Source organism: Talpa europaea, assembly GCF_964194135.1.
Source record: "Talpa europaea genome assembly, chromosome: 1".
NCBI lineage: Eukaryota > Metazoa > Chordata > Mammalia > Eulipotyphla > Talpidae > Talpa > Talpa europaea.
In genome coordinates this window covers 127937337-128059232 of record NC_140073.1, presented here as the reverse complement: position 1 = coordinate 128059232, position 121896 = coordinate 127937337, and the positions used below count along the sequence as shown (strand labels likewise).

At 39.7% G+C, this 121896-nt stretch overlaps 2 protein-coding genes across 3 annotated transcripts; one reads left to right on the top strand and one right to left on the bottom strand.

Annotated features, from left to right (window-relative positions):
* Positions 1 to 4230: 4230 nt before the first annotated feature.
* COQ10B (coenzyme Q10B) lies at positions 4231 to 24000 on the bottom strand (the record flags this gene model as incomplete). Of its 2 annotated transcripts, XM_084245985.1 has the most annotated exons (5): positions 4231 to 4398; positions 5466 to 5567; positions 10198 to 10390; positions 15228 to 15377; positions 23879 to 24000. In XM_084245985.1, the coding sequence occupies 5 exons, from the start codon at positions 23992 to 23994 to the stop codon at positions 4231 to 4233; spliced, it is 729 nt and encodes a 242-aa protein (XP_084102111.1). The 2 variants fall into 2 exon arrangements, with proteins under 2 accessions (XP_084102111.1, XP_084102110.1); XM_084245984.1 differs by lacking the exon at positions 15228 to 15377 and having other exon boundaries at positions 23879 to 23994.
* Positions 24001 to 32969: 8969 nt separating this feature from the next.
* Positions 32970 to 66555, top strand: SF3B1 (splicing factor 3b subunit 1; the record flags this gene model as incomplete). The annotated part of the gene is given in 26 exon segments (XM_084243021.1): positions 32970 to 32985; positions 32988 to 33095; positions 43849 to 44015; positions 45305 to 45409; positions 46009 to 46123; positions 47944 to 48023; positions 50038 to 50208; positions 52354 to 52591; positions 53847 to 54059; positions 54275 to 54396; positions 56103 to 56300; positions 56391 to 56492; positions 56991 to 57170; positions 58136 to 58222; positions 58339 to 58609; positions 58894 to 59039; positions 59143 to 59289; positions 59709 to 59834; positions 60279 to 60500; positions 60776 to 60958; positions 61045 to 61156; positions 62555 to 62675; positions 62963 to 63094; positions 64477 to 64749; positions 65921 to 66137; positions 66397 to 66555. Coding segments are annotated over 26 exon segments (4011 nt in total).
* Positions 66556 to 121896: the final 55341 nt, after the last annotated feature.

Genomic DNA, 121896 nt, shown 5'->3' with positions numbered 1-121896 from the left:
TTGTTTGCATCTGAAGCCTGCCAGTTGCAAGGAAAGAGGTAATGGGAATCCCCAATCTAGCTGGTTGGTCAGAAGCACAGTCAATAATGTGTTTGAAGTAGTGAGGTGTGGGCAGTTTAGTGGTACTGAACACTTAGCCTATTAAATTTGATGCTACCTTGGGGGTAATATCTGAGCTGCATTAAGTTGTAGGACACCCAACTGCTGTCTAGAGCAGCATTTCGTGGCATGTAGGAAACCCCATTGGAATTTGGTGATCAGGACTCAAAAGGATCTGTGTGCATAGCTTGGACCAAAATAGAAGGGGAAATAGTCTATCACAGATCAAAAGCTAGTGCCCGGGCCTCCCCAGTGGCGCAGCGGTTGAGCAATGGGTTGCGAAGCTGCCCACAGCCTCTGCAACACCGGTTCGATCCCCAGCTGCTCCCCCGCCATCAGGAGGGTCCCACATGGCGCACAGACCTCTCCTGCTGCCCGCTGCTCCCCTCAGCAGTGTGCTTCAGTCCTTCTGCCTGCTCTGCTCCCCGCTCTGGCTCTGGTGAATTCTCTCACCCTCCCGCGCTTCTGACTGTACCCCGTGCATGTATAAACAAACAAACAAACAAACAAATAACATGCCTCTAAATAAAAAAAAAAATTAAAAAAAAAAAGTTGACTAGAATACTAGCACTAATTACAGGAGCTGGAGAAAAAAAAACCTTAAAGTGTTTAAATATTTGGCATTAATTTAGCTCTCAAAACAATCAAGTTAGGAACTAGTCTTACCAAACCCATGTTATAGTTACAAAGAGGCTGAAAGTGTAACATGTGAAGTCTCAGAGTTACTGGGCTGTCTGGAAAAGTCATGATGCATTTTTGACTTTTCCAACAACCAAACATAGAGTGGTGAGAATCAAAATTTGATTGAACCAAAGGGTGATCCTGGGATGAACCTCTGAGCCAGCATCTAGGCAATTACAAAGAACTCCAAAAGGCTGCAGTTAGAGATGCCAGTAGGCAGATTGTTAAACTGAAAATGGGAAACTTGTTTGCATGGTAGAATTTATTGGAATGGTACAGATTCGTGGAGGGCCTTTTTAACGCAGGATTTTTGGGATTGTGTTGGAACAAATGTGTAAATAAGCCTGAAAGAAAAGGGCATGGGACACAAACATTGCTTTAGTAGTTCGCCATGACAATCAAGGTGAACCTACAAACTGGATCTGCTTGAAAAAAATAGCCAAGGGGGGAAAAAATATCACTCTAAAGTTAGAGCCTGTTATTTTTAGGAAGCATGAGAAAGGGGAATGCACTACAACCCAGGTAGTTTCAGCTCAACTCAGGCCTTCAGGGAATTAAAACTTGAAAAGCAGGTTTTGGGGCAAATGACTGGTCCTCACAAATGTGAGGGACCGAAGTTGGAATAAGTTGATGAGGCCAAATGTTCTAAGAAAAATGGGAGTGTTAGGTAGCTGTTAAATTGGAAATGATTTGAATTTAAAATTTTAAATTAACTCTACATTTGACTGTCATAAAAAGTGACCGCTCCCCCCAATAGCAATAGTGCCCATTACCCATTCTCATGTGTGCTCCTAAGTATTACACTTTAGCCTCAAATACTAGCCTCCACTAAAAGCAGGATTCCTGGATTAGCAGTCAAGTCCATGCCTTGAGACAAAAATATCAGGATGGATCTGGAACACGTTGCTACCTGACAGCAAGAATATTTTAAAGATCATCCAGAGTAGTTTCTTTTTTCAGGGGCCAACCCAAGGAGTTATCTTTGTTCATGTTAAGATATTTTGAGTATCAATAATGATCATTACTTAGAACAAAGCCAAGAGTCCATAAAAGTATGTCTGCTTATAAAGTACAGATTATGTTCTTGTTTCTATACATATAATTTATAGGAGTGAATAAAACTAGTGGTAGAGCAAAGTAAACATTAAAGTCTCTAAAACAGAAAAGATACAGGAATCCCAAACTTTAAAGTATTTATAAAAATAAAAAAGGGACTAACCCAAAGAGCTAAAATCACATTTACCTATGAAGCCAGGTTGTAGATCACCACTGAGTCTCAAGGCTGGATTGTCTCTTCCTAATTACTATGTTTAATGTACAAAAAGATAAAAATTACCCAAAAATGCAACCTAAGAAGAAATAAATATAAACTATAGAATACATAAGCTGTAACTTTCAGTTACTCATTTTAGTAAAAATTACTACTGTAATTATTCTAATGTGGAGTTTTCGCTCTTAGAAATCATTCATGCCTTAGAAATCTTAGAAATTCTGCTATATTGGTTGCTTCATTCAACTTTCGATGATTGTTTTTTCTTTTTTTTTTTTTAAAGATTTATTTATTTATATAAGCACTGGGTACTGTCAGAAACACGGGAGGGTGAGAGAATTCACCAGAGCCAGAGCAGGGATCAGTTGGATGAAATAAACTGCTGAGGGGAGCAGCGGGCGGCAGGAAAGGTCTGCGCGCCATGTGGGACCCTCGCCGGCCACTGGGGATCGAACTGGCACTGCAGAGGTTGCAGGCATTCTAAGATGGCTTCCCTAGAATTATCTCAACTTATGAGATAACTCATAAGTTGTGAAAAGATGGCAGATGTGGTTGTAAACTTCCTATCTTCACACAATCAAAAAAAGCAAAACCAAGGGAGACATTTCTCTTTCAACTTTCCAGAGAGACCACCATTCCCCTCAATTCCACTGACCAGATGCTACTTTTACGAGCAGTTTACGAAAGGTACTCCTGGATTCACATACCAAAAATACCATCAAGATATTATCATAACACTAGCCCAACTACTAATTTATAGTCTAAACCTAAAAGTTATCTCTGGCATTTGTACAGGTTATCTATCAGGAAAAGTAGTACTCTACTTAAAGAGAAAAAAAAGTATCTGGGTCTTATCTGCTAAATATCTTATTGCCATTAAAAAGAAACTTCTCTGAAAGGTAGTATAATCAAATTACTTATGCTCCGGACAAATACCTCATCTGTAAGTGGAAAGATAATGCTCCACCTGTGTAAGCACAACTAAGCTCCATGTGATTACAGTGCATGAATCCTTTCCAACTGTATACTGAGTTTCTGGCAGAGAATTAGTACTCAAAACAGAGTCACTGAACAAACTGATACATACATGCTTTTATGTAGGGAACACATTTCTGAGGTCCCTTATTGATCTGAGAAAACAAAGTTAAAAGCACTATGATTGGAAGTGCAATGAAAATGGGTTGTTGGATATGCAAAAGGAAATCAATATTGAATTAAAGGAGAAATGAATTTTGCCCAGGTTTCTGTGAAAACATTTTTAAGTCACGAAATGCTATAATTAAAATTTACCATGTTCAGTAAATACACATTGACATAATACAGGAAGATTTCAATAACCAAAATAACTAAAAAATAAACAAATTAACTTTATTAAGTTATCACTTCAGTCTTACATTGATTTGTTTACAAAAATATCAGTTTGAAATACATTATTGAAAGTGAGTACACACAATAAATAGCAAATAGGGATGTAGGGTGCTTGAGACCTATCAACCAACTTATCTTCATTTGTTGCCCACAGTTGTAGGCAAAATTCAACACAATCAACATTATTGAGAGAGTGGAGTACCTGCAGAAGGTTGCTAACTACTAGAAATGTAACTGAAAGCTCTGGACCATTCACCAAAACAAAATTCAATGTTTATCTGGAAGCTAACTTCACTATAGCATTGGATTATCTACTACTACCCTTAAGAACAATTTAAAAATGAGAAAATATAAAGGAAACATCAGTAACAATGTCCTTTAAGTCAAAGTTTTTACTTTAAATATCTGATGATTACCAAATATACTAAGCCCTGAGGAAGGCCCTATGACAGTAAGTTATAGTCTGAATTTAATAACTTAAACGCGATATGGTTAACGTAATACTGTTTAAGTATCTTGAGAGGTTCAAATTTATAGTTTCAATTTCTGCTCAGAAGAATGATGTCAGTATACTAGAAATAGTGATGACGTTCCATTATTGCAAATATGCCAACATATATATTACTCTGAATTGTACTTGATTGAATTCTGTGTACACATGGTTCTGTATTTCAAGTGCAAATTTTCAAAGGTGAAGGTTTATAATCAAAGCTGGTTTTAACAAGTACTTTCTGACTTACGAAAGTAAATGATGAAAAGCACTTCATAAAAGTGAGCAAACTAAAGTTACAAGTAGGTGACCAGTTCCTTCTTTATGTATGATGAACTTCATGAAGCATTAATTCCCGAGGTATATTTGTTTCTGGACCATAGAGTTTACAAGCTCTTCTTTCAAAGGCAGCTACCATCTGCTTTACAACTTCATCAAAAAACAATGTGGCAAGCTGAGAGTGTAGAAGTGAGCGAAATTCAAAAGAAATCTGTAGAAAAATGTTAATAATTATTTTAGGAAGATCTTTATTTTACTAATCTAACTAGAAGAACTATAAAAATAACTCATTTTCTTCCCTTCCATCTTCTTAACACATACAGGTTAAAGTCAGTCTTTTATTGTTGTACATGGAATCATCTACCTACCTCATATCCCACCCCACTACTCACACACAAACATAGTCTCTCTCTCTAAATCCCACACTTAATATTTTTTTTTTTAGGCATGTATTTTATTTATTTATTTATTTGTTTATTTATTTGTTGTTTATACATGCACTGGGTACAGTCAGAAGTGCGGGAGGGAGGGTGAGAGAATTCACCAGAGCCAGAGCGGGGAGCAGAGCAGGCAGAAGGACCGAAGTACACTGCTGAGGGGAGCAGCGGGCGGCAGAAGAGGTCTGCGCGCCATGTGGGACCCTCCTCTGGTGGCCGAGGAGCAGCCAGGGATCGAACCTGCGTCGCAGAGGCCGCGGGCAGCTTTGCAACCCAGCGCTCAACCGCTGCGCCACCGGGGAGGCCCTAATTATTACCATTTCTTAAGACATAATACCTGAGTACAAATACAAAGAACTCAAACAGTATCTATCTGTTGGCAAAGAAAAACCACGGGTGGTTTTACGTTTTCTATATCTAAGGATATGAACAAGAACATTATCGAAGTCCCTAGATTCTAAAAACACATTTTCCCCTTTGTACTTTATTGCTGCATTGTAGATGTAAATCAATGTATCGATTTCATTTAGTGTTAACAAACTATTATTAAGCTGGTAGTAAAATCATAGCATGTCTTATAATCTGTAGACTGGTAAAAATTAGAAGAACATTCAAGGTTTTGAGAAATAAAATAGAAAATGTGAAAACCTCCTTAGCATTCATTTTTATAAGGTCAGTGAATAAGGTATTCAAAACTTGAGTTTTTTTGAAGGTATCTTTCCGTAATCTCTATGCACATAGGAGAAGTAATTAGGGCATGTGAACTCTAATAAATAGATAAATACTTCTTTACAATTTCGCCAACATTTGGAATAAATTAAGGGCTGTATAAGACACTTACTGAAAAATCCAAGGTACAAGTTCTTGGGTAGCCAGGAAGACCTGGGCTAAAACGCCAAACAGTCTCTAAGTGATTGAAAAGCCTCCCATCAGTACAGGATGCCTACAAAAAAATGAAAAAAATAAAGCCACAATAAAACATCATTTATTATTGTCCAGAATCTGTAGTGGAGGCTCAGTTCTTTGTGAAGTAAACATTTTTATAAGTCAGATCACAAGTGATAAAAACAGTTCACTTTTAAGTTGGTACTAGCAAGTGACCTTCTGCCAATTAAGTCATTTTCTCCTGGGATCCCCAAGATTGTCTGTTGTTTCACTACTATCTCTCTTCCACTACTATCATCCACTGTGCTTCCTAAAGTTCTCTTCTCCAGCAGAAAGAGACAATGATTTACTGGAAGTTTATTTCCTGCCTTGCTACTTAAAAGTCATCCTGAACAAATAAGTCCGGGGCCTCCCAGGTGGTATAAGGGATTAAGCATCAGCACTATGAAACTATCCGCAGCCATTGCAGCATGAGTTTGATCCCTGGTCAGAGAGCTGACCCACATGGCGCAGCAGACCTTTCCTGTCTTGCCTGCTGCTCCCCTCAGCAGTGTATTTCAGTGGATCTGCCTGTTCTGCTTCCCACTCTGTCTCTTGAGAATCCTCTCACCTCCTGCACCTCTGCCTACACCCCAGCTCTTGTATGCATAAATAAATCAATCTTAAAAAAAAAAACAAATAAATTCCCTGAACCATACTTTATTAATCTCTTAAAATGAGAATAATGCCTATTTTATACCATCATTATGAGATGACAAAACATTTATAAGGAACATGGAACAGATCTCTAGCAAAAATGCATAATTCTTTTCTATACAACATTTTTTTTTCATCATTCAGTCTTTCCTTCAAATGTTGCTCTATACTTCTAGCGGTCTCTAAAGCCACTTTCCTGAAAGTCCCATTGCTTTGAGACCTTTAACCTTGTCAGGGCTCATGTTTTATCTTATGTGTGTATATACACACTGACACATAATACTTAGCAATGTCTTGTGCTGTGCATCTTGTGTTTTCCCATTCTGTATCATTAAAAACTACTTACTGAGATCTACTCAAGAGTTGCCTGGGGGTGCAGGGGGTAAAGTCTCAGCACTATCAAACTATCACCAGCCACTGCAGCATGAGTTCGATCCCCCGCCAGGGAGATAACCCACATATGGCACAGCAGACCTCTCCTGTCTTGCCCACTGCTCCCTTTAGCAGTACATTTCAGTAGATCAGCCTGTTCTGCTCCCCACTCTGACACTTGTGAATCCTCTCCCCTCTCCACACCTCTGGCCTACACTGCAGTTCTTGTATGCATAAATAAAAAATAAATCTTAAGTGTTGTCTCTTTGTTTCTACAGTATAAAAAATGGTAACCAGAAAGAAGCACAGCTACTGGTCTATTGTCAAGACTGATTGTGACATTGAATGAAATTTAGCTTCTTTATTAACTATCCTAAGATGCTATCTGGATATTATTATCCAGATCAGTACACCACTGATCTCAGGAATATATACCATCTTCCCTCAACAGCAGAACACTTAAAAAATTTCTGTCTCAAAATCTAAGCCCTCTCCCTGGTGGTGCAAGGGGTTAAGATATAACCTATGAAGCTGTTCACAGCCACTGCGCAAGAGTTCGAGTTTGATCCCCCGGCTGCCAGAGAGCACCCACATGGCGCAGCAGACCTCTCCTGACTCGCTCGCTGCTCCCATCAGCAGTGTACTTCGGTCAATCTGCCTGTTCTGTTCCCCACCCTGTCTCTGGTGAATCCTCTCACCATCCCTACACCTCTGGCCTGTACCCCAGTTCTTGTATGCATAAATAAATATATCTTTAAAAAAAAAAGATCGAAACATTACAAAGAAGATCAAGTTCATCCATACTCAAATGAATTTACAAAGAAATGCTCTAATCATATATTTATAAAAAGAAAATTTTTAATTTTCTAAATGGAAACCAGTGAATGTTTCAAGTGCTTCTAGCTGTTATAGATTAATGTAGACTAAAATTACTGATACATTAAGTGGCAGGCACATTTGCGACAGCTAATAATTCACAGAAAATGTCAAACAATTTTGCAGCTCCTTGGTTATAATGACTTTTACTGTATGTCACATAAGTGTATTAGGAATTCAAACCCAGAACTTGAACCCAGAACCCAAAAGCTGAATATATAGTTGTATGCTACTCTCAAATATAACTTTAAATAATAAATTAGTATATTAATGTATGCATATTATAATAGATATTAATTTATACATATTATAATGGAAAAAAGCTTCTGAATCACACACACATGAAATTTGTATAAAGTTCTTAACTTCTCTAAGTCTCATAAAAATGAGATAGATAGCAATGATGACCTCACACATCAATGTGAAGTTCTTTTTTCTAAAAAGTTTACTCCCTCCAAGGCAGTTTTGAATTCAGAGATTAAAATGAAACTCTCTGGATCAGCAGTAACCCCAGAATACAGCAGTAAGACCTTTTTAAGCAAGGACCCTCATGATTCCCATCATTATAACTTTGGTGCTAAGGATACAGAGATGAAAAAGATAGGAAGGCTCCTCTATTCCCTCATGAAGATCAAGCTTATCAAGGAGAAATCCAGGTGAAAAAATATACTACAGAGTGATAAGAGAAAGAAAGCATATACACAGCCAGAGAAATCACTGAGGTAAGACTGATTATCTGTATCAAAGAAAGGAAGTAATCAACACATCAATACCAGAAAGCTGAAATTTGAAGGATTAATAACCAAGGAGTTAAGTTTATTACAGGTAAAGGAGTGAACAATTTGCAAAGGCACAGATAAGGCTGTGGAATAATCACAGTATGGTGTATTCATGGAACTTTATGATGTATTGTATTGCCTGAATATTAAGTGTGGGGGCCTCCCCGGTGGCGCAGAGATTGAGCGCTGGGTTGCGAAGCTGCCTGTGGCCTCTGCGGCGCTGGTTCGATCCCAGGCTGCTCCCCGGCTACCGCAGGAGGGTCCCACATGGCGAGCAGACCACTCCTGCCGCCCGCTGCTCCCCTCAGCAGTGTACTTAGGTCCTTCTGCCTGTTCTGCTCCCTGCTCTGGCTCTGGTGAATTCTCTCACCTTCCCGAGCTTCTGACTGTACCCAGTGCATGTATAAACAAACAAACAAACAAACAAATAAATAAATAAAATACATGCCTAAAAAAAAAAATATTAAGTGTGGGATTTAGAGAGAGAGACTATGTTTGTGTGTGAGTAGTGGGGTGGGATATGAGGTAGGTAGATGATTCCATGTACAACAATAAAAGACTGACTTTAACCTGTATGTGTTAAGAAGATGGAAGGGAAGAAAATGAGTTATTTTTATAGTTCTTCTAGTTAGATGCAGCACAGTATGTCAAGATTTAAATTGTAAGAGAAAAATATTTTTAAGATTATAGAAATAATCACTGGTGTCAGAGAAAATGAGCTGGATTCTTGGCTCTGTGACCCAGGGCAGGTTATTTAACTCTTCTAAGCCCAAGTTTGCTCAACTGTAACATACAGAATAATGACATTTGAATCTCAAAGGGCTATTGTGAAGAGTTAATGAGTAATTTAAGTGAAGCACTACAAAGGGTTCAGTGAAATGTTAGCTATTATAAGAGAGGCAGTAGAGTATGATGGGTAAAATCCCCCAAACTATGAGGCAAATAGGTGAAAACCTATGTAGTAATGGAAAAGTCCCAGAGTGAGGCACAGTCTTTCAAATGGAGTTCAAATTTTGAGAGTGAAACCAGGCAAACTCTGAAGGATCAGCCTCACTAGAGAGTCTAATCTTTCTGGTATGAGAGTTGCACCCCCTTTAATGTGTATCAAAGAACTAATGAGGGCATCTAGCTCTGGCCAATTATCAAGAAATGATACCAAATTTCTTGATGGGCACAAAATGCAACTCAGCTTTTGTGCTGAGTTGAAGTCTATGAATTCAAAAGAAGTGAGTATTACTCTGCGGATTCTGCCTCTTTGTGTGTTTAAGTCTAGGCATCTTTTCTTTCTTTTTTTGTAAAGATTTATTTACTGCATAGAAAACCTGAGGTATAGGCCAGAGGTGGGGGGGCGGTGAGAGGATTCACCAGAGACAGAGTGGGGAGCAGAACAGGCAGATTGAGTGAAATACACTGCTGAGGGGAGCAGTGAGCCAGACAGGAGAGGTCTACTGCGCCATATGTGGGTTAGCTCCCTGGCCAGGGATGGAACTCAGGTAGTAGTGGTGGAAAGTCAAGGTGATAGCACTGACACTTAAACTCCAGGCTCCCAGGGAGGCCGTGGGCATCTTTTCTTTATGTCTATTCTCCTATAACAAGGGTAAGATGATTAATATAACGCATGTAATACTACCTGACATTTTACTACCCAGCACATGCAAGACAGCTTCAACAATGCTTATGTTCTTCACAATTATGTTTTCTACCTTTCTTCATCCTCTAATTATTTTCCCCTCCTTGACTTAAAAGTACATATTTATTAAACAAATTCAATTTTCCCCTCAATGGTAAGCATTTTATAATGAAACAAACAAATAAACAAACAAAACAGGTAGTGCAAAGATTAAGTGGTTTGTTTCCTACTTTCCTTTTCCTATTAATTTAGGAACATCTTTTTCAGCTATCACACTATTTGATATAACCAGTATTTGGAGAATATTCAAAAACAGTAAAAAACAAAATTATTACCTTTACCAGATGTGGTTTCACCAAGGTTACTACTGATGTATAGCACTCCAACATGGGTGGAAACCCAATTTCTAATCGTGTTTTGCAGTATCCAGATCTCTTTGATAGTACATCTGATTTTTTACACCAAGGAACAAAATGCTTATAATCCTCCATTCCTGATACTACATCGTACATTTCCTGCATAGAATATCTTAAAAAAAAAATAAAACAGATTTTAACTGAACCTAGTTATATGGCATATGCATAGTTTAAACTGTATATCAATAACACTTATTTATATGAGGCAATAAATCATTTGCACATATGGTGAAAAACACTTAGAACAAATTACTTCAAACTAATAAAAGGGAGCTAAATATACACATACAGCAGAAGTCACAAGGTGAATTGGCTTGCAGATGTATTTTTTTTAATTTAATTTTTATTTTTATATTCCCCATACAATTGCAACCCCGTTTTGACCCCAATATTTTTTAAAATTTTAGCTACTGACCAGCATCTAAAGCTTGAGACTCTGAGAGAAAACACTAAAAGCAACCTGAAAGTTTTTTAGCCAACAGTAATACTTAATAAATAATAACAAATGATTAATAAATTATGGGACATCCATAGTGCAGAACTCTGTATCAGTTATTTAAAAGAATTAAGATCAAATACATACTTTAAAGAGGTTGATAGTATGATGCTATATAAAAAAAAGCATATTACAAACCAGACAGGATATATATATATATATATAATTCTATTATCTGTTTAAAAAAATTAAATCTACTGCCTCAATTTTAAATGTTTGATATTTATTTTTTCCTAAAAATAATTATTAAAGTAATAGGATACTGATTAAACAATTAAAAGCTATTAACACAGGGGAAATAGTGGTAAAGACAGTCAGTGTATATATACTTTTGTAGTTATGTTTACTCTATTACTTTTGTAATTTAAAAAAACCCTACACTAGGACATAAAGAAAGGAAACCATTCTTACTCTTTTTATGAGCCTACACAACGTCTTTTTTTTTTTTTTTTAAATAGAGGCATGTTTTATTTATTTATTTATTTGGTTGGTTGGTTGGTTGGTTTATACATGCACTGGGTACAGTCAGAAGCGTGGGAGGGTGAGAGAATTCACCAGAGCCAGAGCGGGGAGCAGAGCAGGCAGAAGGACCCAAGTACACTGCTGAGGGGAGCAGCAGGCGGCAGGAGAGGTCTGCGCGCCATGTGGGACCCTCCTCCGGTGGCCGGGGAGCAGCCGGGGATCGAACCGGCACCGCAGAGCTCAACCGCTGCGCCACCGGGGAGGCCCCTACACAACGTCTTAACAACCCAAATCTGACTATGAACATAAAAAAAAAAAATCGATATGCCAATATCACCTCTGTGAGTTCTAAGACAAAATTTTTAAATAAAATATCTGCAAATATAATCCCAAAATACATTTTTTAAATACAATGATCAAATCAAACACAATTAACTTAAGGATGGGTGGCTTAATACTAAGAATTATACTAAGAATTATAACCATATTAGTTAGAAAAAGTACATGATCCCCTCCATGGATGGTTAAATACCGTATTTTGATTAGAGTTAAAAATAATACAAAGATATTGGCTACTATCATTGTTATGTAACACAGTTCTTAAAGTATCACAGTAATTAAATCAGAGCATGAATATGAGGCAAATGTGTGGAAGAGAAATAGGAAAAATTATTAATTGACATGTGATAAGATTATCATAAGAGAATCAACTCAGGATTTAGTAAGACAACTTATTATAAAATATATAAAAATTTATTTCCTGTACTGTAGAAAAATCAAGGGACAATACAATTAAATAAATCAGTTAGAAAACAGAACCACAGATATGCAAACTACCTAGAAATAAATCCGACAAAAATAACTTCAGAACTTAAATAAGCAAACAAACAATACTGTATATATACATGTAAAAGTAAATCTGACTAACAAGAGCAGACACATATTATTCTTAGTTATAAGAACATTGTTAAAACATAACATGTCTAAACTGATATAGTTATTTAAGCAATTACAATCTAAACTGCAAAAAGGTATTTCTGGACTATGACAGAATGAATCTTTTTATATATATATATGTTTGAATTAATCTTTCTAATCATGAAATTAGGCCCACGGCAAAGAAAAACCTCCCCTACACTGGTTTTCCAGATACTCTGAAATAAATGTCAATATAAGTCCCATGAAAAATTATGAAACTTTATAGCCTGGAAACCAAGTGTCATAAAATAGTCTACAAAGACTAAGAAAGCAGTAGAGCATCATGGTCAAGGGAACAGACTCTAGTCAGAAAGAATGTGTACAAGTGTGGACTGAAACAGACTGTGAGTCCTGTGACCCTAGGTAGGCTGCTTAACCTCTTAATTTCATTTTCATCATCCATAATTGAAAAATATTGCTATGGGCTTCCCTTGAGGGTTAAACAAAAGTTTCACCATAGTGCATGAAGCTAAATAAGCACTAAATAAGCAATAGTTATATTAGGTGACATAAGGGGGAAAAGATTAAGATCATTGGCTAAAACCCATTTGTAATAAAAACTTTCAGAATAAGAAAAGAATAAGGGCGCAAATAAGAATACATGTGGTGAGAAAAATTAGCTTTAGAATCAAGACATTTAATGTATAAGAAACTCTGTGTGCTTCAGTTTTCTTACCTCTAAAATGGGAATAATAATACCTACTTCACCTGACTTTTGTGAAAACTAAATGAAGCAATTATAAAGCACCAGTAGTGCCTGTCAAATGGAAGGTATATAGCAGAAGGAAAATATTAGTGATTCAAATGTAAAAAAGACATTCTATTTAATTTCTTATCTTTCAATTGCCACTTTTCTTTTTAACAGACCCTTACTATGGCAAAGATGTTCCACATATCCAAAGATTTCTGCTTACTCTAGGGAAGGGGGTGTTGTTGTCAAGTAGCTACTGATCAGGGGGCTACAGCTCCTAGCTCATTCCACAATTGCACTCAGACCTGCTCACATGACTAATTCTTACCAGTAATATCTGGGACAAAGCACTGTGTGCCACTTCCAGAACAACAGGTGGTTAATAAGCTGGTACATCTTAAGTCTTTGAAGACTAAGGAATTATATAAACCACAAGCTGGATGGAGCTGAGATTTTTGAATCACTCACTTGAAGCACTGCTGTCCAAGGACTATGAACACCCACTCAAACTTCACATGAGAAAAAATATATACTTTTGGGTTTCTATCTATTATCATTTCTACCACTACCTTACCTAATACAATAACTAGCCAGTAATGCAATAACTAGCAGTGATACTAGCCATGAGTCTGTCAAAAGTCTACCACAGAAATATATGGGAAAATGCAACTGAATAAAATTAATGAAATGTATTTTTACAAGAACTTGTGTAATACTTAAAGGCCTGCTGGGAATTAAGACCATCTTATAGAAGTCTCCTTAAGAATAATATTGCTCTGGGCCTCCCCGGTGGCGCAGCGATTGAGCGCTGGGTTGCGAAGCTGCCCGCAGCCTCTGCGGCGTGGGTTTGATCCCCGGCTGCTCCCGGCCACCAGAGGAGGGTCCCACATGGCGTGCAGACCTCTCCTGCTGCCCGCTGCTCCCCTCAGCAGTGTACTTCGGTCCTTCTGCCTGCTCTGCTCCCCGCTCTGGCTCAGTGAATTCTTTCACCCTCCTGCGCTTCTGACTGTACCCAGTGCTGGTATAAATAAATAAATAAACAAACAAATAAATAAATAAATCTTAAAAAAAAAAAAAAGAATAATGTTGCTCTGTTTCTAACTTAGCAGAATCACAGTCTATCCGCTGGAATATATATCCCAACTCGGGGGCCAAACTTAATCCCTGCTTGTTTTTGTAAATAAAGTTTCACTAGAAAACAGTCACATCCATTTACTGCATATTATTTTTTTTCTTTATTTAAATATTTTATTTTATATAATTCTTACATCATTTTTCATTTTTGCACAATGTATGCATTTTCATTTTGGTTATATTCCCCATACAATTGCACCTCCCCCCTTTTTGATTCTAGTCCTTCCTTTCCCTGCCGCTCAGCCCCCAATGTGTCTCTGGTTTATAGTTGCTTGTTGATTTTGATTTTTACTTTGTATCGATTAGTCTTTTTCCTGGTCTCTTATTTAGGTTTTCTAAATTCCTGCTATGAGTGAGTCCATCCGGTATTTTTCTTTTTCTTTCTGGCTTATTTCGCTGAGCATGATCCCTTCTAGCTCCATCCATGTTGCTGCAAACTGCATGTGTTTATCTTTTTTGATTGCTGAGTAATATTCCATGGTATATATGTACCACATCTTCTTGATCCAGTCATCTATTTTTGGGCATTTGGGCTGTTTCCATAGCTTAGATATTGTAAATAGTACTGCTATAAACACAGGGGTGCAGGTGCCCTTAGGAATTACTGTTTCTGTGTCATTTGGGTAAATACCTAGGAGTGGAATTGCTGGATCATATGGAAGCTCTATGTTTAGTAGTTCAAGAAATCTCCACACAGCTCTCCATAGTGGTTGGACCAGTTTGCACTCCCACCAGCACATTTACTGCATATTGTTTATGGCTACTTTGGACCACAATGACAGAACTGAGCAGCTGCAACAGAAAACCTCAACATATTTAATATCTAGTCCTTCACAAAATAAGTTTGCCATTCTCAGCTCTAGATGGAATAAGCCACTTAGCATGTCTGTATAGCTATATGTGTCTGTGAGAAGGGAGCTGTAAGTTGCCACTGTATTACTATGCACAAATGTGCAGATCTCAGCAGTTAAATTATTTCCTTTATTTGTTAAGGTATAAAATTCTATCTCATGAAGTCATCAATAATTATAGCCATTCAACAAATATTTATAAAACAACAAGGTCAACTTGGAAAAACAAGTATAGACTCAAGAAGAAAACCTAGGGGAAAAAAAAAGAGGCACAAAACTCAATAGAAAATTGTGAATGTGTTTTTTTAGCAGAACTATTATTATATTATATACAAACCCAATAATTCTCCTCTCTGAATATTCTTTCCTTTTGTTTATTAACGGTGCAGCAATTTTGAAGAAAGTTCTTGCATATAATTCCTTAGGCAAAACTGAGGCATGTAGTGGGAGAGTTCTGCTCATTAGTATACCACAGGAAGCTAAATATCTAAAAAGACAAAGATTACCTGATTTAAATATTGAAAACTAAGAGGAAACACAAATTGTAGAGATTACAAAATAACTATCACACTTTTGGGCCTTCCTGGTGGCACAGGGTTAAAATCTGAGCACTATCAAGCGATCAGCAGCCACTGCAGCATGAGTTGATACCAAGCCTGAGAGTTGGCCCACACCGCACAGCAGGCCTTTCCTAACTCGCCCACAGCTCCCCTCAGCAGCGTATTTCAGTAGATCCACCTGTTTTACTCTCCTCTCTGTCGCTGGTGAATCCTCTCACCTCTGGCCTACACCCCCATTCTTGTATGCATAAATAAAAATAAATCTTTTTTTTTTTAAAGTGCATTCATGTTTTTTTAAAGATTTATTTATTTATTTATACAAGCACTGGGTACAGTCAGAAGCGCGGGAGGGTGAGAGAATTCACCAGAGCCAGAGCAGGCAGAAGGACTGAAGTACACTGCTGAGGGGAGCAGCGGGCGGCAGGAGAGCGCCACGTGGGACCCTCCTCCGGAGGCCGGGGATCGAACTGGTGCTGCAGAGGCTGCGGGCAGCTTCGCAACCCAGAGCTCAACTGCTGCGCCACCTGGGAGGCCCTAAAAATAAATCTTAAAAAAAAAAAATAACTTTAGGGCCTCCCCGGTGGCGCAGCAGTTGAGTGCTGGGTTGTGAAGCTGCCCATGGCCTCTGCGGCGCCGGTTCGATCCCCGGCTGCTCCCCGGCCACCAGAGGAGGGTCCCACATGGCGCGCAGACCTCTCCTGCCGCCCGCTGCTCCCCTCAGCAGTGTACTTGGGTCCTTCTGCCTGCTCTGCTCCCCACTCTGGCTCTGGTGAATTCTCTCACCCTCCCGCACTTCTGACTGTACCCAGTGCATGTAAAAACAAAACAAACAAACAAATAAAATAAATAAATAAAACATGCCTCTATAAAAAAAAAATTAAAAAAAATAACTTTAGAACACTTTGCAACTTTAGATTATTACTACAAACAAAAACCAAAAAACAAAAAAAACAGCATGGCAGCTCTTCCTGCCCACTTGAAAACACACATACAGATAGACACAGGAAAGCAAAAAAAAACTTCTTAAGCACCATAAAGAAAACAAAAAATAGGGCATCCCTGGTGGCACAAGGGGTTAAGCACCACACTATGAAGCAATCCACAGTCTCTGCAGCACAAGTTCAATCCCCTGCCAGCCAGTGAGCAACCCACATGGCGCAGCAGACCTCTCCTGACTCGCCCACTGCTCCCCGCTCAGCAGTATATTTCATTCAGTCTGCCTGTTCTGTTCCCCACTCTGGTGAATCCTCTCACCCCCTGCACCTCTGGCCTGTACTCCAGCTCTTGTATACATAAATAAATAAATCTTTAAAAAAAAAAAAGAAAATGAAAAATAACAGCTTACAGTAAGGGTTAGAAGCTTCTGGCAGAAAAGGTCTGTAGTCACACATTACAACACATTCTTGCCATGAGCCTGTTAGCCTGTTCATCATCTATTTTTCAATTCTTCTTATCTACCCAAGTTATTTTCTCAACTGAATCTATAGAAGTTCCCTAATTCTTGATCTCTAGTAAGACTTGAAACCAGGTCTCACCCTCTGGAGATCTGGTAGCTCTCATAACTTTTCTGTTCTTTCACCTTCCAATTTCCATCTCAATGTATATGTGTACAAAACATGTTCAGATAATCAGAATGGTAATGGTTTGAGGGTACTTCTAAATACTGATGCCTGGGGCCTCCCTGGTGGAGCAGGCGGTTGAGCACAGCGTGCTGTGAAGCTATCTACAGCCTCTGCAGTATTGGTTCGATCCCCTCTGTCAGCCGCAGATAGCCACATAGCGTGGCAGACCTCTCCTGTCTCGCCCGCTGCAGCCCTCAGCAGTGTATTTCAGTCCATCTGCCTGTTCAATTCCCCGCTCTGTCTCTGGTGAATCCTCTCACCCACCTGTACATCTGGCCTGTACCCGGTTCTTGTATGAATGAATAAATAAATCTTTAAAAATAAATAAATAAATACAGATGCCTAATATACTCTTGGTCACATAAAATATTTTAGTCTTGCCCTAACAGGATTATTGTGTAACTGTTTCACATTAGAATTTATTCATTATTCATTAGTTCACATACTCATTGAGTTCACATACTTATTCTGTGCTAAAGCATTAAGGATATAATTGTCAATAAAATAAACATGAAGCTTATGAGGATTTTTTTTAAGTACAAAAAATGACGGTAGGTGATTAAGAACTCCTTTTGAAAGGAGTTAAAAAGTCCTCTGAGGTTATATTTCTTTTTTTTTTTTAAGATTTATTTTTATTTTATTTTGTTTATTTATTTATACAAGCACTGGACACAGTCAGAAGTGCGGGAGTGCGAGAGAATTCACCAGAGCCAGAGCGGGGAGCAGAGCAGACAGAAGGACCAAAGCACACTGCTGAGGGGAGCAGCGGGCGGCAGGAGAGGTCTGCGCACCATGCGGGACCCTCCTCTGGTGGCCGGGGAGCAGCCGGGGATCGGAACCGGCGCCGCAGTGGCCGCGGGCAGCTTCGCAACCCAGCGCTCAACTGCTGCACCACCGGGGAGGCCCAGAGGTTATATTTCAATTAACTGAGACAAAACTGATAGGAGGCAGCCAAATAAAGAGAGAAAATAGGGAAAAACAGATATATGTACATAATAAATGCGTTCTGACATACCCCCACTTGTACACATATATACTCACATATAGGTATGTGTGTGTGGATATACACAGACAGATAAATGGCAGGAGAGATAAATACTAGGTATTCTAGGCAGTAGGGAAAAACCCTGGCAGTATGGCAAATTAGAGGAAGCGTACCAAGAAATGCCAGAGACAAGTTGGGATCATGCTGGAGATCACAAGTCAGAACAATTTGGAATTCATTGTCCACTAGAAGCTATTGAAGTGTTCCAGGTAAGAAAGTGTTATTTCATGAAATCAAGTCTTGAAATTATTTATTTAAAAGTATGAGCTACCATGGTGAAATCTTATATATAAAATTATATTTATATAAAATATGATTTACAAATAAAAATAAAGTGTCTTCATACTCGATCTTAGCCAAAAGGGCGAGAAGTGATTAAAAAAAATAATAAAGTGTCTTTAAGAACACTGACACCCTGTGGTTTGGCTGGGGAGGAAAAGAATAAAATCAATTTAAACACAGAATGGCGGAAGAAATTAGGAATATTCAAGCCAAAGACAAATAAAATAGAAAAAAATACTGGTTTTATCCTGGGGTGGGGGAGGAAAATCAATGAAAATGGTTACACTAAATGCTACATGACTATTTGTTAAAATATGACAGAAAAGAATAAAAAATGAACTGTATGGATGAATATACAGGCTGTTAAGATTCTATAAATAATATATGAGTGAGGAAAATATGGTAAAGTATGATGGCTTTGTGAATTAATGTTCTAAAATATCATGAATAATACTTGAAACAATGATGCAATAGCATATTTCAAAAATATCCATATTCTTTATTAGTCAAGAGATTTTAAACAGACTCATTTTCTAGAGAAAATAAGGGTGTTATGTGTTCCGAAAAACCTTGAAAAATATGATTTACTAGTAAATCTTATTTTAAAAGCAGAAGCAATATTAGAAGAAACCTATGGTGGTTTTTAAATGTAAATTTATTGAGTTTGCTTTAAAAGTTTGCATATAATAATAAAAGTTAAAGACAAATACTCTGCTAAATGAAGCAGAACAATGGAAATAAAATAATTAGGCAATTAATTTAACATCCCCTTTTAAAAGGGATCCTAAAGGAGCCTCCCTAGTGGCACAAGGGGTTAAGACGCAACCTATGAAGCTATCCACAACCATTGCAGCACGAGTTCAATCCCCAGTCAGCCAGGGAGCAACCCACACAGCGCAGCAGACCTCTCCTGACTCGCCCGCTGCTCCTCTCAGCAGTGTATTTCAGTACATCTGTCTGTTCTGCCCCCCACTCTGTCTCTGGTGAATCCTCTCACCCCCCACACCTCTGGCCCATACCCAGTTCTTGTACGAATAAATAAATCTTTAAAAAAAAAAAGTGATTCTGGGCCTCCCCGGTGGCGCAGCAGTTGAGCGCTGGGTTGCGAAGCTGCCCGTGGCCTCTGCGGCGCTGGTTCGATCCCCGGCTGCTCCCCGGCCACCAGAGGAGGGTCCCGCATGGCGCGCAGACCTCTCCTGCCGACCGCTGTTCCCCTCAGCAGTGTACTTGGGTCCTTCTGCCTGCTCTGTTCCCCGCTCTGGCTCTGGTGAATTCTCTCACCCTCCCGAGCTTCTGACTGTACCCAGTGCTTGTATAAATAAATAAATCTTTAAAAAAAAAAATTGATCCCCAAAAAATAAGGTTCGGTTAGCATGTTGATTACAAAAAATAAGATTTGGTATACACAATGCCTAGTCATCCTCTTCCCCTCTAAAACAAATCTTTATATGTTTTTAATTGGCGCAGGTCATGCTACCCATGCTGTCTGACAAGGTCCGTGTGGAACCAAGCATAAATATTTTTAGCCATTGCTTTGTCATTTTGTGTGTAACTGCCATTTTAGAATTTCAGGTCTTGCTGTCCCGGGAAAAGACTGCATTCCAGAGTTCGACCACCACCCCACTCTGGTCTTATCTCAGTTGGCTAGCCACAGCAGAGCTGAGCAATTCAGGCCACTAATAGGGTCAAACTAGCCATAAAATAGGCTGCATCTTGATGTGACCAATCAGCTCAAAAACTGAAACTGTGCACCCACTGTTGTTAGGAAATGCACCTGTGTAACCAATGAATGTTTGCCAACATGATTTAATTTTTAGAGATCTGCTTGTAACCCTATATAAGATCCCTGTTCCCTTTGTTCAGGGCTCCGGACCTCCACCGTTACATGGGTGTGTGTTGTGGGCCCGGACTCGAGCCCGTAATAAACTCCTTTATGATCTTACAGCGGCTGTCTGTGTGTCCTTGGGGGCTGCACTGGTCGACATTGGGCACAACAGTCTGGGCATGGGGGAAATTTCTGAGAAGTTAGAAAGCTCCATAGCTGGTTCCTGCTACTTCCTTTCATTTGTTTGTGGCCGTTATTGAAACCATGGAAATTTTCTATAAGCTTTAAAATAACACAATGAGGGGCCTCCCGGGTGGCGCAGCGGTTGAGCGCTGGGCTGCGAAGCTGCACGCAGCATCTGCAGTGCCGGAACCGGGAGTTCCATCCCTGGCCGCCAGGTGAGGGTCCCACCTGGCGCGCAGACCTCTCCTGCCGCCCGCTGATCCCTCAGCAGTGTACTTCGTCACTCTGCCTGTTCTGTTCCCCGCTCTGGCTCTGGTGAATTCTCTCACCCTCCCGCGCTTCTGACTGTACCCAGTGCTTGTATAAATAAATAAATAATAGTTTAAAAAAATAATAAAAATAAAATAACACAATGAGTGTTGGCATCAACGCCAGTTTCGGTAATGCACACCTCAGTAGTTTGAAAAAATGTACCTTCCGACATGATTGATAATGAAACGGTTTCCAATAATTCTCCACGTCCTGCAATTTGTAATTCAGTTACCATGAGTAACATTGAGTTTTCTAACAAACCACAGTTGATAGAACTGATGGAATTGAGCCCGGTAAAAGTCCCCACTAGAGAAGGCCCGGAGGCGCCCTGGAAGGCGAAATGGTCCTAGAAAAACACACCACATGCTGTTCCCATGGTACCAGGACCCTTTGGTTCTATATAGGAAATAGAAGGCTGCCCTCGATTTTACAATGCCCACTTAGCCTTGTTTTAGTTACCTAGCTTGACTGCATAAATCACGTTGGGTATAGCACCTGTTTCTATTTTCTGAATAACATACATCACCTAGGAAAATATGTAGCCATGTTAATGTAACCAAGCAACCAAGTTAATCATATACTGGAAAAATTAGAAAAAGAACTGTGCACTGTTAATGATCATTAATACTTTCTAAAACAATGTAAAAGTGAAATCACATGATTGCATGATGTAATGATCACATAAAGAATTTCTGATGTATAAATAGAGGCCTGCTGAGACCCTTAGTAGGAGATATTTGCACCCTGATCAAGTGTCAGTGTCTCCTCACTACCTCATCTACCGCATCCCCCCTCCCTTTATCCCTCCACTTCGCCTAGCATGGTCTAGTCCTTAGGGAAACCCAGCCTCACTAGGAGCTAAGACTCCTGCATTTAATTGTTAAAGGTTTTATCTATCTTTGGCTCTTTTTGTATCAATACCTTGTTACCTTATTGGAAACCATCATGTACACATATTGCACACAATAATTTTCTGATAAATCAGTATCAGAAAAATCAGATTCTCTGACCTAAATCTTTCTTTAAAAAAAGATAAGATCCTCTCATCTAAAGAGGTGAATTGGGTGTCTGGTTGTTTTTCATTGTACATTTGGAATTTTGTAGCAGATGTATGTATTGAAGTCTCCCCCAAAAGAAACCCTTTTACAATTTGATTACAATCCTAAAAGGAATACCTGTGTTTAAAGAAGCCAAGAGTTCTCCTAATCAGTTTGCATACTAGGTTTACAAAGCCCTAAATGGACACCTTTTCTCATACATTATCAACTGCATATACACACACGTGTGTATATATGTATACATGCACACACATATATGTACACATGTACACACATGTATATACATGCATATATCTATGTACACACACATAAAGTGAGTACTGGGCCAGAAGGACAGCTTGTTGCTAATCATCCAATATTCTGTACTATCTGAAATACTGTTATAATGAAAGTCAGAAATCTATGTTAATGCTTCAGACTGTCAGTAAACTTATATAAACTCCGTCACTTCACTGTGACAGAGGGTATTTATCTTAAACTTAAACCTTAATTTGATGAAAAGCTACTTGTTTTGTTTCCTCAAATGCACAATTTTGTTCACTTGTGAACCAATATTTTATAAAAGTAATAGAAACAGATCTAAAGTATAATAGGGTAGGGCCTCCCCGGTGGCGCAGCGGTTGAGCGCTGGGTTGCGAAACTGCGCGCGGCCTCTGCGGCGCCGGTTCAATCCCCGGCTGCTCCCCGGCCAACGGAGGAGGGTCCCACATGGCGCGCAGACCTCTCCTGCCGCCCGCTGCTCCTCTCAGCAGCGTGCTTCGGTCCTTCTGCCTGCTCTGCTCCCCACTCTGGCTCTGGTGAATTCTCTCACCCTCCCTCCCGCACTTCTGACTGTACCCAGTGCATGTATAAACAAAACAAGCAAACAAACCAGCAAACAAATAAATAAAGCATGCCTCTATTAAAAAAAAAAATAAAGTATAATAGGGTATGTTCTGCTTGGAACCGCTTTTTCAAATTATTTCCTACAGTCGGAATAAATGATAGGAGATGGTTTTATTTCAATTTCATTCACTCTGTCAACAGGATTTGGTTAGTTGTTGGTATTTTTTAAATTCTTCACTGAATCAAAACATAATTAAACTCAAACCAGATTGGCGCTTTGACGCGCTATCCCGTACTGTTTACAACTGAATTAATTTTAAACACTGGCTGAAAATTTCGAACATAGTTTATTACACTGTCATTACGAAAAGGAAATTAAATAGAATGTGGAATCCTTTATGTCTGCCTCCATCTCCACCCCCACCCACCAAAAGGGAACCCCAACAGGAAAATCGAAGGCAGACTCTAGTTCAAAGTTAGAGGACGTCTAAATTACAGTGGAGTGGGGGAAAAAAAAATCCAAGTTCCCTAAGTCTACTCTTTCAGTTTTTTTTTTTTTAACGATTTATTTATTTATGCATACAAAGAGCTGGGGTACAGGCCAGAGGTGTAGGGGGGTGAGAGGACTCACCAGACACAGAGCGGGGAACAGAACAGGCAGATTGACTGTAATACACTGCTGAGGGGAGCAGCGGGAGAGTCAGGAGAAGTCGGCTACGCCATGTGGGTTGCTCCCTGGCCGGCAGGGGATCGAACTCGTGCTGCAGAGGCTGAGGACAGCCTCCTAGGTTGCGTCCTAACCCTTGTGCCACCAGGGAGGCCCTTCTCGTGTAGTTTTGCAAGCACCGAAAGGCAGGGGCAAAGACCTCTAGCAGAAACTAGGAAAACCGTCCGGCAATCTGGCACCGAGGAAGAGGGGGGCTCGTCGCCAGGCCACAAGCTTCACACGCCAGCAGCCTGCGGCCCTGGGAACACAGGTGACAGGCCTTGGGGAGGAGACCGGAAGGGCCCGAGGGCACCGGCCCCCCGCGGCTTTATCGACTGCTTCCAAAATCGCTCGGCCGCCGGTTCCCGACTCTAGCGGGGCCGGGGCACGGACACAGACGGGGCGCGCCGACAGAGTCCCGCGAACGCCCAAGGCAGTGGACAGACCCCTCACTCCCGGCCCGCGAAAACGTCCCCGGTCGGGCTCCGCGTCGCCCAAGCCCCCCGGGACGGCCACGCCACCGGCCCGGCGAGAAAACACCGCCGTCGCGGCGTCCCCGCAGTTTATTACCTGACGTTCCGCAGAGATACCTGCGCCGGACACGGGGCTCCGGCCGCGGCAGCCGACTTCGGGCGGCATCCCCAGGCCACTTTTCTCAGGATCCTGTGACCGGCCCGAGCTGCCATTATCTTTTCACTGGAGCCGGCCACCGCCCAGTTCGGGACCCGCCGGTACGGTTCCCCGCCGGCAGCCAATCGGCGGGCTCCTTGACTCTCCAGTCACGCCCCTTTTTCCCTAGTAGCTTGCGCAAAATTGACGTACGCTTCGCTTGCCGTAGGCCCGACTGTAAATGCTGTCGTCATCCTACCGGCCAATCAGAGGCGCACAAGGCCGCCTGGGCACACCCCTCTCCGCGGGCTCGCCTCGGGTGCCCACCTCGCGCGCATGCGCCTTACGCAAGACACGCCGTGCTGCTCACCCCGCCTCCCGCGCCGGGACACTTCCGGAGATTAGCCAACGGTTGGTGGCGGTCCAGTTGGGGGCAGTTTCCGGTCGTGAGGCCCCGCACGTGAACTCTGCCCTGGAGGTGGAGGGAGCCCGAGGTTCTGGGTGTTAATTATGTAACTGTTCAAACCGGTGAGTGCTGGGCCAGACCCGCCGTCGCTCCTGGCGGTGAAGCCTGGCGATCAGAAGCTTGCGGTTGCTGACGGTCTAGGATACAGTCCTGACGGGCGTCCCCCCTGGGGTGGTTGCGAGGGCAGCGTAAGGGCTTGTGCTTAAGGGAGGAGACTCGGTTCCTTTTGCTTCTCCCTACGTGGCCAACATTTTAATTGCCCTTCGTGTGTGGTTTGGATTTCTCTTATTCCATACAAACCAGACAATTTTGCTCAGATGCATCCATTTCGGGTATCAGTCATCGAGTCCAGACATTTTCCCCAAGGTCCTTGTTTAACCGTCGCACGTCATATAGTGGTTTTCTGTAAATCATGGTATGTGTCCAGCAATAGTACCAGATGCATAAAGTTTTGAAAGGTAACTGAGATCACTGCTTAAATGTAATCAACAAATATTCGACAGTCTTTGCTGTTTTAGGTTCTATGTATGTAAGGGCACAAGTCTGACATCACTGAGTTTATATTCTAGTGAGGGAAATCAATTAACTAGAATATAATACGTTAGATAATCTGCTCTAGAAAAACAGTGAAGCAGGGTAAGGACAGAGAGGGGTGCTGTTTTACATCGGGTGATTAGTTGGGTTTCTAAGGAGGTAAATACTGCGCAAAGGCCTAAGTGAAGTGAGGAAGTGAAGTTTGACTATTTGTGAAGAAAGTAACCAGGTGGAGGGAACAAGTGCAGACCCCAGACAGGAACATTGTTGCCTGGTTTTATGAAGAGCAAGGGTTTCGGAGCACTGAGTAAGGATGAGCATGGTAAGAAATAAGGTCAGAGAGGAAGTGAGGACTTTATTATAGTGTATGAGAGGCCATGGTAACACATTTGCATTTTATTCTGTGTGAAATGACTCATTTTAAGAGAAGGACAGAATAATGACTTGATCTGATTTACATTTAAAAAGTATTCTAGCTGCTGTGTGTTTATATGACTCTTATTTTCTACCTTTGTTTTGTTTGCTGCCATCATCCTTTACCAGAGGCTTTGTGGAGTTGAAAGCACCATCGATACTGTTTGTCAAACACCCTTCAGTTTAACACAGATGTGCTTATTGATTGATGTGGTTATGTAGCTGCATCCAAACAATTCTGTGTCACGTTATCTTCAAATACACATTGCTCTTCTTGTCTCAAATTTTAGACATTACAGTTATATTTTCCATTAAAATACCCATTCATTATATTATTGCTTTGTTCATAAACCACAGTGGTTACCAAGTGCCTATATAATGTTGGCACTGCCACTTTCTACTAAGGTATTATTAACTAGAACATCATTTAAACATATTTTTCAGTACAATAATGATATACCCATGTACTTAATTTGAGGCCTATTTTTAATTATTAAATTTACCAAATACTTTCTCATTTCAGACACTTGAAAATACCGACTGAATTGGGTAACCCATTGAAATAGTTTCCCAATAAAATTTTTTAAGGCAAATAAAGGAATCTTTGCAATAGATGACAATGCATGATACTCATTTGATTTCCCAGCAAAGGAAAGAAGGATATGTTGTAAACTTAAAGGTGATACTAAGCTCTGGCTCAGTTGTAGTAGATCACAGTGCTTCCATAAATTAGGGATTAAAAGGTCTGTCTATACGATATGCAAAGGTTGATAGTAAATTAAAACAGCAGATTCATGTTGGAAGCAGTATTTTAGTGTCCAAACCAATTATGCCATCAAAAATATATTTGAGATATATTTTAAGTATTGTCAGAATAATTGAATCTGAATCTGGTCAAGCTTTTATATATGTCATTTTACACAGAGGAGAGAATAACATACTAAATGACACCAAAGGAATACAATCTGCCAAATATAGACTAAGGAAATAAGCCAATTTCTCCATCAAATAAATGTGAAGTAAAACATGTTTTACTTGAGGAGAAAGGGGGTGGGAGGTTGTTGCAGATTTTAAAGATTAAGAGGCATTATTTGGATTTATTTTTATTTTATTTTTTAAAAGATTTATTTATTCATGCATACAAGAGCTGGGGTACAGGCCAGAGGTATGGGAGTTAGTGGATTCACCAGAGACAGAGTGGGTAACAGAACAGGTAGATTGAAGTACACTGCTGAGGGGAGCAGCAGGTGAGTCAGGAGGGGTCTGCTGCTCCATGTGGGTAGCTTCCCGGTCAGGGATCGAACTTGTGCTGCGGAGGCTGCAGATAGCTTCATAGGTTGCGTCTTAACCCCTTGTACCACCAGGGAGGCTCGGATTTAATTTTAAATTAAATATGTATATACATATACATATGTTTATAAAAAACTGGGTAATTTGACAACTGGCTGTTAGATGTTTTTAAGGAATTAATGTTTTTTAGATGTACTTATGTTGTTTAAATGAATACCTCTTGGAGAGTCAAGTATATATGATATATGACATGATATATGATATACGACATGATCTGCTTTAAAAATAATCCAGTGGATGTGGGAGAGTGGAGTAGATGAAACAATAGATCATTTGTTGATAGTTGAACTGGATGATGAGTTCATGGAGTTCATAATAGTATTAAAATCAACTTTGTGGATGTTTGAAATCTTTTGATTGATTCATTTAGAATCACATTTTGTTTGATATTTTGTTCACTCTTCAGAACCCTGTGTATAAACTAAACAACCAGAAAGGATTCAGGTAAATAGAGATGACTATGATTTTTATTATTAACACTGTTCTTAATCAAATCTCAAGACAAAACAAATATAGAATGAATTTTAACTACCAAACAAGACTTTGCCTAAACCTGTTACAATTTTTTTCTGAAATAGAGGACATTTTTAAAGTTAACATAATTTCATTACTGGCACCTTTTTGATCAATAGGATAATTATCCCAAAATTAATGATTTCATGCAAGGATTGCCTTTATAAAGTATTTGGTTGAAAGAACACCTTCTTTGAATGAATCAGTAACTGAGTTATAAGAGATTAGTGCTATTACAGGTGTTAGTTTTGATAAAAATTAGTTCATCAAAGAGGATTAACTAGACAGTTTGCCTTTACCAACAGGCTACGTCAATTAGGAACCAGTCAGGAATTTATTGCTATTTTAAATATCTGTTATTCTGAACAGAAAATTTTAGAATAGTTTTTAAAAAATTGGAGAACTAAGGTGACAAAAAGTGGATGGTGAGGTAAGAAAGCATTAGTAAGTACAGGAAGCAGTTACCATCCTTTATCCCCAAGACCCCTTAAGTTCTATGATTTGCCAAAAATACTCAGAAGATTTACCATGCAGTTGTATTCACTACCAGATTTACAGCTGTGAGAGGATGCAAAGCTACATCAGCAAAGGAAAAAGGAGCATGTAAGATGTCTGGGGGAAACCAGGTACAAACTTCCAAGGGTACTTGCCTAGTGAAGTTGTAGAACCACAAAGGAAGTGATTAATTCTTCTGCAACAAGTTCTGATGTGTGAAATATCTATTGACAACCACAGAAACTCACAAAAGATTCAGTGCCAAGGGTTTTTTTCTGGGACTGATCATATAGGCACCCTGTACTGATCATATAGTATATACTCAATTCCAGATTTCTCAAGGAAAGCTGGTATTCAGTATAAACCATATTGCTTTCACAGTTTAGTCATCCTGAGACAGTTTTATCAGTTCTGGAATATTGGGAAGCCTCTGAAATCCAGTTTCCAAGTGCCAGCCAAAGGGCCAACCTTACAAGCTTGTCTTGCAAGGGATAGCAAACAGGCCTGAGCCTTTTCTGCACAACCCTAGAACTGGAGAAACATGGAAGAAGTTGGGGTAATTAGAACTTAGAAACTTGATGGAGAGGTTCTGAATCCCAGGTGTCTAAGGGGAGGGCGCTGTTAGTTGTGCTAGTGTGTTAGAACTAAACAGCGTGGAGGAAACATACATTCTACTCCGAAACCCCATATACCTAGGAAGCACTTCTCTGGGGATAAAGCAACACCGGCCTGTATTGGTACATCTGAGATGGTGCAATGAGGCATTTGTGATGGAATCCTTCATCTCATTTTTACTGAGACCTTAGGATATAGGATTGGGGGTAGTTAGTAAGCAAAACAGCCAGCAAGTAAATGTATGTCTCCTGACTTTGAGTCAGAATGCTCTTATACTGTGTGACTTCTTGAAAGATGTAGCAGCAACCTTACAATACTAAATATTAGAGCTTTTCAAAGATTTATTTTATTTGTGCATCCAAGAACGGGGGTGTAGGCCAGAGGTGTGTGTGTGGTGGGGGGAGAAGGGGACAGTTTTCATCAGAGACAGAGTGGGGAGTAGAACGGGCAGATCTACTGAAATACACTGTTGTGGGGAGCAGTAGGCAAAACAGGAGAGGTCTGCTGTATCATGTGGGTCAGCTCCCTGGCCAGGGATAGAACTCTTGCGGCAGTGGCTGCCCACAGCTTCATTGTGCTGAGACTTAACCCCTTGCGCCACCAGGGAGGCCCTAGAACTATTTTTAAGAACCAGCTCAGAGCAAGCCAAAACTAAAACATTGAGAAAGGATTCAAAACTAAAACATTGAGAAGTGATTCAAATAGAAAAGAAACTAATCCACATCATAGGTGGGACCACAAAGGATGACAACATAGATAAGGACTCTTCCAGCTTTCCAGATCCAGAAATTCTTATATTAGGTCATTCATTACTGCTCAAGAAAATGGATTCTTTCTTGGTTATATAACCAGCCTTTCATCTAATCCTTAAATTCCTCTCTTGCTACTGCCTGCCACACACTGTGGCACATAGACACCCAGAACCACATAATAAACAAACTTTTAAAATCAGTTAACTTTGGTGTCTAAATATAAAATGTTTATCAGTATTACCTATGTAGATGACTGTTGAGGGATGTACAGTGTTTTCAGAATCCTTGTGAGTCATTTATATGCATGTTTGGTACACTGAGTTCTGTGGTAATCATCTGCCTTCATTTTGTTTTTTCAGACATCGATATTTATATCCTCTTGGTTTTTCAAACATCTTGAAAGGACAACACCTATAAAATAGGAATCTGATGTTTAAAGGGTGCTTCAGGAAAAAGATCTATTACTTCAATGCAGCCTTCAAGATATATATAGACAAGGCAGTTGTGCTCTAGTATCTTCCTGCTGCAATTCTTCAAAGGCATAGTTCACATTCTCCAGCATCTTTATTCAGTATATCCTTAGATTAGTTTGTTATAAAAGCATGTAATTTGGGACAGCCAAATGGAAGCGAGGCATAGGGCAAGATATGTGGAGAGGGGCTTGAGGCCCTGTGAGTGTGCCACTCTTTAGTCTCCATGTGATCAGCAGCCAAAAACTCCTGATTAATTTTTTTTTAAGGATTTTCTTTATTTATGCATACAAGAAGTGGGAGATAGGCCAGAGGTGTTTGTGGGGGGTGGGGGGGCGGTTGAGAGGATTCACCAGAGACAGAGTGGGGAACAGAACATGAGGATTGACTGAAATACACTGCCGAGGGGAGCAGCGGGTGAGTCAGGAGAGGTCTGCTGTGCCATCCCTGTGCCAGCCAGGGATCGGACTCGTGCTGCAGTGGCTACGGACTGCTTCATAGGTTGCGTCTTAACCCCTTGCACCACCAGGGAGGCCCCTGATTAATTTTTTTATGTAGGTTTCCTTTGGGAGGTTTCCTTTCTTTTCCCCTTTTATTAAAGTCTGGATTTTACTAGGAAGCTTCTCATTTATTCATGTTAGTATCTTCATGCTTGAACTCTTTACTTCCTTCTTGGAATAATTTCTAATTTTATACAGTATGTAGTTTTTCTGTTACCTACCTTAAACAGGCTTCCCTTTTAAACATCTCGGGTATAAAAATTAGTATATGTACTGAATGCTTGTATATGCCTAATATTATTTAATGAATATTTGAAACTCTTAATCTTTGGGGAATAAGACAGGTAAGGAAAAGCTTTCACTTTTCATTTATATCTTTTTATGATGCTACTTGAACAATGTGTATATGAATTATTTTAAAAATATTTTTTATTTCTGCACAGAAGAACAGGGGTGTAGGCCAGAAGCACAGGGGGGGTGGGTGGGTGAGAGGATTCACCAGAGACAGGAGTGGGGAGCAGAACAGGCGGATCTACTGAAATACACTGCTGAGGGGAGCAGCAGGCGAGACAGAAGAGGTCTGCTGTGCCATAGCTTCCTGGCTGGAAATTGAATTTAGGCCAAAGTGGTGATAGTACTGAAACTTAACCCCCAGGCCACCAGTAAGGCTCCTGTATATAAATTTTTCAGAATCAAAACTAAGTTATTGGGGCCTCCCTAGTGGCCTAGGGGTCAAGTCTCAGCTTTAGCACTGCGGAGGCCCACCCAAAGGCCTGAGATCATTACCTGAGTTCAATCCCTGACCAGGGAGCTAACCCACCTGGAGCCCTGTGGGTGTAGACTGTGAGGCTCCTTTCAATTTAGGCAAGAGCAGGATGCTTGTTCGTCCTGGGGCAATAGGTATACATCCTGAGGTATGACTTGGAACGCCCTGAGGGCCAGTGACTGGTCAGTGGAATACCTTGTTAATAAGATTGGAGCCATGGGTGGAAATTGAGTATATATCATTGGACTCACTCTCCCTAAAACCAAAATCCAATGTTCAATTTGACCCACTCTTCTCTGTCAATAAAAAGGCCAGGATCTTGCTCTCGAGCAACATCCTGCATCCTATAGCCTGCTCCACGATTGAGTCCCATTTCTTTATCACTGCGGTATTGCTGGTGCAGCCATGCCTCAGACCTCTTCTGTTTCCCCCGCTGCTCCCCTTTGCATTGTATTTCAGTGGTTCTGCCTGTTCTGCTCCCCACTCTGTCTCTGGTGAATCCTCACTACCCTCTTCTCTGGCCTATACCCCAGTTCTTCTATGCAAAATAAATGAAATAAATAAGAATCTTAAAAAAGAAAAAAAACCCACTAAGTTATTCACAGCAAAGGATTTGGCAATGATTTCTTTGATTATGATGCCAACTGTACAGGCAACAAGAGGAAAAAATAAACTGAACTTTACCAAAATTGAAAACTTGTACAGCAGAGGACATTGTCAACAGAGTGAAATGGCAACCCATAGTGAATTGGGAAAACTCAATTCTCCATCTGTGAATCTCACTTTCTTCTCTCATAAGACACTTTACTTCTGGTCATTGACTATCTGGAAGTTTTTCCCTCACCAAGCTATCCTCTGCAAAACCAGCTGGGCATTCTACAATGTACTTAAATTCTAACACTGTCTAACAAGAGATAACATCAAATCCCACACATAGGTAAGGGCTCAGTCATACAAGATTTCTCCCATGCATCTTCAGCTGTCATTCAGAAGTAGTGAGGTCTCTAGGTTACCCACAATTTCTATTCAGTGTGCTGTACATTGGCAGTTTCAACAACCACCTCCTCAGTTTTGATTTTTTACTAGAGCAGTACACCAGACTCAGGGAAATACTCAGTTTTCCAGTTTATTAAAGGATATAATAGAGGATGCAGATGAACAGCCAGATGAAGAGGTACATTTAGGACAAGGCCTAGGAGGGTCCAAAGTGCAGGTGCTTCTCTGTCCCTGTGATTGTGTTGTATCACACAGCCAGGTAAACTTTTTTCTTTGTGATGAGAAAATGGATTGATTCCTAACCTTGATTCCTGCCTGTTTTCCTAGGCTACTTCCTGTGCCAATTTCTTTTTAAAAGTTCTTTCATTTTTTCACTAAAGTCTAAAGCCGGTGTGACAGTACAAGGTTATGCTAGTAAAATTGGTGCATAGGTAACAGACCACCACTTTCTGGCCTTTTGACTTGAGAAGCATTTCATCAGTGTTAAGGCTGCAGATCAATGGTTTTCTAAGATCTAAGAAGGTAAAAAGACTTTTTAAAAGGGTGCAAAATTCTTACTGTGTAACTTAACTGTGATCTTGCATACACTTACATACATACAAACACACACACACACACACACACACACACGCCTTTCCCTAGTTTTTCTCATTTCTTTAATGGGATCAGCAAAGAACTTGTCCACCTTACTGGGGTGTTTATGAAGGTCAATATTGCTTGAGAATATATGTTGCAAACGAAAATCCTGCCTAATGACAACTAATTATTAAAAAAGAAAATAACCTTGAGTTGCAGCGGGAAGGATGGGACTGTTATGACTGTTTCCATAACTAAGCACTGAAACAGCTGAGGCGGAGTAAGGAAAGCTTTTCTCTGGCCCCAAGACGCCTTCAGGTGAATTTGGAGGAAGGAGACTGAAGGCTTGAGGTGTCCTTGGGTCCTGAAACCAAAGTGTTTCTTAGAGTGACTGTTTTAATTACCGTGGTGGAATCCACTTTCCTCCCGGACAAAGTCAATCCCTTTAAAGACACTAAGGCTCACCCAGTTCTTTAATGGCTCATCAAGAATACCGCCTCCGGGTCCATTTCGGCTCCTCCCCCAACCCACAATGCACCTCTCTGTTCCCTCTAGGTGGCTGTTCTGTCACGTGTCACCCAACGGCGCGCGTTCCCGGTTGGCGCATGCTCAGAGAACAGCCCAGCTATTTTTCTCCGTGGCGGCGGCGACGAGCGGAAGTTCTTGGGAGCGCCAGTTCCGTCTGTGTGTTGGAGTGGACAAAATGGCGAAGATCGCCAAGACTCACGAAGGTAAGCGGGCTCCCGCTATTTCCGTGTCTTCTCCGCTGGCTTAGCTTGTTGAGAGTCTGTCTCTAGATTTCTGTCTCTTTCTGTGGCTTCCTTGGGGGGAGCCGAGCCCGCGCTTCGGGGCCTGGGTCGTCTCCGGCATCGGCGGCGCAGGCCACTGCCCCGCGTAATGGCGTCCTACCCATGCACCCCCGAAGGCGCTTTGTTCGGTGTTTAGGTGCTGCTGCTTCAGAGTTGCTGCCTTCTCTGACCAGAGGGCCTTGTTCAAACAACTTGCTAAGAAGGATTTTTGATCCGGGAAACGGGAGTGGGAGTAAAGCTTCGCTGGTTTTTCGGAACTGTCGTCGGCACAGTTTGCGTATAGGTCGGTCAAAAAAACCACTGAAATCGGCATCCGCTTTTCGGCAGTTCTAAATCTAGTTCAGTGAAACGGAGAGGCCCATCATCCCTAGCCGTGGTGAATTAGTGTGTTTTCAGGTGTCTAAAATAGCTTTTTACTCCCCCAACGAAATGATTTAGGAATAAAAATTTGGTAATTTTTTACTCCCATGATTATTCCGTATAATATGGGTTTTTTTCTTGGGAAATAATTATTGATGAAAGAAGGAAAGAAACATTTGGTTTTTTTAATAACCAAGGTAGTTGGTTGGTTTGTAGAATATACAAATTTAGGAAAACGTTTGGAATATAATAGCCTGGAATCCATTAAGGACGATCCCGAATTAACAGGAAAATAGGGTCACTTTTCAGAAGAAATAGGCATGGGACGTTGGAGGTGCATTTTTTTATTTCTGACTTGGAATCCGAAATTTTTACCAAACACGAGGAGGCTTCCAAGGAAAAGAGACTTATGTCACACGTCGTTTCTAGGTGCCTGGCTCGGTATAGTCTGAGAGGTAATAAAAAACTGGTCGTGAAAAATTTTACAATTTAATTGTGAAACATGGATACATCTTCATTCGTTTATGAGGCCAAATGAATGCTTCAATAGAAGTATGGGCAACATGTCTGGGAACCTGACTAACGGAGCGATTAATTTATGTTTAGGACTATTTGATAGAGGATGTGATGTGTCTATCCTTGGTCTAAAAGCATCAAGCATTTTTTTAAAATTAGGGGAGAAGACATTTGAGCCTGAGAGAATATCTTGTAACAAAGCAGTAGTGTGAAAGGCATGTTTGAGTCTGTGGCAGAGAGTGAGGGTGCGGGGAGGGGACAAAGTAGATGGATCTGAAAGCTTGGTTGGGTTAATTAAGTATGTCATTAGCATTGAATAATTGTGTGATCAGTAGGAACTGAAGTCCTCCTTTCTGAAACTTAGACATGCTAGTGAATTGGCAGTAATGACAATATTCTGGTTAGGTATTTAGGATTTAGATGTTTTAACTTAACCTAAGTTCTTAGGCATTTATTTACTCTTCTATCTCTAGACTAAAACATACCTTTTGCAAAATAATTAGAAAATGTAAATGTAACGATATTGCCATTAGCTATACTTCATTCAGAAGATTATTGACAGAGCATTTGTGGCTTTGATGACTTGCTTCAAACGGTACTTTTGGAAAATCAAAGTTCTGATCAGTTTTTGTGCTTTTTATTTTTTATTTTTATTTTTTAATAATAAATTTTATTTTTATATTCCCCATACAATTGCAACCCCCTTATTTTGACCCCAATCCCTCCCCTCCCGCCCCCTACCCCCCATAGAGTGTCTCTGGTTCATAGTTTTTTGTTGATTTTGATTTTCACTTTCTTACAGTTATTCATTTTCCTGGTCCCTTATTTAACTTTTCTAGATTCCTGCTATGAGTGAGACCATCCGGTATTTTTCTTTTTCTTTCTGGCTTATTTCGCTGAGCATGATCCCTTCCAGCGCCATTCATGTTGCTGCAATTGCATGTGTTTATCTTTTTTGAATGCTGAGTAATATTCCATGGTATATATGTACCACATCTTCTTGATCCAGTCGTCTATTTTTGAGCATTTGGGTTGTTTCCAAAGCTTAGCTATTGTAAATAGTGCTGCTATAAACATAGGGGTGCAGGTGCTCTTTGGAATTGTTTTTGTGCTTTTTTAAAACCCGTTTAAAAGCTTGGTCTATAGAATATTGCAGTGTATTCACCGAAGTTGTTATTTTACTTGGGTTTATGCTCTATTAGTATGAATATATGCTCTATTAGTATGAATTAACTGATGCCACAAAGAAGGTATTGGTACATTCCATTAAACAACTGAGTATTGTGTGCAAGGCACTGTTCCTTTACTGGAGTGTACTATAGAATGATGAATGTTTTGTAGAAACACATAGTATTTACATAGTTTCTTGCTTTCTTGTGTCTTTTTCCTGGAGAATTCTGTTCATTTATGGTTCATTTCTTTTTTCGCTTGTTGAGCTATCTGATAAGCTGGAGCAGAATTAGTTTTTATTGGTAGAGTGGGAGGCTGTAGCACTCTATATAGCTTTATTATATTACTTAGAATATATTCTATTGTTAAAAGATTTTACCTTCCACTTTGAGAGTTTACAGGAATTATACCTTGGAATCCCCCAGTACTTGGTGCATAATGGTGAATGGGTGCTGAATATTTAATATTTAAAGAGGTTATACTGGAAGTATTAAAAGAACTTTCACAGAAAGGGGCACTTAAATTGATCTTTGAATGTTGGGTAGGTTTTGATGCATTTATTTATTTGGCAGAGATAGGTGTGAAGTAGAACTAGTTATGAACTGGGAACCTCCTGAGCTAAGAGAAAGAAAGGTCAGGCTAATGTCAATTATGGAAGGCTGTGGATACTGAGCTAGGTTCGACTTTTCCTCTTTAGGGCCCAAGAATAAGTGTGCTCCTCCTCCAAGTAACAAATTTTTTTCTGTATTTTAGGAAAGGCTCTGGTTTCAGTGTGAAGGTTGACTTAAAGAGAGTAACCATTCCTTCTTAGGCCATTATAGCAGTTGAGAGGAGGACTTGCGTTTGACTCTCATTGGATCAACTTGATAAAATACGGAATACTTGCTTAATTTTTGCCTTAGAGTTGTCTCTCACTTTTAAATTTAAAAAGCCTATATAATCTCTTCATCCTAAATAATGTTGTTGGTAAAAACATTGCTTTGTTGTACCTTGTAATTTATTTTGAAAGTAATGGTAATAACAGTTTGTATTTGAGTTTTGTGTACTATATTGTGTTCAAGCTGAAATCATTTAATTTTGATGCCTTCCTATATAATGTTCTTTGCTAAGCCATTATTGCCATCATTGCCCCAAACCTGATACCTTTTTTTCTTGGGTCATATTCCTTTCAAATATTTCTATTAAGATCAGCCCTTACATTCTCTTGAATCAACCTGATTACCTTTCTACCTTGGTCAGTGTGTCTTATGCTTTTTAGGATTGAAATATAAAAAAAGCTGGACTTGCTCAAATCAGATCAAATCTTTGGAATTGGATCTTTCTGCATGTTAAATTGTGACATGGCTATGCAATTGTTAATGTCCATAAACGTGCCATGAAGCAGTACTCCAGAAAATGCTGACTTTGGCAAATAGTAGAGCACTTTCTGTGTTTCTGAAGGGGAAAATGGATTATCCCACGCTATATATTGACTTGTTCTGCCACTTTTCCTTGACTGGGTTTTTTTTTGGGGGGAGTATCACAAAACTGAAATAATTATTTTTCCTAAGTTTTTGCTTGAGGAATGGCCAGATGAGCCATTTTATTCTACATCTTCTGAGATTTTAATTTTCCTTTGTTCATAATAGTTTTGTTGGTTTTGTAGACTTCCAGCATGAATGTTGCTAGTAAAAATACAGGGAAGGTTGCTTTGAAGATTTTGAAAACAATTTTTATTTCTGTGGCACTATTTAGTATTTGGTTTAATTAGTGATTAATGGGGAGTTAATTATTCAACATTTGCTATTTCCAGTGTTTGGGAAATTAATTTGCCACAATAGTTGTCCTATTGGAGTTTTGTTTATAACAAATACCAGAGGATGTATACACACTCTTTTTCTAGCTGTCTTTTAGACATCCCATATTTGGGAAATCCTTGCTCACCAATTGCTTCTGACTAGTGGGAATAGTCTGTCACTTAAAGACCAGGCTGAAAAGTGTCAGTGCCTCTAACATGAAATGTGGTTATTAACACCGCAAATAGGGCCTCCCTGGTAGCCTAGGGGTTAACCACTCTCACCTCTGTGCTCTGGTTAACCCACAAATGGTGCAGCAGACCTCTCTTCTATCTTGCCTGCTGCTCCCCTTAGTAGTGTATTTCAGTAAATATGCCTGTTATGTTTTCCACTCTTATCTCTGGTGAATCCTCTCACCCCCAGCACCTCTGTCCTACACCCCAGTTCTTCTGTACAAAAATAATAAACACTGCAAATAATCCCAACTCAAAATGAGAAATAAAGACACTGAAGAAGTTCTACAAGTTGGGCTTAGTAATATTGGCATAGAAAAAGATTTGTGAGGAGCAATTAAATAGGTATATCAGATAAAACCTTCTGGTACCAGTGGTGTAGGCAGTTTATTTCAGAATTTGATATTTAGGTTAGTTTTAAATGTAAAACAGTTTATATGTCCATCGTCTAAAAGGTCTCCTGTTCTGCAGTATTACCTTTTAACGTTAAGTTCAATTCCCAGATAAAATATTTGATGTATTTGTTTCAGAAAAATGTTTATGACCCCATTCTTCTGACTGTAAACATAATACAATAATTAAGTATATTAAATGGAAATATCTTTTGAATAGATTGGGATTTCAAATGGGCCTGTTCATAAATAAAACTATTCATTAATTCGTAATTGTTAATGTCTGTTTTCTAAGGAAAGTTTTGTTTTCTGATAGGTGAAAGTATGAGGAGGATCAGAATTTCCCTCCAAAAGGGGGGGGCTTCTTGGTTGAATAATGGCATTTCTTCCCCAACCCCCTTCTATCTTTTTTTAGTGAGGAGGGGGGGCTGTAGACCAACATTTCTGTAAATCATTGGAGCAAATTTGGTTTTTAAAGTATTTATATCTTAACATCTAGAAGACTTGGTATCAGTGTCAATTAGGAAGATCAATAAAACCACAAAAGAAAAAAAAGTCCAAAGACAACACTGAACTTTTAAGGTTAAAACTATGATATAGAAGAGCTTGGGGAAAATTTCATTTCAGAGAAGAGAGAGGTTTTATTTTCAAATACCTGGGATTAGAGGCCTTCATTTAAGGGACTACAAGAGAGAAACAAGAATGAGAAAAAAAGTCATGGCTTAAACATTTTTTAAAAATTTGTATTGAAAACTGCAGATAAAACAAATAGAGTGAAATGAACCTCCGTGTTGTATATGTCACCTAGCTTCACCATTTTTGTTTAATCTCTGCACTGGTCCTTCCCATTATTTTGGAGCAAATCCCATCCTGTCATTCACAGTTTTTTCAGTAAATATGTGTAAAATGTAAAAATTTGAAAAAAAAATACCATAATTGCATCTAAAATTAATGTTACAAAATAATCCAGTTAGTGTTCAGTTATTGCCATTTGCCTTACATTTTTTTCAGATTGCTTGAAATTAAGTTCCAAATAAAGACCATATAATGTGATTAGTTTTTGATCTTTTTCAGTTCATATGTTTCTCCTCCATCTCTTGCTTGTAATTCATTTGTTGTAGACTTTTATCCTGTATAGTTTACCACTGGAAGGAAAGGGAAAGATAGGAATAAAAACACACAGGACTCCAGTTTGGGCTCCCCCACTGTATCTGCTGCATTTAAGAGGTCACGAGGCCCCCTAAGCAAATGAAACTTCAGGAAAATTACTGACTGTAGGAATAAGCCTAGTTCTGAAAGCATACAAAACTCTTGCAAATTCAGGTGCCCCTCCTTGGCCCCCCACCTACTTTAGTGGTGATAAATTTATTCTCATAGTTTTCTGTGAAGCTTAAATGCTGCTTACTGAAACAGTTTTGCACATATCTTAAAATAGGAATGCCAATTTAAGAAAAACCTCCTTTTTGATCATTTACCCGCAAAGCTTCAATTATAGTCAGGCTCTTGCATGCTTTTTGATAAGTACAAACAATACATAACTAGTATTTTTTATTTCTTGTCTCAGACTATTTAAAAAAAAAAAACAACTTTAAGACAATTGACTCTAGGAACTTTATGGGCCTACCATAAATTCAATTTTAGGATTCCAGATCTGTCAAGACCACTTCATTTTGTTCAGAATCAGTATCCAAGAATCCTACAGTCTTTCCTTTATAGATTTACTGCAGATGGGAGGAAGTTTGAGGTGGAGAATGACTGAGGTTCTCATTTAATAAAGAAGACAATTTAGAAATCCACATTAATAAAATTGGCCTATCTCACTTATCCTAGCTTTACTTTACTTCCTTAATCTCTCACCTCTGCTTCATCTCAAGATTAATCTTCCTCTGCTGTGCATTCTTAACGTTGTATTCAACTCTCCTCTGCCCTTAAACTTGCATAATTAAATTCACCAAAAGTACATTTTTATACAGTAAAATCAAGTATGTACCTACTATAAGAATTAGCAGTCCTACCCCTAGGTATTTACCCAAGTGATATTAAAGCTATAGTAACTGAAAAATCTGTACCTAAATGTTTACAGCATCCTTATTTGTAATTGCTACAAACCACAAATAGCTTGAATGCCACTCAAAGAAGGGATAAACACTACTGCATTGGAATACTGCGTGGTAATAAAAAGGCACAAACACTGTTGATACAACATGAAAAATGTAGTTTTATGGGTTCAGATGAATTACAAGAGTATTATACATACATATAATTGCTTCACAAATGTGTATGTTGCCACTAGGAGATCTATTATTGTCCAGCTACTAGCAGAGAGGATTTGTTTTTCTTTGTCTTCACATCTGAATGTTTCAAATTTAGGAGTCAAAATTAGAAGGGAATTAGGCCAGAACAGAGTATTTTGTCATTTTGGTCATAACTGAACTAGGGAGAGATTGACATAAACATTTCTTTTATCTCCAAGTCTTTAGTATTTTGGACATCTGTTTATTTTGGATTTGCTCACAAATCTCTCTCACCACCCCTCCACCCCCCTTTTTTGAGGTAACATGGGTTTATCTCTCTTCCCACCTGGACTCTTAAGTTGGCGGGTCTGACAGATTTTAGCCTATTTGAGGCATACCAGTCTGTCCTCCTAACATGTGCCCAAGGTACTTTCTTCAGACTACCACACTGAATTTGTAAATGGAAAATGAAGACTACTTGGTTGGCCCAGTCCACCCATTTGTGTTTTGTGTCTGGATATGATGACGGTAGCATTTGTGGTCTTTAAAAGAACCTATTTACCTAAAAGTGATACCACTCCCTAGTGGTTTAAAATTTTTAAATGCCTTTATCCTGCAGAAATAGAAATGTTCAGAAAGAAAAAACTGAAAAGTAAATCTCCAATCAGTACCCTTTAGCCAGTCTGTTAACTAACCACTGAGAGCCAGTCTGTTAAAATACCACTGTATTTCAGGAGACAAAGTATATGAGGGTGGATAGGAAAGGGAAGCAAATATGGAGCAAACTTTTTTTTTTTTTTAAGATTTATTTACTTATTTTTATACAAGAACTGGGGCACAGGCCAGATGCGCGGGAGGGTGAGAGGACTCACCAGAGACAGAACGGGGAATAGAACAGGCAGACCGACAAAATACACTGCTGAGGGGAGCAGCGGGCGCAACAGAGAGGTCTGCCATGCCATGTGGGACCCCTGCCCGCTGGGATTGAACCGGTGCTGCAGAGGCTGCACAGCTCTGTGCTCAACCCACTGCGCCACCAGGGGAGGCCCAAAAATGAAACTTTAAAAAAAATTACTTAAACAAAAGTGAAGAGAATAGTAAAATGAACCACCCAGTTAAATTGAAGATATTTCTCTTTGAGTAATCATGGGTGAGACCCCTGACCATTTAGGCTACTTGTAACAGTCTTGAGGTTAAGGATACAGGAAAAGTAACTGGAAATGGTGTGGTGACACACTGAAAATTTTGAGGTCTGGTCACAAACTGTGCTGCTCATTTTGGTAATAAAACCATCCCATTAGTTTGAGTTCCCTGAGACTGACACACTGCTGGGGAAATGTGGTCCCACTGTGCTATCGACGAGATAAATTTGTTTTAAACCACAGCTGTCTTGAGGAAATATAGGGGTTTTGCTACCTTGCTGCGTGTTGGGTATTTGTATTATGCCATTTAAGTCTTTTCCTTTTGCTCCATGCAACTAGTAAATGATCTTGTTCATAAAGTGCCTGGTGTCAAAGGGCTAGAATTTCAATTAGCAATGTAAACATTTGTTAGGCCACAGAAATCACTGGCAGTAGATACTTTTCTTAATACATTAGTGTATTATTCATATTATTGAAATAAATATTAGCTTGTAATTTAAAGTAACTTTGTCAGGAAACACTAAAAGTTGTTTGAAAGACTATTCTTTATTTAAAAGAGACTAAGGAGACATGACAATTAAATACAGTGTCTGGTGCTGTATTGGACCATAGATTAAAGAACATCCATTAAGAGTGTTATTAGGGCCAGTGGGTACATTTGAAGCTGGATGATAATAATAGATGATATCACATCAAGGTTTAATTTCTTGAGCATGCTAATATCATGGCTATATACGAGGTTGTCCTCAATCTAGAAATAACATGGCTGAACTATCAGGGTTGTAAGTGGCTCAGAAATTTTTTTTTTTTAAGATTTATTTATTTATTCATACAAGCACTGGGTACAGTCAGAAGGGCAGGAGGGTGACAGAATTCACCAGAGTCAGAGCAGGATGCAGAACAGGCAGAAGGACTGAAGTACACTGCTGAGGGGAGCAGCGGGCGGCAGGAGAGGCCTGCGCGCCATGTGGGACCCTCCTCCGGTGGCCAGGGAGCAGCCGGGGATCGAACCGGCACTGCAGAGGCTGCGGGCAGCTTCGCAACCCCGCGCTCAACCGCTGCGCCACCGGGGAAGCCCGTGGCTCAGAAAATTTTTATATACATGCATATAATTGCTTTATCTCTAAGGTGTATAAAGTTGATAAATACAGGTGAAAATATGTGGGTGGTAATTGTACTATTTATTGGGGGAAGTTTGGGAGCCAGTTGATACTTTATTCACAGATGTTGGAGCTAATCACAATATAGTGCTTGTGGAGTGAGATATGGCTAGACTTCATTGAGTGCTTATGGGTTTTTGTTCATTATTTCATTTATTTCATTTAATTCTTTAAAAAGACTGTTGTAGAGAATTCAGACGCATAGATTAAATAACAGAAAGAGCCTTTCTGTGAAGGGAGATATTTTGGTTCCAGTACTCCCACTCTTAATCATAAAACTATTGTCATCTTGATTGAATGTATGCTAAAAAAATTTAGACTTCCTTTATTGTTTTACTGTTTGGAGTGTGGCTCCAGATGTTTAGCATATCACCTGGGAGCTTGTTAGGAATGCAGAAACCTGGGTCTGAACCCAGTCTGCATTTTTTTTTTTTTTTAAACTTTGCAAGCCCTACTTTATTTTTTTTTATTAGATTTTATTTATTTATTTATTTATTTATACATACATACATACAAGCACTGGGGTACAGTCAGAAGCTCTGGAGGGTGAGAGAATTCACCAGAGCCAGAGCGGGGAGCAGAATTGGCAGAAGGACGGAAGTACACTGCTGAGGGGAGCAGTGGGAGGCAAGAGAGGTCTGCGCGCCATGTGGGATGGGACTCTCCCCCGGAGGCCTGGGAACAGCCAGGGATCTAACCAGTGCTGCAGAGGCTGCTGGCAGCTTCACAACCCAGCGCTCAACCGCTGTGCCACCGGGGAGGCCCCCAGTATGCATTTTTAACTAGTGTGTAATTTGTTAGAATTTCACAATTGAAGATCAGTCTCAGTAGGTCTGGGTTTGTTTGTTTGTTTGTTTTTTCCATTCTGATAACATTGAGATTATATAATCTTGAGTGTTGTCCTTGGTCCCTGATCAACGCGAACAGTATGAACAGTATTTTTTTTTTTTTTTAGTTGAGGAAAGATTTAGAATTCAACAATAATAAACTTGTGTAGCTAGGTAATTTATTTTTGTAATTTAAAATACATGAACCTTGATCATTGTTACATAATTTTACTTAAATGGAACTCTGTTACGATTACTTAAATTACAGTTGTGTTGAAGTCACTGGCTCTGAATGACTAGCATTTCAAACTGATTAGAAGTCTCCTAACAGTTTTATTTCTTGGTTTTTTTTTTTTTTAGATTAGTGTGATTTTTTCATTTTATTGAGATATAATTGGCATAGCAATCTCAGGTATACAGTATAGTGATAACTGTAGTTGTATACATAGCTAAATGATCACAGGAAGTCACAACACAATTATAAAATTTTTTTCTTAGTGATCTCAACAACTCAAACACAAATACAGTATTATTAACTATAGTTACTATGCTGTACAACTCTTGTCAACCAATTCTTAAGGTAAAGGTAATTTGTGGCTGATAAAGTATGAAGAATCTCTTTCTGTACAAAAGTTTTGTCTGTTGAGGTAGAGGAAAGATACTAAATGTGTTACATTTAAATATCTTGGTACTATGTATAGTATCAAGTACTTGATATAGTTCTGCTATCTCCTTGTTTAATTATTTTACAGTTTCTGTATTTGTAAGAAGTGTGATAATACTTAAAGAAATATATTATGTTGGGAGTGATTTGAAAAAATGAAATTAAAAGAATTTGTATCAATAAATGTTAACTTTATTTGTAGATATTGAAGCACAGATTCGAGAAATTCAAGGCAAAAAGGCAGCTCTTGATGAAGCTCAAGGAGTGGGCCTTGATTCTACAGGCTATTATGACCAGGAAATTTATGGTGGAAGTGACAGCAGATTTGCTGGATATGTGACATCAATTGCTGCAACTGAACTTGAAGATGTAAGTTACAAAGCATTAAGAGTCAAGCATGTTTTTGATGAGAACAATAAATAAAAAGGAATTTTCTGTTTGATTCATCTGTTTAATCTGGGGTGACAGTTCTTTTGGATGGTGAAACTATTAAAGGTGTACTTGATTTCTAAGGTTCAGAATTCTCACTGGAGTTCAATTCTGAATCTTTATGTGAAAGACTAGCTTGTTTATCCAGCAGTACCACTTGCAAATCATTATAAAGTAAATCCCTATTGTTACTCACTGAGCTCTTGTCTACTGTAGTCCAGGTGAAAAGTGACTGGCTTGTACCAGTCATCTGTCCTTGTAACTTTTGATTTGTGGCTTATACTTGATCCCGTTTTTTTCCCCTTGGCATTTCTTGTGAGTGGATTATTTCCTATTGCTGATATTGTGGATTTTGTTTCAGTTACTCTGGAGGATGACCACTACTCATTTTAAAATACATTCTTCAATATATATTTCACCTAGCTTATGTTTTGTTGCACCATCCCAGATTACCCAATTTGATGAAATAACAATACATTTTTGTGTGATTCAGTAATAAATGTATATCGATGATCAAATTTGTTACTTTTATGAAATTCAAGCCTTGTTATTCCATGGTTGGTACCTTTTATTGGTGCCGTGGGGAGGGGGGCAGGGTGGAGAGAAATGGAAAAGTTCCAAAAGTAAAATTTCTAGAAGCTACTGAAGCTTCTAGTTTGCATTTTCATGCTTCAATGGAAAGAGACCACTGTGACCAGAAGCTGAGGGAGAAATTGTCATTTCATTTTTAAATAAAGGAAATGAGGTGTTAAGATCTTTTAAAGTTACCTTGTGTTGCACTTCTTTTACTAGCAGAGTAACAATATAATATTCTGTTAAATATACTAAGGAATTTACATTAAAATCCATTACTTTTTGCTTGTTTCTGTTAAACCATATTTAAAATTCATGAGTTAAAAAAAAACTCCGAGAATTCTAAGTAAGTTGTTTGTAATTTCTAAATTTGAAAAACAGATTTCATCATGATTTTGGTGAGAAAATGAAATACTAAGGTTTTTCTAATCTGTACTTAAATTTTTCTAATTGACTTCAACACAGAGATCATTCCTTGTTTAAGAGTAAAGATAATTAAATTCAATTCCCTGAATTGGTTTTTGAGTTGAAAAAGAACCCTTGTTTACAAGTTTTATGAATTTAGGTTTTGGATTTCTTGTTGAATCTTTATATATTCCTTCTGATGTTTAAGTTCTAACATTTGTTTATGACTTTTTGGGGGCATTTCATTGCAGGATGACGATGACTACTCATCCTCTACAAGTTTGCTTGGTCAGAAGAAGCCAGGATATCATGCCCCGGTGGCATTGCTTAATGATATACCACAGTCTACAGAACAGGTAACTTTTTTTCCTCCAGACCCCAGTTTATTCAGCTAAAGTTGAATATGTCAGGGCTTCCCTGGTGGCCTAGGAGTTAAGTCTCAGTGCTACCTCCACGACGGCCTGAGTTTTATCTCTAGCCAGGGAGCTGGCACAGCAGACCTCTGCTATCTCGCCTGCTGCTTCCCTTAGTGTATTTCAGTAGATCCACCTGTTCTGCTTCTCACTCTGTCTCTTGTGAATCCTCTGACACCCCCCACCCCACCCCGCACCTCTGGCCTACACCCCAGTTCTACTAAACAAAAATAAATAGAATCTTTAAAAAAAAAAATTGAATATGTCAGTTTCCATAGAAACTCACAGATTTGCGAACCAAGTTACTAGTTTTAAGGAGAATTGGTTGAGAGAATGATTTGGGGAGAATTAGAGATAATAGTTTATTTTATAAAGGTAATCATTTCATGAAGTGATGAACTATGGAAAGGCAGACATGCATATTGTATTTTTACGTGCCTTTTCATGTTAACATCTGGTAAAATGATAGCCTTATTGGTAGGCATTTATTATCATGTTCTAATTTATTTATGATATTCGTTTTGATTCTTCTCTCTTTTCAGTATGATCCGTTTGCTGAGCACCGACCTCCGAAGATTGCAGATCGGGAAGATGAATACAAAAAACACAGGCGGACCATGATAATTTCCCCAGAGCGTCTTGATCCTTTTGCAGATGGTAATTCTTTCCCACCTTTCTATAAGTATTTAATATTTGTATTAAGTTGTCTTTAGCCCTTTGATTTTTTTTGGCATGCTTATGAATTTGCTTTTCTTTTTAAAAATCCCCCTTATAGATTTGTATAGATTTGGTTGAAGTCACAGATACCATATTCTTCATCTTTATAATGCAAGTTTTCTTTCCAGGTAGAAGGACAAGAAAATAATGAGCCAATGCCATAGAAACGCAAAGGGTTAAAGGTTTTTCTTTTACTTTTGTTTTGGGTACGCTTTCTATACTTTGAACAAATGTGTTTTTCTGCTCAAAATACTTTGAAATTATTGAAAGTTTCATTCCAAATCCTAGATTTTTAGGATTATTACTTTTGAGAAACTGTTTCTCACATTAGAGCTTCCCCCCATATTGCTCTAAATATAGTTTAGTAAATGCACCTACCTTGCTCTAAGCATACTGAAAGTTAAAAGTATGTATACAAAAAAAGACTTTGATATTTTTAATAGTTGGAGTCTGTTTTGCTAATTTTAGTGTGCAGGTCAGCACAAGGGGCATAATGAGCCTGATGGAAGCTTTCCTCAGGTGAGTGAGTTTCAAAATCACAATAAGGTGCCTGTTTCTTAAAATTAGATTCTGCTGCAGGTTTACAAATTAGACTTTCAGCCTGCATGAATTAGTAGGGATATTCTTTTTTTTACTTGCATAATTGTAATTGATTTAAACATGTGTGTCAGAATTCACAGGCCCATACTAACTGTCCTTAATTTCTTTCCTACAGCAGTACTGCTATATGCCAGTCCTGTCTGCATTCTTAAGGGTGCAGTTCAACACATCCTCTCTAGATTATGGTGAAAAAGTATTCCAAAGGAAGTCATATCAGAGCTAGTGTCAGAAAGAATGACACTACCAATTGGGCATGATCTTCAGCATAGGAAATGTCTAGAATTTATTATTTTTTCCTAAATTGTGATGCTATACTACTTGTATAGCTAATTATCACATTTCTGAAAACATGAGTGTGCCTCTTTGAATCTTACTATGTATTGTTTGGGCTTCTTTAAGATGTTTTGAAGTTTGAAAAGCAAATACTGAAACTAACCAAGAGACCAACACATCTCTTTGTACACCACTTTTCTGTGTGCATCATAACTGATAGAAGTAATATATTTCAAATAATATGTTTCCAGTTGTAATTTATACTTCTAGGAAGATAAAAAATATGTTTCTGGGTCAACAAAACTTAGAACATGAAGCCCTTTTTAGTAACATAACATCAGATTTAAGATTATAGGTTATTTTTAAAAATCAGATATTCTAAACTATAACTGTTGTAGAACATGTATGAAGAACTTGTATAGTCATAGTTATTTGTAGTCAGGATTTTAACAGCTTGCAACAGGTAATGTTTTGAATATAAATATCTTTCCAAAGTGTTACTAATGGTAAAGAGATAATTTTCTAGGCTTCTATTCTGCTGCTTGAAGTCAGAACTGCTGATGGAGACAAAGGCACGAAAGTGTACGTATTCCGGATTAGCAACCCAGGAACCCATCACTTCTGAAGACTAAACTGTGCTGTCATTTTGTTTTTATATGCATTAAAATATTTGTTTTAAACTGCTGTAGATATGTTTGTGTTCAAACAGGTTAAATTGATCAGCAAACTCAATAAAAAGTAAGATGTATAATTATTAAAGTTTTACATCAAAAAGTAAATTAAATGATTATGGAATAACTTAATATTAGAGCAGGGCAGATAAATCATTTGTACCTAATTATCCTTTATTTATTGTACTCTTGTCCTGTTGCTGTTCTTTTCTGCAGGAGGGAAGACACCTGATCCCAAAATGAATGCTAGAACTTACATGGATGTAATGCGAGAACAACATTTGACTAAAGAAGAGGTATGTGAATCTGCTCTTTAATGATTGAGAGAATATAAAGAAAGTTGCTATTAAGGGACTTTTTCCTTGTTATTTGCTATAATATTTTAATGGTATTAGTAAACATTGAGAAAGAACCTTACATAAAATTCTGCCATCTCCAAATTAGAATTCCTATTTTTTGGGAAGATTTTATTTCTTTCTTTTAAAGATTTATTTTTTTATTTATACAATAGCTGGGGTAGAGGCCAGAGGCATGGGAGGGTGAGAGGATTCACCACAGACAGAGTGGGGAGCAGAACAGGCAGCTCAACTGAAATACACTGCTTGAGGGGAGAAGTGGGTAAATCAGGAGAGGTCTGCTGCGCCATGTAGGTAGCTCTGTGGCTGGGGATGGAACTCGTGCTGCAATGGCTGAGGATAGCTTCATAGGTTGCATCTTAACTCCTTGCACCACCAGGGAGTTCCCTAAACTTCATTTTTTTTTTTTTTAAGATTTATTTATTTATGCATGAAAGAACCAGGGTACAAGGCCAGATGTGCAGGAGGGTGAGAGGATTCACCAGAGACAGAGCAGGGAACAGATCAGGCAGACTGACTGAAACACTGCTGAGGGGAGCAGCATGCGAGGGAGAAGAGTTGTGCCGCGCATGTGGGATTCTCGCTGGCCGGCCAGGATCGAAGCCACACTGCAGTGGCTGCGGACAGCCCCACAGTGTGGCACTCAACTGCCTGCGCCACCAGGGGAGGCCCTAAACTTCACATTTTTATATCCCTTACTAGCCCCTGACCCCTGAACATATAGACAGATGTGCATGTGTGCGCGTACACACACCCACCACAACCCCCATTTGTGGGGTGGGGGATGGATTTGAATCTAGTGTGTAAGGAAAAAGCCGTATAGTTAAATTACTCCTTGAAAAATCCCTAGTTTGGGGATCTCCCTGGTGGCATAGGGGTTAAATCTCGGCGCTATCACTGTCACTGCTGTGACCTGAGATTGATCCCCCAGCAGGGAGCTAGCCAACATATGGTGCAGTAGACCTCTCCTGCCTCACCTGCTGCACCCCTGGCAGTGTAGTTCAGTAGATCCACCACTGTCTGCTCCCTACTCTGTCTCTGGTGAATCTTCCTCCCCACCTCTGAACTATAGCCCAGTTCTTTTTTAAAAAGATTTATTTATGCATACAAGTTTCTGTTACCCTACAGAGATCACCGTATTTTAATAGTTAATCTCCATAATTTTATTATGGACATATAGATTTGGTTATGAGGGTTAAATGGAATAATGGAAGCTCATTTTGAAATCTCAGGATGCATATAATGTGCATTTATGACTACATTGTAAATATTTTCATAAATAAAGTAATAAAGTCAACAAATTTTAACTTTTTTACTTTTTACCACTTTTCTTTATGTTGTATAGTCTTTATTTCTATTTTTTTTTTAAAGATTTATTTTTATTTATTTATTTATACAAGCACTGGGTACAGTCAGAAGCGCGGGAGGGTGAGAGAATTCACCAGAGCGAGAGCGGGGAGCAGAGCAGGCAGAAGGCCTGAAGTACACTGCTGAGGGGAGCAGCGGGTGGCAGGAGAGGTCTGCGCGCCATATGGGACCCTCCTCCGGTGGCCGGGGAGCAGCCGGGGATCGAACTGGCGCAGCAGAGGCTGCGGGCAGCTTCGCAACCCGGCGCTCAACTGCTGCGCCACCGGGGAGGCCCAGTCTTTATTTCTATTTTATGAGTTATAAATTAAACCCTACTTTTCAGTGAAAGCATTTGGTTTTATACCATTGACTGAAAATTTTACTGTCACTGTGTTGTAAATTTTGTACTTTCTCTTCCTTTGTGCAGAAAGACATTGTATAAAACTTGAAATACAGAAAAGAGAGGGGGAAATAAGTAATGGAGCCACTAGTAGCATGGAAAAGAATGACGAATAAAAGAAGATATTAAATAGGAGTTATTGTACAAATGATGAGTATATTCAAAACACCTTAAAGGCTTTCCCTGAGTTATGTATATATTTTTCAGAGAGAAATTAGGCAGCAACTAGCAGAGAAAGCTAAAGCTGGAGAACTAAAAGTCGTCAATGGAGCAGCAGCTTCCCAGCCTCCTTCAAAACGAAAACGGCGTTGGGATCAAACAGCAGATCAGACTCCTGGTGCCACTCCCAAAAAACTGTCAAGTTGGGATCAAGCAGAGGTAATTTCTTTTTATTACTGATTTAAATTTTTTTCCCCCTTGGAGTGTTTCCGTCTGATTATATTACTTTAACTAAACATCACAGTCCAGGCATCTCAAACACATTTATTTTTTCACATTCTGGGAGTTCACAGTCCCAAGACCAAGGTGCCGAACAGGGTTGATATCTGGTGAGAGCTCTCTCTTTGGTTTTCAGATGATTGCATTTTAATGTGTCCTCACATGGCCCCCTTTGTGCAGAGTAAGCTCGGGCGTCTGCTTATAGGGACACCATTCCTATCAGAACAGGGCCCCACCCATATCACCTCATTTAACCTAAATTACTTCACTGAAGGTTCAGTCTCCAAACACAGTCACAGGAGAGTGAGTAAAATAGTCATTTTCCTCATGGATAATTTAAGCCTCTGACTACAGCTGTCAAATGGACAATGCTGCTGCACTTTCTTGGTTAGTTTACTTTCCTAGAGAGTAATCTTTTCATTAAAATTGGGACAAAATGGAATATGAAATCTGTCATTTAAGCCATTTTTTGAGTGCAGTTCAGTGGCATTATTGTATAAACATCACCATTTTCATCACCCAAACTTTGTAATCATTACGCAGTAACTTGTTATTTTTCCTTCCAGTGGACTTTGTGGTATGTTAGACCTACAATGATGCTGTTTTTTTTTTTTTTTAAAATCTTTTTTTTTTTTTTTAAAGATTTATTTATTTATACAAGCACTGGGTACAGTCAGAAGCGCGGGAGGGTGAGAGAATTCACCATAGCCAGAGCGGGGAGCAGAGCAGGCAGAAGGACCGAAGTACACTGCTGAGGGGAGCAGCGGGCGGCAGGAGAGGTCTGCGCACCATGTGGGACCCTCCTCCGGTGGCCGGGGAGCAGCCGGGGATCGAACCGGCGCCGCAGAGGCTGCGGGCAGCTTCACAACCCAGCGCTCAACCGCTGCACCACCGGGGAGGCCCAATGATGCTGTTTTTACTTGATGACTTTCACTTGTGATTTTCTCCCCAATTGAAAACAATTGAAAAAAAAAAAAAGACTTGTACATTTTCTCACTGTAATATCTATCAGTATGTCTGTGTCTCTTCTCATCTACTCTGCTTTCCCTTCTGTTATAATATGAACTCTTAGTTCAAGTTGACTATCTGAAGATAATCCTTCCACTTCTGTGCCATCTTCCGTACCTTTTCATTACTCAAGGACTCTCATGTAATATTAGCTTTTTTACCTCTGAACTGTGTTATTAACACTAGCAAACACATTTTTACTCTTCATCTTAAAGGCACCCCATAATTTTTTAACAGTAATAATATAGAATCTTTTTAAAGAAAAAAACTCTTACATTTGTTATAGTATTCATACAAATTTGGAAATACAAAGCTAGATAGAATCCTTTGTCTGCAAGTGCATCCTACTTTAAAACATAACAAGTACGCTATAAAACTTACAGAAGGCTTATGAGTCATTAAATACAAATTTGGTTTTACGCTAAATCACCTCCTGCTTGACATTGTCTGCACTGTCCAGTTCTTTTGCTGTATATGTGTCAAATTACTGGACCTTTGGTTTCTTAAATCTACTTCTAATCTTTCAGATGTTAATTTTGCTAGTATCAATAAGGGTAATGATACGTACATGGTTGTAAAAGTAAGCTCATCTCAAGGATAGAGTTGTGGCTGTGTCTGGTTATAAGATCATCCAGTTAATATTAAACGTGGTTAAATACGCACTTGAACGAAAATAAGAGAGTAGTATTTTTTAGTGAGAAATTATGGGTATGTGTTGCTAACCCTCAATTTGAGAAGTACTGATACAGTTATACTGAAATTTCTCTCATTGCATATCTGGACAGAGAAACACTAGTGATTTCCCAAAAGTCTTGGAGCTTTTAGTTGCATTTCCTAGACTCAGACCCAAAACACATTGTTTTTGAAGCTAGGACTTTTTTCACTTGCTCTAAATTAAGACTTTAAGTTGTTTTTAGTCATAAACATTTTCTAGAAAGTAGGTGTCTTTTATGCAGGATAGTCTCTTAATTATAGAGGATGGAACTAAAACATTTAGTTGTTTAACAGTTTTTTGTTTAGAATTTTTTAAATTATGTGAATATGTATGTGTGTAAAATAAATCTTTGCTCTCCTAAGACTCCTGGACATACTCCTTCCTTAAGATGGGATGAAACACCTGGTCGTGCAAAGGGAAGTGAAACTCCTGGAGCAACCCCAGGATCTAAAATTTGGGATCCTACTCCTAGTCACACACCAGCGGGAGCTGCTACTCCTGGAAGAGGGGATACGCCAGGCCATGCAACACCAGGCCATGGAGGCGCAACCTCAAGTGCCCGTAAAAACAGATGGGATGAGACTCCCAAGACAGAAAGAGGTATTTCCAGTGGAGTCTGTACATGTGTTTGGATGAAATGTTGACTTTAGTTGTTTACTGAAAGCTGTAATTGTTTCTCCATAGTCTTGAGTGGATAAGTAAGCAGCTTTCTGGGGGCAGTTGAAGAACTGAGCAGCTTATGTGCCTAATTATTTTCTCTTTTTGAGGAGATTTAAGGTTTATTTTGGGAAGGATATTAGAAGAAAGTAAAGTTTATAAATCATACTCTATTTTATTATGGGAAAATATACATAACAGAAGTATGCCATCTTAATATATATACACACATATATATATATTTTTAATACAAGAGCTGGGGTACAGGCCAGAGATGGAGGGGATTGAGGGAGGATTTACCAGAGACAGAGTAGGGAATAGAAAGGCAGAATGACTGAAATACACTGCTGAGGGGAGCAGCGGGAGAGTCAGGAGAGGTCTGCTGCGCCATGTGGGTTGTTCCCTGGTCAGCCGGGGATCGAACTTGTGCTGCAGAGGCTGCGGATTGCTTCATAGTGTGGTGCTTAACCCCTTGTGCCACCAGAGAGGCCCCATCTTAATAATTTTTTAATGTACAATTCAGTGGCATTAAGTACATTCACAATGTTATAGAAGCCACTGTCTAATCCATTTCTAGAACTTTTTCATCATCTTTCCATTTTTGTGCCTATTAAATAGCTGCTCATTTTCTCCCATTGTCCAGTAACTTCTCTTTTACTTTTTGTGTAAACCTCTTGATTTTTTTTTATGTAAATAATATTAAACTGCGTTTGACTAACTGAGATTAGCTTTGGGAAGTTACGATTTAATGTGTCTGCAGGGCGGTGACAGGGTCAGGGGAAAATCATCTGCTGTACTGAAATTTAAAAAAATGCAGTGGTAAGGGAACTGTGTGCTTAACATGTAGCGGATGAAAGGAGTAGCATAGACCATGCAGAGTGATCTCAGCTGTATGAAGATATAAAAGGAGCGCTCAAGAAACAGTGGCTGTCTGACTTGTGATACCGTGCAAGGTTAAAACTGTTGCTGTTTTAGGTTCTCAATGGTTACTACTTAGTATTATTATAATTGGTAGAAAAGAAACAAGAATAGCAAAGGACAATAAATAGGAAATGGAACATTAAAACACTAAATGTGTCTACATTTTAGTAATACCCTTTTTTTTTAACTCAATTCATTTTTGGTATGTCAGCTATATGAGAATAAATAGTAATTTCTGAGCAATGGTTAAATTTTAATCTTACTTTTTTCTTTAAAGATACTCCTGGACATGGAAGTGGATGGGCTGAGACTCCTCGAACTGATCGAGGTGGAGACTCGATTGGTGAAACACCAACTCCTGGAGCCAGTAAAAGAAAGTCACGTTGGGATGAAACACCAGCTAGTCAGATGGGTGGAAGCACTCCTGTTCTGACTCCTGGAAAAACACCAATTGGCACACCAGCCATGAACATGGCTACCCCTACTCCAGGTAGAAATGCTTTCATTGGAAATACATAAATATTCTGAATTCCTTGTGGATTTCTGTATGTTATTTTAGCAAGACTAGCAGGATATGAAGTCTTAGTTTGATTTTATAATATAAAAACAAATATTAGAATTGATTTGAATTATCTTATATCCCAAGAACCTATGTAATGAAAGTCTTGCATTATAGATTATTACAGAAATTTGCTTTTTTGGTAGGTCACATAATGAGTATGACTCCTGAACAGCTTCAGGCTTGGCGGTGGGAGAGAGAAATTGATGAGAGAAATCGCCCTCTTTCTGATGAAGAATTAGATGCAATGTTCCCAGAAGGATATAAGGTAATAACAGCTGAATGGCATTTAGGATGTGAATTTTTAGTGTTCTTTGAAAAAAGTAACTGGTTTTCATTGACCTTAGCCAAATTTACTGCCATTCCATTCCTTTAGACAATTCCAAGTATATTTCATTTTCAAAAAGTAATAGTGATAGAAAGAAATGAATGACATGGAGCTTTATTACTTTTGGAGGATGAGAAATCTCAGACTTTAAGACCCCACTTTGAAACCTCCTGCCTTAGGAAGTATGGGGATAGCTTCATAGAACCAGGATTAAGCTTACATTACATTAGATCATGGTTATTTTGCTTGGCATGTCACAAGGTTGTCTGTATTTAAGTTCATGTGTTGCCAATGAATTTAATTTTCTCTTTACCACAGCAATTTAAATGTAAAATTTTCTAGGGACTTGGACTCTTCTGGCTAAAGATCACCTTTGGTCATCTATGGCCTTCAAAGAGCTTTTTCTGGTGTTGCCTACTGCTTGTTGGTAGTTTGTATGAGTAGTTTTTTTTTTTTTTTCAACCCTTATTTGGTTTAATGTTAGAGTATTTGTTTTAAATATGCATAAATTTCTGCTTTAAAACTTCTGGCTTCAACATAATGCTGTGGGTATAGACTCTACAACTTACTGTTGACTACTTGAGTGTTCTAGTTTTAGTCATTGGTTTTCTTAGTGTCATTGGAAGGGGAAAATTCTTAGTGCATCCTACTAATTCTAAATGAAATCCTTATTAGTGAATATAAAAAGCAGTAGACTGCAGGCCCTTATTAGTGATGGTGGTGGATTTGATACTGACTTTATAAGAAGTACCTCATATAGAATACAATTCCACTTTTGCCAAAATGATTGGTTGTCCATTCTGGTACATATATTAACTAGTGACAAAACATGATGGGATACAAAGTACATGTAGCATTGATGTTTAAAATAATTTTATCCATGTTAATGGATCTTTTTAGATACTATAGCTTAGGAGCATTGGGGAAGACTGGTATGTGTTTACTGGCCTGCCCTCAAAGTTAGTTTGTTTTAGAAGTATGCTACTAGCTTTTTTTGAAAAAAAATTTTCTTTGTGTTAAAAACCTGCATTAAAAAGTTTTGGGATTTTTTTTTTTTCCAGTTTAGTAAAAGGTTTAAGCAAATGGTGTGTTTTGTAGAGCTTTGGCAAATATTTTGGTTTCAGTTTTAATGCATTTACCTTACCTTTATAGGGTGCAGATACTAAGATTTGCTTTTATAGAGCAGGAATTGACATGATTGACTTTTCATTTTATTATTAAAATACCTTTTATATATGTGCAGTAAGCAAACTTATTTCCATTTATATGACATGTTGACTTCAACATGTGTAAATAAATTAGTGTCTTAAATACAAATTCAGTATATAAATATATAAATTCTGATTCTGGAAAATCAGAATTTTCTAGCTCTTTTATAGTATTTCATTTCCTCACATTCGTAGTATACTTAAGTTTTAGTTAGCACCTAAGAAATACAATTTTTTTTTTTTTAAGAAATACAAGTGTTTTCATAAATATTTTAAACATCTGATTAGGATAGAAGAAAGGTATTGGTGTTAATTTTTGCCTCCACGCAGAAAACATCCTACCTATAAACTTTAAAATGTTTGAAGTACAAATCTTAACTTTATTACGTACTTTCTAAAGTATTATGTACTTTCTAAACTGTTTCTTAAATGCATTAGGTACTTCCCCCTCCAGCTGGTTATGTTCCCATTCGAACTCCGGCTCGAAAGCTAACAGCAACTCCAACACCTTTGGGCGGTATGACTGGTTTCCACATGCAAACCGAAGATAGAACTATGAAAAGTGTTAATGACCAACCATCTGGAAATCTTCCATTTTTAAAACCTGATGATATTCAGTACTTTGATAAACTTTTGGTAAGTGGTGATAGCAGAAAATATAACTTTTTATTTGGGATTTATAAATACCTAAACTTAGCTTAGGATTTTTTTCTTTTTTAATTTTAGGTTGATGTTGATGAATCAACACTTAGTCCAGAAGAACAAAAAGAGAGAAAAATAATGAAGTTGCTTTTAAAAATCAAGAATGGAACCCCTCCAATGAGAAAGGCAAATAACCAGTTTATTACAATTCTGTGTTTTAAAAATTCATAATTAAATGTTTTATCTTTACCAAGGGCACAGTATGAGGAAAGGGAATAAGTTGTGTGAAGATTTAGCTTTAAATCTAATGAGGATGTTGAAAGTGAGATTCTTCTTTTTGTTATCATGGCCTTTAAAATACACTGAAGATTCAGAGAATTTGTATTAGCATCAAATGTGGCTTGAGCAAGGGAGATTCTTTGGGGAACAATTAGGAATTTTATATATTCCCCTGTGGCTCCATTGTTTTACTAAATTTACTTTTTTGAATTAACCGAGAAGAATGAATTTCTGTAATAGGAATTAACGCTTCAGATTAATTTTGATGGGCATGAGCTTGTGCTACTCTAAAATGTGTGTGACATTTACACTAAAATACTAGGTTACTGTAAATCATGAATAATTTTTTTTTTACTCAAAGGGCTTAATTATAATCAGTACATACCTTTCATTTTCCTTCTTCAGGCTGCGTTGCGTCAGATTACTGACAAAGCTCGTGAATTTGGAGCTGGGCCTTTGTTTAATCAGATTCTTCCTCTACTGATGTCTCCTACACTTGAGGATCAGGAGCGTCATTTACTTGTGAAAGTTATTGACAGAATATTATACAAACTTGATGACTTAGTTCGACCATATGTGCACAAGGTTTGTCTTTCTCCTGAAGTTGTGTTTCTAATGGTTTCATCTTTTTTTTTTAAGATTGATTTTATTTACGCATACAAGAGCTGGGGTGCAGCCTAGAAGTGTGGGGAGGTGAAAGGATTCACCAGAGACACAGAGTGGGGAGCAGAACAGGTGGATTGACTGAAATACACTGTTGAGGGGAGTAGCAAGTGAGACAGGGGAGGTCTGCTACACCATGTGGGTTAATTCCCTGGCTGGGGATTGAACTTGTGCTTCAGTGGCTTGCTTCAGTGGATCGCTTCATAGTGTTGAGACTTAACCCCTTACGCCACCAGGGAGGCCCTGGTTTCATCATTTTTAATATAAAAGGAATTGAGGTTTTTTGGGGGTTTTTTTGGCCAACTTAATTATGTGTATTTGTGAAATTTTAGAATTTTTAAAAGTAGTAACTGATGTTATATAATCACAGTAAAAAGTGAAATTTCATTCCCTTGCAGGACATTTGAGTTAAATTTACATATCGTTACAGAACTTTTTCTTTGTATAAACATATATCACATCTCTACAAATAAAATATTTGTATTATAGATGTGAGTTTTGCCATTTTACCATAATGGGTTTATATTGGACATATTTTTTCATTTGCTTTTATTGATAGTGGATTAGGGTGAGAAAATGTGTATTTCTAGACTGCAATTTAGTGTTAAGAACCATCTTTTTGCAGATAGAAATTATGGATTAGAATTGCAAAATACAGATGTGTAATTTTTTTAATGTTGAATATTAGACTGTGTTTGACTGGGTTCGCCCAAATTTTCATCTATATGTGGTTGAAATTGGTAATCAAAATTCTTAATTTGTCCCTTGATTATCAAGAGTTCTGGTAGTTACAAACTGTGTACTTAATTCTATTACATAATCATGTAATCGGTTTGAATTGGTAATCATGTAATTGGTATGAAAATGTGGTCTCTTTTCTTTTTCAGATCCTTGTGGTCATTGAACCATTGCTGATTGATGAAGATTACTATGCTCGAGTGGAAGGCCGAGAGATTATTTCTAATTTGGCGAAGGTATTTACATTATATTTGTAGAGAAGAAAAATGTATCTGTTCAAGGGATTACTTGATTGGAAAACGGTTCAGGGTTAATGCTACCAGCTCATGATTTTGTTTTCACATCCTTTTAGGCTGCTGGTTTGGCTACTATGATCTCCACCATGAGACCAGACATAGATAACATGGATGAATATGTCCGTAACACAACGGCTAGAGCTTTTGCTGTCGTGGCATCTGCCCTGGGCATTCCTTCATTATTGCCCTTCTTAAAAGCTGTGTGCAAAAGCAAGAAGTCCTGGCAAGCAAGACATACTGGCATTAAGATTGTACAGCAGATAGCTATTCTTATGGGCTGTGCTATTTTGCCACATCTCAGAAGTTTAGTTGAAATCATTGAGCATGGTAAGTTGTATTGTTACTTTGTCTGTCTTTTTTAAGATAGGTGCCCTGAAATTCGGACTGCTGATTTGAAGAGTTAAAGTAGAGGGCTTTAACAACATAAACACCATATAGTTTATGATGGAATGTATAACATTACTCCTAATAAGCTGTGGTTCATATTGACTAGCCTAATTTTATCTAAAGTGAACAGATTATGTAATTTAAATGTTTAAATATATTGCCAGAATCTGGATGATATTGTGGAAATTAGTTTGCTTAGTTAAAACCTGTGCTTGGTTTTATAGGTCTTGTGGATGAGCAGCAGAAAGTTAGGACCATTAGTGCTTTGGCCATTGCTGCCTTAGCTGAAGCAGCAACTCCTTATGGGATTGAATCTTTTGATTCTGTGTTAAAGCCTCTATGGAAGGGTATCCGCCAACACAGAGGAAAGGTAGATACACTAATTAGATCTTATTTTTCTTTTTTGATCTCATTGAAGTTAAGTCAACTTAAATCTAATTTGCTAAGTATATGTATTTTTCATTTTAAAATAGGGTCTGGCCGCTTTCTTAAAGGCCATTGGGTATCTCATTCCTCTCATGGATGCAGAATATGCCAACTATTATACTAGAGAAGTGATGTTAATCCTTATTCGAGAATTCCAATCTCCTGATGAAGAAATGAAGAAAATTGTGTTGAAGGTAATTGTTCCAAATTAAACAGTCTAAATTGGGCTTGTTTTTTTGCGGTTCAAAGAGAATTTTAAAGTGTTATAGAAAATATATGTATATGTTAAACCATTACTGTAATTTTTTTAACAGATTTATTTATTTATTTGTTTGTTTGTTTATACAAGCACTGGGTACAGTCAGAAGTGCGGGAGGGTGAGAGAATTCACCAGAGTCAGAGCAGGGAGCAGAACAGGCAGACTGACGAAATACACTGCTGAGGGGAGCAACGGGTGGCAGGAGAGGTCTGCGCACCATGTGGGACCCTCGCCCGGTGGCCGGGGATCATACCGGCACTTCAGAGGCTGCGGGCAGCTTCGCAACCCAGCGCTCAACGGCTGCGCCACCGGGGAGGCCCATTTTACTGTAATTTTTTTAATTTTAACTTTTAGGTGGTAAAGCAGTGTTGTGGAACAGATGGTGTAGAAGCAAACTACATTAAAACAGAAATTCTTCCTCCTTTTTTTAAACACTTCTGGCAACATAGAATGGCTTTGGATAGACGAAATTACCGACAGGTAGGCTTTTATTGTAAAAAAATATATATTTCTAAGATCCTTTGAAGTATATATTTAGTCAATTTAAATCCATGTTACGTTATTTTCTCGTCCTGATTACCTCACATTTCATAGGTGTTTGATTTGTGAAAGAAAATGGGTTTCAGTTAGCCAGCTAACTTCCATTTTGATTTTGCATCCTAAGATAAATACCCAGCTTTGAATAGATGTCTTTTGTAGAGCAGAATAAATACTTTAGCCGAGTGATAAACAGGATAATAATTTTACTTTAAATAACCTTGACTAAGACTCCCATGTAAATTGTTTGTCATCTTTTCTCTTAAAAGTTTTAAGATTTCAGTATATGTTCTTAGTATGCTTATTAGCTACAGTAATTGGTTTTCATGATGTCTTTTTATTTCCTTGGAAGAGCAATAATTTCAAAATTTTTTTCCTCCTCTTTAGTTAGTTGATACCACTGTGGAGTTGGCAAATAAAGTAGGTGCAGCAGAAATTATATCCAGGATTGTGGATGATCTGAAAGATGAAGCTGAACAGTACAGAAAAATGGTGATGGAGACAATTGAGAAAATTATGGGCAACTTAGGAGCAGCGGATATTGATCATAAACTTGAAGAACAACTGATTGATGGTATTCTTTATGCTTTCCAAGAACAGACTACAGAGGTAATATGCTAATTATGGCAAGTTGCCAGTGACTTTCATATTTGTAGAAAAGTGTATTACTTCTCTAGTAAATATCAGTAAAAAGTAATGGAATTTAAAGTAGTCTTTGAATGTTCATGTTTTCGATTGATAACCAAGAAATACTCCTTCAAAATTGTAGATACGATATTTTTTTTTAAACTCAAACTGCAAAGGATTAAATATTAGTATATTTCATCTATTCTAAGTTCCCAGTGGATGTAATTTTTAAATTTAACTTGGCTTTTCTTTTTTAGGACTCAGTAATGTTAAATGGCTTTGGGACAGTGGTCAATGCTCTTGGCAAACGAGTCAAACCTTACTTGCCTCAGATCTGTGGTACAGTTTTGTGGCGTTTAAATAACAAATCAGCAAAAGTTAGGCAACAGGCAGCTGACTTGATCTCTAGAACTGCAGTTGTTATGAAGACTTGTCAAGAGGTAATCTTTTGTATCCGATTTTTATTTCTTTATCAGATAGAATCATGTGCACAGTAGCATTTTTAACATTATTTCTTTTATTATAGGAAAAATTGATGGGTCACTTGGGTGTTGTCTTGTACGAGTATTTGGGTGAGGAGTACCCTGAAGTATTGGGCAGCATTCTTGGAGCACTGAAGGCCATTGTAAATGTAATAGGTATGAAATTTGTTGGTCACAAAGAATTTTCTTTTAACTTGCTTTGGTTTTTTGAAAGTAAAATATAGACTCATTTAGGAGTTGAGTAATGATTTCTGATTACTTTTTTTTCTTTTAAAACACTTCAGAACTGTAGTTAAGTCGGGGTGTCACAAAATCTTGTCTCCGAAAAACCCATTTATATTTTACTTTTAAAAAAAGAGAGGTCAAGTTTAGAATCTTACAGGAGAGGTGGGAGAAGTCACAGCTGAAGAAACTGAAGTCACAGAGTAGAGGATCCTAATAAGAATAGTGTTGCTCTCACAATTATATTCTATAGCGGGGGGAACAACAACTCTGGAGTTTAGTTACTTTTAGGACAAAATATATATTCAACCTTGAATTAATAAATGATTTTGGCAAGTTTTCTGCTTGCTGTTAAGTTCAAGGAACATAACCATAGAGAAAACCAATTCAATCAAGTTATCATGTTTATATCTAATTCTTTAAAACTGTCTGTTCCATTTTCTAATCTAAAGTAAAAACATAAACAGATCATCTTATGTATGGAAGCCAAAGCCTTTATTCTTTAAGAACATTATGCTAAGGCCAGTGGTCTTATATTTAATCTTTATTGTAATTGGACATGACTGTTGCCAAAAGTAACTTCTGTAGGGTTTCAGAGGGGCCAAATTAACACAGCAGAAAGTAGCTGGTGATGATAGCCAGCCACTCTTACTTCTGTAAGGGATTTTAATGCATAAATATAACCCCAAATTCAGTACACTCCTCTCTCTTTGACCACTAGTGGGACTCTGGTTTGTAGGGAGTTATAAACCATGTTGTTTATCAGGGAAACATGGGAAGAGCATGGAGAGAGAATCAGAGCAAGCAACTCTAGTTAGAGCAAGAGCCCCTGCCAGCTGCCTCCTTTTTTCTCTCTTCATAGGTGTAAATACCATCCAAGTATGCCCTGCATTGCAGGGAGACTGGAGATCTGTTTGTTTTGCAGTTAAAGGGTAAGGGGGCCCTTTCTGGAAAATTTTGCTTTAATTTACATGTTTACCTCTGGCTTATATTGTGGTGTATGGCCGGAACATGAGCTGTCCCCATATTTAAATGTCAGTGTACAAATACATTTCAGAACCAAATAAGATTTTTTGTTGTTGTTGAGTATCCATCATTCTTTAAATCACTTCACTAATTTCTTTCATTTCTATGCATAATCAGAAGTTGTTAATTAAAAAGTTATAAACAATTCTGAGTCTGGTCGGAAATCTGGGGTTTTCTCTTTCCATAGGCAGCTGTAAGTTTATATTTATGCCTAATGATGTGTATTACATCATTAAGTAAAAGGAAAAGTGAACAAAGGTTATTCTTCAGATGTGAATTGATAGCATGTTGACTTCTGTTACATAGGTATGCATAAGATGACCCCACCAATTAAAGATCTGCTGCCTAGACTTACCCCCATCTTAAAGAACAGGCATGAAAAAGTACAAGAAAATTGTATTGATCTTGTTGGACGTATTGCTGACAGGTAGGCAAATTACTTAAATATTTTTTGTAAGCAGTATTGGCTAACATTTAACCCTTCTAATTTATTTTGTAAAATTTGCTTAATGTTGCCAAAGTAAGTATATCCAGTTTTAATATTTTTGGTAAAATTGCAATTTGCTGGCAATGCAATTCAAAGACTGAACTTGTCCTTTTTTGAAGAGTAGTGATATTTAATGCTTAAAATGAGTTGGAAATCATGCATTGAGAAATGAATTTGCCAATGTACCTTTAAAACTCACCAAAAAAATAACTTTTTTTTTAAATTAGGGGAGCTGAATATGTGTCTGCAAGAGAATGGATGAGGATTTGCTTTGAGCTTTTAGAGCTATTAAAGGCTCATAAAAAAGCTATTCGTAGAGCTACAGTCAACACATTTGGTTATATTGCAAAGGCTATTGGGTGAGTTATTTTCTATGTATCTTTATATATACAGACATAGATATGCATATGTGCATACACTCAGACTTTGTAGTGAATCCATTATGCTGAAAATACTTTTATGTAGAAATCTCTTAAGGCATGGTATGAATAATGCAGTTGAGAAAACAACCTTCAATTTTTAAAATGTTTTCTTATACTTTAAATTGAATTAAAATAGTTGGGAGGTTTTTGGATTACATGCACCTCAAATATTTTCAGAGTGGAAATTATCATCTTCAGAATATTTTCAATTTTCATCGATCTTTTTGGGGACATTGCTTTAAAATTTAAAGCCAGTTCTTAATAAAACAATCAGCATCTCATTAATGCTTTGTGTTTAAAAAATACTTTTAAAATACTTTTATATGATTAATCCACAGAAACTAATTTTCAGCAATATTACTAGGTAATTTGGTAGTTTGCTTCCATCCCATTAGAACCAAGGTAGAAACAGTTATAAAAAATGGCACACTACATGTCCAGGTGACTTAATAACAAGGAAAATGTTTTCTAGCAAGAAAAGAGTTTACCCACCCCCTGCCTCTTTTGGTAGTAGTAGTAATTATGTTAGCAGTGATATAGTCAAAAAATTTGCAATGAATAGCAGTTGTGTTTTTAGTTTTTATCTAAGTTTGTGGTAAAATAAATGCAGTAAAGTTATGTGGGAGTGAAAAAAGAAAATAGATTTTGATTGGTGGCACTGGAGACCATGGTTTGGATACCATATAAGGGATGGTTGGCTAGCCCTGGTGCCGTGTTTGACCACTCAAAGAATTATTTATTTTTAAGATTTAATTTTTTATTTATACAAGAGCTGGGGTACAGTCCGGAGTCACGAGAGGGTGCGAGAATTCACCAGAGACGGAGTGGGGAGCAGAACAGACAGACCGAAAGCACTGCTGAGGGGAGCAGTGGGCACAGCAGGAGAGGTCTGCCGTGCCATATGGGTGTCTCCCTGGCTGGCCCAGAATTGAACCAGTGCTGCAGAGGCTGCGGATAGCTTCACAACGCTGCGCTCAACCCACTGCGTCACCGGGGAGGCCCCTGACCACTCAAAGAATTACTAATGCTAAACATTTAAATTTCTTTCATATTTCAGGAAATTTACTTAAGACTAAAGAATTATTTTTGAATTTTTTCTTTAAAACTGAATTTAATTTAAATGAAATTCTTAATAGTGCCAATGTCAGTGACTTGAAAATACTACATTTTATCACAATTAGTTTCCCACTGAATGAAGTTCATTTCCTTACTAGTATCTTTACTTGCTAGTAATAAAATTTCATTCGTGTCTTTCTTTTCCTTTTGAAAAAATTTGACTTGTAATCTAATAGTTTCCTTACATTGATTCTTTTTTCCAGCCCTCATGATGTATTGGCTACACTTCTAAACAATCTCAAAGTTCAGGAAAGGCAGAACAGAGTTTGCACCACTGTAGCAATAGCCATTGTTGCTGAAACATGTTCACCCTTCACAGTACTACCTGCCTTAATGAATGAATACAGAGTTCCTGAACTGAATGTTCAGAATGGAGTGTTAAAATCTCTTTCATTCTTGTTTGAATATATTGGTGAAATGGGGAAGGACTACATTTATGCTGTAACACCATTACTTGAAGATGCTTTAATGGATAGGTAAGTGATTTGAACTAAATACAACAAAAAAGTTATATTCTATTTAGAAAGATAGTAATGCCATTGAAAATTGCTAATTAAATAAAAACTTTAGTTGGAAAATTTATTAATGAGGAATACTGCTTCACTATGTCTAATTAGCATTATTACAGTAAATAAGAAAAATAAGAAAGCTAGTAAATTCAAGTATTTTTTTTACACTTTTTTTTCAAAGGTTTATTTTTATGTATCTATACATAGAAGAACTGGGGTGTAGGCCAGAGTTGGGTGGTGGTGGTGGGGTATGTGTGTATGTGAGAGACAGAGAGAGAGAGAGGATTCATCAGAGACAAGAATGGGGAGCAGAACAGGCAGCTTGACTGAAATACACTGCTGACTGAATACACAGCTTGACTGAAATACACTCGCATTGGGCGAGACAGGAGAGGTCTGCCGCGCCATGTGGGTTATCTCCCTGGCCAGGGATCGAACTCATGCCAGTGACTGGCAATAGCTTGATGGTGTTGAGACTTAATCCCTTGCACCACCAAGGAGGCCCCCACATCTTTTATTTCTTACATTCTTTATTACCTTGTGGGGCAAAGTGTGAATTAATTTTTATACCCATCACAGACCCATTTTCTGATATTCCTATTCACTTGAGTAATTTGCAATTTAACCCCATAATTTGTCATAAACACAAATTCAGTTAACCTGAGAAATGATAATGTTCTTATTTCTATAAGTAGGAGAAAATTATTGGTTCTTTTCCCCAAATTGAGTTTTTGAATGACACTTAACAAGGGAATGGTTTGAATTTGGATTTATTTATTGTATGCAAACATTGAATTACTTCCAAAGACTTTAAGTTTATAGTTTAAAATGAGATTTTACTGTCATTCATATGTGAAATTGACATATTCCCTCTTTAATAGCATGCTAAAAATGTACACTGCACAAGACTGTGTTGCTCACTTTCCTTTAATTAGAACATTTAGTTTATTTTAAAGCAAAAGTTCTCAAGAAAAATCATTAGTCATTCTATTTCAGTATTTAAGGTTAGTTAAGGTTCACTTGCATCTGTTCCTGCACTGAATTAGTAGTTTCCTTTCTAATGGGCAGTTGAATATTTCCTGTAAAATCTAAGGCTCCATCTTAATTAATAAGGTTTCCTCCCCTCCTCCCATCACAGGGACCTCGTACACAGACAGACGGCTAGTGCGGTGGTACAACACATGTCACTTGGGGTTTATGGATTTGGTTGTGAAGATTCTCTAAATCACTTGTTGAACTATGTATGGCCCAATGTGTTTGAGACATCTCCCCATGTAATTCAAGCAGTTATGGGAGCCCTGGAGGGCCTAAGAGTTGCTATTGGACCATGTAGAATGCTACAGTATTGTTTACAGGTAGGTTAAAGATTTTTAAAAGATTACTCAATAAAAGTAGTTATTTAGTTGAATTAAGTCACTGTTCCTTGTTAACAATATAGTAAATTTTGGGGAAACAGTTGTGAGGGGAGGGATATTATTGATAAATTTTGACCTAGCCCATTGTCAGGTTTTTTTTCTCTACAAGTGAAATGTTTTGAATCTTTATGGTTTGTTGATTATGTTAAGATTATGTGTTTTTGAAAATTGAAATAATGAAACCTTTCAATTATTCTAGGGTCTATTTCATCCAGCCCGGAAAGTCAGAGATGTGTATTGGAAAATTTACAATTCCATCTACATTGGTTCACAGGATGCTCTCATAGCACATTACCCAAGAATCTACAATGATGATAAGAACACCTATATTCGTTATGAACTTGACTATATCTTATAATTTTGTTTATTTTGTGTTTAATGCACAGCTGTTTCACACTTTAAACTTGCTTCAATTTGGTGATGTAAACTTTTAAACATTGCAGATCAGCATAGAACTGGTCATAGAGGAAGAGCTAGAAATGCAGTAGCATGATTTTTAAATAACCCGTATTTGTTTTTGATGTTAAACAGTAAATTGCCAGTAGTGACCAAGAACACAGTGATTACACACACTTTACTGGAGGGATTTCATTTTTAATTCATCTTTATGAAGATTTAGAATTCATTCCTTGTGTTTAAAGGGAATGTTTAATTAAGAAATAAACATTTGTGTACAAAATGCTAACTTGTGTGTGTTTTTTGAACATGACTTGTAAAATGCGGAACTTTGATAAAAGTATTGGTTTGTGTAGAGTAAGTGGTTTAATTTCATTTTTTGTCACCTGATTTATAGACAATAGTTAGAATACAAGCTATATAAAGTGATGGCATCTTTGTCAAAATTCCATTGTTTTGTTGATAATGAAAACAAAGAGTAGATTTGGGGCTGTTCACCTCAAACTAGCACAATCGTTCCATCACCATAGAGAATGTAGCACCTTTGCTGAACTGTTTTGAATATTATTTTGCACTTAACATAGCGCCTTTCATCTCTTGATTTCTCAAAATGCTTTGTGAACATGTTTACAGGAGGTGATTAAAGTCATGTCCAACTCTTGACAAGTCTTTAGAAAGTGGGGAAGGTACCTACTTCAAATCTGCTTTCTGTTGAGAGTGAGGCTACCTATGTAAAGCTTACAGACTTAAGACAATCTTCAGACTCTTCCCCATGTCATAAGCCTACTCAACAATGTATTCTATAAATACTTGTTGAGCACCTACTGTATATCGGCCCCAGCCAGTGTGCTAAGTGCAGGGGATGCAAAGGTGCTTTTGACCTGCCCTTTTTTACCCTTAAGAAATTCAAGTCATTGGGAAAGGGGGAGTACATTTGGCATAATGCTTTGGGCTACGATACTACATAGTGGCAGCAGCTGAAATAACCTGGTTTGCTTAGTTTTTGCATTTAGTAATTAAGATAAATTGATCTATAGTTGTCAAACAAATGAAATGCCATTTAATTCTAGAGGATTCATGCATTAAGGCAGTACTTACATTTTGGCAAATATTTTAAGCTTTTCCTAATTTTCTGGCCAAAGATTTCTTGAGTTGATTTCTTCTAACTACCCACAGCCATTTTGTTTTGTCTTCCAATATTAGTACTTCTGTGAATTCTGATGGGAAGTGAGATTCTGCAACAAATAAGCATGGACTGACTCTGCCACTATAAGGTAAACATAGGCTAACACTAAGATTTGTGTCTAGTTACTGTTAACATCTACAGAGCTCCTTGGAGGCTTTGATGAGAAATAGCTTGTAAAGTTGGCTGACCATTACCACATTGACAGTGAACATGAGCTGACTTGGATAACATGTCAATGTGTAGTAAAACACAATTCCCAAAATCATTCTAAAATGTTTGTAACAAAAAGCCCCCATGAAACTAAAACTTGCTGTTCTCATAGTTGATGTCAAATAACCTTGAGGAATTCTAATCATGAAAACAAAGACAACAATTAGATTTCAAAGCCCAAAATTTAAGTCTTGAGAAAATGTATACTTCAAGTATTTATACAACTTCAGTTTACTTGGACCCTTATTTATGGAAAATCTCTGCTTTGTAGTGGCAGTGTGCAGTAAGGAGACTACCACACCTTTAGTGACTTTTAACTGATGTAGAAAGTGACTTGAAGATAGAGAGGTGAGGGGGATACTAAAGGTTATGAGTTGGGACCAAATAGGGACTCACAGGTCTTTGGATTATTTTATATGCTTATTGTCGAATAAGGAAGCATTTTGTGATATACTTACATGAAAGACGCTATGTGAAGTTTTAACAATCTCTTTTTCTTTCGCACTTTCTTTTGGTGTCTCTTAAAGCCAAACTTAAGCAGGAAGAAATTGTTTTAAGGGAACCGTGGGTGGGTTTTTCTGTGGGCTTTTGTTGGTTTTTCTGTGGGCCCTCTAATGGAATTGATCTCTTTGGCTGTTCAATTTTTTTCATATTGTATTTTTTAAATTTGTTGTACGGTGCCCTGTGAGCATCAAGTACTACCAGATGAATAAAACTTATTATATCTAAAGTCTTAGACCAGTTTTTAATCTTAGTTGACTCTTGTTATCACACTACAGTCAATATTTTAACAATATTGAGCTATTTGGGGTGAAGTTAATGTAAAATGAGAGGACATTTTTCTTTATTAAATAAGAAACCAAAAACGAATTCAGTTGTTTAGTTCAGTTTGGTTTCTAGTACCTCATAAGTGCCAATAAGCACTTATGTGTGCCTCAAAAGCAGAAATTGTGACTATCCCAGGGTTTTTCAGTTTTGACGTTATATAATTTGGGGCTATTTGAGTCTTCATGGGGGAACTCAACTGGGCATTGTAGGATATTGAACAGTGTTGCTGACCTCTACCCACTGGATGCCAGTAGTACCAAAAATGCCTCTAGACTGTCTCACATCCCTTGTGAGGGCAAAATCCTCCTGGGCTGGGAACTATCAAAACCTTTGTTTAAAATAAGCAGGACTCAGTTCTGTGAGTTAAAACACAGTGTATAAAGAATTTGAAGAAGCAGTTTTCTAGGAAGTAGTTAGAAATACTATTTCACAAATTTAGTCACCCATTGGGTAAAACTCAATTTGGGGGAAGGTAAGATGAAAATGCTAAAACTGTCCCCTTTCTGGTCCTTAACAGCATTTCCCAACACCATGGAGTGAGGTGTACAGTGCAGGAACAGACTTCTACATGCAAGTGGGGTATGTAGAAAAGGCCCGCAGAGCAAGGGACTCTCCCTTTTAAGAAATGTGGATAGGAAACTGGTCATTTGATTTGACTAGATAGTTCAGGCAGGAGAGTAAAAACTATTCATGCTAGAAAAATGGCCTTAAAATCTACTTAATTGTTTCGTGTATTATAAAAAGAGAAAAAGACATGCATATAATGTTTGACAAATAGACTTTTTATGGCCTAGTTAATAGATATTTGGAATGAAATTTTTTGAAGATTTATTTATTTGTACATGCAAGAACAGGATTCACCAGAGACAGGGTGGAGAGCAGAACATGCAGATGTACCAAAATACACTGCTGAGGGGAGCAGTGGGTGAGACAGGAGAGGTCTGCTGTGCCATGTGGGTTAGATCTGAGGCTGGGATCAAACTATTGCAGTGGCTGGCAACAGCTTGATAGGGCTGAGACTTTAACCCCCTGTGCCAGGAATCCCTGGAATGAGGTATTTAACAAATTAGTGAGCTGACAGCTTCTGAAGGGGATTTAATCTGCAGTGTTATCCTGGATTATTTTTGTGCTAGGATGAAAATGTAACATTTTTAACCCATGTTAGTCTAGAGAAATTTGAGACTGGATAAAGTAGAGAAGGCATATAAGCAAAAGAAACCAGGTAACTGAATGAGTTTCTGATGAGTGAAAAAAAGGAGGATGTCAAAGCACAGATCGGTTTTTCTTCAGAAAAATATCTTTCTGTAGTTCAAAAGGAATAATAATCGTGGGATACAGACATGAAAAGTTTCCCCATGGCAAGCCATTATCAAAATACAAAAACTTATTTTAGAAACAAGTTTGGATTGTAAGGAAAATCAGACTTGAACAAAAATTTAAAACCAAAATTTAAAACCTTGTGAAGTTACCTATCTATAGTGTGTAATACGTGTAATACAAAATAGGCTCTGCACAGTTTTGACTATAAAAGCAGAATATAATTTACACATTTGGAAAGATCACTTAGTACCAACGTGAGCACCAAGGATGAACTGTTCAAGTGCCAGTGCTGCTCTGTGGTTTGGAAATCAGCAAATCAATATCATTTGAAGATTTTTAGAAGATTTTTAGAAGATTATAAACTTAGGCTCTACCTGAAACCTGAAAGAAGATCTACATTTAATAAAGATCCTCAGGTGATTTATATATACACTAAAGTTGAAAAATGGTAGCCTAGGGTACCACTCTATTTCTAATTAATGTTAAAGTAATAAAAAAGGATGAAACTAGGTGTGAAAGAAGTGGACTTAACAAACACGCAAAGGTAGAACATTTCCAAGATGGTAGTTGCTGAAAACGGTGAAATAAAAGGGGCAGGAATAGCAAGAAATTTGTTTTCGTATAAAACTCAATTGCTTTCTTCCAAGACTGTGTGATAGACTGTGTTACCCCAGATTCATATGTCGAAACTAATCTCCATGGTATTAGGAAGTGGGGCCTTTGGGAGGTAATTAGGTCTTGAGACTGGAGCCATCTTGCATGTGATTCTGAGAGCTGATGATTTCTACTGTCTGCCTTGTAAGGATATAACAAGGACATGGCCATCTGGTAAGTAGGATGCAGGCCCTCACTACTGGCTGGATCTTACTTAATCTTAGACTTCCCAGCCTCCAGACCGGTGAGGAACTCATTTAAGCCATGACTGGCATTCTGTTGCAGCACCCCAAACTGAGACAGGCTGACTAGGCCAATATAGTTAATACTGCATGTGTGTATCCACATTGCTTTTGCTACTTACTAGTTGACATTGGTTGTTGGAAAACCTTACACTGAAGAGGTAGAGGCTCATTCTCTTAAGGCCAATATGAGCTGGGACTATAATCGGACACCCTGATGAAAATCCTCTCTCTGCCCCAACGGAAGAGTAGGACAGGGAGGGAGTCAGCATTGTTCAAGCTTACCAACTAACTCAAGTTTTTCATGTTAGATTATAAAAACCTGAATTTATCTCCTAGAAGTAACAGCTACTGGTTCTGTGACCTCAGGCAAATTAATTGACTTTATGCTTTAGTTTCCTAATTTGAAGAATGGGGATAAATAATGGCATGTACCTACCTTAATCATGGTATCCTTGTGAAGATTGAGATAGTGCCTAAAAGGTAAAATGCTTAGACATAGTGCTTAATAAGTGTAAAAGCTGTTGCTGTGTACATGATTTATTATTTTTATTACAAGGGAGGCTACCTCTGTTGTTATTGTTGAAATTAGATGGGAAGGAGATTGGTGGGTAGCTTGAGGAGAAGCATTTTGAAAACAATTCTTGAGGGTTTAAGTGAAGGAACTCTTCAGGGGCATATATAGAATTGCCTGTTACTGTCAAAGCACTGCAGAGTGTAATATTACTGAACAGATAGTGTGGATGGAGGTTTTCTTTGGACTGACTTGAAGGTACAGCATACAAAGCTAGAGAATTAGGATATGTATGAGTGCAATTGAAGACTAGAATAGATTCGCGCATAGATTAGCTGTTCAAATCTTGGACTCATTTTAGAAGAACCAGTTTTAAAGGCTAGACTCACACTCCCTCAATTTTCTCTAGAGATAGTCACATGATTCTGTCTTGAATAACTAGGATAAAGTTGCTCTAACACATCTGCGGATGGACATTTTAGTATTTTCATTGCATTGAATAATCTGAAACAAATGACCCTTTTGACTTTTGAGTTTATGAAATCATAGTTGTAAGGGGATTTGAGAAATGTATTCTCAAGCTTGTGAACTTTGTAAACCTATCCACAGTCTAAGTCATGAACACTTCATTCATTCGATAATTATTTACTAAGTGCCAACTATTACAAGTTTGCTAACTGCTGTAAGTATAGTTGTAAGTATATCTGAAAGTATATCTTTCCTTGAAAGATAATGGAGAAAATATTAAAGTAACAGTGATAGAAGAGAGAAGGTCAAAACAGAGGTTTAGGGCCTCCCTGGTGGCGCAAAGGGTTAAGACATCTATGAGGCTGTCTGCACCCTCTGCAGCATGAGTTCGATCCCCAGCCAGGGAGCTACCCATATGGCGCAGCAGACTCTTCTGACTAGCCTGATGCTCCCCTCAACAGTTTATTTCAGTCAATCTACCTGTTCTGTTCCCCACTCTGTCTCTGGTGAATACTCTCACCCCCCACACCTCTGGCCTGTACCCCAGTTCTTGTATGCAAAAATAAAGAAATCTTAAAAAAAATAACATAGGTTTAGGTTAAGTTCTCAGCAAGTTCAGAAGACAGCTTCCTTCATGTGAGAGGAGAGAAAGTGTGATTAGGACACCGACTTGAGCTTAACTTTGGGGGAAAACTTAGAACTGTATTCATGGGGCTAGAAGAGAAGAGTCTCAACAAAGTAATGCAAGTTTGGTTTGTGCTTAAGGAAATGTGAATTGATGGGCAGCCCTCGTGAGAAGAAAAAGTGGAAGATCAGCTATAACCTGCAGAAGGCAGGAATGATATTTGTTAAGTCTTTTTTCAAGTCTGAACCTCCAGCATCAAGTACATTTCCTTACTAGGTATCCAGTTCACAGCTATTGAATAAGTGAGTGAATGCAATGTACTTGACCTCAGATTATGGAAAGCCTCCAAGGCCATTCTTTAAACTTTACAGGTAATGAGTAGCTACTGACTATTCAATATTCATTTAATCAACAAATATCTGAGATTTTAAAGTAGGGAAATGGCACGTATTGAACTGTGTTTCTGGAAGATCTATCCCTAGTTCATTTTCTTGATTCAAAGTATAGATTTATACGATGAGTTTGTCCAGCAAATGCTCTCAGATCAGAATTAGTTCAGAGAAGACACTCAGACTGACTAGATCTTTTTTTTTTAATAATAAATTTTATTTTTATATTCCCCATACAGTTGCAACCCTCCTTTTCTGATCCCAATCCCTCCCCTCCCGCCCCCCACCCCCCCAAAAGTGTCTCTGTTTCATAGTTTTTTGTTGATTCTGATTTTCACTTTCTTATAGTTATTCATTTTCCTGGTCCCTTATATAAGTTTTCTAGATTCCTGCTATGAGTGAGACCATCCGGTATTTTTCTTTTTCTTTTTGGCTTATTTCGCTGAGCATGATCCCTTCCAGCGCCATCCATGTTGCTGCAAATTGCATGTGCTTATCTTTTTTGAATGCTGAGTAATATTCCATGGTGTATATGTACCACATCTTCTTGATCCAGTCATCTATTTTTGGGCATTTGGGTTGTTTCCAAAGCTTAGCTATTGTAAACAGTGCTGCTATAAACATAGGGGTGCAGGTGTTCTTTGGAATTGATGTTTCTGTGTCCTTTGGGTAGATACCTAGGAGTGGAATTGCTGGATCATATGGAAGCTCTATGTTTAGTAGGTCCAGAAATCTCCACACAGCTTTCCACAGTGGTTGGACCAGTTTGCACTCCCACCAACAGTGCAGAAGAGTTCCTTTTTCTCCACACCCTCGCCAACATTTGTTGTTGGTAGTTTTTTTAATATGTGCCATTCTCACTGGTGTAAGATGGTATCTCATGGTAGTTTTGATTTGCATTTCCCTGATTACAAGTGATGTTGAAGATTTTTTCATATGCCTGTTGGCCATTTGCATTTCCTCTTCAGAGAAGTTTCTTTTTAGCTCTTCTGCCCATTTTTTAACTGGATTATTTTCTTTGTTGTTGTTGAGTCTCATCAGCTCTTTGCAGATTTTTGTGATCAGTCCTTTATCATTAGTGTTGGGTGCAAAAATGTTCTCCCAGTTGGTGGGGTTTCTCTTTGTTTTTGTTATTGTCTCTTTTGCTGTGCAGAAGCTCTTTAATTTGATGTAGTCCCAGCTGTTTATCTTTGCCTTCACTAGATTTTGGCCCTCACCCAGCACCTTCTTCCCACCTTAACGGTGATGCTGTGATCCTGCTGGTTGCTGCCCTGATGTTAGCCATTTCCTGCAGAAGAACATGGGACAGTTGTGGAAGGCAATAATATCAAGCTGGGTTTTTGTTTTTGTTTTGTTTGTTTGTTTGTTTTTTGGTGTTCAAATTACTTGCTTGTTTGCTTCACTACCTAAAAATCTAAACTTTAAGGGCCTGGAGTGTGTGAGAAAAAAAAGATTTTTTTTTTATACCACAAAAGGATCTTGTACATTCTATATGTTTTCAGGGGGAAATGGTTAATAGTGAAACATCCAAAAGATCACAACTAATTTGACTAGCAGACGAGGGACTTCCTAGACATTTTCCACATGAAGATCTGGGATGGATGAGCTGTCAGTATCATTCATGGAGTGTGACCTGCAGCCCTTCAGCCAGGTTCCCCAAGAGATCATGTCTGCCAGTTACATCATGACTGGATAAAGAAACTGAGCAGTTAGTGCTCCACAGATTTTAATGATATTTCTGTCTCCATCAGAGACAGGTGAATTCAACATTTTAATATTTCTCCTAGAGGAAAAACGTTTCTTCTTCTAATAAGAAAAGGAAATTTGGGGCCTCCCTGGTGGCGCAAGGGGTTAAGACACAGCACTATGAAGCTGTCCGCAGCCACTACAGCACTAGTTCAATCCCCAGCCAGGGAGGTGACCCACATGGTGCATCAGACCTCCCCTGTCTCGCCCGCTGCTCCCCTCAACAGTGTACTTTGGTCCATCTGCCTGTTCTGTTCCCTACTCTGTCTCTGGCGAATCCTCTCACCACCCACACCTCTGGCCTGTACCTCAGTTCTTGTATGTATAAATAAATAAATTTTTAGGGAAAAATTGTAATTAGATGTTAGTGTTATCAATAATCTCTTTAATGTTATTGAAGGGGATCAAGCCACCCAGTTCCTGTAATGCAGTCTCTAAGTAGAGTTCATGATGGTTTACTGCGGCCTCCTTGAGCTGTTTGTCCTCAAGTGTCCCAAACATTTCAGAACTTTGGGGGGTGAAGAGAAGGTAAGGAAGAATGGCCTGACATAAATGGGTGATAATTGATGATTACTTAATATTTATCTTGGATAGAAAACAAAGAACATGAAGGAAAATCCTTTTTGAATGCAATGCTGTTTTATTGTGTGCTGAAATTTTTATCTTGCTAGTTTTAACAAAAATCACTGGATTAACTGGAACATTTTGGTGAAAAGAAGCAAAAGGAAGAAAGTTTTTGCAAGATCCTAGAACAGTATAATGTGGGCAAATAAAGAAGTTTGTCATGATTAGAACCTCTGTGTTCAACAGAAAAAGTTCTGAAACCTACATTTGCTCAATAAGCAATTTACATCTGATTGATGCTTTATTAATTTTCAGAGTGGTTTGGTATCTATTCGATTATTTGTTCCTCATTATAGCCTTTTTTTTAAAGAAAATATTTTATTTATTTATTTTTGCATAGAACTGGGATGTAGGCCAGAGGTGTCGGGGGTGAGAGGATTCACCAGGAACAGAGTGGGGAGCAAAACAGGTGGATCTACTGAAATACACCGCTGAGGGGAGCAGCGGGCGAGATAGGGAAGATCTGCTGTGCCATATGTGGGTAGCATCTTGTGCCACATGTGGGTTAGCTCCCTACTATGGCATGTGGGTTAGCTCCCTGGCGGAGGATCTAACTCAGGCTATCTCAGTGGGACTGGCAGTTGCACTGATAGCACTGAGACTTGACCCCTGGGCTGCCAGGGATGCCCTAACTATAGCCTTTTGAATTAACATTCATTATGTCTATTGTAGGGAGTAGAAAATTAAAACTCAGAGAGGTTCATGGGAGTGCCATGCTTTGAAACATGGCTGGTCTGACTCTAAATCTTTGCTTTTTCCAATGAAGCATTTACTCATTGTTATTTTTAGCTATTTTAACTATCAAAGTTCATTTTTGGCTCTGTTATTCTAGGTTAATAAGAAATATATCTTTTTTTATTTTTGGAGGGGAGTTATTTTCTTACTAAAATCCTTTAGAACTGATTAAGTCAAAGAAATCATCAGGAGATCAGGCAAATATAATACACCTATTATAGAGTGTAGAAATAAATGCATATTTAATGTTTGATAGTGAATTGAAGGGAAAGAAGATAAATGGAAAAATTTTGCCAAAGGGCTGTTCAAAGGGAAAATATATGACTCATCGAAAGATGATGCACTAAATGGAAATGGGATAAATAATAGAAAACTGTAAATGATTAACGTCTTAGTGCATGTATACTCTGACAAAGACAAAACTGCCAGCACTGAGGGGAAATAGAAATGAGCATTAAATTTTATTTATTTATTTATTTTAAAGCAAGCCACAGAATTTATTAGAGAGAAAGATAAGATGCTGCTTAAGGCAGCAGGCAGTCTCAGAAGGCAGGTCTGCCTCTCAAAGGTTGTTCTTAAACCCCTTTGGTGATCACTGTTTCCTTCTCCTGTCTTGTCAATATACTTATGTGCAAACCTTTATCAGCTATTTGATGGTTCCCTTCTCCATTCAGGTCTTGACATAATGTCCTTAGTTAGCTACCAAAAGATTTCTCCTCTTGTGGGTATAAATGGAATGCTTGCAGAACACAGGCAACTGCTTGCCCTTTGTGGGATTTTCCATTCATTGGCCACTTCAGGAATTCCTTTCTGCTCACCTGTCTTGACCTCTGACCCCGCCATACTCTGAGGCAAGAGAAGTGGCCCCAGACCAGCAGTCCTCAGGCAAAGTGGCAGTTGGGCTGCTGGGTATAAGGTCGCCTCTCGAGTTCTTTCTTGTTATGACTTGAACTTGCTACACTCTTCCAGGCTTCCCTGCCCTGGCATGCAGTGGCCGTTATTTGGAAAAGTCTTTTGCTGCCTTCCTTAGTGGCTCCTGCCCTTAAAAAAAAAAAAAAAAAAGATTTATTTATTTATGCATACAAGAGCTGGGGTACAGGCCAGAAGTGCGGGGGAGGGGTGACAGGATTCACCAGAGACAGAATGGGGATCAGAACAAGCAGGCTGACTGAAACACACTGCTGAGGGGGGCAGTGGGCAAGACACTGCTGTGCCATGTGGGTAGCTCCGTGGTTGACTGGGGATCGAACTCATGCTGCAGAGGCTGCGGAGAGCTTCATAGTGCTGTGCTGCTTAACCCCCTGCACCACCAGGGAGACCCATGCTCTTTTTTTTTTTTTTTAAGGAATGGGCTCTTTTAGCTTCATTGAGGATCCACTCTGCATCAGTGTGCTCCCCCAGCACCTGCTACTGGCATACACCTTATCACTCCTTGTTAAAACTGTTCACTCACTTTTGTGTTTGTGTTTTCCCCAGTGGTCTATGAAAGGCATAAACCCATAGACTGGGGCCCAGTACTTGTCTGCTGCTCAGTGCCCATGTACTGAGGGACTCCGTAAGTGACAGCACCCAGATTATTTCAGACAGGCTACCACTACTGAGATTTGTATTTCTGTTGTGTAAGAATTTCTAGGTAGCAAAGCAAGCAGCTACATTTTTAAGAAATAAATTTGCGTTGAGGTAACATTGGCTTGTAACATAACAAGTTTCAGGTGTACAACATTGTAATTTGACGTCTGCATACACTACATTGAGATTACCACCAAAAGTCTAATTTCCATTCATCATTATACCATTCACCCTCTTTATCCATTTCATCCACTCCTCCCCTCCCCGCCAGCCCCTCTGGTAACCATCAATCTGTTCTAAGTTTTTGGTTTGATTTTGTGTTGATTGTTCCTTTGCTTTGTTTATAATCCTTGTACGAGTGAAATCATATGGTATTTGTTTTTCTCCATCTGACTTACTGCACTTAGCATAATACTCTCATGATTCATCCATTGTTGCAGCAAGCAGAAATATTTCTTTTTTTTTTTCTTCTAGCTGAGTAGCATTCCATTGAGTACATATACCATTTCTCATTCCATTCATACATCAATGGACACTTAGGTTATTTCCATGTTTTGACTGTTGTAAATAGCCCTACAGCGAATATAGGGGTGGGGCACTTATCTTTTTGAATTAGTGTTTAATGTTCTTCAGATAAATATTCGGAAGTGGCATAGCTATATATTCTAGTATTTCTATCCTTAGGGGTTTTTTTTTTGAGGACTCTTCATAATGTTTTCCATAGAGGCTTCACCAATTAACATTGACAGGGTTTCCTTTTCTGCACATTCTTGGGTTGCCTTGTTTTTCATTGCTATTTTGTGAATTCTTTATTTTGTATATTAACACCTTGCTGAATGTCTGATTTGCAGTATCTTCTTCCATTCAATAGCTTGCCTTTTCATTTTATGCTCGTTTCTTTAGATGTGCAGAAGCTTTTTGATGTTGTCCCATATTTTTATTTTTGCTTTTGTTTCCCTTGCTGTTTGAGTGGAATCTGCAAAGACATTGTTAAGGCCAATACCAATGAACACAGCACTGTGTTTTCTTCTAGGTAGTTTGTGGTTTCAGGTCTTTAATCCATTTGGAGTTAATTTTTAAAAAAAAAATTATTTATTTATACAGATAAGAGCTGGGGTGCAGGCCAGAGGTGTGGGGAGAGGGAGTGGGGAGCAGAACAGGCAGATCCACTGAAATACTCTGCTAAGGAGAGCAGTGGGTGAGACAGGAGACCTCTGCTGTGCCATGTGGGTTAGCTCCGTGGCTGGGGATCAAACTCATTCTGCAGTGGCTGTGGATAGCTTCATAGTGCTATGATTAACCCCTTGCACCACCAGGGAGGTCCCTGGAGTTAAATTTTATGTATGCTGTAAGTTAGTGGTCCAGGTCATTTTTTTTTGCATGTTACTGTCCCGTTTTCCCAATACCATTTATTGAAGAGATTTTCTTCATTGTATGCTCTTGAATCCTTTGTTGTAAATTAGTTGTCCTTGTAAATGTGGGTGCTGTTCCATTGATCTGTGTGTCCATTTATGTTTCCGTGCTAAGCTGTTTTGAATAATATAACATTATAATATAGCTTGAAGCTTGATACCTTCATTTTTGTTCTTTTTTTAAAATCAGGATTAGTTTGGCTATTTGGGACCTTTTGTGGTTCCATACAAATATTAGAATTTTAAAATTTATTTTTGTGAAAAATGGCTTTTGGATTTTGATAAGGATTGCATTGAATATGTAGATTGCTTTTAGGTAAAATGGCCATTTTAACAATGTTAATGCTTCCAGTCCATGATCAGGGAATATCTTACCTTTTTTTGTGTGTCATATTCAATTTTTTTCAATAATGTCTTTCATCTCTCAGTGCACAAGTCTTTCATCCCTTTGGTTTAATTTATTCTTAGGTGTTTTATTCTTTTTTGATGTGGCTGTGAATAACATTGCTTACTTCTCTGTGCACATGGTGTGTAGGGAGAGAAGAGAGCTTCCACATCTCCAGGTGCCACTCCCAGCACCTCCCTGTGCTCAAGACTCTCCTTGGACTCTGTACCTTTGGAATTTTTATGGAGGCTTTGTTACATGCGTATGATAGTTCACTGTTTGTACATAGAAATCAACACTTTTTTGAATATTGACTTTATAGCCTGAAACTGTACTATATTTGCTTATTATCTGTAATAGTTTTTAGTGGAGTCCTCAAGGTTTTCTATGTTATCCACAAGTAGGGGCAGTTTTACTTTATTTCCAATATTGGGATGAAGCAGGCACATTTTAAAGTTAATAATCTTTTTGGGCTTAATTCACAAGATATAAGTTATCCTTTTTCATTGTGTTCAGTGAAAAACTGTGTCCAAAAAATTCTTTTTCCTCTAACAGTCTTAAATTTCTGATAGGGGGCAGCAGAGTCCACAGAAATGAAGGTTAGCACTTTAGTGGGTGCCTTGCAAACGGATGGCGCCAGACCTCACAATTTTAGCAGAAACCAGATCTTGATATCTGACAGATTTCACTGTGTAATAAGGACTTTAGGATGAAGACTGGTTTATATTAACTTAGTGTCCTTTGAAGGCACCACAAATGATTTATAGCTTTTTATTTTATAAGGACAGTTTATTATTTTTTTAAATGGAAATCATCATCTCCTTCATTTTATTATGATGGGAAAAACTCACCCTTCTGTGTCTCTCCTTTACTATTCCTCACTTTTGACTCTTCTGGTCACCGTATGTGAGGGTTTCCCCCCACCAAGCAATTCTCTGTAGCACCAGCTGGGTGTCCAATAATTCAATTCAATTCTGACACTGTCCATCTGGAGTCAGTGTCAGATTCCACAGGTTAAGGGCTCAGTCCCACAACACTGGCTCCCCACCCGTCCCCTTGTACGTCTAACTGACTGACTGCTCATCAATCAGTGTTACTGTAACTGCCTCCTTGCTAGACTGTCCTGTAGAACTCAGGGAAATACATTTTCTGGTTTACTACAGAAGGATGTGATAAAGGATAAAGCATTCAGATGAAAGAGATGAAAGAGATATGCAGGGTGGGGTGTGGGGTTTTGGGGTGTTTTCACCCAGCACCTCCCTAAACCCCATACCTTTGGGGTTTTTATGGAGGCGTCATCTCATGGACATAGTTGATCATTAACTCCATTTCTAGTCTCTCTCCTTGGAGGATAGAGGCTGAAATGTGCAAGTTTCTAAGCATGACTTGATCTTTCAGATGACTAGTCTCCACCTAGGAGCCCACCAAATACTGCTCTTTAGAACAAACTATGCTCCTATCACCCTGGAGATTCCCAGGAATTTAGGATCTCTGTGCCAGGGGCCAGAGGCTGAGGCCAAAATCTTTATTTGCTATTGTTTCACAGTTTCTTTAAAAAGATTGGTGCTGATTTTTCATCAGTGACTTATAAAATGATGCTGGATCATGATATTTTTGCAGTTGGTATTAGGAAGAGGATCAAGATTTGCAAATTATTATCAAGATACCCTCTCTTCACACACTTTCGGAAGAAAAAAGGGGAACAAACATAATTTAGATAATAACCAAATAGCCAGAATCTAAATTACCCCTCCCTGCATAACAAGGCATGAATCCTTGAGGCTAGTCTCAAGGCTTACACCCTGTAGGGCAAAGGAATTAGGCTTTTTATGCCACTAGCCTCTATGGCTATCGCCTGTAGACTTTATTGTGTTGATGCAGAAGGTGCTTGGGAGAGGGCATGGGGCACACGTGCCTGATTATGGACACCCAGAGTATGGGTATGGGCATGCATCAGTGTGCACACCTGAGCGTAGGTGTCACTCAGACGGAATTGGCTACAGGGAGGCAGCTACAAGAGATTGATCGGCATAACTGTAGAAGAGGTGAGGCCACGAGACAAAGCCAGAGAAAGCCCAGACAAAGAGTAAAGATTCTTCGGGTGCTGGGAGGCTCCATTGCTTGTCTGCCTTCCAGTATCGCCTGCCCGGCCTCTGTCTGCCTCCTTGCATGCCAGCCTCTCTGCCTGGTGTGCCTGTGTACCTGTTTCCCTGAGAGAGTGTTAAAGCCTGAAAAATCCACTAAAGGCTCTCCTTTATCCATTTTGCCAAATTGATAGTGAGCCTGCCCAGTTCACAATGGCACTTCACACAGTTTTCCATGTCTAGTCTCCAGTGCAGGGCCTTGCAAATGGCACCTTGCTGAAGTAGGTGTTCAGCAAACATGTGTGGAATTAAATGAACATCTGGCCTGATCACACGTAACATCTCAGGGGTGTTTCTGAGTTGTATATCACATTTTCCCCAAATTATACATGGGTGAGAAATCTGCATTGAGAAATGTGACCTAGGCATATACCATCCCAGGTGTAAATTCAGGGACTGTTAATCTCATAGTATGTATGTTAATGTTGTTTAAAATGATGTAAAACAGTGGGGGAAAGAAAGGTGTATTCTATGTGATTACTGGTGGATATACACAGATGAGACATCAAGTAGGGTGGGTCTGTTTGGCAGACTTAGAAAAAAATTTTTTAATTTTTTTTATATTGTTAATTTTTGAACAATATTTCTCCCCTCAGGTGTTGTCACTGAGGGGAGAAGCACCAAAACACCCATAGTCCATATTGTATTCCCGAGTTCTCTCCCCTCCCACAGGGCCGGTTCTCTGTGATCCGAGCAGACCCGGTGAAGGAGGAGAGAATCCTGGAGCCCTCAGTGGCTTTTCAGGCTTTTATTGGGATTTACCAGGTACACGGCAGACAGGGGGCTGGGGGGCTGGCAGGCTGGCAGGCAAGTCTTCACTCTTTCTGGGCTCTCCAGCCTTCTCTTGTGTTCTCTCTGCTTCTCTCTTGGTTCTTTATGCTTCTCCTGGCGTCCCCGTGACGCCGCCCTTAAAAGCCCAGTCTCAGCCCAGGTGAATCCCATCTACCTATGCCCACACCCTATTCCAGGTGCCTGCCATCAGGCATGCATTCAGGACCGCAAGGATCCATCATCTATCCTGATGGCAGGAGGGCAGAAAAGCCTGATACTTTACTTACCCTACACCTCCTCTTTCCACCCCTCCTCTATCCACTTACCCCCCTCCTGCTCCACTCCTGGGTGCTTCATAGTTTTGGTCAGCTTTCAAGGTTTGTCATTGTTATTTATTTAAAAGAATGCAAAATAGAGTGGGGGAAAGAAAGGTAGATTCTGTGTGGTTGCCAATGGATATGCACAGGTGAGACAAGTAAGTGGGGTGAGTCTGTTAGGTTGAAATTTGGCCCTGAGCTCACTCACATGATCAGTTTGAAACCAGAAGTACAGAAGAATTTGTCGGGGCATACTATGATTGCTGATGGCCTCCTCCCTCTTAGTCCAGAGGTCCTCCAGCAGGTCAGCTCTAACTCCCTTGTGTGCCTATTTGCTGTAGTAGGTTGTTAAATGGTCTTTCCAGGTTTTATTTTGTTGGTGATTAGACCCTTGTCCTCTGTTCCATCTGTGAGTTTTTTTTTTTACATTGTAAAAGGGAAGGTTTATTAGGAAAAGGAGAAAGAAAAAGAGAGACACCTGCACAGGTAGGCTGGAGATCTGTCATTGTTGCTTTACAAAGGGAAAAGGTTTTTGAAAAGAAACACCTGCATAGTCACAGGCTGGCAGGAGAGCGATTTGTGAGATTTGTATTTTTTTTTCTTATATCATAATACGTATGTTTATTTTTAATTTATTTTTTTTCTTGCATCTTTGTTAATTTGTGGATATTATTTGGTTTCTCCCCTCTGGTGTAGTCCCAATGGTTCTCCCACCCCCATATAGCATGTGTGAGCTTTCATCTCAGTCCCTTGTGATCCTCTCTCCCCTGTTTTGATCTCCTCCCTCCTCCCCTACTGGATGCCTCAGATCTTACAGTATGTATGTTTAAATCAATAAGAAAGTCCTAATATCCAACTAAAACAATTTTGTCAAAACAAGTTACTCCAAACAAGTTCACAAAAAACTTTGTCTGAAACAAACTTTGAAAACGTGGATGTCAAATCAAAATAGGGCAATATATAATAAGGGCTTTATGAATTTTCAGTGCTTTCAATTTTCTTTTGTATTTCTTGATTACATTGCCAGAAAAAAAATTTTTTTAAAGCTTTATTTATTTATTTATTTATACAAGCAGTGGGTACAGTCAGAAGCATGGGAGGGTGAGAGAATTCACCAGAGCCAGAGCAGGGAGCAGAGCAGGCAGAAGGACCGAAGTACACTGCTGAGGGGAGCAGCGGGCGGCAGGAGAGGTCTGCAGGCCATGTGGGACCCTCGCAGGCAGCCGGGGATTGAACTGGCGCTGCAGAGGCTGCGGGCAGCTTTGCAGCCCAGCGCTCAACCACTGCGCCACCAGGGAGGCCCTGCCAGAAATTTTTTTTTTTTTTAATAGAGGCATGTTTTATTTATTTATCTGTTTGTTTGTTTGTTTGTTTATACATGCACTGGGTACAGTCAGAAGCGCGGGAGGGTGAGAGAATTCACCAGAGCCAGAGCAGGGAGCAGAGCAGGCAGAAGGACCGAAGCACACTGCTGAGGGGAGCAGCGGGCGGCAGGAGAGGTCTGCGCGCCATGTGGGACCCTCCTCTGGTGGCCGGGGAGCAGCCGGGGATCGAACCGGAGCGGCAGAGGCTGCGGGCAGCTTCGCAACCCAGCGCACAACCGCTGCGCCACTGGGGAAGCCCCCTGCCAGAAATTTTTTAATTTAGGTCTTTTCCTAAATAATAGATTTAAATTTTATTATTGAAGTCTTTCCTAGTTTTTACAATGTTACTAATTTTATTTTATTCACAATAACATGAATTGCATTTAATGATATTTTATCTCTTACTGGGTTTAATAAGTTTTTTTTTTTTTAATAGAGGCATGTTTTATTTATTTATTTATTTGTTTGTTTGTTTTGTTTATACATGCACTGGGTACAGTCAGAAGCGCGGGAGGGTGAGAGAATTCACCTGAGACAGAGCGGGGAGCAGAGCAGGCAGAAGGACCGAAGTACACTGCTGAGGGGAGCAGCGGGCGGCAGGAGAGGTCTGCGCGCCATGTGGGACCCTCCTCTGGTGGCCGGGGAGCAGCCGGGGATCGAACCGGCGCCACAGAGGTCGCGGGCAGCTTCGCAACCCAGCGCTCAACCGCTGCGCCACCGGGGAGGCCCAGGGTTTAATAAGTTTTTAATGAATTTCTAAAGTGTACTTTTTAAAATGTATTGTAAATATTTTATTTTGAAGTAATTTTGTTCTAAAGAAAATAGTTGCAGAAATGATATGGGAAATCATATGCTTTTGAGAAAATAAACCATCTTTAGCCTTTTTCCTAATAGACTTGGAACCCTAGAAGCAAGGCATTTAGGCTGTTTTCTCTTTGAAGGCTCTAGGATCAGCATGAGTTTCTGAAATTATTTCAGCCAAATCTGCGTAATACCCTCAAGTTTCCAATAGTCATCTGCAGGTTATAGTCAGCTAAAAATAAAAAAAAGGAAGTTTGCTCAACCTTTAGCTGACTCTTGTCAGACATCCAGGATTTCTCTCTATGGCAGTAAGGAGTATCGGCCTGTAAATATTCTCCTGCTTGATTCTACAAATCGCCAGGGTGCAAAGAAAATCCTCTCATAACACTCTAGGCTAGCAAATAATCAAACAAGCATCGAACAGATGGATAAAAGAAAAAGTCAAAAAGAAGTTTAATAATAACAAGTACATCTTCTGTGTACATGGTAGACACCCAGCATAACTGAGTAACTCTGTGAGGTTCTTTTTGAATGCTTTTCAAAGGTAGGTTTTAAAACTGGTTCTTAACAACTAAGAAACACTTTTTTTAATAATAACTCAGAGCCTCTTACTTAGACTTCACCTTTTTTTTCTATTTGCATAGCAGTTTCACAGTTTCATGCTGTTTGTAGAGACAGCAATTTCTTTAAGGGACATGATAGATATTAAGAAACATATCCTAGCAGATAAGTTTGATGAGACTCAGAGAGATAACAACCTGGACCTGATGGCTCAGAACTGGAATGGGAATCCCTTTATCTAGGTTCCCCTACAGAAGCTCATGATGCTCACTCATCAGTGGGGTGGAGGAGATCCTAAAATATGGGGAATGAGGAAGGGTTTGTGTGTTCAGGTGTAGCAGAGTGTCTGGCTCAATGTAATCTTTGATATGTAGCAAACTGCCAAGTTGAGGATCATGGATGGGTGTCCTGGCCACAGAGTGGTAAAAAATGTGGAGACTATCAGGAAGAATTTTATTAGAGGCAATCATTTCTGCAGAAAGGGGTATGAATGGAGATATACCAAAAACGTAGGAATGAGGGGAATAGTCTTCAAAGGGCAAAGAGTATTTTGGAGTGTCTATTATTGGCTCAGTCTTTTTTTTAAAAGATTTATTTATTTATGCATACAAGGACTGGGATGCAGGCCAGAGGTTTGAGGGGTGAGAGGATCACCAGAGACAGAGTGAGGAACAGAACAGGCAGACTGACTGAAATACACTGCTGAGGGGAGCAGCGGGTGAGACAGGAGAGGTCTGCTGTGCCATGTGGGTTTGCTCCCTGGCCCCGGAAGTCAAACTCATGTTGCAGTGGCTGGGGATAATTTGATAGCACTGCATCTTTAACCCTGCACCACCGGGGAGGTCCCTGGTTCAGCCTTTATATACTCTTTGTATGCTTTTTTCAGTTGCCACTACACCCTTGGACATAGGTATCATTATGTCCGTTTTTTCAAATGCAACTACTGATTTACAGAAAAGTCAACTAATTCTCAGGCAGCTGCACTAAAGAACTCTAGAGACACCATTTACACAGGGGAGTGATTCACTTGAAGCCCCTGTGAACGAAGCCCGCTGGCATTATGCAATATCACACAGCTATTAGGAGGCGGAGCCCATATTTGTAGCTAGGTTGTCTGGCTCCCCAGGTTGGGTTCTTAGCATTACTTCATAGTGTATCTTCCCAGACAACCTTTTCTGTAACCCAACACCACCCAGTGAGACCCTTAGTCATGTATGTCTTCAATCTGATAAGTTAGAGTTGTGTGGAGGGGATAGCTGTGGCAGAGAAAAGTAAACTCTGGCCTTGGAGTCAAAGGTGGAGCTTGAATACTGGATCTGCCACTGACTTGTGTGGCCTTGGCCAGTCACTCTGCCTTTTCACACAGATTGTGAGGTGAGCAGAAGGGTTCCTTTCTTTCAGCTTTTGGGTGAGGACTATGTAAGATTAATGAATGTGAAAGTGCTTTGTAAGCTGTGAAAGTCTGAACAAATGTGAGATTGTGCAAATCAAGGCAATGAATGGGGCCAGCAGGCAGCCATTTATTACTTGCATTGATATGTATGCAGAGTATTGACTTCTTATGCCTCATTTGTTTCTGTGAAAAATGTACAAGTATCTTGAGCCTGCAAACAGTCTGGGGCCTTTGTGTGTGGGGAGGGTGCTGCAGAGGCTGAGGGAGAAAGCCAGGAAATGAAAACCAGGTGGCTCAGAGTTGGGCCTTTAGCTTCCAACTTCCATATGAGGGAAGAAGAAAAAAAGTATATTAAATGTTCTTGGGTGATGATGATAAGAAATATGAACCAAGCCTGAGTTTCTAGGCTTCTTTTCTCTTGAGCAAATAGGAAGTTGAACAGCAAGATCACTTCCTGTTTGTTGAAATACGAAAACTGAGCCGAATCAGAGGGTCAAGATGCTGTAGTAAAAATTAGCTATTAAATTTAAGTAAGTCTTTTTTAAAAAAAGATTTATTTATTTATGCATACAAGAACTGGGGTACAGGCCAGAGGTGGCAGGGTGGTGGTGAGAGGATTCACCAGAGACAGAGTGGGGAGCAGAACAGGCAGACTCACTGAAATACACTGCTGAGGGGAGCAGTGGGTGAGTCAGGAGAGGTCTGCTGCGCCATGTGGGTCACCTCCCTGGCTGGGGATAGAACTCGTACTGCAGTGGTTGCAGACAGCTTCATAGGTTGCGTCTCAACCCCTTTTGCCACCAAGGAGGCCCATAAATTTAAGTAAGTCTTAAGTAAATTGGCCTCAGGCATTTTCTGGAATTAAGGAGAAGAATTTTGTGAACTTGGATCTTACCTTTTCACATCCTCTGCTCTGGTGTCCATGACTGTGTGATAAGTGCTCAAGTTTACTGCTCTAGTCTTTAATAAGAAAGAGCAAAGAAAGTTTCTTTAGCCCTTCAATGTTTTTTTTTTTTTTTTTAAACCCACAGTTGTAGAAAGGATTTAGCTAGGATCTAGAGAGACAAACTCAAGAAATTTCCTCCATAAGCATCTATAGTCTAAGGGTTTTGTGACATAACAGTATTTAGCAGAGTGTGACTACAGAAGATAGGATGGACACTCGTGATCATAAGGCTTTGCTAGGCAGGAGGGAAGTAAAAAGATTCTTGACCTCCCTCGGTTGGAAAGCTGAATTAGCCAGAAGTGTTGTAACAAATTGTGTGTGTGTGTATGTATGTATGCATATATAGTGGGGGGTGTGAAAGGGGAGAGAAAGAGAATTTAATGACACACAGGCTCTGTGGTCAGACATCAACAATAAACAGCTATCACATCAAGAGAAGAGCAGAGAAGTACTGACATGTCATGTGAAGCTCTCTAAGCAGATTAAAAACATCTATCTGAACTAAAAGAGAAGCTTCTCAAACATTTACTTTAACAAAGAACTTTCATCCCAAGTGACATTAGCAATGGTCTCTTCATAAAATTAAATTAATGAGATGAGCTCTGGTTATGAAGAAAAAGAACTGAAATAAAGGGATAAAGTGACTTTTTCCCATAAAAATAGTCAATGGTTTTTATTAAATATTCACATTTTTTCAAGTGACCTATTGACTCTTAGGAGCTGGAACAATTTCAAAGATTCTTTAATTCTCCCAACCCTCACCCCCACAAATAAACTGAGACCCAGAGAGATTCAGTTTTGCCCAAGGCTCTAATGGCCCAGGGGTGGAGCCAGCCCTCAGCCTGCACTTTGGATACAAGTTAGTGAGGTTTCTTCTTGGGACTGGTACTTAGGATGTGGGAGAAGTTGTCTGGGAAAAATAGATATCACTTTTAATATTCCCTCACTTTGAATTTAACATCTGCTACAGAAAGAAGGAGGCAAATTTCAACTGACCTCCTTTTTTGTTTTGTTTTCACATTTAAGAGTGGGGGTGGAGAGAGGGGCTGGAAGTTGAAAGGCAGTAATATGAGCCCTAAAAGCACCATATGATCCACAATTAGAAGGCAAAATGCTTTACAGATGCCCAGAAAGGAAGAAAAGAAGCGAAGAAAGGAAGAAGGGAGGAAGGAAAGAGGAAAAAGGCAGTTTTGAACCCAGGGTGCATTTCTTTACCATCTACATCAACTAGGTAAAAGAAATCAAATACTAATAAATAAATTGTCCTTTAGAATCCTTCTTACTCACTTGGCAAAACTGACAATAGAGTAGACTAACATGTTTTCAGGAAGATTTCTGCCCTTCTTCATCTTAGTTCTGAATTAATCAAAGTGGATCTTCTTGTCCTGGAGGTTCTTCACAAATCTAGAATCACATTCAGAATTTCAAATGTAGGGGGGTTGGTATGTAACTAGGTGCTGTTACTAGTACATGAAATTGTCAATTTAAGTCAAACAGACAAAAGTTCATTCTTGGGTTTGCTCTTCTCTTTCTACCAGGAAGTCACTCCTATTCAGCCTGGCAGTAAACGCTATAGTTAGCTTTCATTCCCAGTATGCATTTTCTTATTAAAAAAAATAAGGCAGAGAAGCCTAGAAGATCAGACAATCTACAAGAAGCCTAGAAGATCAGACAAGGTGCTTTTTGGTAGTATTTTGGTAATATTTAGTATGAGCAAGGTTTTCCAACTGTTACTGAACACTGACAGGTATATATTTTGTTCACTTTAGATTGTAAGTGAAATAATGGGTTTTTATTTCCCTAGAATATTAGTGGATTAAAACATTTCAATTAAAAATGTATTTGGTGGGCCCCCTGGTGGTGCAGGGGTTAAAGACACAGTGCTCTGAAGCTATCACCAGCCACTGCAACATGAGTTTGATCCATGGCCAAGGAGATAACTCACATGGCGCAGCAGATGTCTCCTGTCTCACCCACTGCTCCCCTCAGCAGTGTATTTCAGTAGATCTGTCCCCCATTCTGTCTCTGGTGAATCCTCTCACCCTTTACACCTTTGGCCTAGATCCCAGTTCTTTTTTTTTTTTTTTTTTTTTAAAGATTTATTTATTTATGCATACAAGAGCTGGGGTACAGGCCAGACTTGTGGGGGGTGAAGGATTCACCAGAGACAGAGTGGGGAACAGAACAGGCAGACTGACTGAAATATACGGCTGAGGGGAGCAGCGGGGGAGACAGGAGAGGTCTGCTGTACCATGTGGGTTGCTCTCTTGCCAGCAGGGGATTGAACTCACGCTGCAGAGGCTGTGGATTACTTCATAGTGTGATGCTTAACCTTGCACCACTAGGGAGGCCTACATCCCAGTTCTTGTATACATAAATGAATCTTTAAAAAAAATGTATTTGTCTACAAGTAACAGAAAATCCAGTGTATAGAGGTTTAAACACATGAAAATTTCAATTGTTATTTAATAAGAAATCTGGAAGTAGGAATCTGATGGTGTTGGTTTGGTGATTAAAGATGGTGGCCAACATGTGAGTAAATCTCTTGACCTTTCCCTCAACGTGGCAGTACATCTGTGTAGAGGCTGACATGCCCAAATACAAAGTGAAGAAGAGGGGAAAGGAGTACAGCCATATCTAAACCTTTTTATCAGGAAAGATAAACCTTTCTCAGATCATGCTCCAAAGCTGATTTTTGCTTAAGTCTCACTGGCTAAAAGTGGATCATATGGTCACTTCTTCCTGTGCTAGAGGTGGAAAAAATAAGGAAGGAAAATTATGATTAGTTTAGACCAATTTTGATCTATCTGAGACTGGGTATATTGCTTCTCTGAAGCAAATCAGTGTTCTGTTAACAATGTAGGAAAAGGTGGAAATGTGGTGGTAGATTTTGAGCAATCATTGGCAGTGCATATTGGAGTTCCAATCTAATATATTTACAAGTGTAATTTTTGCTATTAACAAACAGCACATGAAGCATTTTTAAAATGCAGAGATATTGGGCCTCCCCGGTGGTGCAGCGGTTGAGCGTTGGGTTGCGAAGCTGCCCGCGGCCTCTGCAGCGCCGGTTCGATCCCCGGCTGCTCCCCGGCCACCGGAGGAGGGTCCCACATGGCGCGCAGACCTCTCCTGCCGCCCGCTGCTCCCCTCAGCAGTGTACTTCGGTCCTTCTGCCTGCTCTGCTCCCCGCTCTGGCTCTGGTGAATTCTCTCGCCCTCCCGTGCTTCTGACTATACCCAGTGCATGTGTAAACAAAACGAACAAACAAACAAATAAATAAATAAAAACATGCCAAAAAAAAAAATGCAGAGATATTTACTACATCACTTCTTTACCTGTCTTGATGGCCTTTTAGTTTCCACATAGTTTTCTTTCAAAATGGCCACTGGCATTCACTTTCTTAAAAGAAGCATTGTTAAGACTAACCCCAGCTGTTTGCCTCCAGGGTTCTGACATGTACAGAGCTACATTAGTTTCCTGCTACATATATCTTCATGAACAGCTGGAAGTAATTTTCAACCTAAGCCTTTCACATTTCATGGATGGGTGAACTTTACAGTAACTTTTGAAGCAACTATTCTAAAGTGCATACATCTTTTGGACACCTGACTAATCCATTTCATTGGTGCTAAAATATTTAAAAGCTCTAAAAAAGTCCTTAACTGAGTTGTGAAAGAAATACAAGAAATGCATGAAGAAGAAAAAAATCATGTTTTTTTTCTTGATCATTCTAGTGCATTTTTTACACAACCACCAAAGGGATCCTTCAAAAGAAAAAGTAGACAAAGGCATTGTCTTCTTCTGGGTTCATCTGTGGCTTCCAGTCATACTCTGGCAAAACTTGAAGTCCTTAGAATGATTTTAGGACTCTGCATGGCCTGGCCTGACCTGTCTCACATTTTCTCTTCTTTCTTACTCTGCTGTGGCCACAATGGTCTTTTTTGTCTCTCAAACCAGTCAACCACGTTTCCTTCTCAGGTCTCTGCTTTGACCTTTCTTTTTTTTTTTTTTTTTAAAGGTAATTTATTTATGCATAAAAGAGCTGGGGTACAGGCCAGAGGTGCGGGGGGTGGGATGGGGTGAGAGGATTCACCAGAAACAGTGGGGAAAAGAACAGGTGGATTGACTGAAATACACTGCTGATGGGAGCAGCAGGGGAGACAGGAGAGGTCTGCTTTAGCTCCCTGGGCAGTAGGGGATAGAACTCGTGCAGTACTGCAATGGCTGCAGATAGCTTCATAGTGCTGTGACTTAACCCCTTGAGCCACCAGAGAGGCCCTGCTTTGACCTTTCTTTTGGCCTGGGAATCACCATACTCAGGTATGTGTGGTTTGCAGCTTTCTTTATTCAAGTAGCTACTCAAATGTCACCTCAGAGAGTTTTTCCTGATCACCCCATCTAACATATCATCTACATCCTTAGCATTGTCTATCCCTCTCTCTGTTTTATTTTTCTACAAGACCCTTCCTTATTTAAAGCTGACATTATTTTTATATTAATATATGTATTAGTTTACTTGTTTATTATGTGTTTCCTCCTGGAATATGAGCTCAGCAAATAGAGGAACTCGGTTTGGTTTACTGCTTTATCCTTCGTGCTTTGAATGGTGTCTAGTACCAATAGGCATGCAATAAATATTAATATATATCTGTTGGATGAATGAATAAAAGTTTTAAAAAAACTGATTCCACCATTACATATTCAGAAACCTGTAAGTGGACCAGAATTAACTGAGCAATTTTTCCTCTAAGACTTTGTACTGTATTTAATTTATAAGAGTAAAACTCAATAAAACATTCAATCAAATCAAACAATGTTTACATTCAAATGTGTTTCCTTTTTGAGTCATTCAGTCAACAAATATTTATTAAGTGCCGATGTTTAAGAAAGTACCAGTGATTTTTCATGTTGAATGTGTTACCTCTGTATTTCCCTATTCAGTTAAATCTACATTAACTATTAATAAAAAGTATTATATCCTCTAAATGTTCCTGAGGACACAGTTTTGTCCCTGTTTCATAAACATGTTTTATTGATGATGTGAATGTAGCTATAGAAGGCTCTTTGACCAACTGAGTAAATGCTGGGAAACCAGTTACCACAGCAATTTTCTAGGTTCAGGATCCTAAGGTGTCTTGACCTTCCTGTAAGTAGTGTGACATCCCACCAAAGAAAAAAAAAAATTCATTTGATAAGAGGACATGCTCAAAGAGGGAATGGAGGTTTAATAGCAACATAATGGGAAAAGGTTTAGAATTACAATCACTGTGATTTAATAGTATACCATGGTTATTGCTAAAATGGATGTAAAAACAGATGAATGAATATGATAACATTATCATATTATTAATAGCTAATACTATGTCAAATACACAAATCTGGACTTAGTAAGGAGACACTTTACTTGAAAGGGTTATTGTAAGGAGAGGAAGCTACTGCTGTAGAAAGGAGGGAGACTAGTGCATTAGGGAAGATGCTTTGACCCTAAGAGTTGCAAGGGCCTCTAGAGTCAGGCAAAAAACAATTTTAATTTTTAGAGAGGAAGTAAAGGTGTGGGGAACTGGGGATGAAAGGGTGACAGGATTGGATAGTAGATCAGAGAATGGTTTACCCTGAGGCCAGTCTGTTCTCAGGAGGGACTGTCTGCTGACTCAGGCTGAGGTGGGCCAAAGTTCAGGGACCTGGAGGAAGGAGAGAGGCTTAACCAAGGTTGAGTGGGGAAGGGCAGTTCAGCTTACCATTTATGAGGCAAGAAAAGGGAATATTAAAAGTCTTGTTTGGTCTTGTAAACAAGGGAACATCTGTGAGTGCTATTGAAATTATACAGGAAAAGTTGTTCTTTTCAATAAACTGTTTCCAGAAGAAAAAGAGGGAAATTTCTTAGCCTTCATTGTTTTACAGGATCACAACATTCAGGTTAAATTCAACATTTATGTAATATACACATAAAATACCACATAATGCATCAAGTATAATTATAATATCTAGCTGTTATTTAATCATAGATACATATATATATTACATGTTATATACATACAAACACATGTAACTGCTAATTTAATGTAATGTCAGCTGCTTCTTTAGCAGCTTCTGTCACCTCAAGGAGGTGACAGATTTATCTTGATTAGCTACCTGATAGCCCAGGAGGACAACTATGGTATATATGCCCCAATATTATTTGACCAGCACTTGGGTTTAAAGTTTTGAATGTGCAAACCTTAAGTCAGAGCTGAAGTCCAGCTCCTACCACAACTTATGCCTTTGCCCTGGACCATGGCCACACATTTACCTTTTGTTAAGGTCTGGCCCCTGGAGGTATCTGAATTTGCAACCCCTAATTAAGAGTATTTAGGTCTGCACCTTGGGGAATGCATGCGGGCAAACTCAATTATTTTGATGAAAAACCCACACAGCGGGGCCACCATAGGAGAGTTTGGAGACTTAGTTTTGAGAAGGTGGGGCCCGGAGGAATAGGAGAGGCTGTCCTAACTGACTCCAAATATTAGAAGTGCTTTCATGTGGAAAATTAGAATTGTTCTGTCTGATTCCAAAAGGGCAGGACCAGGACAAGTGGGAGGAAGTGCAAGGAGATAAATTTTCTGTCAGCATAAGGAAGCACTTTCTAACTGAGCAGCCTTCCAAAAGTGGGACTCTGCGTCACCCTATGTTTTGCTGCAAAGCTCCACGGCGGTGTTGCAGGAGGGGTCTGGTTGCTGAATGGATGTGTTGGATTAAGTAATTTTGAAGTTCCCTTCCTAGTGTTAACACTCTGATTCTGCAAAGTAAAGAAACACTATTGTTTAGGCCTCCACTGATTTAGAATAAATATAAATTCTGTTAGTGGAATGGTGTGAATTTTCCCTTTATATTTATTGCTACTTTATAATATTTGACAAATGTTTCCTTAAACACTTAGAAAAATGTTTTAATTACCTAAAATCATCAATGAGATAGTTTATTATTCATGCATACCACACTTTCAGGAGCTTTATGGAGCAATAATAGAATATGAAAGGAAAATACCTTCTCCCAGAAATGACATGGTTTATATGGGAAGATCTGACAAGCCCATGAAGCAATCAGTGAACCAGAAATTATATTTATTTATATCTTATTGGGCCTCCCTGATGGCACAAGGGGTTAAGCACCGCACTATAAAGCAATCCACGGCCTCTGTAGCATGAGTTCAATCCATGGCCAGCCAGGGAGAAACCCACATGGCGCAGCAGACTTCTCCTGACTCACCCGCTGCTCCCCTCAGCAGTGTACTTCGGTCAATCTTCCTGTTCTGTTCCCCACTGTCTCTGGTGAATCCTCTCACCGCCCCCTCCCCCTCACCCCCCCCCCCACATCTCTGGCCTGTATGCATAAATAAATCAATCTTAAAATATATGTATATCTGTATCTTTATTTTACATTTACAAATATAATTTGTAATATTTGTATATATTAAACTTATTTTATATTTACAAAATAAAGTGAACTTAGAAAAGAATAAAGTGCTACTTGTCAGGAAATCTCAATAAGAGGAAGAAGGGTCAGGTGAAAATAGTGAGCATGGTTTACAAACAAAACATCAGAACAAGAATCAAATACTTGGTGTAGCCAAGTATTTGAAATCAGGCAGTGTACAAAAAGGTCAGTGTAGTCACTGAACAAATTGAAGAGCGTTATCATGGACAAGCTCAAGTAGGAAAAGGCCTTGCATTTGACCCTGAGTATTGGCTAAGAGAACAACCCAGGCTGGAGAGCAGCCTGGAGGTGAGAATGAGGAAGGTGGGGATTAGGGAAAATGTGCACATTGTCCATCTCCGGGAGGGTGTGTGCCTGGCTGGAGTCAGGGGAGCAGATTATTGGATGGACCCATCGTGACTTGGAAAACCAGGCAGAGATGTTTGCACTTAGTGCAGTAGAGAGCCAAAGAATGAAATGAGGGGAGAAATGGAAAAGCAGTTTCCAGGTATTCACTAAACATTTATTGAACACTTTACTTTGAACCAGGCTTGTACAAGATGCTGAGGAGTCCTGTGTTCTCCAGGATTTGTAATTAAGTGAGTGAGAAGGAGAATGAAACAGGCCCTGAGGGTATTTGCCTCTTTGCTTTTGGGTTGCACCAGGGTTTTGGGGGGGGACTTGGAAGGAGATGTTAGAGATACTTGAAAGGGTGGGTGAAAGACATGTGGGGAGGCTGACAACGGCAGCCATTAACTTGATGTGGTATTTCCTTTTGTCCCAGCTTTCTGGGACTTGCCTAAATTTTTCTTGCTGTTCTCCATCAGAAGGCACCTGAGGCTTATGACTGGTGTCTTTATGAGAAGAGGTTAGGATGCAAACAGAGACTCATACCCACCTATCCATCTACCGCAGACCCACCACGCCTGTGCAGAGACAGACTTGTCAACACACAGCAAAAAGGCAGCCACCTACAAGCCAAGAGAGGCCTCAGGAGAAGAAGAGCATGCTGGCACCTGATCTCACACTTCCAGCCTCCAGGAGTGAGAGAATAAGCTTCTATTGTTTAAGTCACCTGCTTTGTGGTATTTTCTTATGGTAGTTTTAGGAGAAAAGAGTAGGACAGCCTTTAAAACCTCAAGATTGACTTCTACATCAATTTGGTGAAAATCCTGTGTTACAATGTATCTAACTCATCTTTGTAACTTTACACAATTAAATTCATTAGCAGGTTAAAGGAGAAAAGCCATATTGTCTTGATAGTTCTTGACAAACATTTGATAAAATATAACATCCATTGCTATTTTTCAAAGTTTGTAGAAAACTAGAAATGAAAAAAAATCTTCCTTAGAATGGCCAAGAGTATATACTCAGCCATTGATAACTCAGGAAATTACAAGCTGTAAATAAAGAAATGTGCAGACTATACTTCAAAAATTTACTGAAGAGCATAAAAGAAAATTTGAACATATCTAGGGCCTTACAAATTCTCATTTTTATATGTAAAATTTAAACTTCTCTACAGTGGAGAAAGCCATAAAAAGGTTAAAAGACTTACAACAAACTTGGGGGGACACCTTTATAAGACTTGTGACAGGCAAAAGAGCATTCCTATTATAGATGACATCTCGTATTAGGCATGTACATGGAGGGAGGGAGAAAATATGTGCACAAATTATTCCAAATTGATCTAATTTAATGCAGTTGAGTGCTGGTTGTTTTGTTTCAAAATAGCACATACACATATTTTTAAATGTGATGTTAGCCTAAGCAAACTGTGTACTGACGCAGTTTCCTGGCCAGTGGCGCTGCTATAGTTTGATCTCTTCCTTCGTTTTCCAAACTTATCAGTGAGATACCAGCAAGGTCTGTCCTTTACATGTCATTTCCCTTCTCTCTTCCCAAGGTTGTTACATCAAGGGCAAGGCTGCTTATTTACTCTTAGACTTGCTCAGAGAAGCAAAGATGAATTACTAATAGCTCATTGACTTACCTTGCTTCCTAAAGTAATAACAAAATATTGCAGTCAGGTCTTGTCCACTAGTACAAAAATTTCTTAGATTTACTCTAAATATTATATTTGAAACAAAAACATGGGGCTCCAACTCCTTTCCACCAGCATGATTATGATAACTAAAACCTTAAAATTCCTCTCTATATAATTATGAGTTCTTCATTTGTGATTATAGTTATATAAATACTTATATTTATTATGTATATTTAATAATAAGGATGCCATCAATCTATAGAAATGTAGTCACAGGTCAAACAGAGAAGTAATTCAAGGGGTTAATAGGCAAACAAAGGTTATTATCTAATGAATAACTGAAGAAATTCAAATTGAAACAGTAAAATAAAATTTTCATCTACCAGACTGGTAAAGATTTATTTATTTAATTTTTTAAGATTTATTTATGCATATAAGAAATGAGGTACAGGCCAGGGCACTGGGGTATGAGTTCAATCCCCGGCCAAGGAGCTAACCCACATGGCACAACAGACCTCTCCTATCTTGCTTGCTGCTCCCCTCAGCAGTGTATTTCAGTCCGTCTGCCTGTTCTGCTCCCCACTCTGTCTCTGGTGAATCCTCTCACCCCCCACAAACCCCACACCTCAGGCCTACACCCAGTTCTTATATACATAAATAAATAAACCTTAAAAAAAATGAAGATACTTACAATGCATAGTTCACCCATTGGCTGCCAAATTGTGACATTTTCCACAAAAATTTTGCTGAATGCTAGCTAGATAATTGGGTCCAGCAAGGTCAGTGAAAAAAAAATCAACTGCTTTACCTTGTTGAGTTGACTGTGCAATATGTGCTTAATGGAAAAGCAACTTGCCAGAATAGATAGCTTTCTCTCGTACTGTCCTGGGGCCTATTTGTTTTTTAGCAAAGAACATTTCAACACACTTAGAAATGATAAATTTAGTAGAAAACTTTCAATTATTTTTGGGCGGGAGAAGGGGGAGGGAGAAGAAATCCTAAACTGATTCAAAGAACACAGGGACTAGAATTTCAATTGAAACCAGATGTGTCTCATTGTAGTTGTGTTTTAATGGCTATCAGCAGTCAGATCCTAAAACCCACATCTTTAGTGTGGCCTGGCTCAAGTGAGTCATCCACTAATGACTGGACAAATTACCTGGTTCCTCCATGCATAAGAAAACATAGCTGTGCTAGTAACTTTGGTTGATGGAGAACTTACTAAGTGGTGGGTCCCATACTTAAACATGTATCTACCTAATCTCATTTAATGCTGAGAAATTATAGGATCAAATAATTTTTACATAACACATATGGAAAAGTTGACACTATCAGAAGTTAAGACTTCTCTAAGATTATCCAGCAGGGATTCAGGCCTGGGCCAGCCTCACAGCCTGGCTCTTAATCATCCCATTTTGTATACAGACAGAGGGTTGTATAGGGAAGGAGTGGTGTCAAAGAAAGGGTCACACAAGGCTGACATTTCCCAGGCAAATACCGATATGGCTGTAAAGATTTTCTAAATATTAAAATATTTCCACATGAGGGCCTCCCCGGTGGCGCAGCAGTTGAGCGCTGGGTTGAGAAGCTGCCCGCAGCCTCTGCAGTGCCGGTTCGATCCCCGGCTGTTCCCTGGCCACCGGAGGCGGGTCCCACATGGCGCGCAGACCTCTCCTGCCGCCCGCTGCTCCCCTCAGCAGTGTACTTCGGTCCTTCTGCCTGCTCTGCTCCCCGCTCTGGCTCTGGTGAATTCTCTCACCCTCCCGCGCTTCTGACTGTACCCAGTGCTTGTATGAATATATGTATCAATCAATCAATAAATCTTTATAAAAATTTTCCACATAAATTGGTAAAATTACTATATCCCTAACCTCTCTCTGGCACCTGTGTTCTCTGGATGCCATTCTGTGGGACTCCTGGACTCCTCTCCCTGCCTAGGTGGCAGCTAGAAGGGCCACATCTGACTCAACAGGGACCCTCAGGAACCCCACCAGGGCCTTTTGTTTGGGTAGTGTGGGGAACACTAAATCTCTTCATAAGACCCCTGAGAACAGTAATTTCTAGGGCATTTAGGACAGAGGCAAGAGAGCTATCTCTGGTCACTAGAACTTTGTTCTGCTCCAACTCTAGCTACTCTAGTTTATACTTCAAGGGTTTCTTGTTAGATCAGACATAAGTGGATGCCATGTTTTCTATTTGCCTCCACTCAGGACATGGCACATGAGGTCTGGCCTTTCTGTACCACCTTTTCTTCCTGGCGGCACTTTCCCTCACATCTTGCTGAGCGCTGTCAGTTCCAGGGCACAGCCAAGCGGGATTGAGGCATTTAGAATTTGGGGGGAATTTCATCAAATCTAAGACATTGATTGTGAGATTCACCATTATTTGTACCAGAAAAAACCTGCCAACAAAACGTTGACACATAGTGTTGTGCTGTTATGAATCAGTCATACCAGCCTCTTGTTTTGAAATTTCTTTCATCTGTTCTGAAATATCTGGCAAGTTCCCCTGCTTTCAGTTGTCATGATAGGCGATCCTTCTGCACAGTTCTCTGTAACAAAAGGCAGTGCAGATTCATCTACTTGTGGCTCTCTTCCTTGCTCAGGTTCTGTAAAGGCTGTGTTTGGTTTATTGCATTGCTAGAAATTATGTAAATGTGGTCATTCCTCCTAAGAGGACATTTGCATCTTTAATACCAAATTCATATTGTACTGTTGTTTCCATTTTCTGCTCTGCTGTTTCTACTGAAATGTTTTGTATCAATTTTGAATCATAGTGTTATCATTCCAGAGACATTTTAAATGGTGATTAAAACATGCAAACTATCAACACTGCGGATAACTCAATTAAGGTGACAATAATGTGAGCAGCTAGGACTCTGTCATGATTATTGCCTACGGTGATTGTAAGATGTATCCTCACTTCAAGGGTTTTAAATCTGAAAATATGTGCATCTTAGAACTGATTAAAATCACTTTATTTGAAGAAAATCAACGGAACATTGCATATACAAAATTGAGACACAGAGCATTTAATAAGCACTTTAAGGCCACAAACCTAGTAATCCTTGGAACTAGAATTCAAATCCAGCTCTTTCTGACTCCAAAACCTGTGCTTCTTTCCATCCAGTTTGATTATCTGGGAAGAAAAGTCAATCAGATGTGATGTCAAGGACACTCTTGTGTTTCACCTTCCTTGTCCCCTTTGCAACCTTTATCAGCTTGTTAGGGGGAAAAGGATGTCCTAAAGCTAATTCCATACAGGCTTTGTGGACTCCACCCCCACCCCAGGCCAAAGCCAAAGACACTGGAAACTCCAAATCCCATCACCACCAAAGGGAAGGTGGCTGGAACCTGAGGGTGGGGTTAAGCAGCCAGGTTGGTATAAAGCCAGACACGTCGGCTTTGGAGGGGGTCCCCCATTTTGGCTCTCCGCCAGCTCGGAGTGTCAGGCCAGCTCTGAGAGTGCCTTTGGGTTTCCAGGTCGGCGGATCGGGTAGGACGCAGTAAAGACTTTATTTCCCTATTTTCTCCCTGAGTTGTACATTTTCCTTATTTCCTTTTCCCTTGTAAATAAACCTTTTATTAACCTTTTGTGTGTGCCTGTAGTGGAGTATTCATAAGTCCCTTTTAAGCGCGCGGGTGAGGACCCACAGCCTGGCAACTGGTTCAATATCGGGGCTGCCCTATAACAAGCTCTGTGTTCCCATCCACATCTTAGCTTTTAAGAGTTTAAACAGGATGATGAAGCAGCTGAACCTGGACACTTCCCAGGGCTACTTGTAGTAGGGGAGTTTTCATTCCTTTAGGGCACCTAAAGACAATACTTACTATCACAAGTATCTATCCAACTATCCAATTTTGCCTTGAGGCAGGACAGATTCTGTGGTGTAACTGACCCTGAGCTTCTGTCAGGATTGGGCTGAGTCTGGGAGTTCATACCCCCCTTCTCCCCTTAAGTGGGATGTCATCAGCCTGGCTTGGTTTCTTACCTTCCCTAACCTGCTTCCCCACTCCCCTGCTGCTTTCTTCTGGGAGTCCTTCCTTAGTACATCACTTGCACAGAAATCTCAGGGCCAGCTTGTGGGAAACCTGAAACAAATAAACAAGACAGCATTAAGAATGACTCCAAAGTGCGAATTGAATATGCTAGTTGAGGTAGTATTCATCACTCTGGTGCAAGGTCTGTTTCCTAATGCTCTTTCTTACAGTTCTGACTGAATAACTCCACTTTCTAGGGGCTTTGGGTCTTAAGACCTGAACTCTCCAGGCCCAAGTGAGATGCCTTTGGACGCCTGGTCCTGAGGATGATCTTTGTCATATTCAACATCAACCAGGGGGCTGGGAGCTCTTTGAAACTGCTCCTAGGAATCTTGTTTTCATCCTTGTCTCTATTCAGGTTCAAATCCAGATTATTTTACAGGCTGTGTCCAAGAGGTTTCACATCTGGGATCAGTAAGGTCTAGATGTTCCTTCTCTTTTTTCTTATAAACATTGTGATTGGAGTCACACGCAGTGCTGAGGCTCTAGCAGGGCTCTGGGGGAAGATTATGTGGTCAAAGAGAGGAAGTGACTTGCTCAAGGTGCAAAAAAAAGAGCTTGGCAACTGGGCCTAGAAACCACAGTTCTGTTTCTTGTACTGCCATGCCTGTGGCGGTACGGGAGGATATTTCTGAGTAAGACACAAAATAAATCTATTTTCAAGGAAGAAAATTGCCTTCCTTTTGTGTGATAATTTCAAATTCCTTTTACAGTGTAGAACACTAAATTGTTCTCCCTTACAACACTCCTCAAGACCTTCATTTACCTTTCAAAGCAGAAAACTAATCCCTTCAACTCTTATCTGGATACTAGTTTATTTCGTGGTGGTGCCCTGGCAATGTGCTTCCCTCCCTCATACCTGAGAAAATGGAAGAGCTGCCTCAGGATTCTGTCTTTGTTTTAGAATTTGATTCTTGCTTGCTGTGTTACCAACTCCAGGTTAGTACCATCATGTTGCCCCATTTGAAATCTCTTCTGGGAAAATAGAGACTAATTCACCTTGAGCTAGGAAATTTAAAAGAGAACTGATTTTTGGACTTGTTCTTCACATATCATAAACCTGCACAGAGAAAGGCACTTTTCTAAGCTTTGCCAGCCTGGGGTAGAATTATGAGGTAGTCATGGGTCATTTTTGGAGGGCCTTATTTTATAGCCCCTCTGATAATGCCCTCAGGTCTCAGGGGCTCCTGTTGCCACTTTATCTTTCATGGGGGGAAATGTGGAAGGAAGGGAGGGCACAGTTGAAAGAGCAGGGCCAAGTGAAGTCTGTTTGTTAGGGGGGAAAGGTGGTCCCAAAGCAAATTCCATACAGGCTTTGTGGACTCCACCCCCACCCCAGGTCAAAGCCAAAGACACTGGGAACTCCAAATCCCATCACCACCAAAGGGAAGGTGGCTGGGACCTGAGGGTGGGGTTAAGCAGCCAGGTGGATACAAAAGGCAGACACGTGGGCTTTGGGGGGCTCTCCATTTTTGGGCTCTCGGCCAGCTCGCAGCGTCCATCAGGCCAGCTCTGAGAGTGACTTTGGGTTTCCAGGTCGTCGGATCGGGTAGGACGCATTAAAGACTTTATTTCCCTATTTTCTCCCTGAGTTGTACATTTTCCTTATTTCCTTTCCTCTTGTAAATAAACCTTTTATTAACCCTTTTGCATGTGTCTGTAGTAGAGTATTCATAAGTCTCTTTAAAGCGCGCGGGTGAGGACCCACAGCCAGGAACCCGTTTAATATCGGGGCTGCTCTATAACATGTTCACTATCTATGGGTATGTTCAAAAACTGCAGTGTCTTTTGGGAGCTGAGAGTCAAGTGTGGCTGCTGAATGACATTCACACATTCATTCTCCCAACCTCTCAGCTACTCTACTAAAAATACATATTTTTTATTCTTCCAAAAGAGTCAGTTTTGGCTTTGTTGGTTCTTTCTACTTTAGCTTCTTAATTATCTGTCTATACGCCACGTTTGTTGGCATGCATTATAACCTTTGCTTGTGAAAAGTCCCCTAAATAACACATAGCTGTCACTCTTGGTGAATGAAAAGTCCCCTTATCTAGAAATACTTCAAAAAATTTTCCCAGTGGGCATATTTCCTTATTTTCTATCTGCTTCTTTAAGCTTGTTTTAATATTATTGCTTGAATTTTCTTCCTTTGGACAACACTTTCCCCAATTATGGGTTTTTTTTTTCCCCCCTCACTGTTTCTTGCTGTTCAAAACCTGAAACTTAGTGCCCTTCTGTTTCAAGGGCACTAAGTGATTAGTTTGGTTTATTCTGGAAAGTTCAGACTCAAATTGAGCTCTAATAAATGGTCAGGATTTGGTGTGGGTGGGAAGTGGGGTAATCTGGGTTGGGCTTGAAGGTGTTATATATGGGCAATGGTGAGATGACCCCCTACCTGTCACCCTGCTCCCCCCATATCTGGAGATTCAAGGTAATATCTCTTAACCAGGCACCTCTGGGCCTTATGTTCTCTGGGTCTCTGTGCCCTAGAACTCAGGCCATCTATATTTCAACTGTTCTGTTTTCTCTTGATACAGGGCCTTTGAACATGCCCTTCCTGCTACCTGGGACCCTTTTCTCTGTCTTTGCCACTTTTTCCTACTTTATTTCTATACGCCTCTCAAACATGTTTCACTCTGCCTTATCTTCATAAATACTTCTGTATTCATGAAGGAATACTTTGGTTCCTGTCAAAGGAGGTCAGATTTCCATTACAACTTACCGTGAATGAAATTTTAGATTCACCATGTGATTCCATGATAGGTTTCCATCTCCCTGGCTCGATTGTAAACTTAAGGGCAGGAACTGTGTCTATTTTTTTTTTTTTTAACTTTTGCCCAGTGACTTATAAAATACCAGTATTTAAGTAACAGTGCCTTTTCATTTGATAATTAACATATAACTGAACAGTATTAACATCTAAGAGTTTCACCTCTAGATGGACAAGAGCTATTTGACCAGATTGCTTAGAATTTGAGAGGCCTAAGTTATTGCCATTAAGACATATGAAGACAGGGCCTCCCTGATATGCAAGGGGTTAAGTGTCAACACTATCAAGCTAACACCAGCAACTGTGACATACGTTCGATCCCCGGCCAGAGAGCTAACCATGGCACAGCAGACCTCTCCTGTCTCACCCACTGCTCCCCTCAGTAGTGTATTTCAAAAGTCAGTCTGCCTGTTCTGTTCCCTACTCTGTCTCTGGTGAATCCTCTCCAGCCCCACCTCTGGCCTATACCCCAGCTCTTGTATGCATAAATTAATAATTTTTTTTTTAAAAAAGAAAGAGATGAAGAGATGCAAAGTAGATTTAGAAAAAGGTGCTACTTTAAATGGACATTGAGGCAATTAACACTTCAACACATACATAATACAGCATGTACATAATTGTGTTACTCACAAGACAATTATAGGATTTAGTAACTCACTTCTTCATAGTGTGCTCAGGTAGTATGGACTGGGCTTCAAACATAAACACATACAATGCATACCTTTCTTCTACCCCATTTCGATAGGACTATGCTTGACCAAAGATATCTCAACATATCCAAAGGAGGAGCCAGGTAAAAGGAGATTTATTTGGTAACATACATCTTATGGGGTGTGAAGCTATATTCCTAATCACATACAGTGTTGTAAACCAATGGTACTTCACTAAAAAATGATGCAACTAGGAAATAAAGAATAACAACAACAAAAAGATTTGTCATTAGCATTTGCAGTACTTTGCTCATTGAATGGTCTTTCTTTCCTTAGGGTTTGGATCTCCAGTCCCAATTTGGTTAGATTAAGACGGCTAGGAAGTTGTTGGCCTGAGGTAGCTTAGTGTCTTAGCCTGAGTTCTCCCAAAGTTGATCTTGAGGGGGAGATTTGAATTCAGGTATGTTATTTAGGAATTGATCTCTAGGAAAGTGAAATAGGCAAGGAACAGCCGCTACATGGATGTGGCCTCTGGGACTGGCCCTGGTGTGGGTGACTGGTGTTTAGTTCTGTGGGGCTTTCTGAGGAAATTTATGAAAACTTTCTTAAAATTGTCGTTTAGGGAGCAAAAGGGAAATGCGTTTATTCATTGGTCCGGGGTGGCCTCATTGTATGCTCATTGTTCTGGGTACTTGGCTTGTGCCTGCCTGAGAATTGAGCAGTGTTAAAAGTTAAACTAAAGCACACGAATGCTTTTCAGTGTTTATTTGAGTAAAAAAAAACAATTAGAATTGGGCAGACGAGGTTAGGAAGACAGTAGGGATAGGAGTTAGGAAAAGATCTATATAGAATATGGAAAGACAGAAAGGAATTTATTATTTTTTAAGAAAGGAATTTATTGGTTGGCTGAATCTTCAAGCTGAGTTGACTGTTTGTGATTGGTTGTCATTGGGTTTCAATTTCATAAAATTGAGGCATTTACAGGCTTAGATTTTGGTTTGCTTACATAGACTCCTCTGGCATTAGAGTCACCTCAGACTAATGGCCTTGATTAACTAATTTAAGAATAGGTTCTTACAAACATCCTATTTTGCAAAGTTAGAGAAGCTGCAAGGCAGTCAGCAATAAGCCCCTGATGTGGAGGACAGACAGCGGGGGCTCGGGTTGGACTTGCTCAGAGCTGGCTACAGTCTGCCCAGAACTGGTTGCTCAGCAATAGCAGGTAAAACAGAACATGCACAAGCATAGAGACTCCTGGGGAATGGCAGTGTGTCTACCAGGACCGCGTCAACAAGAGCAGAGGGAGAGGAGAGCATTCAAGGAGACTGTGCAGTCTATGGTTTGAGCCAAAGGCTATGAAAGGGCTGGGGAGCCCATGAATTGTTAATGCCTGAGTGACCCAATCAGACTTGTGTTTTAGGAAGAAAAGCTGATATCTCTGATCATATTGTGTAGGATGCATTGATGGGGATGTGTGTCACATGTGCGGGAGGGTGTGGTGGCTACGGAAATTGTGAGACCTGTTAAGATCCAGGGTAGACAGTGCAGGTGAGAGAATAGGATCTGAAATAAGACTGTGGAGGGCGGGGGTAGCTGCAAGAGAGGGAACAAGGGAAAACTGGTGATGAACGGGTCCAGTGATAGGCTTATGACCCGGACTGAGTAGGGCAGAGACTCATTTCTTTACTATAAGGATGTGACCCCAAAGTTAGTGGCTATCTTGTTCTCCCTTCACAGTATAGAGACAGAGTTCGTCTGTGCATGTGTGTATAGATGGGGAAGGGAGGAGGAGAAGCAAGGAAGGGGAAGGAGGGAGAGAGAGAATATGAAGAGAATAACTTAATGGTGTGGCGATCCTGCACTCTGTCTACCCCAAGGCTTGTCGTAAACCTTAAATACCATGGTGTGTTTCTGTAAACATGTAATTTCCTTTTTTTGGTTTAAGCCACTTGAGTCTCATAATCAAGAGTCCTGTCCTGACGAAAATAACATTTTGGTGCCTGAAGCTCCCCCCCCCCACTTTATTTTCTCACATATATTCTTTTAACAGAAAATAATAGCTTCACAGTTTTCACCAATTTATATCATCTCTGGAATTGTATAAGAATAATTTACTTCACCATGTTTTTATAAGTAATAATATAATTTTTTTAAACCTTTGTCAATTTCTCAAGTTAAAAATCTCTTGTTTTAAATTATTTACGGAAGGGGGAACTAGGCCTGGCATTTCTGCCTGCACAGGACTCCGCTGTGAGTAATCTGTGGGTCAGGGCGCACTGTGGGATGAAGTGAAAAGTCTCAGAGCTGCCCTGCCTTCTGGACCCTTCCTCCCCACCTCTTTGCTTCCCCTTTCGTTTCACACATGGCAGATCTAAGTGGCCACTGAAGGTTTGCCCCGCCCATTACTCCAACCTGCTCTCAACTTTTCACAGGCATGACCTTCAACAAATCTCTGGCACTTTTATGTTCAGGTTGACTTCTGCTTCTCCAGAAGACTTGGGTGACCTCTATTAATGGAAAATTTTAGGCAAACAAGAAAAAAAAGACCGAAGAACAATCATCTGTGTACCAACCATCCAGTTCAATAAAATTTTAGAGATAAAATTCAAGCGTCTGTATTGTTTTCATAACCCATCTCTCTCCCTTTCCCAAATTGCCCTCAATTTGATATTTAATATTCCAATGAATGCATTTATATTTTTTAATAGTTTGATATAAAATATTTCAAACTACCTATAAATATTACTGTTTTTTTTATAGCTTCATTAGAATAATGTTATGTTTTGGGGGATTTATCCACATTCATGCATGAAACTAGTTCATTCATTATCACTTTTGTACAGTGTTTAATTATTGTTTATCCATTCTCTTGTGATGAACATTTAGGTTGTATTCATTTTTTTCACTTTTATAAAGTGTTGCAATGAACATTTCTCCTTGTTCACATCTGAAAGTGAGGTTGGGTGGCTTTACTTGATGTTTCCAAATTAGAAGTGTTTATGACCTACAAGTAGGACAGTTTTTGTCACATTCCATTCTTACCAATATTCAGCCTTGTTAGACTTTTAAATAATTTACTTATCTGATGAATATGTGAAGAGTAACTCACTGGGATTTTAAATTGTAATTCTTTTTTTAAAAAAAAGATTTATTTATTTATGCATACAAAAGCTGGGGTACAGGCCAGAGGTGTGGGGGGTGAGAGGATTCACCAGAAACAGAGTGGGGAGCAGAACAGGCAGACTTACCAAAGTACACTGCTGAGGGGGAGCAGCAGGTGAGTCAGGAGAGTTCTGCTGCGACAGGTGGGTTATTCCCTGGCCGGCCTGGGGATCGAACTCGTGTTGCAGAAGCTGTGGACAGCTTCATAGGTTGCGTCTTAACTGGTTGCGCCACCAAGGAGGCCCTAAATTGTAATACTTTGATGGCTACCAATGCCAACAATCTTTTTATGTATTTATTGGCCAGAGTTTCCTCTTTTGTGAATTACTTGTTTGTATATATTTTTTTTATTGTGGTAAAATGTACATAGTGAAATTTTACCATTTTAAACTGTTACCCACTGTTAGAACTTTATTTTATATTGTAATCCAGTATATGCACATGCATATGCACTGTAGATACATAGCTGAAACGAAAATGTCACAAATTAATGTTTATCTTTAATATATAGAATGTACTCAGATTTTTTTTTATTTTAATCTATGTTATATTATTAAATGCTAGCCCACAACCTTAAAGATTGATTTCAGGACTCACTAATGGCTCAACTGCAGGCCACTGCTTAATTGTTTCTTACCCATATTTTGCATTTTGTTTTGGATATTAAGCCTTCAATAGTTACATGCTTTGCAAATATCTTTAGCATTATTTAACATATTTTAACATTAAGTGTCTTTTAACATTCATATTTTGATGTACTAGAATATTCCATTTATGTGGTTAAATATTTTAATTTGTTTCTTGATATTTTGGGCATTTTGTGTCTTGTTCTAAAAATCTTTTCTCATAGTCTTAAAGAGATTCTCCTATATTGTTCTCTAATTTGCTTTAAAACTTTGATTTTCTGAGTTATTTATTCAACCTGGAATTAATTTTTGAGTATGGTATGAGTTAATGATATAACTTCAGTTTTTAAAAATTATACAATCGTTCCTACACCATTTATTGGAGTCTTTTCTCCACTGAACTGCAAAATACAATATTTCTCAAGTATCCTGTTCCTGTTTATTCTGTTGATTGCTTTCTCTCTTCACCAATGCTATCCTGCAAAACCATAAGACTGACAAAAGATTACAGAATCTCATCAGACTAAGTGGTTACCCAGCAAAACCCCAAGGGAGTAGCAGAACCAAGTATGGGATGATTTATGCCCAAACACTTGTGAGACACTCTTGTGACTTCTCCGAGTGTGTGGAGTGAAGGTAGGAAGCTAGGGGCCTAGGGCTTTATAACCCTGCCTGCAACATTCATAATGCTTGTTTACTTGGATAAATTTTTTTCCATGTTAAAAATAGCTGCCATAGAACTTCAAGTCTCCTAGAAACTTGCCAGCGAGTTATTTAGTGGATTTGACACTTTTGACCAGGGGCCATGACCTGGCAGTTATACAGCAAATCAACAGGAAATATAAAACATGCAAGCACACTTTTCTTTGCTTTGTTCTTGATTTCCTTGTTAATGTTGTATCTAGCCACCATAGTGTCAGACACTAAATCTTAATTCTTACCCATTTCTACAAAAATTGGGGTATCTTCCTGTGAGTTCTATCATCACTAGATGACAGCTATACAATCTGCAGACATGATGGGAAAACCCAGCTGTATCTTTGTGTCTCTGAATGTCATTAACTTATTTTCATGTATCCAATGAAACCCCAGATAGACTGGGCCAAACATTTCTCCCCTGAGTTTTTAAAAATATGCACATTTAAAGAAATGTCTTGCACATGTTCCTTGTTCATTTATTACTAAATTTTCCAAATCTTGCATTGCAGGAGTTAGACATTGTCCAAAGAGCTTATTGAACCATTTTTGAAACTATGCTTTCCACCAAAACAGGAAGTCATAATAAACTAGTGTCAAATGAATTTGAACTTGAGAGGAGTTGGATTAAGTTAAAAACTTTTGAAATCATAATTTTGAGATAGTTCTAAATCAGGGCACTTTTGAATCCCATAGTGTCTAATTATTTTTCCCTTTCTGTAATTTTTTTGGTGTGTATGTACTTATGTGTTGTACATTTTGCGTAAATGTGAAAGTATTGATGAGAGTAAGAAATTTCTGTTTTTTATTACATTGGATTTTAAAAAGGGAGGAAAACAGAGGTGAGGCGACAGACTTGAGAATTCAAAACATGTGGTATTTAATCTTTTATGAGAAGTGTGACTTTGGTCTTATTTTTGTCACTTGTTAAAGTCACTGAAATGGGAGATAGTTATGCTGAGTTGATTCATTAAAAAGATATAATGCTTGGGCCTCCCGGGTGACACAACCTGTGAGGTTGTCTGCAGCCACTGCAGCACGAAAAATCGATCCCTGGTCAGGGAGCAATCCATATGGCGCAGCAGACCTCTCCTGACTCTCCCTCTGCTCCCCTCAGCTGTGTATTTCTGTCAATCTGCCTGTTCTGTTCCCCACTCTGTCTCTGGTGGATCCTCTCACCCCGCACACCTCTGGCCTTTACCCCAGTACTTGTACACATAAATGAATAAATCTTTAAAAAAAAGATATAATGCTTATTGAAAAGAGTGCTTTGCAAAGATAATTAAAAGTGTATAAATTGTGCGCAGTTTTTGTTATATACTGATCCTGTTTTTTTGTTGTCTTTATTGGGGGTCAGGAAGAAGACATGGAAATGTTCTAGAACCTAAAAACATAGCAAAATTATGATATAATTGCTATACTCTATTTCTTTAGTGGCTGATGAAACTATACAAGATGATTTACAGAAAGAATGTATGGGGTATGAAGTCATGTGCTTAAAAGAGATTATTTTAGTTCAGTTAGTAAAAATTTAATTGATGGCATATTATTTGATCAGGCACTGAGTGTGCTAGTGATACAAAGATGATTTTAAAATGGACCCTTCCCGGGCCTCCCCAGTGGTTCAGCGGTTGAGCTCTGGGTTGCGAAACTGCCCGCAGCCTCTGCAGCGCCGGTTCGATCCCCGGCTGCTCCGGACCTCTCCTGCCGCTGGCTGCTCCCCTCAGCAGTGCGTTTCGTCAGTCTGCCTGCTCTGCTCCCTGCTCTGGCTCTGGTGAATTCTCTCACCCTCCCATGCTTCTCACTGTACCTAGTGCTTGTATAAATAAATAAAAATAAATCTTAAAAAAAAAAAGTCTTAAAAAAAAAAATGGACCCTTCCCTTAAAGAGTGTATAGCAGTAGTGAAAGGCAAAAAAAAAAAAAAAAAAAAAATCATTGATATTTAAAGTGTTATATCTAGTATATAAATACAAGAAAGGAGGTGTGTATTAACTGTGGCAAGAATGGTGAGGAAACACACAGCACCTGCCACATGTCTACATGCAGTAAAGGTTGGTGAATGTTATTTAAATGTTAGTTCCTCAGTATGGAGGTTTCCTAAAATATTAAAATGAAAGTCCACCATATGACCCAGCAATTCCACTCCTAGGTATCTATCCAAAGAATGCACTGCTTGCAATAGCCAAGTCATAGAAACAACCTAAGAGGAAGATGAGTGGTTTAAAAAGATGTGGTATATACACAATGGAATGCTACTCAGCTATAAAAAAGATGAACTCTTGCCATTTGCAACAATATTGATGGGACTAGAAGGGATAATGCTGAGTGAAATAGGTTACAAAGAAAAGACAAGACTAGCTCCACTTAAATGTGAAATACAAACATGTTTGGTCAGGCAAAACCAAACCAGTAACAAAATCTAGAAATCTGACTATAGGATTGAGGCTATAGGGGATGGGAGGGTAGAGAAAAGTGTGCAGGGTGCCCACTGGACTATGGTGGGTGCCTTGGCAATAGGTGTGCTGTGATAATGTACATCTGAAGAGGTGTATACTATACATAGGTGGTATATCCTATATATATATATATATATATATATATATATATAGTATTGTAAATCAATGTCACCTCAAACAAACAAAAAAAATTCCCTCTTTTTTGTAGGTAGAATGATTGATTTTTATATGCAAAGATTAGAATGCCACTGGTTCAACTGCATCAAGGGACTCTAGATTTGGAGTTCTTTCCTTGTGGAGCAGTAAGTCAGAACAGTTTCCTCTGCATTTTTTTTTAAATTCCTCCAGAGATCAGTGACCAATATTTAGAAAATTGTTTGTCAGTATAATGGGCAAGCTAGGAGTAAAGAACAGACCTATAAGTCAATACTCATCTATAAACCTGGCTTCCGATGTAAGTGTGTGAGCCAATTTGCTGAAGCTTCTTTTGATTCATTTCAGTAGTATAGAAGCCTATTAAATGTCAAGAAGCAGTGCTTACTAAATATTTCCTAAGCATCCTAAGTTTTACATGTGTAAAAGCTTACTCCCAAGGCAAAGGAAGGTAAAGATTCGGTACAGGGAATGGGGGAGATAATGTGGAGTAGTTCATGGCAAACACAAAAGGTATGAAGTCTCAGGTTTATTTAAAATGTGTGCAAATGCTTATAGTCCAGGGTGTAATATATCCATTTGTTTATGTAAATATGAAAATACTGCTTCAAGTTACTTACCAATTAAGTGATTTAACTTTTCAAATCAAGCAAAGTTGATGCTCCAGGAAGAGGAGTTGTTATTCCGTGATTTCCTGAATCCCTGGTATACTGTTATAGAGCAGCCCCGCTATTGAAAGGGTTCTGGCTGTGGGTCCTCACCCCCGCGCTTAAAAGGGACTTATGAATACTCCACTACAGGCACACACAAAAGGTTAATAAAAGGTTTATTTACAAGGGAAAAGGAAATAAGGAAAATGTACAACTCAGGGAGAAAATAGGGAAATAAAGTCTTTAATGCGTCCTACCCGATCTGCTGACCTGGAAACCCAAAGGTACTCTCAGAGCTGGCCTGATGGACGCTGCGAGCTGGCGGAGAGCCAAAATGGGGATCCCCCAAAAGCCCACGTGTCTGCCTTTTTTATCAACCTGGCTGCTTAACCCCACCCTCAGGTCCCAGCCACCTTCCCTTTGGTGGTGATGGGATTTGGAGTTCCCAGTGTCTTTGGCTTTGGCCTGGGGTGGGGGTGGAGTCCACAAAGCCTGTATGGAATTAGCTTTAGGACATCCTTTTCCCCCTAACAATACCATTATGATCAAATTGGTTGTAATGAAAGATATAGGAAGATATGTATGGAGTGTGTGTGTGTGTGTGTGTATGTGTAGATATACAGGATGCCAGGTGTGTGACTGTTACAGGGCAGGGAGAGGGGCAGCCCAAACCCCGCAAACCTGCCTATTCTATATAGGGTTCTGCCATCCGCCGCATTAACACAAAACATGAGACTTTACTGGGAAGGAACTTTAATACAATTAGGAAACAATACAGGAAAGGCGAGGAATCTAGTTCCTAAATCAAGCACCCAAAGTCACCCATCCCCTCCATAGGTAAATGTCCACCCAAGCAGGATTGGCCCAGAGCAAGGCCCCAAAGCCTGCCACAAGTCTAAAGCCTCTTCCAGTGGGGACCCACAGAAAAGCATCAGAAACAACCAGACAAGTCTGGAGGGAAAAGAGCAAAACCAAAATCAAGACAAAAACCACCATTGTCACCTCCTCACGGGTCTCTCACCCACATCTGTGTCACCCAGTCCATGACCAAAAGGCGAGCGCAGTTTCTTCACGTGTCTCTCGGCTCCATGAGCCTCCTCCAGGTCTCCTTCTGGCTCCATCCTGCTTCCTTCCTTCCTCAGTCTCCTCTGCAGCTTCTCTCCCTGCTCAGCTCCACCTTCCCTTGGATGGGGCAGGGAACCTGGAACCTCCCCCTTTCCTGGGCACCACCCTGTTATATGACCAGTTAATGAAATGATATTATACCTTCATTGCTACATTCCTTATTTTCTATTTGTCCTATCTTTTGGAGCATTTCGGCTACTCATTCAAGATGAGATAAAGAATCTGTGCTAGTTTCAGCAATGCAGACATAAAGGGGATAGAGCAGAAAGGTGTTACTCATCCCTTTCTTTTAGAATCATCCCATTCCTTGTCACATTATCTTTATAATGCCATAGTAATTTCTCTCTCTCTCTCTCTCTCACACACACACAAACACACAAACACACAGGCACACACATCTATTTATTTCTTTCCACTTTCCCAAGCATTTTTAATATACATTGGCCAAGTAAGTATGTGAGGTATTTAGGATAGACATCCCTAGTAGCCCTATTTGGCCAGTGATAAACTAAGGTTTAGTTAGGTCAAATGATATACTCAAAGTGGCAGTTACTCATAAGTATTTATTTTGCATCTTCCTTGAGCCAGACAATAAACAATGAACCAGAGACACAAAGGTGAATAAAACACAGTCCCTGCCCTAAAAGAGGAGTCAGGAAAGTAAACAGGCAATTATAGGATCAAAGGATAAGTACAATAATAGGGGTTAAGCAGAGGGTACTACACCTAAACCTTAGGGAAATGCCTAATCCAAACTTGGGAGGTGGAGTGAGTAAGGGAGAGCTCAGGAGGTAAGTGATAACTAAACTGAGATCTGCAGGATGAGTAGGATTAACAGGATGAGGTGGGCATTGTGAAAAAAAAAAAAAAAAGGCACAGAGAAGAAATACGGTGCTTCAGGGAGCTGCTATACTGTATAGAATGATGAAGAGATGGGGTTGTCAGGTTTAGTCTCACAGGTTCTGCACTGCACTAATCTAGCAGTTGTCACTCAGGCTAGGACGTGAATGGCTACTTCCAAAGCTGAGCAAAGCAGCTCCCCTGTAAGATGAAGGTGGGGAGAGGGAGGACCTAGAAAACCAAGCATACAAAGGTGTTTGTAAATAGCCTGAAGGCAATGTAAAGGCATTGAAAGGAAGTTACTTGACCAGGATTGCATTTTAGAAAGATAGGTCCATTTTAAAAAGAATGGTTCAGGGAAACCATCTAGGAGACTGTTACAATAAGGGAGATAAATATTGAGACTGGTCTGAAGCGAGGTCCCGGAAACTACAATTAGATAAGTCACAGGTAAGTGATAGAAAAAAAAACAGAATTGATCAGAACCAATCTCAGCTATTGTTCTTAGACCAAATTGGCTCCCCATATCATTTATTGATATGAGGGAAAAGGGGGAAGGAGTTAATTTATGGGAAGATTATTAATATTTTTTGGGCATTTTGAGTGTGAGGTCATATTGAAACCTCCAAGAGAGAAGTAAACAGTTGGATGGTCTCGAGATCAGTAGAAATTTGGGTGGCTTAAGACACAGAAGTGTATTTTGGGCCAAAGACAAAGGGCTATCAGGATGTAGCTGAGAAGAACTTGTCAGAGAGGCTGTTAGCATTAATTCAGGGAAGTGGACTCAGGGGAGTTGGGGGAGGCTGAGGAGATGGGAAGTGAAGATAAACAGACATCTTTCTGGAGACATTAACACCCAGTTCATAATGGGCAGGTTGGATCATTACTTGATGTCTCATGGACAGTCATTCAAATTTAGTAGCAAACTTGGTACCTATTCTCAAGTGGAGACTAGTTATTTATAGAAGAGGGTATGATTCTGCTCTAAAACTAAGGAAATCTGCATTTTGGTTCTCTTAGCAGAGTTTCCAAGAGGCTCCATATAACATCTTCCTTTGCCACTGACACTCCAAGTATCATTGAATATCTCTGGTTCATAGGACCCTGCTTCAGAGTACTTTTATCTTTTGCCTGATAGAAAATGCCAGCCTTCTGTATTACTGGGTAGATGGGTTAGAGCACCGTACCATACTCAGTGTGGTATATACATTGCTTCCCAAATCCAAAGGAGTCCAGCTAGGATTGTGTTTTATTTTCAGTGGTAAATATTGGAAGGTGAATCTATACTCATTTTATCTTTTACCTTGGATGGGGCATTCCGATGTCTTCTAGATCACTGGATCTTCAGAAATACTTGGGATGAATTTTGTTGGGATTCACAGGACTTCTTAAGGCATCTCAAGTATTTGATATTTACTGTTTATTGGGTCCAATCAGCTTTTAATATAGTGATCAAAATCTCTGCAGACTAGATTGTGGCAGAGAGCAGGAAAGTTTACATTCTACAGACAAGAGTATAAAGTCTGCTTTGTCATACAAAGGAAAACAGGTTTTGGTGCAAAATGGAATAGATAAAAAAAGCATTTGCCATATTAATACGTGACTACCATGTGCCTAGGACTGTGCTGGTGTGCTGTAGTAAAAATAGTACATATAGAACTGCAGTTGCAACTGGCATTGCCATGTGACTTAAATTTACAACAGTTCATAGTCAGAGAATAATTATGAAGATCCATCTACCTCTGCATAGGCCAAACAGGTGAGTTAAATAGAGATGGGATTCTATCATCACTCTTGTATCTTCTAGATCTTTTATGGTGTTACTAATTTTGACATCTCTCCAGGGATAGTGTATTGCTTTTGATTTTCTATCCTGACAGCAAGAGGAATTCCAGAGGCCTCCACTTGGCCCTATCACAATAACCTTCGTTCTGTGGGAAGAAGCAATGTGGGGATTCCGCCAGTTATTGAGTATGTCTATTCTAATTATGTATTCGAAAGCTGAGGCAATAACCACAGCATGGCTCTGCAAACTTATGGGATCCAAGGCAATTTATACTTGGTTGAAAGCTCCATTTATTACCTGACTACCATAAGTCCCCACTTTGATTGGCAGACCCAGAAGTTAGCATTAATTCAGAGACAGTGTCTAGTAATCTCTGAAATATCTGGGTATTCCCTTTTTTCCAGTGCAGGTCACCCTAATAAAACATATTAGGTTTAGTATGTATGACAATGCAGCAAGATCTTCAAGAGAACCATCAAACGGCTCTGTGTCTGAATTACTTGAGGTGTGGAAACTGGATGAGAAGGATGACATTTTACTTTGATGGCTCAAGTCAGGTTTTTGGCAGCAAACCTGGATCTTTGCCTGTTAAAAAAGATTAAGGAAGATTTCAGAAGTCTACCCATGTACTTTATTACCAAAACCATCTAGGGCATTATCAAATACCCCCGTAGGTCAAGATCTTTGAGTACTATTTTGTCCCTGCTGTCCATTTCGTAAACAAGTCCAATTTGTTCCTGCCAGCTAAACAATACCACTTAGCCATTGCCATCTAGCATCCGGATAACAGAAATCAGGGACCCACCTTAATGGAAGCATCTTCCACCACCAGATTCAACTACTTTAGAGCCTTTCCGGTACTCCCTTCATCAGTGTATTTTTCAATGCTTTGAAGTAAACACTGTCATCTGGACCTCTAAGGGCATAGTTTGGGAGTGGGTGTCCAGATTGCACATGCTAAAATCACTCCTAACATGTCTATCTCCATAAACCTTTACATTTCTTTAGGGAAAGAGGATTTATTTCTGTACAATATCCCAGGGACATTCTGTTATCTTGATTTCATTGAATATAGACCCCCAGTGTGTCTGAGTGTAATTTAACCAACTAAGGAAATGATTAGAGTCACTTTCCATGTATAAGCCCACACATTAAATCCAGGCTTTCTGTAAATGCACTGTATCAATAAATTGCACCAATCCTTTGTTCTTTATTTTGTTAAGAACTTGACCTATTAGTCATCACAAAATTGTGTCACCTATGATAACACCAATATTGATACTTGTGTTGCTAATACAACTCCTGTTGGTCTGCATTTGTAGTTCTCTTATTCACTGTAAGTCTACAGGAGCAAGCAGCTTACTATTTATTTTGTCTTCTGATAGAATCATGTGCTACAGCATTTATTTATTGAAATGCATGTTAATTATAAATTACTTTGTTTTATTTTCCTTTATTATACAATTAAGACTTTGTATTGATTTGGGGAAATTTGCACAGGTAGGTAATATTATCTATGAATTTTATTTGAGAATAGTAAGGAGAGTGTTAAAAATACTAGTTTTAACTAGTAACTAGTTATAAAAGAAGATGATGGATCTTGTAGGGTGGAGAGCTGCTTCCTCCTACTTTTAAACTGGGCCTCCAGAATTTATGTGTAGGCATGCCCATGTATGAACCAAAATGAATCTCAAGCACATTTTATCAAATTAAGTCATTTGCTATCACTCTTCTGAGAGGCATCTATATTCAAGTAGAAAATTTAGTGTCATATTCAGTTTACATACAAACCCATGCTGGATGATAATAGACAAACCAACAACAGCAGTGAAGAACAGCCTCATAACTAAAGCAATCTATTTTGTGCTTGAGAGAGACCATGGGGAGGAAAAAAGAAATTGTCTCTGCATCATTGATGATAGAGGAGTGGAAACCAAGAGTATTTCCTGTTCCCCTTCTCAGCATGATCTGAATTCCATGGACAGATGATAGATGGGAGGATGCTAAACAAACACTACTACTGCCTTCTCCCCTTTTTTCACATGGACTCTTCTGGGAGGCTCTGAAAGGTAGGAGGGAAGTCCCCATTTGGTATGTGAACGAAGGGCAGATGTTTGATCTTGACTGTCCCTCCTCCCCCAGCCTTGGTTTACTATTCAGTGCTGTTCAGTGTTGCCTGCAAGTTTGCCCTATGGCCTGCCAGTGGCCCATGGGGTCCCCTGGGCGCCTTCCCTGACTTACTTGCTTACTTAACTTTTCCTTGTTTTAGAATCTCAACTCCTATCATTTTCTCAGGGAAGCCTGCCCTCACCCATTAGTCTGGTATGATTCCTTTGTCATGAATTCCTTCAGAAGCAATTTTCGCCCTTTGATGCCTTATCTCCCTTTATAATTATATTCATTAGGTGTAGTTTGCATCAGGCACCTCCTAAGACTAGGTACCTTGCCTGTGTATGCTCCCCATTTCATACTGCGCTTACTCAGTGGCGAGAACTCAGAACAGAGTTGTTGAATGAATAAGTATTTATTTGCTCCAAATTCGAGAAATACTAACACGATGCTTATGAACATTACCATTATATTTGCACCCCATGCTGTCTGAGTCTTCAATCTGCTGACGGGTGTGATCAATGGATTTCGTAGAAATGAATGAATCAGAGCTGGTGGAAATACACAAAAGCCCGTTTCTTCTCCAGTAACTCCACCCCATCTCCCAAAAAACAAAGCCCACGGTGTTTCACTTTAACGATGGGGTCTTAGCAGAATAGCAGCTGCAGCCCTTACCCTCCACACCCCAATTTAACACAACACTAGCTAATCACAGCGTATCCAGGGTGCCCCCGCATTAAACAAAGAACATCAGAATTACGCTTCCCGACCGAGGTGGGAAATTCTGCTGTGTGGGGCAAGCCGACTCCGGATTAGGGCGCGAGACGTAGGGCCATGGTGATGCCCCGCTGTCCCAGGTCAAAGTTGGTGGCCTGCGAGTGGCAGCCTTCCCTTTTCTCCTCCGGGTGTGTGCACGCGGGGGCTAGCTCACCCACTGGGCTGTGTCCCTGGTTGCAAAAGTGGGTGAGGAGGGGCTGGGGGTGCGGGGGATCCCGAGGAAGCGCCCCAAACCGTGCGCCCCGGGGACGGGCGGGGCGGGGGGCGCCCCGGGGCGGGGGCGGGGGCGGGCTGGCGGGCGCGCAGTGTGCAGGTGCGGAAAGCAGGCGGCAGTCTGGCCCCACGGGTGCCGGCGGGCGCCCGCGGCCGCGCGCTGCGAGGAGCGGCTGCGGGCGGCAGGAGGCAGCGTCGGCCCGGGCGGGCGGGCGAGCCGCGCGCGGTGATGTCAGTGGCGGCCGGGCTGGCAGCAGCCGGCACTTCCTGTGCACAGGCGGGCGGGCTCGGCTGCACACCCCACTGGCCAGTGTCAGCCTCTCGGCGCGCGGCGGCGGCGGGAGGAGGAGCAGGGGCAGGGCTGTCAAATTCGGGAGCCAGATTTTTCCCCTTCCCCCGGCGATCCCTTCCGCCTCCCCGGCTCCCGGCGTGACACCTCGGGCCGGGGACCTGCATGTGTGCGTGCGCGCGGCGGCGGAAGAATGGCAGTGCTCAAACTCACCGACCAGGTGGGGCGGGGCGCGCGGGCGCGGGGCCGGGGAGACCCGGCGGGGCTGGGGGAGCGGCGCGGAGCGCGCCCGCGAGCTGTTTACTCGCGGCCGAGGGGAGGAGTGTGAGCCGCCGCCGGGCGCTCCGGAGACGCGGCGGGGGCTCTCCGCCCCTGCGCCGTCCCCGCCCTGGGCTGCCTGAACTGCGCGCTGGGCTCCGCGCCCGCGGCGCGCCCCGGGCCGGGGAAGGGGCCGGCGGACGCGCGGCGCAGCCCGGGCGCTAATGCGCGGGGGTGCGCGGGGTGTCGTCCGCTGGCCCGGGCTGGGCAGGGGGAGGGGAGACTGGAGGTGCTCCCCCCTGGCCCTCCGGTGCTGCGCAGCCGTTGCTGGCCGAGGGGAGGCTGGTCCTTGGCGGTGGGAGGACGGCTGTGGATGGAGAGCGAGAAGGGGGAGCAGCCAGGGACCCTTCCCCAGGCAGGCGCAGACCGCGGCGCTGGTGCGGCGGGGCTGGCTTTATCCGCTTGACATGACATCTTGACTTCCTCTTTAGTAGCCCCAAAGCAGTGTGTGAGTGGTGCGAGCCTTCGAGACGGCGCTCTCGGCGCGCTCTGGCCACTGTCCTAGGAGGAGGTGAAATCCGGCTGGCCCGGCGGCTCCACTCGCGAGTGGTGGGCGAGCCTCTGCCCGTGTCCATCAGCGCTGTTGCTTTCCTGGGGAGGCACCACACAGGGCAGCCCTGGAGTCCCGGTCGGGAGAGGTGGGGTTATTTTCGGAACCGGTGACAGTTCTTGTTGCGCGGCTGTGGAATGGAAACTCCCTACCTTTGGGGACTCCACTGTTCTTTAGACTTTGACACTACAGGCACCCAACCAAGTTGCATGACAAGACTCTGTGCATCCTCTTCTACGAAAAAGGAAAAAGGAAGCAGCTTGTTTTTTTTTTCCTCCTGTCGTTTATTCATAGATAGTGAAATGAAAGTTGTGTTGGGGTCCTGGTAGGCGGACGGACAGACTTGGCTTTGACACACTCAGTCAAACTTGCCAGTCATTGGTGTTAAACATCTCAGACTTGTATCTGGGGCCTCGCTGTTGCCAGTTAGTATCCAGCCAGAACATCCTACTACTTAAATGCCATCAATCATCACAATGATTTAAAATTGATTTGCCTTTTTGCCTTTTTAGATTCAAAGTTTTGATGTGTTTTCCCTAAGTATTTGCAGGTGTTTTGGGGGGAGGGGCGCTGGGTGGGAGAGAGATCACAATTAAAAATCATGTTATCCTTAACTTGATCAAGAGCAGCTGGCAGTTGGGATGAATTTACTGTTCCCTTGGGATCTAGGACTTTTAAAAGTGTAAGTTGATATTAAGATTCTCCCCCCCCAACCTTTTGGTTACATACTTTACCAACTGTTAGACATTTGCCTGTTTTCAATCCAGTTTTAGTTTGTCTTGGTCTTGTCATTGTCAATACACTGCTACTGTACTTGGCTGTTACTTCCTACATCTTCAAAGTATAAAAAAAAATGTTCCTAATAGGTGTTATTGTTATCATATACATGAAAGATTTTCATATAGCATTTACGAAGGAAGCTTAGTCCACGTCTTTCATTTGAACAATGAAAAAAGAGGTCTGGAGAGTGAACCATGTCTTCCTTGAGGATCATAGCTATTGGCTGTAGACCTGAGACCAGCTCCTGTCTCCTGCCTTCCACACTCTGGTGCTTCCAGCTAGAGGTTGTAAGACACCTCCACTTTCTCACTGGATGTGTTGAAAGGGGTGTAAGAAGGCAACTTCTCCTAGATCAAGATCAACACCAGTGGAAAATGTATTATGTGATCTTAGAAAGAAAGGAAGTTATTCTTCAGGACTTACTGGATGAGGATTTCCCAGGATGTTTCTCTTTTAAAATGTTTGTGAATACCTTCCTTTCCTTCTCCCAGCAAACTGGCATTACTATGGAGGGGAAGAAAGTATCACATAAACTTTATTTTGGTTCCCCCTCCTGATGCGCAAAAGGAATCTAAGGCAATCTATGATTCAAATGGATGTAAGAATTGCCGGCCTGTCTTGGGGGATGGCCAAAGGGAGGCTGGTTAAGGAGGTGGTCTGAATGGGGTGGG